This window comes from Ursus arctos, unplaced genomic scaffold (assembly GCF_023065955.2).
Source record: "Ursus arctos isolate Adak ecotype North America unplaced genomic scaffold, UrsArc2.0 scaffold_11, whole genome shotgun sequence".
NCBI lineage: Eukaryota > Metazoa > Chordata > Mammalia > Carnivora > Ursidae > Ursus > Ursus arctos.
The window spans coordinates 34618037-34762215 of record NW_026622775.1 but is presented as its reverse complement, the minus strand read 5'-3'; the positions used below and the strand labels follow the sequence as shown (position 1 = coordinate 34762215).

At 40.5% G+C, this 144179-nt stretch overlaps 2 protein-coding genes and 1 long non-coding RNA gene across 8 annotated transcripts; all 3 read right to left on the bottom strand.

The window, feature by feature from the left end:
- Window positions 1–5533: 5533 nt before the first annotated feature.
- Window positions 5534–25409, bottom strand: MMAA (metabolism of cobalamin associated A). Of its 3 annotated transcripts, XM_057310103.1 has the most exons (8): window positions 23680–24520; window positions 18560–18671; window positions 16477–17902; window positions 13968–14090; window positions 10589–10759; window positions 8110–8195; window positions 6938–7087; window positions 5534–5897 (listed from the first exon to the last, which is right to left on the bottom strand). In XM_057310103.1, the coding sequence occupies exons 3-8, from the start codon at window positions 16919–16921 to the stop codon at window positions 5610–5612; spliced, it is 1263 nt and encodes a 420-aa protein (XP_057166086.1). In that variant the 5' UTR covers window positions 16922–17902; window positions 18560–18671; window positions 23680–24520; the 3' UTR covers window positions 5534–5609. The 3 variants fall into 3 exon arrangements, with proteins under 3 accessions (XP_057166086.1, XP_026355210.2, XP_057166087.1); XM_026499425.4 differs by lacking the exons at window positions 18560–18671; window positions 23680–24520 and adding an exon at window positions 25381–25409 and having other exon boundaries at window positions 16477–16980; XM_057310104.1 differs by lacking the exon at window positions 23680–24520 and having other exon boundaries at window positions 16477–16980; window positions 18560–19163.
- Window positions 25410–51704: 26295 nt separating this feature from the next.
- LOC130543311 (uncharacterized) lies at window positions 51705–55698 on the bottom strand. Its single transcript, XR_008958561.1, has 3 exons — window positions 54622–55698; window positions 53471–53852; window positions 51705–52574 (listed from the first exon to the last, which is right to left on the bottom strand). It is a non-coding gene; the product is annotated as an uncharacterized LOC130543311 (long non-coding RNA).
- Window positions 55699–64811: 9113 nt separating this feature from the next.
- SMAD1 (SMAD family member 1) lies at window positions 64812–140297 on the bottom strand. 4 transcript variants are annotated; one of them, XM_026499423.4, is made up of 7 exons: window positions 140063–140297; window positions 109271–109852; window positions 81493–81750; window positions 78718–78834; window positions 75531–75752; window positions 69867–70123; window positions 64812–66178 (listed from the first exon to the last, which is right to left on the bottom strand). In XM_026499423.4, exons 2-7 carry the CDS (start codon window positions 109668–109670, stop codon window positions 66035–66037), a joined length of 1398 nt encoding a protein of 465 aa, XP_026355208.1. In that variant the 5' UTR covers window positions 109671–109852; window positions 140063–140297; the 3' UTR covers window positions 64812–66034. The 4 variants fall into 4 exon arrangements, with proteins under 4 accessions (XP_026355208.1, XP_044240282.1, XP_026355209.1 ...); XM_044384347.3 differs by lacking the exon at window positions 140063–140297 and adding an exon at window positions 119857–139586; XM_026499424.4 differs by lacking the exon at window positions 140063–140297 and adding an exon at window positions 138888–139586.
- Between the last annotated feature and the right edge of the window lie 3882 nt (window positions 140298–144179).

Below are 144179 nucleotides of genomic sequence, written 5' to 3'. Positions count from 1 at the left end.
TTAATGTACAAATCCACCCTACACTACAGAGGTATCCTAAATGAAGGTAATACCTGTCAGGAAACTATCTTACAGGAAGTATGAAATGAAGTTCGTAAAGTGCCTTAAGCAACTTGGAAAATAGTATTTTTATAACCGAATGTATATGTCACATTAGGAACAATAAATCCAGATAAATTTCTTAATATTCTTATTGCTCAATTTCTTTTTCTATAAAATGGGGGTAATAACACCTCTCTGGAGGGGTTGTTGACAGAATTAGCAATCATATATGTGTGAAGCTGGAAGATCACGACTCAACCTAAGCTTGATCTGCCAGGAAAGGAGAGACTGCCAACTACTCAGGAGTTTTTGCAGGAGTTGATAGACATTTTGAAAAGGGAACTTGTGAGGGGGAAACTGTCTGCAGAGAGTATGTGCCTAAGTCCCGGGGGAGGAGACAGGAGAGCTAAGTACAATGAGAAATGGTATGGCAATTCGTCCCGACCCCAGCCCCCAGGAGCAGCCTCTAGGAGGAGAGGCAAGGATCCTAGTCTCTGGAAACACAGGTCTATTTTGGAAACTTAAGAGTATCACAACTGGGGAACATCTAAGCAAGGCGGCCTTCTCCTACCGGCACAGCAGCAACTAAAATAGTGGAAGCCCAACAGAAGCCTGGGAGGAGCACGCTGCCCCCAAGGGCATGAGCTTGTTTGTAGATCAGTGAGGAACCCCTGGGACTTCCAAAAATACGTGAGAAGAGGACTTCTCAGGGGACTGAGATCCTGCATGATATGATGGAATCTCAAGTCAGCAAAATTTGAGTATAAAACCTAATATGATTTTATTCATAAGAGAAGGGAGTTAATCTTCGCAATAGTTGGGTTCTGTAAGTAACAAGATTTGGCATTTAAGTATGAGCCCGAGAAATGGCTTTATTGTCATCCTAAGCTATCTCTCTATGGACTCCTAACCACACCTCACGATTGGCTAGGCAAATGTTACAAAGCTTTGAGGATGAGGTCACTTGATTTCCTCTGTGTTAGTTGAAAACAACATTAATTGAGATTAAGCACTAAGCCTTGCTGTGAGTAAAATAGTTCACTGACTTCCATGTGCCCTCAACTCACTCCCGTCAAGAAGCTGAGGTGGCTAAGCAAAGTGAATTGCCCTGGGCGCCTGGGTGGCTCAGTCGGTTGGGCATCTGCCTTTGGCTCAGGTCAAGATCCCAGGGTCCTGGGATCCAGTCCCACATCAGGCTCCTTGCTCAGCGGGGAGCCTTCTGCTCCCTCTGCCTGCCACTCCCCCTGCTTGTGCTCTCTCCCCCTCTCTCTCTGGCAAATAAATCAATAAAATCTTTTTTTTTTTTAAGATTTTATTTATTTGACAGAGAGAGACAGCCAGTGAGAGAGGGAACACAAGCAGGGGGAGTGGGAGAGGAAGAAGCAGGCTCCAGCGGAGCAGGGAGCCTGATGCAAGGCTCAATCCCAGGACTGGGATCACGCCCTGAGCCGAAGGCAGACACTTAACGACTTAGCCACCCAGGTGCCCCAAATCAATAAAATCTTAGAAAAAAATTGTAAATTGCCCCAAGGTTACCCTTTATGCATCAAATTTTCAGGTAAATATTAATATACTTTGACTCATATTAGCATCATCTACATTTCATAATATAAATTTTTTTCTGAAAAAAAATTCAGTATTTTATAACTGCTTTTGTGCTACTCTAGTATTTTGTCATCCAACCTACCACTAATAACCAAAAAGGTGAACGTATATGAACCTCATGGAGAAGGAATGGTCACCAAGCATGCATGTCAAGTGGGTTAAAAGAAAGTCCATAAATTATAGTGGAAGGAAAGAAAAACAGGTTAAAGTCTCTTTTTGTTCTTTTTCAGGGAAAATTTTGCCTTGCTTAGCCTTTCCCTGGTTTTACCTGAGTAACGGGATGCTAACATTTAGCAAGTACCGGTCCCAGCCACCGTTCCAACACTCGACATGAGTTGTAGTGGTGCCCTAGATGTCCCCCTCAGAGGATGAGGGCTCGACTGCCCGAGGAGTTACCTGCAGTCTGGCTTAGGAAGCATTATGTTTATGAAGTCCCACATGGGATTCTCGGGCTTCAGGAGCAGCTGAGGGCCACCATCTGCAAAAATGTAGAAGTCATACACGCTGCTTCACTTCTCAAAGTCCTTGTACTTTACTAATCTTTAGCCATAGTGTCATGATTTCCACAATGGCAATCTACTGGGTGAGTGTAACGTTACAATTGTTTTCATTGATTTTTCTTTTTTTTCTCTTTTTTTAAAAAGATTTTATTTATTCATTTGAGAGACAGACAGACAGACAGCGAGAGAGGGAACACAAGCAGGGGGAGTGGGAGAAGAAGAAGCAGGCTCCCAGCAGAGAAGCCTGATGCGGGGCTCGATCCCAGAATGCCGGGATCACGCCCTGAGCTGAAGGCAGACGCTTAACGACTGCGCCACCCAGGCGCCCCAGATTTTTCCTCTTGCTCTTTTTTCTTTTCCATATTACCGGTTAAACTGCATAAAGACTGAGTATCACATGCAGTTGTTTGTTAGCTTTTGTCTTCAGTGTACACAGGAGCTACCAGAGCGACACGTGCTCAGGGCAGGAAGTAAACAGCCACATTAGGGAGTGATTATAAAGACAGAATTCCTTGCTAGGTTGTCTTGTGATAGGTAATGTTAACTGCAGCTCTAACTGTACAAGTAATTGTAGTCAATTTAATGAAGTTTGGTACTGTTTCAGCAAAATGTCTGTCAATTTTGGAGCTCTGTTTAGAACAGAGCACCTTTTTACCTACCTACAGAAATTAATGGTAATTATGCTTTTGACAAAGACAAAATCAACCAAGGAGGGTTTTTTTCAGAAAAGAATTATTCTTTTAAGATAGGGGGAAACTAACTCACTTAATCCTTAAAACAACCCTAAGACATTAAATATTTTACTATTTAAATATTTATTTAGCACTTACTACGTCCAGGTATGGTGTGTCTATTAACTAAAATAGTCCTTTCAACAACTCTGGGTAGATGCCATTGTCAACCCCATTTAATAACGAGGAAACTGGGACACAGGGAGATTAAGCAGTTTGGCCAAACTCAAATTAAACTGACGCTAGTCTGTTTCATAGAATGACGAGCTGCCACGAGTAGCCATGTATACTATTCCCAATACCCACCAATTACTGGGTGTTGGCATTTTCCATACAGCCTCTCGTTTAATTATTCCGACAGCCCTGTAAAGTAGCTATTCTTACCCGAATTTTAAATATAAGGAAACAGATGCATAAAAAAAGAGAAAAAATCCTGCCCCAAATCATGTGGCTAGTTAGAACAGCTGAAATCTGACTACATACACCCAAGTCAACACCTATGATTTTGTCCAGGTCAAGGGTGTAGCGTGGCGGAATCACAGGTGGCACGGAAGGATGGCGTTGTCAAGCTTAACCAAAGGGAGCGTGTTTTTCTTTTTAAGGCCACAAACATTTTAGTCTACTATACAGCTTCCAGTTTAGCAAATGACAGAAATAAAGGTAAATGATATCTTGGAAATTGGTCTCTACATTAGAGCCAGTGGTACAATAACAACGTAAAGAGGACAAGGGGGGGGGGTTTCTAATGCTTTTTACGACTATAACATTTAAAACTCAAACCGAGAAGAAATGTATAGCTAAGTGGAGGGCTAAGAAAAGCCACCCTTCTGCCACCTTCTTCATAATGCCGCGTGCACATGCTTCAACGCTACGTACGCGGCGCCATGAATGACAGGTTTGCCATTCCTTGTAGTAGTTTACTAAGGGAAATTATGAAATTCTTTCTCTGGAAGATTCCAAAAACAGTTTTTCATCCGGTTTAATGGTTGTCCTTTCTGAAAGTAGGTGAATTGACCGGATAATCTTTTGGTTTCTCCTAGTCCTCATATAAGATGTAGGTATGCCACTAACACAAATCCTTTAAAAAAAAAAAAGTTAGGGGGGCACCTGGGTGGCTCAGTCAGTTAAACGTGTGCCTTCAGCTCAGGTCATGATCCCAGGGTCCTGGGATCGAGCCTTGCATCGGGCTCCTTGCTCAGCAAGGAGCCTGTTTCTCCCTCTCCCTTTGCTGCTCTCAAGCTTGTGCTCGCTCTCTGTCAAATAAATAATTAAAATTAAAAATAAAGTTATGGAATGTTTGCTAAAATAATACTCAAGTAATTTACTTCCAGATAGGAGGGTAACAGGGAAAACTGACGTACTGTGTAAAATATTCTAAAGGATTCAGAATAGTATAGGTTTGAAATTTCTGGGAAGAAATTTTGTGCAATGAAGAAATTTTATGGTTAGAAATAATTTCATTCAAATGTACATACTTATAACTACCATCAAACAGTATAAATTATATTCAAAGAATTAACTACAGCAGGTACTTTAAAGACAATCATAAAATACCGCAAGAGCATGATGGTAGTAACAAGACCATGAGAGAACATTCAGCGTACATATAAGACTTGTACAGCTTCAGGTGTTTGGAAGTAACACTAATAATAGCCAGCAGCCTCTGGGTATTTTGTACGCACCATCACGGTAGCAAAATGATTCTCCTGAGTTATCTCATTTCTCCTCACCAACCCCACAAAGTTAACGCGTCAATTCCCTTTTAGCAGGGAAGAAAGTGAAACTTAGAGGTAGGTTATTTGTCCAAACTTAAACAGCTAACGAGGGACTTGACTGATCTATGTTTAAAGTTTAAACCCACACAGTTCAACCCCAGAGCCCAACCCTTGTGACATGCTTCCTCTGGAGAACAAAACTTGTTCCTCCTCTTCGGGAGTAAGGTAGATCTTTAAGATGCTAATATGAAGTCAAATGACCAAGGAGGAGGAGAGGCAAAAGGCGTTGATAATATTCAAACTGAAGAACCTTTGAATCATGGTGACCTCACTTGGGTCTTTTGAGGGTGTACTCCAACTCTTGGGGATTAATGGGCCACACTATTTGCAGCTGATTTCCCCCAGTTCCCTTTGGGCTCTCCTACCTATCACGGGGTGGGGGGGAGGGTCCACAAGTCTAGACAAGTAGACTAACTGTATTCACATCACTGCCCATGCCACTTGTTTTGTTACGTACATGGCCATTTCAGAAATTCCTAGCATTGTCTGCCACACTAAATATCAGTCGTGATTTTCAGCTCTTAGAAACCCATTGTGTATGATTCTGGCCTGCAGTAAGAATTCAGAAATGTGGCCCCTCTTGCTTACATTTTCTCTGGAAACTCAGAGCATACAGAATCACAGAAAACATTTCAAGGTACGTGAGCTTTTTCTGTTCTCTTCAGCTTTCTCTGCTTGTGACTGATGAGAAGGAACTATCCCGCCGGCTACCAGGCCAGGATGTAAGAACTGAAAGAAGTGGAAATCAGTAACATGTAACAGGTACCTTATAAATACCACCAAGGGCCTGACCTTTGCCAGTCATATCTAACATTCTTCGACTTTTCAAGCACGGTTCACAAACGAGGCCAAGGGCACCACAAAAGAATTACTGAAAATATAAGGATTCAAGTGATTTTTAATATTAAAATACTTTATGAAATTATATATAAAGTCATTGTATAGGATACATTTCCTTAGTCTCTGCTTTTAAAAGTTTTCAACAACACATCTGCTGCTAGTCCTGGCGACAGGGCCCCACTGAGAACCTTTTTTTCCAGAACAGGAATCTGTTCCTGGATGGTGGGATGGGTTCTGAAATGTTCTAACACGCCTTCCTGAATGAGATTCCACATCCAAACCTTCAGCTGCCTCTGCCGCTTGGCCGTCAGCTCCCCACTGGCGAGCATGAGGTCCCGGAACTCTTTCATTTTATCCCACATTTCAGTGATGCCCTCTCCGCTTCTGGCGGAGATACGAACTACCTATTGAAAAGGGAAGAACCAAAACCGTTTTACTTAAAATCATAGGAAACATCTTCATAAGGACTCTGACATTTGCCAACGAAGCCTTACAGTCTATGAAAACAGGGAAGTGAAAACGGAGACATTTTATCACTGTGTTGAAGTAAACTATACCCAGAAACAGACTAGAGTCAATCACTACGATTACTAACTACGTGCAGAAACAAGACACTGATAGCAGGTCAAAAGTTTTAGCCCAGAGGTTTATTTTGACTTAGGATTGCTCAGATGGTCTCCAGCGGCAGAGCGGATGAGCTGTGAGAGGGTCACGAGGATGAGAAGGGTAATGCTGGTTTCCCTGAGGCCTGAGTGCTAGGAAATGAAACTACGTTGAGAAAAGTCCCATTCCCTGTGTCAAACTTCCCTGATCCAGCAAGTGCCAAGAGCCGAACACCCAGGGTACCTGCATGGACCAGACGGCCCCACTCCCAGTGTAGACAATGTGACTGCAGGAGCCAGGGAGCGGGTGGTAACGGAGGTCATCGCTGCTCTCATTCGAGTGATTACAACTTACTCTTTAATATCAGACTGTCCTCTTGCACAGAAAGCTGCCCACATCAATATCAGCGTACCATTTATTACAGAACGTGGCTTTTTTTCTCCTTACTGAAAATAGCACCCAACAAGCATAATGGGAAAGGAAGTGATCACATCAAAAGTTTCTTCTCTCCTACTCAAACTCTAAAATAGAGAATCAAATCACTAATTGCGCCATAATCTTAAGAAAGGTTCCTTTCAGAATGGATTTGCTATCACTTCCAAATGGCTCTAGTCAAGCATTAAGCAATCGAATCTATCCTCTCGCATCTAGTTTTTGACATCTCGTGGTTGAAGGATTATATTTAAAATCATGACTACCCACTCTGCCTTTGTCATAATTTTTAAAATTGTGATCTCACATCCAAGCAAAGATTGATTATATGTCTAGCTTGGGACTCGCATCCTCTCTCCTAATGCGCGGCCACTCAGGGTGAGAAATGCAGAACAGAGCGCAAGCTGACCTTTGGTCTCCAGACTTGTGAGCGTTTGCGGAGTAACTTCAGTGCGCTCACATACTCTGCCTGCATCCTTCGAGCTGGCACGATCAAGTCTCCGTCAGATTTCGTTACAGCCACCAGGTCTGCCACCTCAATTATACCTCTTTTGATACCCTGATGTGAAAAAGACAGCGATGCATCAGAAATACTTCATTCAATTATAGCAAAAACCGGGACACCAGTCAATGCTAAGACCTGGAGAGTCAACACGCTTCATTGACGTTTCCTCTGCATCCTCCCAGCCCTGGGTACCAGGAACCGCAATTACTCAGCAGAAATTATTCACAAAGCACCAGCTGTTGGGATTATGGAAGTCATCTATAAGATCTCTTCCAAATTTAGAGACTAGCATGAGAAGACGCATTCACAGTTAGAGGAAGTACATCATCAAGGCACAGCGTGAATGAGTGGCGGGACGCAATTCCGGCTGTCTCAGGATGGATTCTGCGTCTCACGAGCTAATGCTGCCGGATGCAAAACCACTCACCATTAAGTACTGAAAGAGAAAAAACACCTATCGCGAACATCTGCATTTCCAGAAACAAAATCTTTGAAGTTTTCCTTAAGGTTTATAATTTTTTTTCCAATTTGCATTTGAGGAAAAATAACCTGATAGCTAAAAATGCCCCAATCTCGGTACTACAAACCACCACACCACAGTGGTCTCTCTTGGCCGGAGATGTCCATGAACTCCGTTCACTCCCATGTGGCAGGTGGAAAAATCTAAGTTGTATGATTAGCTCAAGGTCATAAATTCTACTACTATAAGTTGGGAAAAAACAGACAATGTGCCTTTGACTCAGGTATTTTAGCCAATATCAGTGCTATTTCTTTTTTTTTTTCCCAGATTTTATTTATTTATTTGAGAGAGAGAGTGCATACTAGTGGAGGGAGGAGCAGAGTGAGAGGGAGAAGCAGGCTCCCCACTGAGTAGGAGCCCAATGTGGGGCTCGATCCCAGGACCCTGAGATCATGACCTGAGCTGAAGGCAGATGCTTTCCTGACTGAGCCACCCGGGTGCCCCCGAATGCCATTTCTTTTACCTACATTAATAGCAACTTAATTTGCAGAAACACTGGAAATTTGTACTTTCAGAGATGTATACTTTGTGTATACACAAAAGTCAACATACTCACCTGCAATTCATCTCCTCCTGCTGGTGGCAGCAGTAAAACCAACATGTCGACCATATCCGCAACGGCAAACTCCGCCTGGCCCACACCTGAAATTGGAAAGCACGACTGTACACTAAAATACTCATAGTGATTAGACCTTCTCAACCACCTTGACCTCCATTTCCTCCACTCGCACCTACAATCACACGAGCAAACTGGTCCCACTGGAAACACCCCACCTCTGAAGAACCTATTAAATGCACTGCCGTGCCTACGAGCACACCTGTGACCCTCCCCGCCTCTCTCCCTCGCTTGTTCCCAGTAGCCTTCGTGTTGGCTAAATGGAGACGTCCATTCTCTCCTCCCCCTCGCAGCTCTTTCTTGGCTTCCCTTTCATCAGTGAGCAGCTTGAACAGTGTGGGGTTCTAACCCTAGGCCACGCCTGTCAAGACTTTCAGCTTTCCGGCCTTGTCAGCCTCCTACGAGCCCTGCAACCCCCCACCCAGGCAGCAGTCCGACGATCCGTGTTCCCTCTTCTGTAAGCACACTGGAGAAATGCCGCAGGAACAGGCACCACCGCAGGGTCATGGTGTCTCCCATCCGCTGCCCGCCCCGCACCGCCCGGTTAAAGCAATGTCCCCAAGCACGCTCAGTCAGCTGCTTCCCATTCCTCGCAGGGCTACTACAAACATTCACTGTGCCGTCATCTCCCTCAGGATGATGCCCATGGCGCCTACTCGGCAGGGAAATAAAGGCGAGGGCTCCCTCGGCGTCTCCCTCGCCCCTCCACAGGTGAGCAGGTCCAAACACCAGCCCTGCTCACGGCCTCCTCTCCAGCCGCAGCGTAAGAAGTACTGCTGAGGATTCGCCTCTCTCTCCCTCCCACTTCCTCCGGGCCCTCGCTCTGCCTCACGTTTGACCTCTCCTTAGTCTACTGGCTCCCGTCCTTCAGCACCTCATAGAATTGTGCTCATGTCTTTCTCATCTGAAAACTAGAAAAACCAAGGAAAAAATAAGACAAAAACTCACAACCTCCTCCAATTATCACCATATGTCTCACTTTCTCTTTATAGCTAAATGTCTAGGAAAAAAATCAATGTATGCTCATTTGTCTTCACTTCATTACTTCACATTAATTTCAATCCACTTAAATCTGACTTCCATATCACACGCTCCACTGAAACTCCTCTCAAGATTCTGTCCTTCGGTGGGGTGTCCATTCCATATTTACTCTTCCCCCTTTCCTTACCCCAGTGTTGTTAGGAGCACTGATGTACCAGGTGAAAGCCCACAGTCACCAGACCCAATTTCCGCCAGAGATGATTAATGAGGAAAGCAAAATTCACCAGATGGGGTTTCCAGGAAAATTCTTTAAAGAGGGCTAATCCAGCCAGGAGGTACACCTCTTCTGCTTACCCCACTCCCCTCCTTCCTTACCCTCCCTCTTCCCTCCTCCTCCTGCCTGGAATGTGGATGTGATGGTTAGAGCTTCAACAGCCGTCTTTTAACCAAGAGCAACCCTGGGGATGGAAACTAAGTACTAAGAATGGAGAGCGGACACAGAAGCCTGGGACACTGAGGGCACTGTGGAACCACCAGGCCTGCTCGGGACTGCCTGCCTCTGGGCTTCTGTTTACAAAAAAATAAACCACTTTCTGTTTGAGTCACAGTTATTTCGAGTCTCTGGGACAAGCAGTCAAATGCACCTTACAGCCAATGCACTTGGTTTTTACAGTCCTCTTCTCCCTTGATTCTCCTACTACCACACAGGCAACTCTTCCTCCATCCAACTCCATGGTGGCGTTTCTGGTCTCCAGCCCCATCTCTCTTCCCCCCATGCGTCCCCAAACTCTATGCGCTAAGTATCCTGAGCAAACCGCGGTTCTGTAAATGGGCCATATCCTCTCACTCTCTTTATTTAACTCCAATTCCTCCTTCAACACCGAGCTCAACTGTCACCTCCTCCTGGAAGTCTTCCCTGATCCCTCAAACCTCAGTCAGGTTGTGTCACAAACATTTATCACTCAGTAACAGTAGATTGTCTTGCCGCAAGCCTGTGAATTTCTTGGGGTTTCTGTTTCAGTATTTTCATTGTGTATAACTATGTACTAGGGATATAAAGATTAAATAAAATATGGCCCTGTATTAAAGAGGTACCCAACTACATGAATTTTCTTAGCGAGTATTACAGACATGTGAAATGTGCTTACACACAACAGGTGTTAAGTTAATGTGTTGTTTCCAATGCTTACAGTTCTCCTCTGGCATTTACAACATACCACTCCTGTATAACAGTTCTCCAGATACATGGCTTTTCTTTAAAGGTCAGGATTAGAGCCTGTATTTTCATATCTCCTATAGAACCCGAGATATCTTGTATTTAATTATACCTTTAGTAAACATATACTGAATGAACAAAATGATACTAGTTGTCACTCATCTTCATTTAGCATTCGTTACAATCGTACTTTATTGTTATGAAATAGAAAATCACACTCACCTACGGTTTCAACAAGAATGATGTCATATCCCCCTCCTTCACACAACAGAATAGCTTCATTTGTGGTCCTTGTCACACCTCCTAAAGTACCGCTGGTAGGAGATGGCCTGATGTATGCATTCATATCTCTTGATAACTCTATCATTCGGGTTTTGTCACCTAAGAGTGACCCTAAAATACAGAGTTACATTTTCTAATCATGGAACACCTATAAGGGCCAATTATCAATCAGCTAATTCCCAAGTGAAGTGCTTTACGACATTTCTGCCCAAATCTCAAAATTATTTCATATGATTGAGCTCTAGTGCGACACAGTGTGTATGATGCCAAATTGATCCTTTTAACATTTCAAACCCCTCAAAATGTATAATGGCTTTCCACTGACTAGAGGTTCAAATCCAGATTCTTCAGCCTAGCACTAAAGGCCCTCAGAATGTAGCCCTACCTTACCTGTCCAATTTCAGCTTCCACTAGTCCCCAAATGAATCTTCCATGCCAGCCAGGATGGTTTCTTTACCGTCATCTTAACATTGTTGTCTTTATGGTTTTCCGCTGGGGATGAGTTTGCCCCCAGAGGAAATCTGCCAATATCTAAAGAGATTTTTCCTTGTCACAACTGGGGGTAGGATGCTACTGGCATCTGGTGGGTAGAGGCCAAGGACACTGCTAAGCATCCTTCAATGTCAGGAAGCTGCCCAGAACAAAGAGTGTCATATGAGCCAAGGTTGAGAAACTCTGCTTTAAGAGAAGTTCCTGGGCGCCTGGGTGGCTCAGTCGTTAAGGATCTGCCTTTGCCCAGGTCATGATCCCAGCGTTCTGGAATTGAGCCGGCATCAGGCTCCCTGCTCAGCGGGAAGCCTGCTTCTCCCTCTCCCTCTGCCCCGGCTTGTGTTCCCTCTCTCACTGCCTCTCTCTCTGTCAAATAAATAAATAAAATCTTTTAAAAAAAAAAAAAAAAGAAGTTCCTTGCCCATGGAACCATGTCTTACATATTCTATAATGAGTGCTTATTCACAGTAGGCAATTAATAAATTTTTTAAAAAGATCTTATTTATTCATTTGAGAGAAAGAACATGAGCAGGGGGGAGGGGCAGAGGGAGAAGCAGACTCCCCTGTTGAGCAGGGAGCCCAACGCAGGGCTGGATCCCAGGACCCCAAGATCATGACCTGAGCAGAAGGTAGACACTTAACTGACTGAGCCACCCGAGCACCCTGTCATTTAATTTAATACCTACGGAATAGAACTAGTGATGTTCCAGGGCTTACTGCAGTAGTTTGGCAAATATCACTACTTGCAAATTCTAGAAGACTAAAAGCCCTGGAACTATTGAAATTACCTCAAACTTTAACTTTCCTTTAGCCATATAACAACATTTGAAGGTGTAGTACTATTCTAATCCGAATTTTAATTTTCCCTCTGCCTAAGAGCACACTTTTCCACATAAAGTTGATGCTAAACATTGAGAAGTTCCGTAAAGATATGATCTTTTCCCTCATGATTCCAGTTTAGAGTTCTTATAGGTTCTAATTCTAGAGCAGACACCTACCACGTATCCCAACTACCTTATTTACTGCACACAAAACTTTTTTCTAAAGTAATTTTCGGCATGACATCATCTCTGTGTAAGTCAACAATCTGCCAAAGCTGTACTTTAAATTATTATCCTATAGATCTTCACACACTGAACTAAACATTATGAAATCACTCTCCCATCTCACTGTCCTAGCCAGTGAGCCCCAAACTGTCCGCTGTAGATCCTTAGAGAGGTCTCCAAGCTACTGCAGGGGGTCTGTGAATCCGAAGCACAAGGACTGACTATAGGCCGAAAAAGTAATGCTTCTTAACTTTCGCATCATGCTGTTTTTCAAATGTATGGTACTGTAGCAATAATAAAGTAGAAATGGACACTTACAGTGTCCTGTTAATCCACACGTATTTTTTTCTTTCAAAGCATATATACATATATATAATTTTTTTTTTTACCTGAGGAAGGGGCCTTTGTTTTTAGTTTAAGAATTAAGAACCACATGGCTTTGCAACTTTAATCAGGCTATCTTGTCACTGTATCTGCCATTACTATCTCATTCTTTTGCTATTGCAAGTATTCTAGAATATTACGAAGGTAAGAGAAAAAAATTCTTCTCACCTGTATGAAAATGAGAGCCACTATAAAAAAATTCTTTGTTCAAGTCCTTACTTTTAACAAAGAAAGTTCTTAGAATGTAAATAATACATTGACCTGGCTTTAATCTTGAAGCTTGTGAGTATAATTTTATTTTATGGTTAATATTTTTATTATTGTGAATCAAAAACTGTGCCTGTTCTCAGCTAAAATTCTCAACGGGTGGTAATAGGAATTGTCCACCTCTCTATTGACCTAAAGCCCTTGAAATATGATTATATCATCTCTATTTTTTTTAGCATGAAACTCACAGTATGCAAACCAAACACTTCCACAAAGTGCCCTGTATTTTCCCCTCACAACACACATTACATTGTAATGGCCTGTGCTTACATGTCTGTTTCCCTCATTAGACATAAAGCTCCATAAGGCCAAGAGGACTGTGTCTCAGTCACCATTACAAGACGCAGTGCCTTCCTTGTACAATGCCTCGCCTATAGCAGACATTCAAATACTCGTTAAATGCATAACTGCAACGTGAGAGGGGTAAGGGAAGAAAAAACTTTACTGAGTATTTATATGGTATGCTTTATGTTCTCCTTAAATAACTCATTGGGGAAACGAAGTTTATTCATTTTCTCTCTCATGAGCTGCAAATTAAACTTGGAGTCACCGTGTGCCCTCAAACCAGTAAGTAGTTGCTGAGCCCGAGATGTGACACACCACACTAAGGGCTGTAGGGAGAACAGCCATATATTACATGGTCCCTCTAAGAGCCTTCTGTTTCACTGAACATGTACTATGAACAGGTGACAAGTTCTAAAGAGGAATAAGATTTTCTTTTAAGCTTAAGAGATTTACAACAATAAGAAGCAGCGAATGAAGAGATGGACCCATTTTCTGAACTGCGTAGGGGCTGACACAGCCAGGAAAAAAACAACAGGAGGGAAGAGGGCCTAGTGTCAGCTGTGACAGACAAAAAGCAGAAATCTGCTTTTGATTTTCTTCAGCTTCTGGCACCCATTTTCCTAGTTTTCTAAGTACCCATGCTCCTCCTGGGCTACCCACAAACTAAGGAGCCCAAGGCCCCAAGCTACCTCCCTCAATCTCCACCTTGCCCCCCAAACTCCCTTCTTCCAGGGACATCAAACTCAGTGAGAGGTTAGAAGTCACTGGACTGTGCAGATTCCCATTAAATTATAAGAGAGCCCTACGACCCCTGCTCTGCAATTAAAAAAAAAATCAGCAATACTCACCACCGCTGGTACAAGAAGAAGGGTCCACAGCTAGCACAGATAATTTGTGCCCTCTCTCAGTAAGCATTTTTCCAAAATACTCTATAAAGGTTGATTTTCCAGCACCAGGGGGCCCAGACAATCCTACAGTAGAGAGAGACCTTCTAATTTAATGAAAGAAATGAGATCAGCACTATGATGAGTTCTATTCAAATATTAGATTACCTTCTATTTCTCTTAATGTATTAAAACCATCATTAATATATTTTAATTTTTCCTAAAGTAAATGAAAAACGATTTATTTATCTAGTTCCTGAGTGTAGGGATATAGGAAAACAATTCTGAGTTCTGTATGTTCTCCGAATTCACTTCGTAAACTTACAAAATATGATCTGCCTTTTTACTATAATATAGATCTTTCTGGACAGACTTCATTGCCTATGTTGTTAATGTGCTGGATTTCCACATCTGCCCACCTCTCATCATGATCAGTAATCACTCCACCTACTCCAATGCTGGACACTTGGTCTTCCCATTGGAAAGACAACTCACTACTCTAGAAATTCCCAGTGACTGAGAAAATAATTTTCTATTTATGAAAGATAATTTTTCTCATTTTACCCGGAACTCAAAATATATAATTTAAATTGAATCCTGAAAAAATTAGTTTGTCTTAAGAAAGGCAGAAAATCCCCCTGCTTGGAGAGTTCACAGAGCATGGCAGGTAAGAGCACATGCTCTGGAGCCAGGTGGCTGGTTCTGGTTCTAGCTCTGCTTCTTACGAGCTGTGCAATCCCGGTGAAGTTACTTAACCATTCTGTACCCGAGTATACTCTGCAATAAAATGCCCATGATAGCACCGATCTCTTCAGGTTGTTGTAACAACTAGATGAGCTGATATTTGCAATATTTAGAACAGCACAAGGCATAAAGTATGTAAAACTTAAGCATTTAATTGTAATTACATCAAAAAATATGCATTGGTCATACGGAATGCTTGGCTCCTTACTGTAACTTTCGGGGCAGGTCTCTGTCTTAAACATCTATATGGGTGCTGAAAAAACATTTGTTACTTGTAGTTATGATGGCAATAAAACAGCTACAATAAAGACACAGGTTTATCTGGCTAAGTAAGACCAAGCTGAAAGAACCAGAATAGCAATGAAAATTTGTGAGTTATTAGTGAGTGTGAGTTGCTGGTTAACTCCGTATATTTCTGGGATGTTTTCTCTTCAAACATCCTTTGGGTGTAATAAGGAAACACTGTCATAACTGGAATTTCTCTCTGGGAGTCTGCCATCTTGTCTGTCTACAATACATAAAGATTATTAACAGTCAATGCAGTACTCTCAGAATGAGAGCTCCTTCAGTAAAGGCCAGAATAGGATGTGTGAACAATGCAGACCAGTACCAATATCGGTTGGTAAACTCTTTTTGAAATAATCTTTAAAGATTCATACCCTGTTACTATAACATTAGAAGGTTTTAATCCCATACCATCAATAAACTGAGATATAAGTCTAATACAATGCCAGTGAATTTACTCAATCCTCACAAAATTTCTGCATCATTTGTCCATCATTTCAAGTTCTTTTTAGTGGGAAAGTTGGTTAGAATCATCTACTTTGCTGTCATGAAAAGCTCTCACTCCACCCAAACATATCTAAATTGTTTAAAAATGCACAATTAAAAAAATATAACAAGCTTATTTTCAATTACAGAACCTAGTCAATTATTCAAGATACTGAATACTTTCGGGGCGCCTGGGTGGCTCAGTCGTTAAGCGTCTGCCTTTGGCTCAGGGCGTGATCCCGGCATTCTGGGATCGAGCCCCATATCAGGCTCCTCTGCTGGAAGCCTGCTTCTTCGTCTCCCACTCCCCCTGCTTGTGTTCCCTCTCTCTCTGGCAGTCTCTCTCTGTCAAATAAATAAATAAAATCTTAAAAAAAAAAAGAAATTGAACAATTCCTATTGTTCAATTTATTCAAGAAATAGATAGCAAATGAATATGGTTTCTGCTTTAAAACACATTTTGGTATTGAGATGGCTGTGCTTAGAGCCAAGCAACTCCCAGAAACTCTAACAAAAAGTACCTGAAAGAAGGGAGACTTGCCCCAGAAAGACTAATGAAATTCCTAAGAAGTAGAATTTTGAAATGTGATAAGGATAATTATCTTTGATATAAATACAAAAATAAGGCATTCACTTCAGACTATCAAGCAGAAGGGCTAGTTCTTCATATGCATATCCTTTTCTGGAAGCCACAGATTCTTGCCAAAATAGAAATCTTATATTATTCTCTTAAAATACAGAGCCTTAGTTCAAATGACCACAACACTTTTTCCCCCCAACATAACAAGACCAATATCTGCAAAAAAAAGGGGGGGGGGCATTTAAAATCCAGCCCAAAATTCTGAAAAGAAAAAAAGAATTCCCATTAGATTACAAACTATTTAGACTTATTTTAAAACAGAGAAAATTTAGAAAAATATTTACTGAATAGACTGAAAGGAAAAAAAAAAAGACTGACCCACTCGAAATGCTAGTGGTTTTCCTTTATTTATTTGTTCTTGTTCTCTGTGGTAGACTAATACTTTCTGAAGAAGCACCTGGGCTAACTCTTTTTTCCTCTTGTGGGTGGATTCTACAAGAGTTATGGCCTCTGCTAAGCAGGCCCTGTGCCCTTGGATTAAACCACTATAAATTTTATCCACAAATCTCTGTTCTTTATCAGAAAGTTCTTCTGAGTGTTCCTTTAAGGTTGTTTGTACACATAACTTTCTCTTTAAACCATTTGACAGCAGCATCCATTTTGTACAATGGAGTCCAAGAGAATTGAATGGTCGAGCACAAGGGATTCCCGATCCGAGATGAGTACTTGAGTGAAAGATGAAGTGGTAACGACGGAAAGGTGTTCTTAAAAGGCCTTTTAGGAAACGCTGGTGAGAATGTTGCAGTAGCATGGGAATATTCATTTTGTTTGTAACTGCAGAAAACACTGGATGTTTTTTGGCTCAATGTGATTTGTGACTCCCTAGAAGAAAGAAAAAAGTATTTTTGCCAGTTCAATATACAATTAAGATACTGAAGTTAGTAAAACTGCAAGCTTAGTGTTTTCCCTATATTCTAAAACACACATAATCAGGCTTCTTGGCAGGAAAACTGCGTGAAAGTTTCTTACCAAACCTAAGAAAGAAGATTCCCCCCCTTTGCCTACAGTTAATATTCAGAGTAGCCCAAATGATGGATTATTGCTCTACTGTAAAATAGAATGTACATTAAAAGTTTCTTCTAAACAAAAAATAAATACACACAAAAAAACCCCTGTTAGGGCAGAAATTTTATGTCATGCTTATTTTCTTCTGTCTACAGCTTATAATTTCCTCGGATCAAATAGACCCTATTTTGAGGCTCATTAAAAAGGTTAAAAAAAAATTTCCTCTGATGCCTTTTATTCTTTCTCTATCAAAAAAAAATGTGATTAGTAGTGTAGGCACTTGAGGCATAAGTTTAGATAAGTGTATGTATTCAATGGGCTCACCCGGGAACATAGATATATGCAAAGAATGGCCTAACATAAGCACACCATCACCACCACCAGCACCACCCCGGGCCTTCATGTGAAATGAACTGTGAGGTTTGTATGCTAACTGGATCAGTGTATTTCCAAGCAGGACCCAAACCGCCTAGTGCTTACTAAAAATGCATATTCCCAGCCCCACACATCAGCATCTCTGAGGGTAAGTAAGCACACTGAAGTCTGAACTACTACGGAATTAGACGAGGATGCTTCACTTAGATTTACTGATACTCTCCATTTCGAACTGTATTCAGCAATGAAAGCTGGCAAGGTACATGGAGAGTCAGGAAAGAACAGAGGTTCTGAGCCACGGCCACTTTGAGTCTCTGCCGCGTCAGCTATCGTGATATTGGCCACTCTGGGCCTCAGCATCCTCCTGGGTCAAGAGAACAGGTAAAGAGAACAGGATTGCTGTGAGAATGAATTCGGTTAATTCATGTCAACAGCCTCATGTAAAAAGCCTGGAACAGTGCCTAGCATAGAGTAAGAGCTCAATAATCTTTAGCTTTCATTATTATTATACCAATTTATAAAACATTAGTAAAAATTAGGTCATAGACCTAGGTGGCAAACTAAAATTTACGTACAAATGATACATACGGCCTACCAAATTTGGGTTTATGATTATTTGAAAATTTTGGTTTTCAACGACCTCATAGCAGCATGAAATAAATTATCTTATTGCTCCAAAGTACTTCTCTAAATTGTATTTCAAGGCCAACCAGCATGAAATTAATTTTACTAAATAACATTCTAATAGGAAAAAGAAGACATATTTTAAGTTTTTTATTTTTAGAACTATAACTGCTCATCATTTTTCTATTTTTGGGCGTTATGGACAGGGGGGGCATAATGACGTCTATTTTGACAAAATGAGTCTTATTCTGAAAGACAACTTACGGAAAACCACGTAAAAATGGTTCTAAAAAGACAATTTAAAACATCCACCACCACCCTTCCCACAAGCAGACAAAAAGACATTTAAAACAACACAGTTCAGAGGGGCTCTACTTTGGCAGCTCTCTTTAAGCACCTTCTCGACAACGCCACTGCCGCTACGACAGACTGGAAGCTCCCGGGAAGCACCGCGTTTCTACTCAACCACGCACTATTTTCTGAGCGTATCCTGCTCTTCAGGTGCCATGCTAGGTTTAAGAATAACAGTGATGACAGTGTTACTGTTGGTGATGACAATGACATTTTACTGTGTTCCAGTCATGCTACTATGACCTTCTGTATCCGTTTCCTAGGGCTGCTGTGACAAATTACCACTAACTGGGTGGCTTGAAACAACAAATTTATTCCCTCGCTGTTCTGGAGGCTGGAAGGCAGAAATGCCAGCGTCGGCAGGCCTGCTCTCCCTCTGAAAGCTCTGAGGGAAGACTCTTCCCTGTCCCTCCTCACTCCTGGGGGCTCCTGCGGCTCCATGGCTCCCGGCTGCCCAGCTTCAGTCTCTGCCTCTGGCTTCACATGCTCTCTTTTCCTGGTGTCTCTCCTCTGTGTGGCGATCTGTCACTGAACTGGATCCACTCAGATAATCCAAGATGATCTCATCTCCAGATCTTTAACTCAGGGGCGCCTGGGCGGCTCAGTCGGTTAAGCATCTGACTCTTGGTTTCAGCTCAGGTCATGATCTCAGGGTCGGGAGATGGAGCCCCAAGTCAGGCTCCACCCTGGACGTGAAGCCTGCTTAAGATTCTCCCTCCCCTTCCGACCCTGCCCCCCCCCCCCAAACCGCTCACACACTGTGTCTCTTAAAAAAGAAAAAAAAGAAGATCTGTAACTTAATGGCATCTGTCATCTGCAAAAACCCCTTTTTCCAAATACAAGTCACATTCACAAGTTCCAGGGATTAGGACATGGGTGTATCTTTTTGAAGGCCACCATTCAATCCACTACACCTTCTTAGGTGGACCGACTGTCTCATTATATTACCCTAAATGACATAATCCCAGCACTTCAAAAGCCCACGGAATAATAAACAGCATGTCCAAAAAAACCACAAAGTGCTGTGGGAACAGACAAAATTATAGAAACTAACTCTCCTTGGGGAGTAGAAGGTTCAAGTCATGGAGGGGTCAATGTCAGGGCTGGGTCTGAAAGGATTAAAAACAACAACAACGACTGGAGAAGGCAGGCCTTCCAGGCTGAGGATTTAAATGTACAGAGTCACAGCTGGAGCTTGGTCTCTTCCCTGCTGTATCAAAGGTTGAGCAATTCAGTGAGACAGAAACCTGGTGTATACATGGAACTAGTTACAACTAGTTATGAAGCTGGACCAGGATAAACCTGACGCTCCTTGTTGGCAGTGGAGAAATGACAGAGATCTTTACAGAGATTAAGGACATAATCAACTTGGGTTTTTAGGGAGATAATACCAGGAGCAGTGGTGAGAACTCAAGAGGAATCAGACCCTGCTAACGCAAAGGCCAGTTTAGGAAACCCTAGAAAAGACCCAAAAGAGATGATGAGGACCTGGACTTAGACAAGGCATTAAGGAAAGAGAAGTCAGATTCAAGACCCCGTTGTCCACATTAGAACCCTCAAAGCTCACGATGGAGGCTGGCACGTGGCAATTATTGAAAAAACAAACCAAAAAAGGCTGCTGAGCTGAACCTATTTCATTTCCCATCTGCTTGTCAATCAAGAGTTTATAAACCATTTTCAAATACTTCATCTCACTTTACTCTCCCAGATAATTCTATGATCACATTTATTATTATTAATTATTATTTATTCTCATTTAACAAGGGAAGGGAAGCAAGAGTTAGTTAGGTGACTAATGTCATACCAATGGGAGGGCCAGGACCCAAACCCAGGTCTTTTGACTCTCTATGGCATTTTTTCTTAGTAAATTACTTTAGGATCAAGGAGAAGTCCTTTGGCTAAAAGGTAAAGAGATATTAGTAACCGTGCCCCTCCCAAAGCAAGTAAAAAGCATTTTCAAAAAGTATGCAGAGGGGCGCCTGGCTGGCTCAGTAGGTTAGGCATCTGACTCTTGGTTTCCACTGAGGTCATGATCTCATGGGTCATGATATCAAGCTCAGTGGGGAGTCTGCTTGAGATGCTCTCTGTCCCTCCCCTCTCTCTAAAAGAAACAAATAAACCTTTTAAAATAAAAAAAAAATGTGTACAGTGATAGGGACGGCATTGGGAAGAGCCAAAAAACAGAGAAAGAGGAAATGCTGATGATACAGAACATTCTTACCAAACCTCGTCCTATCCAGGAGAGATGCTGTCTATATAGTCTAAGAAAAACTTCTAACTATCTAAAACATGCCCTTTAAGTTACAAATCTTACCATGACTACTTCTTGTTACCCAACAAAGCTATGATCAAAAAGGAGCAAAGTAATATGTTGAGAGAGAAAGAGAGAGAAACAGATTATAAAGCATTCATTCTACAAATATTTGACCATTTACCATATGTCATGCAATAGTCTAGCACTGGTGATACAACAATGATCAAAACAGAACAAAGTTCTTGCCCTCATAAAGCTAACATTCTAGTAAGGGAAGACAGACTATAGATGTATAAATAAGGAGGCCAGTGTGGCTAGACGTGAATAAGCAAGAGGGAAAGTGTAAGAGTGAAGGCCAAGAGGGGGTCAGATATACGGCCATAGATATGACTGGAAGAACTTTGACTTTGAATGAGAAGGGAAGCAGTAGGACAAAGGAGAACCTGACTTTACTTCTGTTCTAAAAGGATCTGATGGGGATGCAAGAACAGAAATGGGAAGACCAGCTAAGAGATTATTGCAATAGTGCACATGAGAACTGATGAGGACGTGGACCATGTAGGGATAGTGTTAAATCAGGTTCTGGATGAATTCTAAAGGACCTGCTAATAAATGAGATGTGGGATGGAAGAGAAGGGAGCAGTCAAGGATTCAGCACAGGTTTTACCCTGAATCACGGTAAAGATGGAGGTGCCCTTTAATGAGCTGGGGAAGACTCAGGAGGTCAAGTTTCAGGTAAGATCAGGCATGTTCCAGTTCTGATACATTAAGTTTGAGATGTGTACCAAATATCCAGGTGGGATCCTGAGTGGGCAGTTGCATTACAGTATAAGGGAGAGGTCAGAACTTACCTCTAAATTTGAGAATCATTAAGTATTTAGGTGTTACTTAAATCCATGAGACCAAATGAGATTAGCACAAGAGTGGCTGGAGATAAAGAGGCGTTATACCATTTTTCATAAAATTTTACACACACACACACAGAAATACATATGTTAACTGTGTCTATAGATAAATGGTATTCCAGCACTTATATCCTGTTTTATGGCTAATCATATTTTTCTGTTGTAGGCAGAATAATGCCCCCCGCCCAAGATGTCCATGTCTTAATGCAAGAAACCTGTGACTATGTTACGTTAAATGGCAAAGGGAAATTAAATTTGCAGACAGAATTAAGGCTGCTAATCAGCTGGCCTTAAGATAAAATAATTATCCTGGATTATCCAGGTGGACCCAATATAACACCAAAGTCCTTTAGAGAAAGAGAGAGGGGAAGAGCAAAATGATGTCATGTGAGGAGGACTCAGCCCACCCTTACTGAACCTCTAGGATGGAATAAAGGGCTACCCGTGCCTTAATTTAAGCCCAGCAAAACCCATGTCAAACTTCTGACCTACAGAACTGTAAGATGATAACTTTGTGTTGTTTTAAGGCATTAAGTTTGTGGTTATTTGTTATAGCAGCAAAAGAAAACTAATACAGTTGCTATGGTAAAAAAATCTTTTTTAAAGATAAAACAGAATATGTATACTCTTAGTAAGAAATGTGTAATAACTACTCATGATTTAATTTTTACCTTTGTATCTAATCTGTAACTTCCTTCTTTCTGCATTGAGACTTCTTCATAATGTAAGACTCAAACTTGATGAGTCCTTAATTTAAACAGTTACTATGACCATCAGCATTGCATTCAATATGTATTTATGTCAATTTCTAAATTAAACATAAAATTAGCATATATACTTTAAAACCTAGCAAAAAAGAATTCTGTACAAGGTGAAAAAAGTGGTAATTATGTTTTAGCTATGCTTCTATGCACATTCTGTCAGAATCATCACGGTAAGATATGAAGTTCCATAGTACTCTGAAATAATGTGATACAGATGGGCTAGTAACCATTTTGAGCATGATAGCTTTAAAGAAAAAGTCTATAATAAAAATTAGGTGTCTAGAACGCTTATCTTCTACTTTTTTGCCTGAAGAAGTCCTACTCAGTTCAAATATTACCTCTTCTAGGACACATATTCCCCCCCTTTCCCAGGCAGTCAACTGTTCCATCTGCAAAGCTCCACAGCCTTTTATTCACTTGTTTTCTCATGTATCTATTTACAGATCTTGCTCCACCAATTCTCACCCCTCAGCCCAGCCAATGATCTTCCCAGAGAAGAGACAATGTCTTAGTCTTAGCTTTCTCAGAATCCAGCACAGTGTCAGGCATATGGTAACCTGTTAAATTTTTTTAAGGTTCATGAGGGAATTCTTTATGTTGATCTAATATACTAGAAAGGAAAGTTTGAGTAACATCCTTAATCTGTGTGATCTGAGAATCTTTACTAAAAACCTTCTACCTTCTACGTTCCCTGTTTTGAATCAAGGCAACTTTGGCATCTAACTAATGTTCCTAAACAGAAAGATAAGTTTGTAAGGAATCAAAACTCAGTAACAAGAGCTTTACTAGATGAAAGTACGTCCACTTATAATGCAAGCAAAAAATATTCCCTAAATAAATGAGATGAATAAAAATTGTCCTTCTTTCTTTAATCATCTCACAAATTCCTCTTCAGCCTTCAAGAATCAACTCAAGTCTCTCCTCCAGAAACAGTACTCCACTCCCCCTTTCCATGCCCTTTCTATTGTCACTCCTCTCTTGTCATCATGTACAGGTCACATCCCTCTATTATAATGCTGGTCACATTGTTTTAAGTTGTTAGTCCTGCCTAGACTATGAGTTATCTTTGTACCCACAGCACAGTTTATTGCTCACAGAATAAATTAACATATACAACAGTTGTGTATGGGTCAATAACTCCATTATGGGGATTATTCAACTAATCAATGTTTGAAACACACGTTTTTCTAGATTTTACAGTAAATATATATTTATCTTAAGGACTTTCTTTTTAAAGTCTTACTTCAATATATGGATGTTTTCCTTCATTAAAAATTTGCTCAGCAGCAGCCAGTCAAGATAATTTTGTCTTGAAATTGATCCAATGAATATTCTCAATTTCAATAACTACTCTGGCAAGAAAAAGCACATAGGATTTCCAAAATCAATACATTAGGTCAGTGCCTGCAGCACAGCAGGTTCATACACGCAGTGCAGTGTTACACCATGTGTTTCCATTTCTCAATGCTAATCATTTTTGATTTGAAGATAAGTTGTCAGATGCCATTAATCTGTTTGCCATCTCCCACATGCCCCACAGAGGGGTTTACCTTATCCTTTTCCAATAATCTCAGGAAATTTTGGTACAGCAGAATGACTTTTTATACAAGCAACCTTTAAATAGGTCATTGTTATGTAAGAGTAACACCAATACATCTTGAACTCATGCAGGGGATATTGATAGTCTAAGGTTCTCTATCCACTTTACCTTTTATCACTTTTTCAGTTAAGACTCAGATTTCTCAATTTCCACTTTTAGGTTTCAATCTGTTTAGGAAATCTCTATTTTTCTAAATTTCATCACTGTTAAACACTTTCATTCATTCCCACTGCTACCACTGAGTTTCAAATCCAAACTGGTCTTAGGGAGCCCAGTGTATGATCTGCATATGAAGGACCCACATGCCCACATGGCAACAGTCAGCGAAGGCGCAGATGTTTCAAGCACTCACCAGCCCTTTCCATGCCAAATACAGGTTTTCTTGACAGCTTCAAATACCTTAAGTTGAGATTTACATTTCTTATGGTTATATAACTTTTCATGTTTGTTTTGGCTCTAATAGAATATAGCCCTTAAAATAACTGAGTTATTCCCTTTTTAAAATTCTTATTACTTTGAACACAAAACGTTAAGTGTTTACCGATAAAAGAGTATTTTGGACATTGCAGATGACCCCAAAATGATTAAGAATCTGCACAGGCCTTCGGGACACTTGGTTTTCTACTAACTTGGAAAAGCTTTAGTAATCTTTGTTTTCCAGAGTGTATGTATTAGGGCACAGCTCTTAAGAAAGGTAATAAAATAAGTAATTTTATGCCATTTTTGCTTAGGTGGTCTTTCATTTGCTAATGAGAAATATAAATGACTTGAATACAGGACGTCTGCTGGAAAGGACTTAGCCCACGCCTCTCGAGTATTTGACAAAGCCTAGATACTCTTTGTGACTTTTAGTTTGAACCCTACTTTTATATCCTGGATTTTATTCCATAAAAGAGGAGTTCTAATTTCACTCTTGGGAAGTACCTAGCTACAATGGACTATCGTGTCTTCCTCAGATCCATTCTCTGGTTAACCATTCGCCAGGTTTGGCAGCAGCAAGGGACCAGCAACTTTACCAAAACCTTACTGTGGCACAACAGTAAGTAAGCTCACAACCTGCCTAAAATGATGTAAATGTTAAAACACTGCTTACAGAGCATTTCCTTTTTAAGGAAAAAAACGACGAAACTTCCCTCTAAACCCATTTTGCCGACGCCTGCCTGTCAGCACATATCCCTCATTCCCAGTATCACCCAGTTCAATAATACTCTCCTTTCCTTCCCCCACCCCAAATCCTCCAGGGGGCGCCCCCGACGCCGGGGTGGGACCCTCTTCCCCGGCATCCCGAGGCGGGAGCCCATCCCCGGCTCCGGACGGCGCGCGCAACCTCCACCCCACACTCACCCGCCCGGTCGCCAGGGAAGTGGCGCCCCGCCCCGCCCCGCCCCTTCCGCCGGACAGGGTTCGCCCCGCCCCGCCCCGCGCTGGCCGCGGCGCGCAGGCGCAGGGCCCACTGCCGGGAGCGAGAAGCCCTCGGGAGACCGGGGACCTGTCGGAGGCGCGGGGCGGGGCTAGGGCCCCGGCGGACGTGGTCGCGGAATTCCGGCGCGTGTGGGGGACGCGTGTGCGTGAAGGCCTGCGGGCCTGCGTCGGGGAGGGAAGTCGGCGGGGTGCCGGAAAGCTGCCGGGAAGTGAAGCGGGAGAAGGTTGTTTACGGCTTTCGGGTAGCTCTTCTCCAGGTCCGTATTCGGTTGTACCCCGCCAGAGCTCGAGGGTAACATTCATAGCCTCCCGGCCTTGGCGTGGTGAGAAGTCCGGGAGACGGAGCCGGAGCGCGATCCGCAAGTGCACACCCCTTTCTTCTGATCCCAGAAGCTGCAAGTGTGGGGTAGAGGGCGAGACGTGGGACGTTTGACAAACTGGCAGCTGCAGGAGGCACCAAAACTCCGCAAAGCAATTTCCAGCCGATTGGAATAAATGCTCCGCCGAAGTAGAGCTCAGGTGTTTAAGCCTTGGCACAGGTTTTTTTCTCTTGAAAGTTACCATTCGTAGTAACATTTTAACTTGTGCCAAAAGTAAGGACCCGCGACTGCCCTCGTAAAGTCACTTAGGGGTTTGGGCTCCCGGTTGAAATGGAGATGAAAACGAACATGCTTAATATTTGCTACCTCACTGCGGGGCCGGAATGGTAACTAATTTTTTGAAAACCTGTTGGATTTATAGAATTAGTAGTAAAACGTGAGTTTTACCTGAGTTCTAGGATTTTTAGGGAAAACTGAAGTCCCCCGAATGTATGGTGTAGTGTAATAAAGACAGCAGCAATAGGCAATAAATAGCAAGGAGCAAATTATGGCAAATAGAAATGGTCATAACTGGGGGCTATATTATAGTTAATATCTGGAGCCAAGGCCGCAATCCGCGCACCCCCCATATGATATGCATACTTGCATGCATTTGTGAGGGGTTAGACCCTTCTCAGGTACTTGGTATGGGTTCATTCTTGATGGACACAGAACAATAAAAAAAAATGAACTCTTGGTTTTCATTACTGGCTTTATTCTTCAGACTAAAAGACCACCACTTCTACCCCAATTGTAATTTCTTAACTAAACATAAGTCTTTTTTTTTTCTTTTCTTTTTTTTAAAGATTTTATTTATTTATTTGACAGAGAGATAGCCAGCGAGAGAGGGAACACAAGCAGGGGGAGTGGGAGAGGAAGAAGCAGGCTCCCAGCGGAGGAGCCGGGATCACGCCCTGAGCCGAAGGCAGACACTTAACGACTGCGCTACCCAGGCGCCCCTAAACATGTCTTAAGTGAAGTAGAGGGCCTAGTGGAAAACATGGAAGCAGATCTGGTTTCAAATCTCAGCTCCTGAACACAGTAAATACAGTAAGGATAAAAACTTGGTAGCGGTTACTTCATTTCTTTAAGTTAGGGGTTAATCATCTCTACAATGGTTTTGTTTTTTATTTTTTTGGTGTTAAATTTTATGAAAGCTCTGTTTGCATTACCTAAGGAAATGAGGACGTTTGTTAATTTAAAAATGATTTTTAATCCATACCTGGTTTTTATTCTACAAACTGTTAAACACTTTAGTTCATTTAACTTTTTTTTTTTCAATCCAGGTGTTTCCTAAACTGTTCTATGGAACATTAGTCCTTTGCGGAACGTTAATAGATGCTTCATGGAAAAAATTTCCAGCATCGGTACTGGAAAAACACACACCTGTTGCTGTGAGGTTATTGCAAGTACATCTGTGTAGCATTCTTGCCAAAAACACTTAGTCTGAATCTGTGAGGAACACTCCGATAAATTCACAATGTGATTTATTTGTGCCTTTCAGTGTAAGGTCAAAGCACAGAAGAAGTACCAAAAAAAAGGACGGTCTGCAGTTAGGGCAACTGACGTGGATAGGATTGTGGATTTTTTTTTTTAAGTTTTAGAAGAATTTTGTGGACAATTGAGGAAATTTGAACATGGAAGTAAACTTAGATATATTGTTGACTTAAATTTCTCAGGTATGATAAATTGTGCTTATTACCAGAATGCTTTTGTTTTTAGTTGGTACGTGTTCAAGTCTTTAGGGGAGATCATAATTACTGTCTGGGAACTTCTTTCAAATTGTCCAGGCACAAAAAAAGTATGTATGTAAAGAGAAAACAGCACTGTGTTAATTATGGTTCTAGGTGAAGAGTATATGAATGTTCTTTCAACTCTTCTATAGATTTGAAATTTTTAAAAATTGAAAATTGGGGAAGAAATTGTAGCTAGCAGTTACTAGCTTTTCCTTTTTTTTTTTAACTAGCAATTGCTTTAAAAAAATAAAATACACTGGTATTGCTTATTTATGGGAAAATACAAAATTCATTCATATACTGGTTTTCTTATAATCTGACCTTGAGAAATGGTGTGCCATGGTGAAGGACTGTAGGAAATTGAGAAATGACCTCATTCTTAAAGGCATGATATTGAATCTACACTGAGGCCTGTTCACTAGAGCAGTGTTCAGGTTCATCATCCATTGATCCCTGCTCTATGCTGTGTATGTTGCATTTGAATTTAAAGAATATTAATGAATTCTTGTAATCTGTTAATAGTTTTAAAAATGTGCGTTTATTCCTACAAATATTTCTTTACTGCTGGATGCCCAGGCACTGTGTTGGGCTTTAGAGATAAAGCTGCCCTCAGTAATGTACAAATAAAGTCCCTGCTCACTCACAGTTTACATTTGGGAACAAGAAAGAACACGGAGTTACAACCACATACCTATCCAATGATAAGTGCTATGTAGAATAATAAACTAGGGGACACCAGGTAAGAGGGTAAAAACTGAGAAGGTAACATTTGAGCAGAGATCTGAAGGAAGTGAAGGAGTGGATTGTGGATATCTAAGTAAAGTACGGACTGAGAAGGGGACAGCATGCTTGGCATGTCTCAAGAATAGCAAGGAGATCAGAGTGAATGAATGATAATAAACGAGGGACAGTCGTAGGCAATGAGGTCAGAGGTAGGCCAGGCCAGATTATGTAATATGCTTCCAGACGTGTGTTAGCTCCTTTCTAGAGTTACCATCTGGGAAGCACTTGCTGTAGTGCTACTATATGTAGGACTTAGTAACTGCTAGCTGTTTTTGTATTCATTTTCTACTCCACAAACTTACTGGTTAAAAGAACGCAGATTTATTATCTTTTAATTCTCTAAGTCTGAAGTCCAACACAGGTCTCACTGGGGGTAAAATCAAGTTATCAGCCGACTGCATTCCTTTCTGGACAGAATGCTCTCTAGAGAAGGCTCTGTTGCTTTGCCTTTTCCTGCTTCTAGAGGCCACTTATATTCCTTAGCTTGTGGCCCCTTTCTATCTTCAAAGCCATTAACATTGGTCAAAGATCCTCCACTGTTAAGGACTCCTGTGATTAAACTGGGTACACCCAGATAATGCAGGATAATCTGTCCGTATCAAGATTCTTAACCTTAATCACGTCTGCAAAATCCCTTTATCCTTATAACATTCACAGATTCTGGCAATTAGGGTGTGAACATCTATGGGAGGGGCATTCTTACTAAAGTCCATCCTCCGACCCCCAAAGATTCATGTCTGATCACATGCAAAATTTACTCACCCCCCCTCAATCCCCAAATTCTCAACATACTACAGCATTTCATCGAAATTTCAAAGTTCCCTAACTTCATGTAAATTATGTATAGGTGAGGCTCTGAGTATAATCCATCCTGGGGCAAAATCCCTTTCCATTTATAGACCTGGGAAATGAGAAAACAAGATGTCTGCTCCCAAAAATGCAAGAGAAGAGGAGGCACAGGAGGGCAGCTGCAGCCATTCCCATTCAAAAAGGTAGCAACTGGAAGGAAAAAAGTAATCACCAGTCAGACAATTTCAAAATCCAATCAGGCAGTCTCCATTAAGTTTCAAGGCCAAGGAATAATCTGTGGTTCTCGGTTCTGCTGTCTGGGCTCACGGCTCCGCTCTGGGTACTGGGAATCACAGTATGGACGTGTTTGTAGGGCTATTATTCTGCCCATCACAAGCATCGTTATTAGATTAAGTATTATTTTTTACTAATCTTCATTCAGTAGTGGTTCCTTAGCTCCTAAGTTTCTCCATTAGCCCCAGTCAAGAGGTTAAATGCCTTTATACAAATACACAATCAGTACATGAGGAGCTCGCCATTGTAAGGAACTTGATTGTACATCATTTCATGGTAAATGCAGATATCCCACCTAATTTCTCTTAGGTGGAGAAGAATGCACTCCCAATTTTATATTTAGGTCATATTTTCTTTATCTGCAGTTATTTATTCTAAAATTATTGATTTCTAAAAAAAATAAAATACTGATTTCTTTCAGGCCTAAGGGTACCTATATTATGCCTCATTTTATGGGATAGGCAAAGTTTTACAACTTGTAAGGTCATCACTCTTGCCCTTTAAGGACCCTGGAAACTCATTTCTGCCTCCCAGCAGGTGGCAGCAAATCAATATTCGATGAGGTGCAATAAAATTATTATAATTTTCTTGTCCTGCTAAACGTTCTGGGTGCTGCAGACTATGGCTTTTCTTTGCTAGAAGAGCAAAAAGACTATTGTTACCAGATTGTAGAAATTAATATCAATTTATCAACTACTTGAGAGAATGTACTTAATTTATGTGCCTAAATTTTATTATGTAGTTATATTAATATTCATTGTCTCTCATAAAGCCCAAAGTCCATTCGTAAGCAGTTTTGTTGGAATAACAATAATGCTTATATGTTCTCTCCATAGATAAAAAATAACTCTCCATAGCCATTATTTGGCTAATATTCATCAACACAACACAGCCTTCAAAATTTATGGGATACAGATAAAGTATTCTTTTTTTTTTTTTAAAGATTTTATTTATTTATTCGACAGAGATAAGAGATAGCCAGCGAGAGAGGGAACACAAGCAGGGGGAGTGGGAGAGGAAGAAGCAGGTTCATAGCGGAAGAGCCTGATGTGGGGCTCGATCCCGGACTGCCGGGATCACGCCCTGAGCCGAAGGCAGATGCTTAACTGCTGTCCCACCCAGGCGCCCCTAGATAAAGTATTCTTAGAGGAAATATGTATGGCTGTTTTATTCCTTTTAAAAAAAAAAAGTTAATTAATGATCTAAGACCTTAGGTCAGCAAAATGATCCATGGGCCAAATTTGGGGCAGAGCCTGCTTTTGTACACCCTACAAATCTCTTAACAGAGCTAATTTAAAAATAGAGACAAATTGCCAGTATCTGGAATGAAAGATCACCAAAGATCCTAAAGACATTAAAACACTGGTTGTCAACTAGAGGTGTTTTGCTCCCAAGGAACATTTGACAATGTCTAGAGACAATGTCTAGAGAGCAGCCAGGGAGGCTGCTACCGCGTCTAGTGTTTAGAAGCCAGGGATGCAGCCTTGCACAGAGAGTTCCCCACGGCAATTTTCTGGCCCTAAATATCAATAGTACTGAGGCTGAAAAATTCTAATTAAAACCATAGAAGGAGAATATCACAAATTTAGGTTAATAAAATTTGATAACTTAGAAGAATAAATTCTTTGAAAAACAAAACTTAATCAAAACTGACTAAAGAAGAAGTAGAAAATCGTAGTAGTTGTACATCTATTACAGAACTTGAATTCATAATTAACACTTTGCAAAGAAAACTCCAGGCCCAAATGCTTTCACTGGTGAATTTCATCAACATTTAAAAGAATACATACTGTCAATCTTATATAAACTCTTTGAGAAAACAGAGGAGGAAAGAATACTATCCCACTAATTTTATAATAACAGCATAACCATGATAGAAATATCTGACAAAGACATTAGAAGAAAAAGCTCACAGACCAACAACCACTCATGAATATAAATGCAAAAATATTATATAAAATACCAGCAGACTGACCCTAGCAATAAAGGATAAAATACAATGGTCAATTGGGGTTTTTCCTAGAATGCTTGGTTTGCTAAACATTTAATAAGTTAAACATATGTAGCTTACCATATTAATAAAAGAAAAAATGTTATGATCATTTCAATAAACTTAGAAAAAGGCTTTGACACAATTTATTGCCAGTTTATGCAGAAAACATTCAAAAAACTAGAAATAAGAGAGAATTGACTTCATTTTATAAAGAGCATCTATGAAAGACCAATAGCTACTATCATGCTTGGTGGTGAAATATTCAACCCTAGGATTAGGAAAAAGTTGGAAATGTCTGCTCTCACCACTTCTATTCAACTTTGTCTCAGAGGTCTTAGATACTGCAATAGATAAAAATAAAATGATACAAGGTGTAAAGATTAGAAAGGAAGAATAAAACCGTCTATTCGCAGGGGTCTACATAGAAAGTTATTTTTAAAAACTATTAATTACTTGTCTTTAGATAATAACTGTTCATGTAGAAAACCTTTAAAATCTGCTAGAATGAATCATTGAAATGAGTGAGCTCAGGATAACAGATTCCGTATACAGAAATCAGTATTTCTATATGTTAGCAAGCAGCAATTAGAAAATGAATTTTTAAATATAACATTTAAAATAGCATTATAAATACCTAGAAATAAATTTAATGAAAGACATGCAGGAACTGTACTACTCTGAAACATTGCTGAAATGAAAGACCTAAGTAAATGAATATAGGTGTGGGTGGATCTCTCTCTCCCTCTTTCTCTCTCTGCTATCTGTGCACAGAACATAGACCAAGAAAGACCAAAAAAAAAAAAAAAAAAAAAAAAAAAAAAAAAAAGACCATATTCTGGACTATAAAACAGGCTCAATTAATTTGTAAGGATTGAAATCATGCAAAATATGTTTCCTGGCCACAATAAAATTAAAACAGACGTCAATAGTAAGTTTCTGGAAAATCCCCAAATCTCAGTAATCAAAGGCATAGATTTTCTAAACTGCTGGCCCCAGAAGTTCAGGTTGATGCTGAGGACATGTTTCTTCTCTCCACAGCCGGTTGAATCACATAGGAATTGACTGATTGATCAATCGATCACATTCTAACCAACCGTACTAAGTTGGCACTGCCCTGAGATTGGGGTATGCTGCGAGCAACTGTAGACGGCTGTTATATACTTGAATCTTGCACTGGGACAGAGTTACAGCATATTTAAAATTCATGAGATCATTCCCATTCCTTGCTTCCTTTCCCTCACAGCCTGAAAATACTGATGAAAAATCTGGGAACAAGACTGTGGGTGTAGTTGACAAAACAGCAAATCTGTTCCTGGACAGCTTTTGATGAATTTAATAAGTGGAAAGATAATGAACGTAGACTACATTTGCATAATGGCATAACAAAAATTCATTGAACGATGCTAACTCTCTGGGGAAACTACACTTTGGAAACTGAATGTAAGACTCTGGTCCTGGCAAGACTATCCATTCTATCTAAGGATGTGCATGGTTTTAAAAGGGTTGGGGGGGGTGGATACCGCACATGCTTTATTCTCACTGATCTTAAATATCTTTTCATGCTATTTTTCTGGAAATAATTAAAATTCACTTTCTAATAGAAAAATTTCCAGCATCCGGATTCATCCTAAATGTATCTCTTTCAAGGATTATAAAAGTATACATTTCTCTTTAATGGACCTTCAGAAGGATGTGGGACTATAAATCATGTTTAATATTAAAAGGTTTTTTCCACCCTTGGAAAGAATTTTAGTTTACCTCCCCCCATAGTTATTTATTTTGGCTGTCAATTATGGTTAATTTAACCAGATAATTTTCAAATTTCATTTTGTAAGAATAGTTCAGAAGACCTTTCTTACCAGAAGTTTCCTTTTTTCTAAAAAGGCCTTATTATTTAAATGTTCTTTCAATATCTACCTTTTGCAGTTTTCAACTTCATGCTGCTTCTGATCGTTCTAAAGATAATTATACTATTTTGGTATAATGTTATACCATTTTGGCATAATTTTCTAAAATCTCAGGAGAAGTTTTCTGATACTCTTTCTATTTTAGATTTGAACATAAAAAACCAAATGTGATGGTTTGTTAACAGTCGATCATAACTGATATTATTGAGCTATTTGACAGCCATTGTGCTATTATCATAATAGAAATTGTTGCTGTCAACATTCCTGTGAGATAGATACTACTGGGATCCCCATAGTTATGAGGAAACAGACTCAAGTTCATAACATAATGAATAGGAAAGCCAGGGTTTGAGCTCTTGTAACTGACTCCAGTGTCCACATAATTCATCATTGGTATTTACTAGCTCTCATTTTGCTGAGCATCACTAAAGTAATAGGACTACTGTTTCAGATCCCCCAACTTATTATGACTCTCCAGTTTCAGTGCTCTTTCTTTATAAAATGGGCTATAATGGTACCCTGTCTTCCTCTATGTGGCAGGTTTTCCGATGTGATACACAATTTCACCACATGATGGTGCCAATGAAGTGAGAAGCCTCGTGCTGCTAGAATTTGACATTAGGCTCAGACCTAAATATAAATGTCAACAAAAAAATAATTAAAGGTGTTAAAAAAATAAGATTGAAAAAAAAAAGTGGCCACAAGGAATTACAGTCTAGAATATCTTTTTAAAGCATAAGGAATGAAAAGATCACAACTATAAAAAGGGTAAGAGTAACTGACTCATAAAAGTTAAAAATAAAAAGATAAAAGATGAGCCTTTGTATTCATAAAGAAGTATGTGGGACAGATGTCAGAGGCTTCCCACAGGAAGGAAAACACCAAAGGAAATGAACTAAATGAGAGCAGGTGACTTGCAAAAAAAAAGAAGAAGAAGAAGAAAGATAGAAAAAAAGAGACCAGCTGTACAGTGATGTAGCTCCAGGGTCAAATGGGTAAGCGTTCCAGTAAGATTCCACTGTAAGTGCAAATGCGGTAGTAAAAGCCAGGGAGTACGGATTTTAGAGAACTTTTTCATAGACATCACTATTTTTTTTTCTAACCAAGATAAGTATTACTATTTTTTCCCCTGCAACATCAAAGATATAACTTACTGTGGAAGGAAGAAGCATTGTTTTCCAGAAATTTACTGAAGCAAATCTGTATGCATTCTGTTAATTGCGGCTTTCCAGCGACTCAAAATGTGATCCCTGGACAATCAGCATCACCTGACGTTGTTACAAATGCAAATTCTTTGGCTCCATCCTAGACTGAATCGGAAACTCTGGGCATGGGGCCCTTCAGGTGCTCCTGATGCAGCTGAAAGACCCAAGTCCAACAAAAGAAGAAAAGAAATCCATCGAAACATTATCAATATAGAGATACTGAAAATTATGACATTAAAGGGATATTAAGTAAATAATGAAATGTTAATCAGGGCATTTAAACAAGTCTGATGGGTAGTTTTTAATCATGGAAAATATATATCATTGTGGAAAATTCAGAATACAACATTGATCTCAATTATATAAAAACAGTTCTGGAAAAAATAGAAACAAGCAAGGCCAGTTAACAGTGGTTGCCTTGGAGTGATGGGATCATACGCACCTTTCTTTTGTTTCTTTTTATTGCAGGTGCTGTTTTCAAAATTTCTATGAGGAGCCATTTTCCAAAAACAATAAATCTTATCAGTATAATGATTTTTAAAAAAGTAAAGAAAGAGACTTTCTAAAGTCAAAATACTATTTATAGATTTTCTTGCCCATTTTTTTCTCTATATATGGTTAATTAGAAAAAAATTGACACAGTGACAGCCCAAAGCATAAATGAGAAACACAGTCATGACGTTGCTTACTAGAGAGACAAGGCCCAGAAAGACCATAGACTTGATGTCTTCAGTGTTGAAAGTGGTACAGGAAGTAAAAATTTGAGAGGGGGAGAAAATAATCTTTTTACATACACTAACCACATGCTTTACTCTTTCAAGTATCATTAGTTAGTGAAAATATTAAGCATTCTAAAGTAATGTAAAGGAAAATGTCTTCAAATTTAAAAGAGAAGAGGCTTAAAACATGTTACCCCTAAGAAACCTTCTTATTTTGTCCCTATATCATTTGAATTAATGGCCTGCCAAACCAAGTAGGGGAAAAAAATCCCTCATGTGACTACAATTTTAAAGATTAATATCTATGTTTATGAATATCTTGAATATTAGACCCCACATATGGTTCTTTTATTGACAAGTGCCTGTAAAATACATGTTAAAATTGATAAACATATTAGGCCACAAAAACTCAGTAAATTTTTTTAAAATCTGAAACTAAAGAGGTCACACTCTCTAAAAATAATAAAATGCAATCAGAATCTATAATAAATAAACAAACAAGAGGGGGGAAAAGGAACTGTTTGAAAACAGAGGAGGGAAATGATTCCAAGTAAGTCTTAGGGTAAAAAGGAAATCAAAATTACAACCCTTCAGAAAAAGCGCATGTGAAATAATAGAACTAATGGGATGCATCCAAAGTCGAAGTCAGAAACACATTTATTATTTAAATATTTGCATTACTTAAAGAAGAAAACTTAAAAGTAAATGAAGTATTCAACTCAGTAAGTTAGGAAGATTTTTTTTTTTTTAGTTAGAATTTTTTTTTTTAAAAATCGTAAGAAAGCAAATAAAGATAAAAACAGAAATTAAAGAACTGTGAAATAAAAACTATTAGAACTATAAGTGGACCAAGAGTTGTGTCATTAGAGAAAAAGTACTACAGAAATTTCTAATTTCTGGGAATTTCTAATTAAAACACACACACACACACACACACACACACACACACACTAATCCATTAAGAATGAGGAAGGGGATAGAAACACAGGTTGAATATAGTTTTTTAAATTATAAAATAAGACTTACCTTTCCAAACATATGGCAGGCTACATTATTCAGGCCAACCCTCCCAGCTGGAGGGAAGAACAACTTAAAATAACGAAAAGCACAAAAAACGAGTTCTTAAAAGCAACACAGATCTGATGAGACAGTAAGGAATTTCCAGGCCGAAATCTAAATAGAGAAGGACCCCCAGAGATGTTAGCAGAGCACTTCAGTTGCTTTGCCCTAAGAGCATTTGCTAAACTAGGCAAACTTTCACTTTAGGGGCCTTGCAGAGCATGGACAATAGAAATCAAAGCCCAGGGTTTACCCACGGTGAAGATCTAAAAGGAAACCCTTCCTGAATAAAGCCAAGATACTCAAGGGATATTCCCTCAGTCGTCAAAGATGAGGGATGAACCAAAAGTTAACCTGCCCCACTTCTGCAAGGAAGGTTGTCTTAGCTCTAAGCAGAGCAGGGATGGGAAATAAAAACCGTCCCTGAGAAGTTTTAACCAGATGAATACATACCATATTTACATCATCAAGGGGGTTCTGAAGCCCATAAGCCATGAATTTAAGCTGTTTCTGAACTGAGAGTGTTTCTACGTACCAGACAGAGACAAAGATATCTTCACTTTCGGCCTGTAGGAATCCTTAAAAATAATTTTCCAAGGGAAAACAAAAAGCGGCTCACAGTCAAAAGTAACAGAGTGCCACAGGGAAATCACCAAGAACAAAACCCAGCAGAAACAACAAACTGCAGAAACAAAAAATGTAAGTTGAATTTAGCTAATTTTTCAGGGATAGATAATACAATTACTATGCTTACTATGTTTTAAAAAATGAAAAACAAGCTTAAAATATCTTCAGAGAATAGAAAACTATAAAATATAAGCTAGCACATTTGTGAGAGAGCTAAACAGAATTTGTAGAAATAAAACATGATTAAAACACTCAACTGGAGATTGAACAACATATAAGAAATAGTTGAAAAAATAATTAGTGCATTTGAAGACAGGTAAGAAGAAATTATTCTGAATGCAGAGATACAAAGAGGTGGTAAGTATGAACAAGAGTTTATGTACCATGGGGCTTAGAGTAATAAAGTCTGCCACCCATCTAATAAGAGTTCCAATTAAAGAGGAGAGAAAAAGAGATGTGGTATAGATAATGGCTGAGAATTTTCCAGAAGTATCCAAAACGCTCAAAATAAATCTCCACCTGGAAACACAGTGTCACGGCGGAAAGCAAAAACTTAAGATTTTTTAAAAGAAGCCAGAAGAAAAAGAAAGACATTCTATTCAAAAGATCTTCAGTTAGGTTGATAGCAAATGATGAAAGCCAGTAGATAGTGAAACAGCTTTAATATGTTGAAAGAAAATCACTACTAATCTAAAATCCTACATCCAGTAAATATTTTTAAACAAAAAATAGAGAGTTTACCACTGCTGCAAAATCCCAAAAAAGAAATTGCAAAAGACATAATTTGGACTGAAGGAAAGTGATCTGAAAGGAAAAGTCTGGTAGGCAAAGGGAATAAAGGGCAGAGGAAGGGTCAAATGGTACGAGTACATACGAACAAGTATTGTATGTTTCAAACAAAAATAATATTTAGTGGAATAAAAAACAGCTTAGACTTAAGATTTATTACAATAATGAAATGTTATTTGGGCACAAGAAGTAAATGGACTTAAAAGTGTTGTAGATCCTTGTAGATAAATATATTGATTAACTTCAGGTTTCAATAAGTTAAGTATTCATATTGCAATTTCTATGTAAAAAGCAATGGGGGAAACTGAAGTGATAAAAATGACCCAGTCGACCCAAAAGAAGACCCAAATGTAGAGAAAAAGAAACAGAAGAAATAAATGCAAAGCACAAAATAAAACGGTAGTTTATAATGATTTACACAGATAAGCTGCTATCTATTAGCAATTACATTTAATGTAAATGGATTAAATATTCAAGTTAAAAGATAAATTGTGAGACTGGATTTTTAAAAATCAAACCATATGCTTTTTATAAGGGGCACATCTAAAACATAAGGATATAAAAGTGTTGAAAGTAGGAAAATTGGCAAAATTCAAATAAGATGTGTGGTTAGTTTATAGTACTATATATTTCCTGGTTTTGATAATAGTACTATGATTATGTAAAATGTTATAATTAGGGAAATCTTAGTGAATGGTATATGGGAACTCTCTGTACCATTTTTGCAACTCTTTTCTTTTTTTTGAGAGTGGGGAAAACAGGGGAAAGGGGCAAAGGGAGAGGGAGAGAGAGAGAATCTTAGGCAGGCTCCACGCCCAGTGAGGAGCTTGACTCAGGGCTCAATCTCATGAACCTGAGATCACGACCTGAGCTGAAATCAAGAGTTGGAAGCTTAACCGACTGAGCCACCCAGGAGCCACATATTTGCAATATTTCTAACAGTTTAAAATGATTTCAATATGAACTTGTATATATGCCAAGTCTTACGATGCAGTAATGGCACTCCCAGATATATACCACAAAGAAATGTTTGCAGTCATGTCCCTGGAGAAATGTATTAGAGTGCTTAGGGGCACCTTAGTGACATAGTCAGTTAAGTGTCCAGCTCTTGGTTTTGGCTCAGGTCATGATCTCAGGCTCACAAGATTGAGCCTCCGCATTGGTCTCTGCACTCCACATAGAGTCTGCTTGAGATTCTCTCTCCCTCTCCCTTGGCTTCTCTCGCTTGTGCTCTTGCTCTAAGAGAAATAAATACATCTCAAAAAAAAAAAAAAAAGAATGTTCACAGAAGCATTATGCCCTCAAATAGAAAGAAACAAAAGTCCATTAACAGTAGAATAAATAGTGATATTTTCAAGTAAATAAACTGCTACAGGGATGAATGCCAATGAGTCACAACAACAAAATATTCAGGGAAAGAATCTAGACATAAAATCTTTATGCTACATGATTCCATTTAAAGTTCAAAAATGAGCAAATTATGTTTATGGATACAAACTTGGGTGGGGAAACTAAAGGAAAAAAACCGAAAAGTGATTATTTTAGAAGTCACTATTATGGTTACCTTCAGGAGTTGGAGGGGATTGCGTGTGGGGAGAGGAATTAGGGAGCTGAGAGAAGGCATGGAAGCTCGGTGCCCCTTCCCCATATACTCTGCTCCATGCATCTCCTCATCTGGCTGGTTTGTATCCTTTATCCTATCTTCTGATACACTGGCAAACTGAGTGTTTCCCTGAGTTCTGTGAGCCACTCTAGCAAATTAAAAGGACCTGGGGGGAGGTTGCCAGAACCTCCAATCTGTAGCCGGTGGGTCACAAGCACATTACCAGCCTGAGACTTACTTGCCACTGGAATCTGGAGGGGGGCATGCGTGGGACACGGTCCTGTAGAACTAAACCCTTAAGCTGTGGAATCTGATGCTGTCTCCAGGTAGATAGCGTCAGAACTGAGTGTTTTCTGTGGGGTTCCCCCTAACCCATGTTGGAATTGTGTCTGGGGAAGCCAAAAAGAACTGGTATCATGAGAGGCAGGACACAGCGGAAGAGAAGCTCTGAAAGTGTAGAGAGGAGATGAACTGATTTAGGAACCCAGGACAGGAGAACATCTAATGCATTTACCCAGTTTTGTCGTTGTTGTCATCTGACCCAGAGAAGTCTTTTCTAAAGAACTCCCAATAGCAGATAAACAGCTTTTCCAAAGAAGTTTTAAGCAAAGAAAACTTAGGGTTACCAGATTTAGCAAATAAAAATACAGGGTCTAATGCAATATTCCAAATGCTAAAAATGTTTTTATTGTTTATCTGAAATATAAACTTAACTAAGCATCCTCTATTTTATCTGGCAACATACACCTAAAAATAAATGCATTTTGGACTTCTAGAAGTTCAATGGTTACATTACGACAGTCTAGGACAGTGGTTCTTAACTTTGATAATAGATTATAATCAACTGGGGAGCCAGGATCTCAGGCGTGGGAACCAGGCATCGATATTTTTACAGTCAACCCTCCCCACCCTCTATCCCTCTCCCAACCAGGTTATCCTAAGGTGCAAGGTGTAGAAAAACTGGATCAATGTTTTCAAATGTTTAAATATTCTCCAGTTTACACAAAATTCTATAAAATAAAACATCAAATTTCCAAAATAGTTACCATAATCTAATTTAATGTCTTTGAATACATTGTCTTAACTTGACAGTAGGACATGCAATGTATCTGACATGACCACGTCACTTTACAGGCAGCCTGGTTTTTACTACATTTCCCTGGAAACATTCAAGCTTCCTTTCCTCTCATTCGGGAGAAAAATTGCTAAAGGTGATGATGTAAAAGCAAGCAAGGGCTCTTCCCTGAACCGAGATAAAAAGCAATTCAATGTATTTTTTAAATTGTATTTGGTGATGGACTTTTATTTCAAAGTAGAAGGAAATAAATTTTTAAAAAACAGATTATATTAAAGTATGAGAATTGCCTTGAAGCATAATTCAATATTTATCAAATTGTTTGTGTATTTCTGCTGAAGTTGGAAAGAGTAGCTTTGGTCTCAGAAGACTAATATTAAACTGTCTATGATAAATATCCTTAGTCCCCTTTACACGAAATTCAAATGTACTTATTTTGTTTCTTTTCAATTTCACAAAAAAGGGAGACAAGACCAAACTGCTGAATTTAAAAAAAAAAAATCTCATACAGTATTTCAGCTTGTTAGAATAAATAAGAAATGTCTGTTTATTTCATTTAAAGAACTCCATTGGCTGTGTTAGCCTGTCTTCCTACTGACAGTGAAGGCAACTATACTTATAAAAGGAAAGGTTCGAAAGTTGTGGGTCCAATTTCTCCCACATTTTCTAGTCTATTCTGACAGTTTTGAGGAGTATCGGCCAATTTCTTTGAAAATGATTTCTTCTGAGCCTTGAAATAACCATTTCTTACCTCACATTTTAAATCATTATTTCCTCCCTGGGGATCATTGATGGAGTGCCTCCAAAATATCTCCTGACGTTTGATTAATGCAAATTGCTGATTGGAAAAAGAAGTTACCCTCAAGTCAGGAGTCTCATGGGGAAAGCCTGCTGGTCACCCCAACATGGTTACTGGGGTGCACCACCCGTGGTTGACTGCTCTGCTCTATCCAGGGCCAAACTTCAGCCTGGCAGACTCACACTTGATTTATGATCTCTCAGGTAAAGACTCATTTTACGCACGCTCATGGACACTAATGTGTGTGACCAGAACACTAATTTATTGATCGGTTATAAAAATATAACATGTACTTGTCAATAATTCTCTCTACAGGCCAATTTCCACTTGAGGCCAAATTTTAATCAGAAGAGAAGTAAGATGATTTTAGGAGTTAGTGTCTTTAATCTATAATACCTGATACACCAGCTCCATTTTAGGGTTTTATCTCCTACGTTGCTGATGACTAGTTTTGACTGATATATACTTTTCTTTCCTTTTTACGTATATCTAAACATTCAGTCAGATGACAGTGGAGTGCTGTTGGGCAAGTACTTTTCTTTATCCCCAAGGTGAGCTTGTGTTATTGACGAAATGATGCTTCATAAGCTTTTTTAATGGCTTACTCCAGCGTTTAGTCATATTTTTCTCTTTTCATATTCTGAGAAGCATCTCGACACTGAACAGAAGCTGCATGAGAACAGAACTCTTGTGTGTCTCATTCACAAGTATCTTCCAGAGTCTAGAACAGGGCCCATAACGTAAACACTAATAATGGTAACAGAACAAAGGAACAAATACTGTCTTTAGTTATTTCTACATTACACAAATGTTATTAGAAAAAAGAACATGTCCTAAGTACCCATAGATTATTCGTCTTTGAGGATCTCAAAGGGAATAGCTCACACAGCACTTGCCTTTGACCCATCAATTTAAATTAGACCTTTCCATCCCCACCCACGACTTTCTTTTTCTCTCTCATCTTCTTTTCGCTTCAGCACTTACCACAGTTGATAGCTTGCAATTTATTTGTGCTTGCTTATTTAAGATATGAATCATAAGTTCCGGAAGGTAAAGACTGTCTATTTTATATATATAGTCTATGTCTATCACCTACCTTTATGCTACAGGCTTCATGATATTTAATAAAAATCACTTGATCTGGGCACCTGGCTGGCTCAGTTGGTTAAGCATCTGCCTTCAGCTCAGGTCATGATCTCAGGGTCCTGGGATTGAGTCCGGCATTGGGCTCCTTGCTCAGCGGGGAGTCTACTTCTCCCTCTGCACTCCACTCCCCCCACCCTGACTCCGGCTCTCTCTCTCAAAAATAAACAACATCTTTAAAAAAAAAAAAAACGCTTGGTCTATCTTGAAGTCGTAGGAGGAACAACAGATGACTTGGGGATTTGGGATATCAGGCTAGTTGGATGATGAGCTATTTTGGCAGGTAGCCATCCCAACACCCCAAAATCATACCCCACAGGGAAGCGCTGCTCACAGTCAAACCATGGATCACTGGTGTTCCCCCGGCTATCTGTAGAAGGAAAGAGCAAGGAAGCAATTTCCTGTTCATTTTGTAAGTTTGAAAGTTAAGATTAATTTATTCTGGAAATCTAGTTGCATACTTAATAATCGTTATGTTCCTAAAAGTTTTTCATCCCAGCCACTATTCCGTTCATGGTGCCCTTTCCCTTGACTATTGCATTTTATACATTGAAGTGCTATTTACATCTGTTAATTTTACATGTTTTATTGCATGTTATGATGGCCAATTCACAGAAATAAATCAAGTACTTAAAGGTAGTTAAGTGTTAAGAGTTGTGCTGCAATGATAACGTCAACATAACAGAGCCCTGTAATGGTGAACAAGAGTCCAATGCCAGTATCGAACGTGAAACTGTGTGTGCTAGAACAAGGGGATCTTGATGCATATGTGAAAATTGGATTTTATCAGACCAGCAATCAATTTGCCTCTAGTTTCTATTGCATTGTCTGTTACAAAACTTTGTTAAGGAATGGCAAGAAGCCACAGAAGCTTTTGCATTGCTTTCAAAGTACTGTGACCTTTCTGATAAACCAATTGAGTTTTTCCTGAACAAGCACAAAATAATGCTTTCTAATATGAAATTGATAAATTTTGTCATTTAAAGGTGAAGAGACCCAACCTAAAGAAACATTATCCGAAATTGTACACCGAAAACCGAAACCAACAAAACAAAAACAAAGACAAAAAACAAATAAGGATGCCACACTGTTGCTAAAAAGTTTATAAATCCAGCTGTAAGGCTAATGGTAATTACCATGCCTGGGAAGAAACTTAAATTAGCTACTGGGAATTTCATAATCAAAGAGGGCCATTGTACATCATGTAATATTCATGGCATATAGCACAGAAGGGCAACGTCTATCATGAGTGCCTGCTAGCAGACATTTGGCTTACATTTGGAAAGAATCACAGATGTGCAGAGTATCAATCAACACTTGGCGGAAATGTGCAGAAATGCAGAGAAGGGAGGTGCTCAGGGACTCACTGGTGAGTTTAGCTGGCGGAGATATCCCATGTAGTTGGAAATTACTTCGTGAGCCGTGATACAGGCTGGAAAGACACCCACGGCACCAGCCGTGTTTTCAACAAGGAAGTGTTTGCCTGTTGGATAAATTGTCTCTTTACCCATTGCTTCATCTCAGAACATAGTTGGTGAACATAGTTAATGTGTTCAAACTGTGGTCACTGATGTTTACCTTTGAAGCCTGCTTTGTGAAGAAACTGGCAGTCAGTACAAGGCTTCTTTTCCACACAGAAGTAAACTGTTTATCAAGGTGAAAGTGTTTAGACAAGCTTTTGAAATCGGAGATGAGATAAAAGCATTTCTTCATGACACTAGTAATGGCAACTTTTTTTAAAAAGTAGTTTTTTCAAGTGGCACATTTCAGTGATATATTCGATTTTCTAATAGCCTCAGGCTATCACGTCGGAGTGTAAATTTTCTCATTTTAAATGTTGTCTCTATCAGGATTCCTTAAGAAGACCAAACTATGGTATAAATCTTTTAATCAACAAGTTTGATTTTAACACTTGATTTTTTCGTTCATGGGGGAAATCCAAGACAGTATGGGACATCCTTATATTTCATATTCTCCAAAAATAAAATAAAAGAAATCCAAATGCTTTCCCCAAACTAGAAAAACACTTCGTAGAGCCAAATGAAATCACAGTGGAGTAGGATTCCATTTACCATCATCTCTGAGGTTGAAACAAAACATTCCAAGTATTGGGTATGGATCTGCTTTTTAAATTTTTCACATTGCATTTTGTGGGACCTGTGGTCTGGGAAGCACACTTTGGGAAAGGCTAGCCCTACAGAATTGTGGTATTGTGATTTATAATAAGAAACACATATGTGGTCTTCATCCCCATTTCCAGCACCGAGCTCCTAACACCCCTGGAATTTCCTAAGTGATAAGAGCAATGTGTCGATATGCATAACGAACCTCTCTCAACCTCACCTGAGTTGATGTTAATGAGGAGACTTTTGGAACGTACCTAAGGCTGGGGGCTGGCTGCCAGGGATATCAACCAGTTGATAAGAGGGTTGAAACTTTCCGTTCCATCCCACTGACCTCGGAGATCGGAGAGGAGCTTGGAGGTTCAATCGTCAGTGGCCCATGATTTAAATCAATCATAATGAAACCACCATAAAACCCCCAAAAGATGGGGTTCAGAGTTTCTGGGTTGCTGAACATGTGCAGGTGCTGGGAGCAAGGCCTGCTCACAGAGCGTGGAAGCTCTGCCCTGTCCCCCACACCTTGCCCTATGCCTCTTTCCCTCTGGTCCTGAGTTATGTCCTTTTGTAATAAACCTGTGACCCAGTAAGTAGAATGGTTCTCTGAGCGCTGTGAGCCGCTCTAGCAAATTAACCGAGCCCAAGGAGGGGGTCGTGGGAACCTCCAATCTATAGCTGGTGGGTCGGAAGCCCAGGTGACAGCCTGGACTTGCGTTTGGCATCTGATGTGTGTGTGTGTGGTGGGGGCGGGGGGATGTCATAGGACTGAACCCTGACCCCATGGGATCTGAGGGGATCTCCCTGTAGATAGTGTCAGCATTGAATTGAATTGAACTGAATTCTAGAACCCTCAGCTGCTGCTGGAGAATTGCTTGGTGGTAGGGAAAAAACCCACACATTGGAATTGGTGTCAGAATTAAAGGAATCATTTATATTGCCATTTCTTTGCTTTTCACCCCTGTTTTCTGTGATCATTGCAGGTTATCAGGGGCTCAGTTGCTGTCAAATGATCTTAACACTTTTTCTTATATGGTATGTTTAAATGACATGAATTTTTTCTTATTAGAAAAGCAATGCGATCTTATGCAAGAAAAATTGGAAAACACAGATCAGCAAAAAGAGTAAAACACCCATGCTCCTACCATCTGGGGGTAATCACTGTTACCAATTTCTAGGTATCTATTCAGCCCTCTTCTTATTATAAATATGCACATTTATATACAAGAAGACCATCCAGAACACTTTTGAAACCTGATGTTTGAATTACCAGTCTACCACAAACTTCCTCCTGTGCCAGTATTTGTCTGCAGTATTTCTAAATGGCTAAAAAATTCCGTATTTGTAAATACGTAAGTATAATATTAAAATGCAGGTCTGAACCATTGGCGCAGACTTCGAAGGTTCAGGAAATACATAAATGCCTCCATTCATCTTATCTCTTCTGGGTTGCATTTTAGAGCCATTTTTAAGGAAGGATTTGGTCAGCGTTTCCTAATCCCTCCACAGCTGCATTTTGACTATTTAGAGACACAGCTGATCAAGGTTATGTGTGCCTCTAACATATTTGCCTATAACCTAGTTCTTAGATGAATCCTGAAAGTGACTATAATGTCAAGAGACACCTGTTAGCAATTCACGTACATTTATTTGTGCGCTGGTTGTCATCTCATTGCACACTCTGGACGACCGATGGTGGATAGCAACAGAAACGCGAAGTTCAAGAGAGAAAATGGGAAAAATGCAAACCGTCTTCCAGGAAAGGAATTTGGCTTTTGAATTGAAATCTGTAGAGAAATCACCATCTTTTCCCAAGATGATGCTCCCTAAGTATTTCCATGTGCCACCCAAAACCTTATGTGTAATTATGTTCCTATTTCAAAGGGCCTCGGAGATCAAAAGGGATGGAGGGCTGCATGCTGCTGGCGGAACCACTGTTTTCAGGAAGGAAAGGATGGGTTGGTGAAAGCCATAGTCTTTTTCAAGGACTCCAGGGAGGGCCCTCCCTCGCCCTTGTCATTGTGTCTCCTCCTTTCTCACCGCCTCAATACCACCCATAGGAGTCATGGTACAACAAGGTACTCGCTGCGAGTTTGACTACACTACACCTGAGTTCTCCCTCTGACCGTGAGCAGAGGGACCACTCCTCTGGTGAAATAAACTCTCTTAAATGTGAGCACCCGGTGGGTCACTGACTTGAAGCTCCTGAAGCCTGGAGGGCTTACTCCAAAGGAGGAATGAAGAGTAGGGACACAGTCAGGCATACTTGGAAATTAATTTCAAAGATGGACATGTGTATCTTTATTTTAAAAATATATGGGCAGTTGATTCACTTAGGGATCATTGTTTCTAAACCATAAACATTTCCGATGAAGTATAAGAAAAAGCACAAACTAATAGAGGATTAAAGATCACACACTTCAAGAAGCAGAACTAGCCTAATTCTAACATCTATTTTGGTTTATTGATCACAGAGCAGTATTCTCTTTCAATTTGCCAAATCACTCAGGCCATTTCTAAGGATGTTTCTATGGGCTTAGGAAATAGATCTTGTGTTTCTGCCATGGAGGGCTTTTGTTGCCAATAAATAAACTCCATACACATGCACGCGTGCTCACAGACACAAGCTTCCATCTAGTTTCGCGAGCAGTCAACACTACTGTATGTTAATAGTTTGGGAACTTTTAAAATTTAAAATGAAGCCAGGACCAAAAGTCCCAAAGGAATACTTAATTAATGCTCAAAAAATAATTTTGATGGAAACCCCGTTCAAGTCAACACATCTCCGAGAAAGAAAATACGTATTCGCTGACGTAGCTATATTTCTACTTTCACTCAACATGGCTCATCTTACTCGCTGTGCTTAGTCGTTCTCTTGTCTCTCTCCACACGCTCACGCAATTAGATAATAAGCACTCAAAAGATATTTCTTGAACAAATGATCCTTAGAATTGCAAAGTATATGTACATGACCCGAGCAGAATTATTTCTTAAGTCAAGACATTTAAGGGAGACAAAACTCTTAATGAAATGTACATATTTTGAGAGACTTTTAGATCAGAAGACGACCCAACAGATCATTTCACCCAACTCCTTCATTTTACAGAAAAAGGGACTCCTGCCCCCGGGAAGTGAAGTTGAATTGTCTAAGGCCAGGGAGCCATCCGTTGGCAAAGCTGAAACTCAAAGACTCCAGGATGCCCAGGTCTCCTGACACGTGGGCTGAACACTTTTCACTCCTACTCTACCATTTCTCACGTGGTGTGTGTTTGAGGAAATCCATATATGCAATAATACTATACATACATGTTGAAAAAATATACACTGGCATGTACTGAAAGTTAAGCCACTCCTAAGTCAGTTCCTTACAGAAACCTTTGCCCATCCCTCCGACTTGGTCAGCAAGCCCCCATTCACTCTCACAGACTAACGTCCCAATCGTTCAAAGCACTAACCCCGGGCATCATTTTACATTTCCTTGTGTGATCACAAGACTGTCAATTCTGTGAGGACAGGAAACCCATCTATTTTTTGCTCACTATTATATCCCGAGCATCTAGCACAGCATCCGGCACTAAACAGATGCTTTTTTTTTTTTTTAAGATTTATTTATTTATTTGAGAGAGAGAGAGAATTGTGAGCAGGGGGAGGGGCAGAGGGAAAGAAGAGAGAGACTCCCCAGCAGACTCCCTGCTGAGCGTGGAGCCTGACTCGGGGGCTCCCTCTCACGACCCTGAGATCATGACTGAGCTGAAATCAAAGTTGGAAACTTAACCGACTGAGCCACCCAGGCGCCCCTAAGCAGATGCTTAATCAACTATTTATTGAGTGAAAGGTGATCACTGGTGCTAATGACTGGAAAAAAAATGCTGAGTTAATGTATATATATATATACACACACACACAATTATCTATCTATCTATATGTATATAGGTTTATTATAGGAATTGGCTCATGTATTGTGGAGGTTGAGAAGAGAGATGCAAGACGGAGAACCAGGAAAGCCATGGGTTTAATTTGGTCTAAATCCCAAAGTCTGAGAACTAGGAGCACTGATGTCAGGCAGGAGGAGACGGAGGTCCTAGCTCAAGCAAAACGAACAAATCCCCCCTTCCTCTGCTTTTTTGTTGTATTTCGGTCCTCAGTATATTGGATGGTGTCCACACACATTGGTGAGGATGACCTTCTTTACTCAGTCTATGGTTTCGAATGCTGATCTCTTCTGGAAACATCTGCACAAACACACCCTGAAATAACATTTTACCAGCTCTCTGCGCATCCTCTAGCATAAAACAAACCATCATAAAACAAACCATCACAAGGATGCATGTCGACACTGGAGCAAGCCCATCTGCCTCAAGATGGGCCTCCACGGATTTTCCTTTGCCCACATTCTGGTCCACTTTTTTGCTGTGTCAGAATTCCACAGGAGACCTTATTCAAGATGGCAGACCAAAGTGCACACATGGAACTCCATTCTCCCTTTAGTATAGTATTATACTAAAGTAACTTACAGTTAAAAAAAAAAAACCAAAAAACAACTCTCAGCCATAAAGAAATAAATGGCAAGGGATCCATCGGGCAGGTAAGAGAGCTCAACACATTTCTGGAATTTGTGAAGAGGATGATAAGTGTTGACCATGAGGCAGACAGGAAGCAGCAGCTGACTAGAATATAAGAGGTGAGAGCTAGAACTGTGGGAAGGGGACTGACAATGACAGACATCACAGCACAAGAAGGAGGAGTGAGGGAGAGAACAGAAAGACTAATATTTAGAAGCATTCTCTCATCTCCCTCTCTAGCTTTTGCTTGCAGAACTGCTCCAGCCTGGCAATTTCTCCAAGACAAAGAAATTGGAGGATTCTTCCTTCAGCAAACTGTCTGGGAAGAACTGGGCAGCCACCATGGGTTTTGGACTCCAGAATAAGACCCTGCTCCTTTTGGCATTTAGGACGCCCCTAATATAATGGCTCTGAAGAAACAAGCCCCTTGCTGACAATCAGAGGGTCTTAGGCTTCTGATCGGCCTTACGATTGCCTGTTTCTTCAGGATGAATGGAGAATAGCAGTTCAACAGACATTTGAGAAAAGCAAGAACCATGATGTAGAAAGTCCATGATTAAACATGAACAACAACAACAACCCAGAAACATCTGTACCAGAGGAAGGGAAAAAAAAGATATTTCAAAAATTTTCGGAAAAAAGGAAATTTTGAAAATAAAAGATAGTTCAGATTCACTTTGAGATACTCTATCTGAAAGAAGATACATGTCTATAAAATATAAAGTATATCCATAAAATAAGAATTGGATCCTACAGAAGAGAAACAATCAAGGAACAATAATAGGTCTTGGAAACGAAATATGATATCTGAAATAAAGCATTCAGTTGAAGGGCTGGATGACAAAGATGAGTAGATTGCTCAGAAATCTGTGTTGGTTTCATATTATTGCTATAACAAATTCCCACAAACTCAGTGGCTTAAAACAACACAAATTTATTACCTTACAGGTCTGGAGGTTGGGAGTTTAAAATGGATCTTCTTGGGCTACACTCAAAGGGTGGGCAGTCTATGTTCCTTCAGAAGGTTCTAGAGGAGGATTGGTTCCTTGGGTTTTTCAGCTTCCAGAGGCTGTTCACATTCCTTAACTTGTGGCTCCTTGTGGCTCCTGTGATCTCTCCACTTTGAAAGCCAGCAGCACAGTGTCTTCCATCCATCCGACCCCTCTCTCTCACCTCTGCTTCCCAGCCCCAGCTCCTTCTTTGATTCTAACTCTCCAGCCTCCCTCCTTCCTTTAAAGAATCTTTGTGATTTCACTGGGCCCATCTGGCTAATCTCTCCATCTGAAGATCTTCAACTCATATCTACAATGTTCCTTTTGCGATGCAAGGTAACATGCTCACAGATTCTAGACATTAGGCTGTCCCTAGCAAAACTGATGACATTTAATAACACCTAGAACTATGATTGTGACTTTCAACATGACGAAGAAAGAAGAGATCCCACAAGTTTTCAGCATAAAAACAAATCCTCTAAAAAAGATTGATAAGCAGTCTAGCATTATTTTCTCACCAACAATCCTAGATAGTAAGGAAAAACTCTATCAGTGCCTTCAAAATTCTTTGGGGGAATATTTTCAACTTGCAATTCTATAACCCAAACTATCCATCAAGGGGGAGAGTGAAATGTAAGACATTTTCTCCAAGTTTGCCTTCATTTTTTTTTTTTTAAAGGAAATAACTTATAGCTGAACTCCAACAAAATGAAGAAGTAAGCCAACCAAGAGGATGATATGGAATCCAGGAACCCTAAGTTCAACCTGGGACAGCAGTGAAGGGAAGTTCTGAGAAAGTGGCCATCCAGGCCTGAGCTGACTTAACACAGACTGGAGGGTAAAGGAGACAGTTCCAGGAGGGAGGGCTTCAGAAAAAAAAGGGGGGGGGGCATTTAGTAGACTGAATAATATGATGAAGACTTTGGTAAAACTTGAAGGTATGATAAAGGATCAGAAGCATTCAAGGAGAAAAGAACTAGTTAGAGATGATAGAAGATTGATAGATAATAGATTAGATGCAGGGATAGGTAGATGAGAGGCAGGTGGCTAGACAGAGAGATAAATAGGTTTGTTACTAGGGATTGGCTCGCATGATTGTGGGGGCTGGCCCTACAAGTCCGAAATCCACAGGCCAGGTTAACAGGAAGGGAAGATGACAGCAGGTTGAAACCACGCGTACAGGTTGAAAGCTGGTGTCCACAGGAGGCATGTCTTCTTCTCTGAGGGAAACTTCAGCCCACCACTTTAATCTCCCCTACTTAGAATCAACTGATTGTGGGCTTTAATTACATCTTCAAAACCCCTTCATGGCAGCACCTAGGTTGGAGTTTGAATAACAGGACTCTAGCCTAGCCACATCGTAGTACCAAAAACCTCATGACAGGCAGGTGAAAGAAAAGAAAAGAAAAAATCAGTAACTCTAAGAAACACACAAAAAAATCCCATCATTAGAAAATTATGGTCCAGGGGCAACTAGGTGGCTCAGTCGGTTAAGCATCTGCCTTCGGCTCAGGTTATGATCTCAGGGTTCTGGAATCGAGTGCCGCATAGGGCTCCCTGCCCTGCGGAAGTCTGTTTCTCTTACTCCCTCTGTCCCTCCCCCCACCCCCACCCGTGCCTGCGTGCGCTCTCTTTGTCTCTCTGTCTCAAATAAATAAAATCTTTAAAAAAAAGAAAGTTATGGTTCAAATAAAAAGCAAACTGCACTCAAAAGTTATTTTGATTACATGGTAGAACACACAAAAGGAGAACCCATTTGAAGTTGACTCCAGAAGCATTTCCCTCTGAGGGATGGTATTAGAGCCATAGAGCCGCTTGGCTCTAGATGGATACTATTTACATAAGTTATGATAATGTCAATGCTGTTTATTGGCTTGGAACATTTAGAATCAACCTGTGGGCAAACCACAGGTGACTTGACTCTGTTTAAGGAACACGGTGTAAATGCCATCAACCCTGGCATTGTGCAAATAGAGGTTCAGGTTACAAGGTTGGGAGGAGAAGCTGAGGGCAAAGTGAAGGAAACAAGAATCATGAAAGTGCTGTACTGGGCGGAGGCAGGAAGGGGATGTGGGAGCCAGAGAGGCTGGCGAAATCGTCTGTCACAGCGGGATCAATAAATGAGGTCTAGAGTCGGTAAATCAAGAAATGGAAGGAGAAGCTTATTATTTAGAACTGTGAAGATGGCAAGCAAAAGAAAAACAGTAACAGATGACAATGGTGGCCTCAGGGCAACAAAATTAAGAAAGGGGAGCGCAGAGTCTGGCGTGGTCACTTTGCAAGGATAAGTCCCTCTGTACTGCTCGCTAATGAATCACAGGCGTGCTACCTGAATGAAAAATGTGTTTACATTTTGTGTTTGTCAACAAAAATCTCAAACAAAACAAAAGCCTGTGTGAGAGAAGTCAAAGAAGAAACTTCGAGAACACTGTAGTGATCACCATATTGACAGTGGAAATCCAGCATTACCATCCAATCCCGTCTTCTTCCATCTCCATCCCCAGTGAAGCCCCCCGGGATTCGTGGGGGGGGGGGTCAACACTCCGCTTCAGGCACACGGCTGGCCTGGGGGTTGGGGGTTGGGGAAGAACGCCAGAGGACAATCAAGTATCACGTGGTAATAACATCTGACCCCTAGTCAATATCCCAGGGCATTTCTCCAACTGCCCCGCATCTCAGGCCATCTGCCTTTTGGTCACTCACATACACGGTCAGCTCTGATCAAACGGCCACTTGGCCACCATGGGAAGGAACCCGGAGAGAGGAGACCGCTCTGCCAGTGACCCCAGTTCTACTAGAGTGTCACTGCATGAGGCAGGTGAGGAAGGCTTTCGTTGGAACGGTGCCAGGTTTGACTTCCTCATCGCAATTTCCTGGCAGCTGTACTCCAAGGCTAGATGAAACCTTGACTCTTCCCAGAAGCCACTCTCAATAAACATTTGCTGAATAAATGCTTGCATACATGAATGAATGATTAGAAGCTGGAGGAAAAAAGCCTCCAAGATCGGCTTGGAGGCGAGCAGGGCGGCAAGTGGGCACTCCCTTATCTTTGCAGGTGCGGGAGCAGGGTGGGCAGGAGGAGAGGTCTGGGGGGCATGGGGGGAGGGCAGACCAGGAAAAGCCGGCGTGGCCCCTCAGTCTTCTCCTCTTTGTGCTGTCCGCTCTGAGCTCTTCTTTCTCTCCTGCCGTGTGCTGCTCAGCCCCGAGCTGGTCTTTCCCTCCTCTTCCCGGCCACCCCTCCGTTCTATGCTGCACCTGCAATGTGCATGCAGTTGTCCCTCCTAGGCACATAATTCTAACCCTTGGCTTCTCCACATTCACAGAATGTTCTTATCATTTTCCCTCCTGGCCTTTCTTCCTCCATACCATCTAGTCTTTTCTAGGAACTCCGAGAGAGCGAGGACAGGTCCCCACACAAAACCCCTCACCCCCCAGCTGATCATCTCATGATAGCGACATACCTCATTGAGCTGTTCTGCGGTGGGGGTTGGGAGCTTTTTCTCCCTCTCTCTCCCTCTCCCCGACGAGGGCACCTCCGGAGTGAGACTTTGTCAGCGATAGTTCCACGCTGCGGGTGGAATCGGCGCAGGCGGTTGTCCCACTTGGGAGAACCTCCTCTTCTTTGGTGTTACTTCGCAGCTGAGAAAACGGCTACACCGCGACAGACCGTTCTGGCCACGCCCCAGGCCACCGCACCAAGGCTGTACTTCCTTGAGGGGAGCGTTCCACGAGAAAAAAAGAACCTCATTTTTACCATTCCACACCAAAGGATGCTTCTCTTTCTAAAAGCATGAACATGGAGCCGGAACACGAATTTTCAAGGGAACTTCTAGTTGTCATTCCCTATAGAGAAAACGAAGGAACAAAACGCATGTTCCCTTAAAAAAAGTTAAGTCACTTGGCCCACGTATGAATAAAGCAAGTCATCACAATTCTAGAAACTAAGAGCCTATGAAACTGCAGTTTTAAGAGCTCCAACCCAGCTCAGTAATTTTATTACAGAATTTGCATTCTGACCTGCAGTACACATTTAAACGAAATTTAAAAGTATCTCCAGTGTGTGTGTGTGGGGGGGGCAAGGAAAGTATCAAATAGCACTTAGCCATACTACAGTTACGTAATGTGCTGGAAGAGATCAAGCGCCGTAAGCAGATGCCTTAGCCCCAGCTTTAAAGTGGTACCCTGTGATACAAATGGAATACTGCCATCGGTTTAAGAAGCCTTCCTAAGACAACTGCCAGAAGCATCAGGCTTCCCTGATGGGAAGGCAACACGGGCAAGCAGTGGAAGGACCCCTGGAGACTGGGTTCCAGACAGAGCTAGGACGCTGAGGTGCCTCGCGCCCATGGACAACTCCCCCGACGGCCCGGACGAAGCTTCCTTCAAGGAGGGAGGGAAGTCGATATTGGGCGAGATCTTAACCTTTTATTGGTCACAGATGGTTTTGAGAATTTAATGGAAGCTATGGGCCCATCCTCCTGCGGGGAAAATATACCTCAATACGTGCACAAAACATTTTACCTGCAGTTTTAGGTCTCATCACTGCCCCGCCCCCTCCGCCTCTCCCTTCCCCCCACCCCACGCACGTGGATATCCCAGGCCTTTAGGCTACCTGCTCTCCCTGGTTCTTCGAGCTCTCTCCTTCTGCGACTGTCTGCTGGCCGCCTCAGCTCAGTTGTGCGCCAGGCTGGGCCACGTCCTCCACTCCTGGAACCCCCCCAGCACAGCCTTCCGGTTACAAATGCCCTTGATGAAATCTCGTTGAATTGAACCTTCGTAAATATTCACCTGCCTTCACGCATCTCCTGTGTTTTTACTGAACACTATTCTGAAGAAGAAGAACATAAGCCCAAGGAAAGGAAGCTCGGATCTCACATTCAGACTCAGGGTGAGACTTCCCTATGGAAAAAAGCAAATCGTGTTCAGGGGTGAAAGGATAAAAATCATTTTTAGAATAGCAGTTTCTGGGATGTCAGTTTACTCCAGTAAAAGATCATAAACCTCTAGTAAATTCATTTTTCTCATTCAGACAAGCATTCACTGAGTGCCTATTGTATTCTGAACCTCGGGTAACACCCCAGAGCCTAAGATAAGTGAGATACAGTCCTGCGTTCAAACAGCCGCTGGTGCAGAGGAGGACTAGGAGGAGAAAGCAACACTAGGAGCGGTCAGCGCTTCCGGTGGGAGTACGTACAGGGCGTTATGGTAGCGTAATGGAGGGGGTCCGACTCTGCACGAGACAGCTGCAGGGAGGCCCCAGAATACTTCTTGATAATGAATTAGAATTTTCTGGGCAGCAGAAGGACCTCTCAGAGGCTGTGTAAAGGCGAATAGTCATCTTGGGTGAGGAGAACAAATTTTCCAGAGTGACTGGAGCTCAGGGCTTATATGGGGACATACTAAGAGGCGGAAGCAGCCAGACTATACTCTGCAAGATGGTGGCATGTCATCGATCTCATTATTTTACATGTCATCTGTAGTGATAAGGACTAACTGAAGGTTTTTCATCAGAGTAGAGTGATAACTCTTTGTATGCTCTCTTGATAAAAGTTTTATTCGCCTAAGCCCTATGCTTATATGCCAGTTTTTGATAAATAGTTTTCTTTGCTTAATTGGTAATCAAGGTTTGCTGGGAGACATTTGACCTCATATTCATCCATTTTGATTTTGTTTTTAACCCCAGGTTGAATAAGAAATCATTTATATGAGCTTTTATACCCTGCATATGTGACCACAAATATATTTTAACGAAGAAATGCCACACCTAATTGGGAAAAAAGAGCTTGCAAATCTATTGTGAATGCACGTTCAGTTAGCTCTAATTTGTAGTCTCCGAAATGGTGAGTATGGGTGCCATTGATGCCACCATATTGGTTCAAATGTCTTAACATTTTATTCCATAATGCAAGCATTTACAGTTTTGTATGTTATAGAACTATGAAGGCTATTTGTATGTTACCACCAAGATGCTTTACCTTGCCTCACATTATTCATTCTTTAATTCCACACACATTAACTGGGCCCCTACTATATTCTCAGGCAATGTTCTGTGTTCTGTTTTATAAGACAGAGAAGATCCATGAGCAGGTGGTGACCACTGGTGATGTGATGGAGAGTGCCTTGGGCCTCTACTGCCAGAGAAGTCAGCAAGGACCGAAGGAAGTAATACTCAAGGAGGAGCCATCGTGCAAACAGCAGGGAAAGGAGCCCTGGAGGAAGGGGGAGTCAGTGGCTGGTGCTGAGGTGCTCAGGGGGGGAATGAACGTGGTATGTTTGAGAATTTGGATTGGGCTGGGATGAAGCCAGGTAGGAAAAGTACTTCAGAACCAGAGCATACAGGACACTGAATCTCAAACCAGAGACCCACTGTCTCTTTAAAAAGAATTGTAGTGCTCCTCCTACTGCTCGAAATAAAATTCCCACATATGTTAATTTCACCTTCACTGTTTTAAAATTTAACCACATATTAAGAAGACAAAAGCTATCTAACTCCCCTAGGAAACATAAAAAAGGTATCAAACCATAAATTCCTGCCCCTAATTTGTAGGTGGCCAATAAATTGATGGACCTCATCTGCAGTTTTTCCCGTGAGAAGAGTAAGACGTCTCCTACATGGCCCGTGTTGATTATTGTTTATTTTGTTAGAAGATTGTTATGACAACCATAGTCTATGCATTGGGAAATAATTTATGCTTCATATAGAAGTTCCCCCATCTCATTTCTCAACAGATGAATATAATTAGTCCAAAATTTTTGCTCCTCAGCCCAGACTGGTATCATCAATCAGCCATTACTTCTTGTTAAAGGAGTAATTTTTTAAAAAGCGATTTATAGTAAAGTACTCTGTATTTCAACATGTAAATGCTTGGGCACGGCTCTGCTAGAAGACATACGCAAGCGCATAAGGGCCCAGGTGGGCAGAACCAATGTGCATGTGAAGGGATGTTGCAATAGTGACTCAAACACAGCCAGTGGCTTCTTCAGCAGTGAGGTGATTTTCTGAAATGGGGAACAGTTCTGGAGAAAATTTAGAACAGAACACAGCATCTTTTCTACTTTGCATTTAACATATAGTATCGAGTTTGGATCCAGGCTCAGATACTGATCAACAGGCAGAAGGAAGGCCCATCCTGCAATGTAGGGTATCTAGCATCCCTCACCCTGCGCACTAAATGCCAGTTGCAGCACCCCCCTCAAACACTAAGACAATCCCAATGCTCCCATCAAACTCTAATCACTCCCTAGCAATGAGAGCTAGGAGGGAGTTTGGATTTAATTCTACGCACCTATGGGAACTCAATGAAAGGTTTTGTGCTAGGAAGTAACATAAAATGATTTGCATTTTTAAAGTATTTCCCTGGATGCCATGTGGTGAATCAATTGTAGCAAGAGAGGACTGATGCTAAGGAGACCAGCTGGAAAGTGATAGTTGTAGTAGAGGCAAGAGATGATAGCGCCTTAGGCTAGGACAGAAGGAGCAGAGGTGGAAAGAAATGGACAGATTAAAGATGTGTTTCGAGGGTAAAGGCAAGGGATCTACTGATGGAACAGATGTGGGATGAGAAAAGATTTTTGGCTTTAGCAACTGGATGAATAATGGCGGTCTTTACCAAGAAGGGGAAGAGCACGGGGGAGTGGCATGGGATCATGAGTTCAGTTTTGGCCATGTTAAATTTGAGATGACACCATGTGGAGATGTCAAGCAGGCAGTTAGATGTCTGAGCTCCCAGGGGATGCCCTGGCTGGAGACACATCTGTGAGTCAATGGTATACAGAAGGCAACCCAAGCCAAGGGATTGGAGAGTAGAGGAGATCACCTTGGGAGAATGGGTGTATGAAGGAGAGAAGGACAGCCAGGACAGAGCTTTGGGGCCCACCAACACCATTAAATGAGGCCTCTACTCTATTAATTATTCCATTAAGAGAAACACTGTAGTTTTTACATTAATTTTAATGGGAATATTTAATGATTAATGACACCAGTTTTAGCTTATGAACAAAAATTTTGGAACTAATTATACTCATTTATCAAAGCATGAAGATGTACTTCTTCATGAATTTCAAATTATTTCCCAATGCATAGAGTATGATTATCCTAACAATCTTTCAATACAAAAGTAGTAATTAATGTTTGGATCAAGGGCAGTCTACATAAGGGAGAACTTGTGCTTGTGTTCTCATGAAAAACTATAGATGAAGTCTATTAATCAATATTTATTGGTCCCCTACAGCATAGGCACTGAGATTTTTCAGCTTAAAAATTACTTTTATATTTTCTAAGGGAATTTGATAGATTCTATTTTCTAAATTTAAAAAATCTTTCTTTTTCACAGCTTTCTTACCATACGACTTTATTTTTTTAAGATTTATTTATTTATTTTGGAGAGAGAGAGAGAGAGAGAAGCAGACTCCCCACTGACCGCGCAGGGAGCCTGATGTGGGTCTTGATCTCACGACTCTGAAATCATGACCTGAGCTGAAGGCAGATGCTTAACAGACTGAGCCACCCAGGTGCCCCCCATACCATACAACTTAATGTTTCTGAATTTGAAGGCAGTTACAGTGAACTTTCAGATAGACATATGTAGGTTAAAAAAATAAATCATCCTGGAAGCCTAACCAAACATAACAAAGACATGTCTTGTTTTCTGGGCACAAACTCAGGTAACAGGACAAGCCGACTTTACATTACCGTCGCTCCTCTTCACGACATTCCTGATGGGTATGCCTCCCATTTCACGGAGAGAAATTTAGGCCCAAAGAATTGGAGAACTTCGCAGAGATCACCAGACGTCACCAGGGGGCAGGGTGTGGATGCAGACCTCTGACTCGGACCTTTTCTCTCTCCCTGACTTCCTCCCGCTCCCAGTCTCCCAGAAGACAGAAGCTCCAGTCTGGAACGTATATAGGGACCCTCCGCCCGTTTTACAGGTAGATCAGTGTCACAACCCATTGGGATTGGTGTCTCAATGATTCAAATTTTAAGGATTTTACTGTCACAGGGGGATTAGCTTTAGAGACATTTCTTAGTGGTGTTACAGTTAATGCCTTACGCTTAAGTAGAATTACGTATCCTATAAAGGTTAAATTGGTTTATCTTGTCTTCTTCCTCTCAAAAGGCCCTATGCTAATTCCAATTTCTAAATATATGTAGGCGAGTGAGGGGGTGGAGTAGAAAAATTGGTAGGGACATGAGTTAATGGATTTTTTTAGATGCAAGCGGGTTAGGACTGAGGACTGGTAACTGGTAGACTCTGCTGTGGATTTAGGCAGACACCCAGGGCAGAGTGGCTGCCTGTTCACCGAGTTAGGAATCACGCACTTCCAGAAGTAGACTAGAAGCCTTCCCTGTCCTGACCAGAAGAGACACGATTTCACTACCAAAATAAATCCTTGCCTACAAAGGGATAAACAAGAATTTGGAATGTTGGAACAACACAGAAAACGAATGGCTAAGGTTGTGGGAGAGGCAGCCACTGGATGTGAATTTCCAGCAGGGTTGTCTTTGAGCAGACGGAGCCGACTCTGGGTAAGAACCGAAGAGTAACTTGACTCCTTTGGGGTTAGGGACACTCTAGGACGGGTGGGGGCGGGTACGGTTCTGTGATCAGGTTTGGCAAATACTGCCAGGACGGAATGGGGAAAAAATAAATTATTTTAATATTGGCAAACACAAGGGTAAGAGGTGGCCTAACGAGCAGCTAGTCTGTAAATTAGGGGTGGTGTCGGGAGTCATGTAAATCAGTATTTATAAGTACTCTGAAAACACAGTTATTCAGTAAATAGAATAAAACTGGCACTAATATCACATCAAGATTCTTCATTCAAGAATCCATAGGTGGGATTCTTGTCAGAAGCAGCAGGGGAAAGTGGACAAGATTTATGTTTTATGACCATCAGCTGTGCTATACACTGGGCTATACACTTTTTTTCCCTTTACTCTAATGCTTATTATTGTTGTGGGGATTTAAAAAATTCTTGCTGGGTTTCAAATCATCTACCATATCTGAAAGATACTGAGAACACTCAAGAGTTCGTTAGACTTGTATTTACGAAGCCCTCTAGGTCATCATCACCACTGCGCTCAAGCCACTATTAAGTGCTCACTGTGTGCCTGGCTCTGCGCCAAGTATTTAGTGCACATCACACCATCACATGACCTATGAGAGCGTGACTATTCATTTTCCACTTACGGATAATGAGACAGAAGCTCGTACATTAATTCACTTGCCTGAGATGACACAGCTGGAAAGTGACGGAGTCAGCATTAAAAAATAAGTCTATAATGACTCATGTGCCCAGACTGTTTATCCCACCTGCAACATCACTGTAAGTCCACGGGATGGAAACATGCTGGATGTGAAGCTATTCTCTAGTCTCCATCTGACCCAAGACCAAGGGAAGAAAGAAACATTTCTCTCATGTTCTCACAAGGTATCTAGTCCTAAAGAATACAGCAGCTCAATTTAATTTTTTTTTCTTTTTTTTCTCTTAAGAGAGAGTCGGTGGGAGGGGCAGAGGCAGAGGAAGACTCTCCAGCAGACCCCACTGAGCACAGAGCCCGACTCTGGACTCCACCTCGGGACCCGGAGATCATGACCTGAGCTGAAATCAAGAGTCAGACGCCCACCTCATCGACAGAGCCACCCAGGCGCTCCTTCTTTTCTTTTAACCTTTTTCACACTTACTCTGTGTTTAGGGACAAAGAAGGCTGTGTTACTTTGATTTACTTGTTTTTGGATGGGGGGTTGGTTTACAAATTATCAGCTTTTCACAAAGTCTTCCTTAAAGAAGTCGTTTCCAAGCTTTTAAATGTAACAGGGCCCTGCCTTTGAAATAGCATATTGCATCTCGACGAGAATGTACGATGGTTTCTTAGTTGCTAGCACTGAGCTTCCAAATCTGCTGTGGAGAGGTTTTCAGTTCCAGTGCTCGGAAACTGCAGGCCTGACAATTGCCTACAGCACCATCCTTGGGGACCACTGCCTTAAAAACCACTTAAGAATTATAAGAATCATAAAATGACATAGTCAACAGACTTAAAAAAAAAATTGGCTTCTCAGTAAACTGCCTACAATCCTAATTCTCCCAGAAAAAGAAGACATGTATTTGTAACGAAAAAATCTCTGAACATTGAGGCCAGCAGCTCATCTTCTGTGTTGGGTGAAACCTCAGAGTTATGAGATCTAAATCTGGGACAGTACTTTGCAAGGCATTTTGCACCATCCCCTCTGAGAAGTCCTCCCTGACTCTTCTGGTCCAGTTTATGTTCCCTTCTGTGTCCTTTGCTGACACAGCACAGTGTTATTGTCTGTTCGCTCGTCTCGCTTTCTCTTCAGAGTGCAGGCTCCTCAGGCGGGGCTGAGGATTTATTCACTTTTATCAGTCAGCACAATGGCTGGCACAGGGTTCGTGCCAGTAACTGCTTAACAAACGGGGCCAATCATCATCTCTGCGCTAATAGGACTAACCTTTAGCCCTGAATTTCCTATAGCATGCTGAGTATCTCTATGCCAGCTTGTCACAACCACCTGGTTCAAGGATAAACTAATTTAATTACTAACGGTTAGTGCAGGTGACTTTGAGTTTCTTTTTGTCTTAGACTTTTAAAATCTTTAGTGAACAACTATTGTTTTGGTTAAAAGAAAATTATCTACAGAAATGCTTTTTTTTTTTTTTTTTTTTTTTTTTTAAAGATTTCATTTATTTGAGAGAGAGAGCAGGCCCAAGCAGTGGGAGCAGCAGGCAGAGGGAGCCCTGGACCCTGGGATCATGACCTGAGCTGAAGGCAGATGCTTCACCGACTGAGCCAGCCAGGTGCCGCAGAAATGATTTTTACAAAAGTCAAGTATGTTCATACTGTATTGCTTAAACCACATACTCTTGCAGGCTGACAAAAACTCAAACTCCATGGAGCCAAAGAGGGGATTATCCATAAAGATTCTGGTGTCCCAGGCAAGCCAAAAGCAGGAATGTGGGAATGCTTGGTAAGTCCTTTACCCTGCAACCTGGATGCCCTTACTTTTTCATCTCTAGCCCATATAGCTACAGCCGTTATAGGGCCAATCCCAAGGTTTACTGTAGCTTCAGCCAGAACTGTAGCTTCCAGTCCCAGAATTCCGAAAGAAAGAGGTCCCTACCTAGACCATCGAACAGTGGCCAGAGGGACTGTCTGATAAATCCCACAGAAACCCTGTGGGCTGGAGTCATGTCTTGGGAAACTGGTGGGCAGATGCTGGAGTGTCCCAAGCCACAGGTATCTGTCACACACACTTTTACTTAGATTGTTCTCTCGCCCAGAAGCTTCTCCAATTATCAAAATGCTTCCCATCCTTCAAAGCTCAACCCTAAATACCACTTCCTCCGTAAAGCCTTTATTGATCTCTACTCACCCAAGTCTGAACTGTATCTTCTTTCCTTTGTGCTCCTCTGTGCTTTTCATTCTGCTTATTTTATAGTAAGTTTATAGATCTGCAAACTAACAAGAGAAAGGGATATAACTCTACCAGAATCTTTATGGATAATCCCCTCTTTGGCTTCATGGAGTTTGAGCTTTTGTCAGCCTGCAAGAATATGTGGTTTCACCAGGGATGTACTGTATGGTGACTAACATAATATAATAAAAAAACATAAAAAAAAAAGAATATGTGGTTTCAGCAATACAGTATGAACATGACTTTTTTTTTAAGGAATTAACTCTACATTTTTTTTTTAAGATTTTATTTATTTGACAGAGAGACAGCCAGCGAGAGAGGGAACACAAGCAGGGGGAGTGGGAGAGGAAGAAGCAGGCTCCCAGCGGAGGAGCTCGATCGAGAACGCCAGGATCACGCCCTGAGCCGAAGGCAGACGCTTAATGACTGAGCCACCCAGGCGACCCAAACTCTACATTTTTAAGTCAGACCTGAATGCTAACTAGCTAAGTGACTTTAGACAAGTCACTTACTTCTGAGTTAGTTTCCTCATTTGTAAGAAAAATGATGTTGAGGAGAGTATCATCTCTTACGTTCTTAGGAGGAGGATACAGACAATGTGTGGAAACGCCCTGCAAGGTGCCCGGTGTGGAAGGGACTCACAGATTGCTAGCGTGCTCCCTTTGGGTTTCTCTCACTAGATTATAAACTCCTTGAGGTCAGTCAGGATTTCCCACTGTGCTTATTATTTTAAAGGTAAGGAGTCTTCATCCAATGTTTGTTGCACTCCCCTCTGATTAGCTTCCAGACAGTTAATTGGTCATATTAATCTCTTTAGAGAAGTTCTAAGTGCTTTGCATGTATTTGTCTAATTTCCATGGTAACTCCATGAGACAGGCTTTGTGACCTCGATTTTACAGATGATGAAGCAGGTGCAGCAAAGTTAGGAAACTTGCTGGAGTTCAAAAACCATTAAAAGATGGAGGGAGGTGGTAGGGCCAGGGCCTCCACTTCTAATCACCCCCGTTAATGGTTTCTTAGTGGCAGAAATATGTCTAGTATAAAACAGTTCACATTGCTTTCTTCTTGTTTGAACTAGTTTGGAGTAATCCAAACAAATAGTTGCTCTGATGTTTTCATTCCTTTAATTAGAAACTCCCAGGTGACTCATTAGCCTCCTATGGCTCACGACAATGACCCTCACCAAGATTTTACCAAAAATACAAATAATTGCACTCAAGTGTGAAGGGCTGGTTTATATACCATGCTGCAGATTCCTGGGGCCTCCAATTCCAGTAGGTTTCAATCTCCTGGATTATTTTGGAGTTTGATCTGGTCAGCCTTCCACGCGGTCTCCAGTGTGCTACCCCCAGTTAACGATTTGCATAATGTACCAGCAGGCAGCTGTGGCAACTTGGGGAAAGCGGAAAATAGCTGTCCGCTAGGAATAGGGTGAGAAATCCGGATCCGTGCTCTTTATTGCCAGATAATTTTCAGTGATACTTCCTTGTTGAAGCTCAATAGCTTTATTAATCTTCTCTTATGATATCACACAAATCACCATCATCAATCCAGGTCACCCGTGTGAGGAATGACCTAGCGGGGAAATGAGAAAACAGAGTACAGGGGAGGGTTTAAGAAAATAGTGATGCCTGTACTTGCCTGGCAACTACGGTTTTCAAGGTATTTTCACACTTTTCTCTTCCAACAGAGCTTCACCTCGACTTTGTGATGAGACAACAACATCATCTCCTTTTTACAGGTAAGGAATCAGAGGTTCAGGAAAGTTAAGTGACCCAGCAGACATGCATAAACATGTGTTATAATATAGGTATTCTCTCTAGGGCTTTCTCCACTTGCACCATGGTGTTTTTGGAGACGGCAAGATACAGTAGAAGTTTCTGCGTGGTCACCCTTTGGGGAAAAGGAGAAAGGGTGGCATTATTTTGGCCGGGAAGACTCTTAAGTCTCCTCAGGTCTGGCAGGAAGCAGATGGGCAAGGGGGCCGTCTTGTGGCGGTTTTAGTTCTCACTCCTTTCCCATATTACACCTGTGTTCTTGGGTGAGGTTTAGGTATTGGGCCCTTTGGCTGGCTGAGTGCTGTCCGTCAATAACTGCTGGTGCGGCAAATCCTCACATCAAGTTCATACACTTAGGTCTAAAATGCCAAATTCTGCTGGTTGTTTCTTAATTTCCAAAGCTCCATGTGTCCTTTCTTTTGTGACTTAAGGGGACTCTGCTCTCTTCACGATTCAGTTTCCCTGTCTCTGTGTTAGTAATTTAGTTTGTTACATTTGGCAAGGAATATTTGAGAAAAATCTCTCAAAAGAGTAGTGAATCTTATTATTTCTAAAATCTAGTGTGTGAATTCAGGAAGGAAACAACAAAGTTTTAATCAAAGTAAGCAATAATGACAGGTTTATTTAAAATTTCCAGTAGAGAAAACCCACTAGTTTTGGAATAAAAGTACTCAATGTACGAGAGCGTAAGTGAATATAAAAGATTAGCAGAAGAAAAATAAAACCAAACATAGTACAAAAAAATTTAAAAAGTTTGAAATGGATTTAAACAGGGATGTTCTTTAAATCCTCCAAATATTTAACAGTTACTAGGTTTGGCAAACAATTCACTTGAAAATTAAAGCCTATTTCGGTAAACTCCACAGAGACTGCTTACTACATCAAGCACTCCGTACAGCTGGTACTGAAACATACAGGCAGTCGGTTTCAGAGTGGCAGGAACTACTCATTTGCTCTCACAGTTACATGGATTAACCAGCTGCATAACTGCTTTTTGGAGAGGAAGGGATAGAAGATACGGAGGAAAAAAAAAAAAAGAAGTAGGATAAAATCTCTAAAAAATTGAAACACAGCAAAATTCAGACATCAGTTTGTTTCTTGAAAGCAACAAATTGACTCTTTACAGTATATTCTACATTTGCAGTTGTCATTTCCCTCTCCCCCAACCCCCTCAAATACTCCTAAATCCACTAGTCTAATCAATTCTTAACTTCCAAATATTCTGTACATATATATTTAGCAAAGAGCATATGCCTAACATTATTCTGACAGCAGTATGGTCAGCATACAATTTTAGAAAGATTACTATGTATATCATCAGGATTAAACTTTACTTAAAAAACAAACAAAAACCGTTACTAAACAAATAGTTTTAAAATATTATGGAAACCCATGAAAAGAAGACTCAACATGGGTTCTAAACCTGATAAAAACACACTTCAGAGAGACTATTAATGCTTAACTTTTGCCAAACGATGACCTTAAAGTGCCAAACACAAAAATCTCTTAGGACCATTTCTCCAATAGATAATTTGTCCCTGGCTTGGCCATCTCTCCTTTAACTATACATGAAGTCCTGCTAAAAGTATGCATTTTAGTTGATTTTGCCATAGAACGTCACAATGTAAACTAAACAGGTTCTTGATATCAACAGTATGTTACCAAGGTTTTTTTATTTCTGAATCCAACAGTTGGTCACAGAGGTCAAGTATTATCAAGGCTCCTTTGTCAGTTCTCGATCATGTCTGACTCATCCATCCTTCAAGTACATGCAAGGCTCAATAGTTTTCAAGAGGCAGAAGCCTAAGGCCGTTTAAGACACAGATGAAATAGGATTGTGAGGTGAACCCATCTGAGTAAGAACTTTATCCAGCCACTGGAGGGGGCCATGCAGGTGGATCTCAATCCAGCAGGGGGTGCTAGTAACATCCTGGCGGTGGTATTCTGCTCCCCAACCCTAGAAGACACACGGCAGGTCATTTAACTTGCTGAACTCTGAGGTTAAACTTTTAAGTAAGAAGAGTTCTCATAACCAGACATGCTGATTAAAGACATGGATGCTTGTGCGCGTGCGTACACACACACACACACACACACACACACACACACACACACAATCTGGCAGGCAGTTTCGGGGGTGGGTGCGTTCAAGGCTCCCTAAAGTCCCTCTGCACATTCCTGCTTCAGAAGTTCTGGTCTTGGGGAATGAAGTTTCAAAATACATTATAAGGCTGTTTTAACGAAGGCACTTTTTAATTTTCATTTTCATTGCCCACTATATTACTGATAGTATTGTAACAGGTATTAAATTCTCATTTTATCACCAAGAAAAGAAGGAAAATGTTATGTTAGACAAACTGACATTCTGCTTCTTGCCCACTCAGTCACTGATGGTCCTCCTATCAACACAAGAGCTCTTGATCTTTCAATCTCGAAGCAAACTGGCAGAAGCACATACATATCCAAAAAGCGATTACTGACACCTAATCATTGCTTTGAATCAAGAGATTCCGTTACACATTCGTACAAGAAGGTAGTCTGCCGGACATCTTCAGTAGTACTGAACTGGGACACTAACGTTGCTAAAGAGAAAGGTAATCGTGCAATTGCAAAGATCAAAAAACTCACTGGTGTGGTGGGCAATGGAATATAAAGATGTGATGATAAACTCTTGCTTCGTGAGGAACGTCGGAGAAGGCTAGGTTCTATTTATATCTGACACCTACCTACTCCAGGAATTTCAAGAACTACATATCAATTTCAGAACTTTCAGGAAAAAGTTGTGATACACGAACTGCATAAGTATACCCATCCATGCATTTGTCCATCAGTACACTGCTAACTTTAATTTAAAGGTTTGTGTGCATGTTTTCTTCTTTAGATAGTAGGTTCTTTGAAGGCAGGGACCAGATCTTACTTATCTTTGATCTCAAACACCCAGAAGAGTGATTGGCACAAAGCGGAAACCCTAAAGATATTTGTTCAGCTGAAATGACTTGGATTTTCCAGATATATGGGGCGTTTACTGTGCAAATAATTTATAAAATGTGTGCTTCGAAGTCCAAAATGATCGTCTTCAAAAATAGCACAAGATTGGCTATTATTGTTAGTAAAATGTTCTATATCATTCCTCTAAGATGCTAAGTGTGACAGGGCAAGATACGCAATCCTTATGATAATAAAGAACAATACTCTACAAACACTACACATTTTTTTTTGTTGCAAACGTATGATAAGCAGCTGCCCTTTATCATGTCAGCAGGAGTTTTAAAACAAAATTTGTTTACCCTTAACTCTAAATCCAGCTTCCCAGCTATGTTCATTATATCTTATATTACCCTCCATTCCAGTACATATCACATTATTTTATAATCAAACATATACTAGGCCATTAGCATTGTGAACCTAGAGACATTAGGTGCTTTTTCATCTTTGCATTAATTCTCTGGAATAGTGCTGAAAATATTTGCGGAATGAATGAACTCTAATACATTTTTAATGCATATCCTTGTATCATAAACACTTTTGATTAGCGTAAAGTTTGTTTTTACTTGTGTAAAAGTAAATAATTAAAAATGTATAAAAGTAAAACCATTAAAATTGGGTAATCGATATGAAATGAGCTTGAGGAGAAAGCCAGATGGAGCAGTAGAATCATAAATTCTTCTCGAGTGGTCCTTCACCAATAGTAGACTCTCCAGGGATGTCGGTAACGATTACCACAGTTCCCAGCTCCATCCACCCATTTTAAAGATGACGATCGTAAGGACAGCAAAGGATCCCTATGCCTTAATCGCACAGTAAAAACAGCAGTTAAAACTAGAACCTGGGATCAAGAAGTTGTGGTCCATATATACAATGGAATATTACTCAGCAATCAGAAAGAACGAGTTCTCAACATTTGCTACAACATGGACGGCACTGGAGGAGACAATGCTATGTGAAATAAGTCAAGCAGAGAAAGACAACTATCATATGATTTCTCTCATCTATGGAACATAAGAACTAGAATGATCAGCAGGGGAAGAAAGGGATAAAGAAAGGGGGGGTAATCAGAAGGGGGAATGAAACATGAGAGACTATGGACTATGAGAAACAAACTGAGGGCTACAGAGGGGAGGGGGGTGGGGGAATGGGATAGACCGGTGATGGGTAGTAAGGAGGGCACATATTGCATGGTGCACTGGGTGTTATACACAACTAATGAATCATCGAGCCTTACATCGAAAACTGGGGATGTATTGTATGGTGACAAACATAATATAATAAAAAATCATTATTAAAAAGAAAAAAAAATCTTTAATCCATAAAAAAAAAAAAAAAAACCCTAGAACCTGGGTCTCTTGACTCTTAACAGGTATTCTTTCCTCCATCCCAGAAAAACAACAAACAAAAAGCACTGCTGGCAAGTTACTGTCCTCATTTTAAAACTCATTTTAGCCAAAATGCAAAGTCAAAAATTAAACAGTGAATGTCAGCTGTGGATGAGAAAGATCTTTATAGTCTCATAGGTTCATAGCATATTGGTCAACCTCTTTAAAAGGTTAAAAAAACCTCCTTTAATACTAAAAAGGCACCAGACTCAGCCACAAAGAACTGGTGAATAATGTTTTGAGAAAACATTAAGAGAACACAGTCAAAATCTGCTAATATGATTCAAAGAAATAAGAAAAAAATGATACTCAGGAAAAGGTATCTTTGATCTAAACGATGATTAACGAAGTCAGGTTCCAAAATTACCCTCTGTAACACACACATTACAAAACAGGTTCCACAACAAGTTAGGTGAGCTTCTGAAGAGAGGACATAAAAGGGGATTGCCTCACCCAAATATATAATTAGTTCTGTTTCTCAAGGTAACAGAGGATGAAAATTTATCTTTGAGAATTCAGAGACGAGTCAGTCACTAGAATAAGTTACAACTCATGAAATCTAATCAGGTATTTAATTTTTTTACATTTCAATGACATCTTAAAACTTTTTATTTCAAGAGACAGGAGAGAAGTCAGAAAAGAGATCAATTACCACGAGCAATGTCTTTAGCTTTCTCCATCCTCAACCGTACCAATAATCTTAGAACTAAGGCATCTACTGATCTGTGGGCTAGGGTCTTCTTAATCTTTGAATTATAAGACAACGATGAGGTTTTGCTGAAACCATTAAAAAAAAAACCCTGACCAATCAAAAATAAACCCCCGTGTGATGAATGTTTATTTACAAAAAGATCATTTGTTTATTGTTGAAACAAAAGCAACAAGTGTTACCATCAAAAAGGTACTAAAAACACAGAATGAAAAGGAAGGGGGGGTGTGTGCTGAATTGATCTCTTAAGAAAACCATGCATTTAAATTATATATGTTAAATATATAACAAAACATTTTCTTCTGGTACTACAGTAGTTAAAATAGTGCTTATTCGAACAGGAAAAAGTTATTCAAGCCTCCTACACTGTTGACATTTAATACAAACACGCCTTTAATTCTAATTATTATCTCCTACTAACTGACATCCTAACTAAAGGTTAAAAATGCCTAGGTAATAAGTTGGCTTCTATGCACACGTATCAAGAAGATAGAGATTTATACATTGAGAGGAAGCGCAGGAAGGGTGCCAAACCCCAACCAGAGGAATCGGAGCTCACTCACCTTTACAAAGCTCATGCGGATAGTGCACATTTTAGTGAGCTCATAGACGGTCTCGAAGCCGTGGTTCACAGACTGTGCCAATAACTGAGCGAATTCTTGGTTATTAAAAATTTTCAGACTACACCCACTAGGGATCTTGCAAACAGTAGTGGGGTGAAATCCATGATGGTAGTTGCAGTTCCGACTTTGCACGAAGATGCTGCTGTCGCTGAGGCATTCGGCATACACTTCCCCACCAACATAGTAGAGATGCACTCCTGTAGGACGACAACGCACGCAATGACTTCAGTACCATTTTTCATAGCTGAACAGCATCTGTGTATCTTCAATATACAAATTTGCATGGATTTAAACTGGCTGATTAGATACTCTCCAAATCTTGCACACATGATAAAATCTTAGTTAACCGTATTAGTTCATACGACGTTCTTTTGTTAACATGTATGTCTAAGAGGTTTCTAGGAAATAATATAACAAAGAAAGGAGGTCAGGATAAGTAAAAGAACTAGAAAACCAGAGGTGGAGGAAGTAGTGCTGAGAGCTATAAGAGGTATGGTCCAGGGGAAAATAATTATAAAAATAATCTCATACTGTGTGCAATCTGATCTCCCCGAACTACCATCTGCTCCGAACTTCTTCCTGTGACATCGTAGAATGCCAGGAGTGTAGGAAATTGATCCTACCCAGCCTTTAAAAAAAGGAAAGTGTGTGTGTGCGGGGGGGAGCTTTCTGACAAAGCCCTACACTATTAAGGGAGATTACTTTATTATAGGCCATGCAGCAAAGAGGAGTCCCGTCCCATGCGGATTTAAACCATCTACCTTGCAGGTAACTCCGGCATGCCTCAGCCGATGCTAAAACTATTGTCTCCAATCCAATCCGAAAAATTATGTGTTGTGTTTATATGTACACACAATGGCTAAGACTTCTGTAACAATTAAAGAGCTGCTGGAACAGAAGCTCATTTTCCTTCCTGATGTAGAGAAAACAATTTTAGAGTGTGTGTGTGTTTACTTTTTTTCTTGATTATAAAAACAAGGAATTTTCATTTTTGAACATTTAGGAAGCAAAACAAAATATAAAGAAGCAGAAAATATCACGTTTAGTGACACAGAGGCAATAACTGTTAATAGTTGGACGCGCTGGACTGCAGGTTTTGAGTATTATTAAACTTTCTCTGCAAACATGATTATATGGACACGACAATTCACTTGAGCGATTCTCCCATTACTGGACCATAGTGTTGATACTAATTTTCTGTTATAACAACGCCAGGATAAATGTCTCTGGATAAGTTTTGATAATATCCTTAGGAGAGATTCCTGGAAGTTAAATCACTGGATCGAAGGCCCTTGATTCACTCTGCCAAACGACTTTCCAGAATGCTTGTATCAATTTACACCCTACCGGCAGTGTATGAGTGCCTTTCTCGTTTCGCCTGCGCCAGGACTGACTGAGCTTAAGACAACAACAAATAAATTAAAATACATTATAGCTGAAAAACAATATTGTTTTAATTTGCATGTGAGACTGGATATGCTCTCATATGTTTATTAGCCGTCTGTGTTTCTCTTATGAACTTACTGTTCCTATTTCTTACCTATTTATTCCACTGGGGTTCTACTATTTTTATTGTTTTTTTTATGAGCTACGTGTAAGATATAATTTATTTCCTACTTGTTTCCCCATTAGTCCTTTGTATTTTTTTTAATCTACAGAAGTTTGAAAGCTTTGAGTAGTCAAATCTCTAGTGATCTTTTCTATTGCTTAGAAAATATCTACCTCTCTGATCAAATGTATTTTCTTCTAGTTTCTTAATAGCTTGCCATCACAAAAAAATTCAATTCATTAATCTATTTGCATATATGAAATGAGGTCAGGGTTTCTCCCAACAGCCTCACCTAAAAGCTAATAAAGTTGTTACTACAGGACCACTAGAAGACTACTGATTTGTTATGCTTCACTTAACATACATTTATTTTGAAATGCAATATAGTCTGAGTTTAACTTATTCTACCATTTTGTCTACACCCTGATTTAGTTGTAGTTTCATAATATTTAATTAACCTAACATCAAGAATTTTTTCTTTACTTGTCCATTAAAAAATTTAGCTATTTTCACTTGTTTATCCTGCCAGGTAATATCAGAACACATTTTCCAACTTTCAAAAAAAAAAATAACACATTGTGATTCTGGAATGGATTGTTTTAAACCATAAACTGAAATTAGGAAGAACAGACATCCTTAAAATAGCCTCAGAATATTAAGCCTTCTCTTTAAGGAACACCGACTGCTTATTTATGTATCTCAATTTTCTTTCTCTCAGAATTTGGTTTTCTTTACATAATTCTCATATATTGCTGATTCAGATTATTTCCAAAAAATTACATTATCTGTTGCTATTGGAAATGTGAGTCCCCTCCACTATATTTTCTTTTTTTTCTTTTTTTTTTTTTTTAAAGATTTTATTTATTTATTTGGCAGAGAGAGAGACAGCCAGCGAGAGAGAAACACAAGCAGGGGGAGTGGGAGAGGAAGAAGCAGGCTTCCAGCAGAGGAGCCTGATGTGGGGCTCGATCCCACAACGCCGGGATCACGCCCTGAGCCGAAGGCAGACGCTTAACGACTGAGCCACCCAGGCGCCCCCCCTCCACTATATTTTCTAACTGATTATTGCCAGATTAAAGAAAACTGGCATATAATTTCTAAAAATAAATTCTTTGAAAATTTCTAGATAAACAACCAAAACTTTTGAATAAACACAATGACCATAAATATTACCATGGTCAATATTACTTACGTCAGTAATACTAACATGGAAAGGCACTCATACACAGACTTATGGTACAAGTAGAAATTAATAAAAGCTTTCTGGAGAGTAGTTTGGCATAATATGTCAAGAGCTTTTGACCTACTAATTTCACTTCAAGAATCTATCCCAAGAATATTATCAATTAGTTAATCCCAGCATCTGCAATAACGATAATTTTGGCTTATTTCCATTATCGGTAACTCCACATTTGAATACACTAGTCAAGGCATCTGAAACAATTTTAAATAACAGCATTCCCAGAATCCTTATTTTCTTCCTTTTTTTTTTTTTAAGTAGGCTCCACGCTTGGCATGGAGCCCAATATGAGGCTTGAACTCACGACCCTAAGATCAGATCGAGACCCTCTGAGATCAGACGCTTAACCAACTGAGTCACCCTGGCGCCCCTCTTCCTAATTTTTAATAGAAATGTTCCAGAGTGCAATGGCTTTTTAGTACTTTGGGGTAGTGGTCAACTTTAGAACTTAATGAAAAATATATCCCTCCAACCCAAATGTACACAAAATTGTGTTTATGCACAATTTTCAGGGTTTACAGATCATATATATCTATATGTTATGAACCTAGGTTCTACCATTTTATCATCAAATGTGTAGTTTAGGGTTTGTTTTTTTTCCCCTTAATCATATTAATTCCTGTCATAGGAGTTGTTTTTTTTTTTTTAAGGATCACATGTTGAACTTTTATCTCAAATGCCTTTTAAACATTTATTAAATAACCACTTAATTTGGTCTACTGTTCTAAATTTTATAGGTCATTTTGAAAAAAGGTTTACTATGGAAATAATTTCAAACTTTTGGAACAGCCAAGTAAAACAGAATAAAGAACACTTATATAAACCACTATCCTGATTCATCTATTGTGATAATTTATTCCATATGTCTGGTCATTTGCACCTCCTTCCCCTCTATGCTTTCATACACACCCTCACATGCATTCATATATACGCATCCACACATATATACATGTATCTCTGTATATTCTGACACAGGATTTTAGATGGCTTGATACCTTTATATATATACAGGTATGCGTGTATTTCCTAAGACTAGGGATATTCTCTTATGTAGCCACAGTGCAGTTAGCAATGCCTGTGCATGTAACATTGATATAATACTCTTATCTAATCTACCACTCATGTTCTAACTCTGCTTGCTGACCCCAGTAAGGTCCTCTGTGGTATTTTTTCCCCTTTTCTGGGACAGACCATGTTCAGGGTCAGCTTATTACACAGCTGTCATAGCTCTTTAATCTCTTTCAATGTGGAACATTTTCACACCTTTGTCTTCTGACATTGATATTTTGGAAGAATACAGTTCCTCCTCACCCTTTTTAATAGAATTTTGAGTGTGTGCGAACTTTCCCCGCTGACGAGATTCTCGACTGGAATTCTGCATAGTGATGCTACTTCCTTCCCGGGGCACCACGTCTGGTGGGGTAGGAGATCCATCTGTCTCTCACTGGTGGTGACAATTCTGATCTCCCAGTCAAGATGCTGTCCAATGTCTCCACTGTAGAATACGGATTTTTATTCTCCCTTATAACTCATAGGCCGTCTGTGAGGAAACACTGTGAGACCATGCAAATATCCTGATTCTCGAAAAAAATTCTGTTTAGCATCCACTGAGGATTCCTGACTGATGGCCGCAAAATGATGACTTTCCAACTCTAGCACTCACTCTACATTTCCCAACGAGCCTTCTCCATTCATTCCTTTATCTATTTATTATCGGCGTGGACTTACAAATGACTGTGGTTTTTCAGTGGTTTAAAATCCACAGCTGTCCTTAATTATCTTGGTGCTCAAACCGTCCCAGATTTGGCCAGGGAAGCCCCTCCAAGTTGGCTCTGTGACGTGCCCCCATGATTTTCCTATGCGTTTCTTCACTGTCTGGTGTAACAAAATGTTCCAGGCTCATCGTTGTCTACGTGGTGTCACCCCTTTCCCTGAGACGCCCCGATCCGCTCAGTGGGGAGGGGTGTTAGAAACGGGGAGCCACGCACCAGATGTGCTTACCGCTCCCGGGCGTCTTGGCCCGTTGGCCCTTTCAGCAGACAGATCAGAAGCTATGTGCACGTTTGAGCACACCCACCTATGCCCGCGCACACACAGCCACAAGCACATCACCACGTTCACACATACGTACACGTCTTATTAAATCATCATTTCACCCTGGTGCCTCCATAGGGTTTCTCTTTTGCCCTCCTCCACACCTGTATGTTTCTTATTCCACAGTGAAAAGCCAGGCTCAGCAGCATCCACACACTCGACCATGTGCTTCATCTTCTGTCTCAAAGTTTCATGACTGTTTCATTTACACTGCTACACGATAATCAAGTCTGCTAACAAGGTTCAGGGTTCGTTTGCAAGTGCTCTACCCGAGCGGGCCCAGACTGAAGAGAGCGAGCCAAACGCGATATTCCTAAGTTATTCTGGATTGGTTCGTTCTTTCTTTTTCCCTGCGAGTTATGGTACTCACGTGAAACACATTAGGTTTACTTGTCTTAACCTGCGTTCAGTTTTAGGTTGTAAGCCACCTTCTAACAGCTGCTTTAATTCTGCAGCAACCCGTGACATAGAATAGTGCTCCCCAAATCACCACTTCAGCTCATTAACATCAACTCCGTGGAGGCGGCACACCACAAGAGCTGCTGGCTGCAAAGCGAGTAACGTCCCAATAATAGAAACTGAGAAAATATTGACGAACTGGAGCCAGTGTTGACTACCTGGTGTTTGCCACACGCGTCTGCTCCAGGAACGACTCAGCCAGGTCTAGGGGGACGGGGACACAGCGGACAAACATCTGAGAGGGCTTCAAGCGCAAACTCACCTTTTCCAATGTGCCGCCTCGTGTTTTCAATAGTGGAATTCCGGTTAACGTTGGAGAGCAGCCCAAGGCAGAAACGGTTCTTATTGTTGGAAGGATCGGTGAAACCATCCACCAACACGCTCGTGGAGGAGGCATGGAACGCTTCGCCCACACGATTATTGAGCTCATAGTAGACAATAGAGCACCAGTGTTTTGGTTCCTCATAAGCAACCGCCTGAACATCTGTTAAGAAAGAAAAGCCTACAGTCAACCTGCCTTAGTGCCTCAGGCTCTCAAAACCTGAAACTGCTGTGACGTTGGCTCAGGAGCATGGAATGAAGATATGGAAAAGCAAGTGCCATTATACTGCACGCAGTTTCTCGCCGACATCTAAAACAGGCCCTCCTTACTAAGTGTGACATTCCCCTTTAATTGGAAAATAATTTTCTCCAATTACGATCAGCAAAACGCTGGTGAAGCAAGCATACCAAGAGCATTTGCTGAACACTCACAGTACGCTTGCTCTGTCATAGGCCAGAATGGAAGGCACCCCCGCCACAGACGCTGGCTCCCCATCTAAAGAAATACAAGTGGCAAGTGAAAAACAAATGGGAAGAGCACAATAGAGGACAGGAAATGTGCCAAAGGTGCTGGCAGAAAAAGGGTGACTTTCAACAAAGCCTTTGTAGGCCTAGGCTTTTTCAAAGCAATGAAAATCAGTTTCTAATTATTGATAAGAAGTTCCCTTGCTTCACATTCAGCTGCCAATAACTACTATCACAGCCACAGCTCGGCTCCGGTCCTCAAACGCAGGAAGAAATCTTGCCAGCTGGCCATTTTTACAGAATGAATCATATCTCTCTCATCCAGATTTCATGCTAACTTCCTTATATTTGCTTTAAGTCATGCAGAGCAGGTGTGTTTTGTCTCTCCATTCCCAGAATGGGCCAACAATGGAAATTACCCAACTTTACTGACAGGATGCAGCTTGTTAAGTCAAATCTCTTAAGACTAACAAATCTCCAAACAGAACATGCTTCTAAACATTTGCAACTAAAAGGTTCTAAAGATAAGTTCCTTCTGTAGTAAAACCTCTTACACCGCTGCTTTAGAGATTCCAGGAATACAAACCATGTATGCCCAGTATGCCAATACGTAATGATCTGAGGTTTATGAGGTCCTGAATGTACAGTCGTAAAAAGAGCAAGAATATCCACATTAGAGGCATAAGCGGTAACTGCTTAGGAAGCAGTACTTCTGTCTTAACATCAACCTCCACAGATATCACAATGCACTTAACGTTAGAATTCGGTAAAGAAAACAAAGAAAACGATCATTTAAAAAACCCACGCATACGTTAGCTGTTCCATACGCTATCGTCTCTGCTGAGCAACTATCCCAGGTCCATTTGCTGTATTTCAAAGAGCACAATTTTACTGATTTACCTAGTGCCAAATCTTTATTAAAAGAAGGCTGCGACATCATTAGAGAAGGCTTTAATAAGCTATCAGGATTGTTCAAGATACTATTCATTTAGGTCGGAGGATGACACATTTTTCTCTGTAAAAGACCAGAAAGATTTTGTGGGCCCTATGGTCTCCACTGTAACTATTCAACTGCGCCCTCGTAGTGCCGAAGCTGCCACAGATAATATGTAATGGGCGTAGCTGTGCTCCCATAAAAATTTATTTACAACAGGCAGCAGGCTGAATTGGTCTGTGGTTGCAGTGTGCTGACTCCTGCTTTAGGAAAACCACCAAAGGTAAAACAATAACAGAGCGGCCAACATTCCTTCCTCATGAAGATATTAACTGTAAACTTATTCTAATGGGGAAATTGCAAAAAGCTATTTAAAGGAAAAAATTTATAGCAATTTTTAAAGGCCTATTTCCTGAAATCAGACATTTTAGGCTTAACCACAATAGCTACAAGGTCCTTGCCGGACAGTGGTGCTGTGCCCATCCTCTCCTGCTGTCCTGTTCCCGAAATACAAACTCCAAAGATATGTGAGACAGGAGTTGTTCCCCCCCCCCCACCAACATTTTTATTTTTTGGTTGATAATTATGTTTGGGAGGTTGTTCAAGAGATTATGAGGAACCATAAAATACAGAGCCAATAAAACAGATGTAAAAATATTTTATGGATTAAAAAGGTGTACATTCCAATTTATTACACTGCATATCTAAGAAAGGTTCTTTGAGTTTACCGTCAAAATTTAGGAACTTAAAAAATGAAAGCACCTCTGACAAAGTCTGAGGTATCTCCCATTTTAATCAAAAGTAGTAAGAATGAAATGAGACACACTGAGTGATGACACTACACTGTAACTTCACTTTGCATGAAATGTATACATATTGAAATGGTCCATGCCACGTGGCACCAGGGAAGCACTTTCTTCCATGAGAGGTTGTTTGGGAACAGTTTTCTTCAACACCGTGGTCATGACCTCCCAAGGTGCTCAGGGATTCTCCCAGCACTCACTGACCCGAGTTCCCTGCTCGGGAGGGCCCACTCCACTGGCCAGTGCACAGTGATGGCATTCTCCCCTCAGTCACTGCCGGCGGTACGACAGGGCTGGAAATGCACCCACCCTCTACCACAAAGGGAAAGAAATGCTCCATCCTGCTTAGAGGTTCTGCACATGTTCTTCCAGGTGAGAACAGGAAAAACCTGTGCCTCGGCCCCTTTCTGTAACAAGGTTAGAAAAAATATAGCAAGAAAGAAACAAATGTTATTAGTTTGTTCCAGCTGCAGCTGTATATGGATGAGGGCTGGAAAATCATGATATTTATGAATAGCTATCCTAACAACAAAAGAACCTTTGGAAAGCCCTGTTATATGAACTTCTAATTCTGGAGATCTCTAGTGACAACTCCACTTCGGTAATGTTATGCTCATTGTTTCTTACCACCCCTTTGTCCTTCACTTAAAAATATTCTTTTATCACCGATTCAAAATTATTAAGTATTGGGCTCTCAACAGACAACTGCACAATTATACCTAGGCCTTCCTTGGTTAAGTCACTGTGTTTGTTCTTCATATGAAAAGACTTACTTGTAATCCAAAAAATTCTACCTAGCTTCTCTTATTGGGCTCTTTCTCCAATAGCTATCTTTTTATAGACTAATAAACATTTGTGAGAGAAAGTAGCATTTGGACAGATAAACTTTAGACACTAAAAAGGGAATAAACAGCAAAGCATTTTACCTCCTCTGTTGATTTCTGAGGGCAGGGAAGGTGCCATCATATTTGTGTCCATTGGCTGAGAGCCATCCTGGGTCATGGGGTCCTCGGGAGGCAGGTAAGCAGGTGGGGGCGTATCAGCTACAAAGTTTAAAGAAAACAATTTCTTTCTCCTTAAATAAACACACACACTTAAAACATATTCTGTGAAATTCTTGAGATCGAATTGCCCATTTCAACCTCCCCGTCAGAAAATGGCTGCTACAGACACTGGACTGGGTGTACACCTTCTGAAAGGGACTACCACGCATCATCTGGTACAACTGCAGTGAGGGTCCAGGGGAACTCGCTGCCAGTTCCAGCAGCTGTCTGCCTAGCCAGGCTCAGTCTCTCTGAAAACGATTAGAGGAGCACATAAACACCCTTTCATACAATCCACTCTGCGAAGACCTCTGCATTTCAGAGTTTCACTGGTGGATGGAAGGCCTTTGAATGCTCCATAGGATTTAAGAAAAAGAGCTTCTTGGGGCGCCTGGGTGGCTCAGTCGTTGAGCGTCTGCCTTCGGCTCGGGGCGTGATCCCGGGGTCCTGGGATCAAGCCCCACATCAGTCTCCTCCGCTGGGAGCCTGCTTCTTCCTCCCCCACTCCCCCTGCTTGTGTTCCCTCTTTCGCTGCCTGTCTCTATCTCTGTCAAATGAATAAATAAAATCTTAAAAAAAAAAAAAAAGAAAAAGAGCTTCTTCCATTAAACCCATAGGCTCGCGGGAATTTACCAACTGACTTTCATTACAGCCAATTTACTAACTTCAACTGTTCATTTCTCCTGACTTCAAGTGCTCTGTTAGGACTACCTTCTCTCTACCTATTTAAATAATCACTAGTTTTAAAACCCCTAGTTGCAGAATAATCATCAGTTATCACAGCTATCTTCTATTTCAGAATTTACATATGTTCTTCTAGAAAGCTCCGAGCCAGATGGCAATAAGAGGCAAACAGCATGACTTGTGAAACAAAGAACATGAACATGGGTCCTGTGTTTTCCTAAATAAAATAAGGGGTTATGGGATGCCCACAAATAATCCTTTGTGATCAAAAAGCAAGTTCCTCACTGGCTATCAGGACCCCATCTAAGCACACCTGACACAGCAGGGAACAAAGCTCTGCCTTAGGGAACCATGAATAGCCTGGATGAGTAGCCGAGGTCACTCAGGGCAACTGTGGAATACAAATGGCCAATAATGCCGCTCCTTCGCGGCTTTTTAGAGATTTCCAAGATGGACTCTCCAGCTGAATCACAACCCAGAACTCCCACCGCCTCGCTGCCAACAAGCAAGGCCTCACAGCACACAGACGGGACCAGGGGGACCTTATCTGGATGCCTTTGTCACCCCTTCTCCAGCTTCTTTTAATTCAGCTTCTTCCCTGCAGCTGTAACACTGACTCTGCTTTCCTTCCAGCCAGGAATGAAGACAAAGAGCATCCTCTGAGACCCAATCCAATCAATTTCTGCAAACGAGCTGGTGAGAATTTCCTCAGCAACCTACGGCATCAGCACCACTGGGCGAGACCAGCAGATAGCGATGGGGGGGCACTCTACTATCCCCACAAGTGCCTCCTCCCACGCCTGGCGGCTTTCTCTTTTCCACATTTCCTTTACTTGGCCTGTAGCCTTAATCCTGCACAGCCGGGGACAAAGTGTAAACTCAAGCAATAATCTGCCAGCTTTTCACTCCTGGGCCCACCCTGGCTTTGCCACTGCTCAAAAGCTTCTGAAACTCTCTCTTCACCACTTACCTGTTCATCAAACCCAATGGGTCTGGGAGAGAGTGGGGTGAATAGGAAATCATCAGATGATTCTTAGTTTGATTTGTAAACTCATCTATACCCCTGCTGCCCTGCCTCATCCTCGACAGTTGTGGATTGAGAGACAAAACAATGTAATTTTATAAAAGGCTCAAAACCAAAAGAAGTAATAAATATAGAAATAAAAGACAACATCATCAAGTGGGGACCACTTTTCAATTTTTGAGGACATACCAGCACTGTTGCCAAAACCACATTTACTTTAAAACATTTCAAGTGGCCTAATAAAAGGCCTCCCCGCCCATTTGTCCCTTCTAGAAGTGTTAATCAATGTTAAGTACATCTTGGTGTAGAGCATCCTTCTTGAAGTCCACTGGCAAGAAATCTGGCACTAATCATTTTTTGTGAGATGCTTGCTTACCAACCTGTAATCTGAAAAATACAATGTTCTAATTGATCATTTATTTTGATAAACATTACACCATCAGTTAAATCTAAAAAAGGAGGATAATTGTTTTTGTCTTTGCTAAGTTAAACAAGCAGATGGTCTCCAGTACTTCTGCTGCATTTCCTTTGTTGCTAAAGTATATGTTTCTTGGGATTACATCACCACTTAAATGAATTTAATTAAGTAGGGGGTTGTGATCCCTCAGGAAATATCTTTTCTGAGGTTGCACTTACAACAGGGTTTTTTCCTTCCCATGTACAGCAAATGTGTACAACACATTATTTTTCTCTTTCTCTCTTTTATCAAGAGCAGAGACTGTAACAATTAGGCCACTCCCAGAAGGATGCAGCTGTTTCAAAACCCTTCAAAATCAAAAATAAAACTTATTCAAGCTTCTGTGCCTGACAAATAAAACAGGACATCTGAGAGCAGAGCGCCACGGAGCAGAGCTGAAGAGCTCCCTGTGTGCAGGTGCACCCGGCTTCCCCCCGACTCCTGCAGCTGCACTGTCTACCTGACCCGAACGTCCCGGAACGTTCCAACCCACCTGGCATCTGGAAAGGGCTTCCTGGGTCTGAGCTGGTGGGAGAGTGCGGGTAGGTGCCACTGCTGCTTCCAGGAGAGTTGGGGTAGCTGCTACTGGGGGAGTGAGGGAACGGATGGCTGTTGGGTTGCTGGAAAGAATCCGGAAAAGTGGCGTTGAGTGGCATGTGAGGCTCATTTTGGCCTAAGTTACGGAACTGAGCTAAGAGGCTGTGCTGAGGATTATATTCGCTGTGTCTTGGAACCAGCACTGGAGGAAGAACTGGAAAAAGGGAAAGAGAAGCGAGAGACAAACATGAAAATGATGAAAATCTGTAATAACATCACAATAAACCCTGCCCTGCTGCCGACTCAAAAGCATCATTCAAACACAAAGCCATTTTTCACTGAGGAATCAATGTCCTAACAAACAGTCTCTTTAGGTCGGGGGTGACTGATGCCTGAAACCCGCAGCCCCAACTGCCCAAGGAAGGTCTGCAACACACCTCTTAAGTTAAAAATGTTAAGGTTCCCCTATTCTTCATGTTTTCATTCACTAAAAACCGAAACACAATTAAGAACGTATACCACCATCGAGAATTCCACGTTCACAGCTCTGGTTGATAAGATGTTACGTTGAAAGAGTTAATACTTACCGAATGGTATGAGTTATTCCCCACAAATGTTTTAAACTGACACATTAACTCACTTTAAAACAAAAGGAGGCACAGTAAATAACGCTGAGAGGATAAATACAGTGAGCAGCATAAAATCCAAATGCCAATGAAGGTAGTTCATTAAACAAAATAGGATGTTTTGTGGGACAGACTTTACGTTGTGTCCACGTAGTCATACTTCACAAAAAATCTTTTCTCTGAGGATATTAAATGCATTTAACCCACTTCTCAGTAGTCCTCAGCACTACCTGACAGGCAAAGGAAGAAACAGGTTATACAATCCACATTTTGCTAATTGGATACTCAAGGTATAAAGGCCAAAAACATACACACCATTAGAGAAGGAAAGAAAACAGCTCAAGCCATCCCTAAAAGCTCTGTTTGTCAAGAACCTAAGGAGTTAATAATTAGCAGGGTGGGCAATCTCCAGAATCCTCTAGAGGCAAAGCCACCATAAATAAGATGCTAATGGAAGTGAAGGGCTGGATAACAAGCCCTAGCTGGGTTAGACCCTCAACTCCCCACCACAGTCTCCAGATAGCTCCTCCCCAGGGATGAAGGCCCTCGGAACCCCTACTACTCTCCCGGCCTGGGCTAGAAAATCACCCATTTGGAAACCTGCATGGAGGAGAGAGGAGATTTAAAATCTGCTACTGCTGTTGGGAGTTACATCTCGCAATACCTTCTCCCAGAGAAACAATATTTAGTGACATTAGGAATGAAGTAGATTTTCAAGGGCTTTCCAGGGAATCTATCTATATCTTATACCATTTCCGCAGGAAAATGTGCCCTGAACACTTAAGATTATCACTTATACATGAGCTGAAGTTTGTCTTTAAGTAAAAACAGGTTTTTGAGGGTCTTAAATGGTCTCATAAGCTATATCTTAAATTGCTAATCTGTAGAAATAAATTCGCCACTAACTGATCCCTTAAAAACAAATCTTTTTAGTATAAAAAAATGTATTTCCTTTACTGCACAGTGATGGAATCTACACAAATTAAGTCATCAAAAGCATAATTCCTCCTTCTACCTTTCAGTAGTCACCCGAAACATAAACTATTTTGAAAAAAAAAAATTCCCAATTGTCATAAAGGCTCCCCCAATGTCAACAGAAATCTATACTCCAAAATAAATAAAGTCTCCGAAATAGCACAATACCTTTGAATTACCTATGCAATCAAACATTCTTTTTCTTTTAGCCGCTGCAGCTTGAGGTACTGCTCTCCAACTTGCCTTTCACGGTAATCCAGCGATAGTCTCAATTCTGATTAGCGTCTTTAAAAGGGGGTAAATACTGGCCTCTAAACCCTGCCCCCCAAATGCAGACAACACCTGGAATCCATCCTCTATCCGGACCCTTCAAAGGACCCCCCCCCCCCCACCGCTACACACACACATTCTATTTGCTGGAGCCCCTGTTTCAGCGACTCCTATTGCCTATAATTTTAGACCTGGGAATTTGCTTCTTCTCATTGCTCACACACAACAGTGGCAGCAGGAGGCAACTTACACCTCAAGTTCATGTTTGGCACGTGTGTTCCTGCAGTTAACTCTGTTGTGTGCTGTGGTGGTCTGGCTCCAGGGCACAGCGCCGTCCTTAGTGCACAGCGCAGATGACATCTCCAGTTTTTGCAGATGACCTGGGAAGTGCGCCACCAACTACAGCAAAGCACCACCCTACAGATAAACTTGAGAAAAATCACTTTTTTATTTATTAACTTTTTATTTTATTAACTTTTTTATTTTTTTATTAATTAACCTCTGATTAATAAGATGAATTTTGCCACTGCTGACGTAGGTACAAGTATCTTTAATTTTTTTAAGTAGGTTCCATGCCCAACGTGGGGCTTGAACTCATGACCCTGAGATCAAGAGTCCCACACTACAGGCTGAGCCAGCCAGGCGCCCTGGTACAAGTATCTTTTAATAAACTTAAAAAAAAATGTATTGAGGTATTACACATCTATAGTAAAATGCACAAGTGTTCATATAAATGGAATAATATATACTCTTGGGTCTGGTTTCTTCGGTTCAACACTATGTCTACAGGATTCATCCGATGTTGTGTGTGGCATCTTATTACACATCCATTACAATTTGTTTACTTGGTCCTGCCATCTAACCTCCTCAGAAGATAATCAATTTCTTTTTATCCCCTGGTTTATCCTTCCTGTATTCATGAAAACGTTAAACTGATGTGTTTAACTTCCGTGCTTCCTTATTTTGTCTTTACTACTAAACAGGAAAGTGGCCTACTCTCTATATTTTTTTGCACTTTTGCTTTATTCACCTATATCCTACAATTAACTTACTAGTTTAGAGAGATCTTCCTCATTTGTTTTTACAGGTAATACAGCACCATAGGTTCTTCAACCAATCTCCCATGTCTGGGAGGTTTACGATATTCTACCATTACACGTAACACTGTAATGAATAACCCTAGCACGTATACTGTCGTATTGTTAAAGGAGTACCTTCCGGGTCAATCCTCAGAAGTGGCCATACTGGGTGAAAATGAACATGTAACTTTGTTATCCTCAAGTACCCCTTCACGGGGGTTGTGCCATTTCGCATTGCTACCGGCCATGTATGAGAGTGACTTTTCCCCCACAGCCCCGAGGACAGACTATTTTGTCAAGATTTTTTTAAAAAGATTTTTTTTTTTGAGATTTTATTTATTTTAGAGAGAAAGCAAGAAAGAGAGTGAGGGGTGGGCAGGGGTAGAGAGAGACAATCTCCAGCAGACTCGTGCTGAGCGTGGAGTCGATGAGGGCCTTTGCCCATGACCCTGAGATTCTGAGCTGAGCCGAAGCCAAGAGTTGGACGCTTAACCGACTGAGCCACCGAGGTGCCCCAAGATTTTGATTTTTTGGACAACCTGATGGGTGAGAAATGGTATTTTGGTGCAATTTAATTTACGTTTCTCTTATGGTGAAAGTCGATCATCTGCATTTCAGGGGCATTTTAATATATTCTTTTGCAAATGGTCTGCTTTTGCCTTTTGCCATTTTTTGGTCTTTTAATTTTTCATTAAAAAATATAAATACATATTAGAGATCTTAGCCTGTGCTATTTTATATGTTACAAGTATTTTATCACAATCTGTCATTTGTCTTTTGACTTTACTTATGTGAAAAAGCTCTTTTTTTTTGGTAATCAAATTTATCAACATTCTCCTTTATTGCATATGGATCTTGAGACACAGAAAGGCTTCTCCTACGCCCAGATTCTAAGGAGGAACTCACCCATGCATTCTTCCAGTGCATATGAAGTTTCCTACTTTACTTAGATCTCTGATCCATCTGTAGCTCAGTTTTATTTATACCATGAGGAACAGATCTAATTTTATCTTTTCCCAAATGGTTGGCCAGTTGCCCCAACACCATTTATTAAAAAGCCCATCTTTGCCTAAGTGATTGGACATACCACCTTTTTCATAAAGTTCCATATATGTTAGGGTCTATGTTTAGACATTCCATTCCATTCTATTCTAGTCGGTGCTCCACCACCACTGTGTTAATTATAGAGGCTTTATAATATGTTTTAATAGCTGATAGGGCTAGTCTCCCCCTTACAGTTCTTCTCTTTCAAAGTTCGCTTGTATGCTTATTCCTCCATATCAACTTTAGTTATCACCTTGTCTACCTGCAGAAAAATGAGATTTTGGTACTAGTAAGAGGTCAAAATATATTTATAAATTAACTTAGTAAGAATATCTTGATGATGCTCAGATGTCCTCTTCAAAACCTAGGAAGGTTTCTTCAAGTCTACTTTTGCACCTTTTAGGAATGTTCTATAGTTCCTATCTGTGTGTGTCTGCTCAGGCTGCCATAACAAAATATCGCAAACTGGGGGGCTCACACAACGGACATTTATTTACTCAACTTCCGGTAGCTGGAAGCCTGAGCTCAAGGTGTTGGCAGGATGCTTTCTCCCGAGGCCTCTCTTCTTGGCTTGCAGATGGCTATTTTCTTCCTTTGTGTCCTCAGACTGGATTAGGGCCCACCCCAATGACCTCACTTTAACTTTTTAAAATTTAAATTCAATTAGCCAACATATGCTACATCATTAGTTTCAGATGTAGAGATCACTTTAACTTTTTAAAGGCCCTATTTCCAAACACAGTCATATTCTGAGAAACTTATGATTAGGGCTTCCACATATAAATGGGGGGGGGGGACAATTCAATCTAGAACATTGCATTAGGTTTTATACATTTATTACGTTTACTCATATTTTATCTTTTCTGTTGCTTCTTTAAATGGAATTTTCCATTATATCTTCTAACTCGTAATTATTTTTTCTTTCTTTTATATACTGCTACCTGGCTGAATTCTTTTGTTGTCTGAGTTAGTTTTATCATTGATTCCTTATAGAATTCTCCAGGTAAATGATATGTCACTAACAGAGCTTTCCTTCTTTTCTTTCCAATTGCTTTCTCTTGTCTAGTTGCATTGGCTAATAGTGCCAAAGTAAGGTTAAGAAAGTACTGGAGCCAGTGGACTCACTTGACTTATTCTTGACTTTGGTGGGAATGCCTCTATTATTTCCCCTTAAGATGTTGACTCTAGGGAAGTAACCATCCATTCCTATAGTTCAGTGTTGTTATCAGGAACAGGTGTTAATTTTTTTTTAAAGGTTTGAGAGAGAGCACATGTGAGTGGGGGGAGGGGCAGAAGGAGAGGGAGAGAGGATCTCCAGCAGACTCCCCACTGAGCGGAGAGCCTGACTCAAGGCTTGATATCATGACCCTGAGATCAGGACCTGAGCCGAAACCAAGAGTCAAACACTTAACCGACTGAGCCACCCAGGCACCCCCAGGTGTTTTTTGTCAGAGAATTTTTCTGCATTTCTGAAGATAGTTATTATGATTTTTCTTCTTAGACCTAATTAATAAGATTAATTATTCTTGCATTCCTGGCATAAAACCTGTTTGGGTCATGTGAAGTGTTAAGAGTCTAATAACTCATATTTACGAATTTTAGACCCATATTCATACGTGATACTGATCCAGGTTTCTGTGTGTGTGTGTGTGTGTGTGTGTGTGATCTCTATCAGGTTTTGATATCATTGTTGTACTTGCTTCATAAATATTTCTGCTTATATTGCTAACTAGTCTCTAAATGTTAGGTAGACTTTCCCTGTTAAACTATCTGGGCTTGGTGCTTTCTTGTGGAGTAGTTTCTTAATAATTTTTATTCATTCCACAGAAATAAATTTAAACTTTCTATGATTACTGAGGCTAATTCTGGTTAATTATACTTTTCCTGGAAAATTATCCATTCTATGAAGGTTTTCAAATTTACTTGCATAAAGGTATGCAAATTAATCTTATAATGAAGTTTTTTATATTCTCTGTATCAATAGCTGTTTCCCTCTTTTATCCTTTTATGTTTGTGCTTTCTCCCCACCCGATCTTTTTTTCCTTAATTACCTGATCCTTGGTCTTTTTTTGAAACCAGAATTTGTTGATTTTTTTAAATTCTCTTATTATTTTTTGCTTTCATCTTTATTCTCTCTTCCCTCATACTTTCTTTGATTTACGTTGTTCTTTTTCTAGCTTTTTTGACTGGAAGTTTAAAAATAACCTATTTTTACCTTACATTTTTACTGATAAAGGTGTTCAAGGCTAAGAATTTTCCTCTGATCACAGGTTTAAATGTATCCCATTGATTCTGATATGTAGGTGTGTTTGTGATCATTATTTTCCAAACAACATGTAATTTTTGTTTATATTTGCCCATTCACCTATGGGTCATTTAATAGAATAATTTTTAAATTCCCAGGTGTAAGAAGCTTATTTGCTTTAAACTTCTAGGTTTATGGTGTTCTGATAAGAATGCTGATTGCACTATTCCTAATTTATGGAACTTGCTATTTTCTTTGCAACCTACAATAAAGTTTTGTGAGTGTTCCTTGTACGCTGAAAAGAATGTATATTTTCTATTATCAATGTGCAGTGTTAATAGGTATCTGTAAGAGCTACTTTATTAATAATGTTGCTTAGGTCTCCTGTATCAGGGGTTGGCAACCTTTTTTCTGCAAAGGATCAGAGAGTAAATATTTTAGGTTTTGTGGTCTGTATGGCCCCTGTCATAACTATTCAACTTCCCTGTTGTAGCAAGAAAGGCATAGATTATATATATGAAAAATTGGATGTGGCTGAGTTAGGAAACCACTTACATGAACAGGGAACAGAACAGATTTGGCCTGTGGGCATAATCTGCAAACCTCTTTTGATATCATTATTTATGTTTTTTTCCACATGACCAGTCTTCTACTTACATTGGTATGTTACCGTTCCTATTAGTGTGCTTTATTTTTTTCTTTTTTTAAAGATTTTATTTATTTGAGAGACAGCAAGAAAGAGAGCGAGAGAAGCATGAGCAGGGGAAGGGGCAGAGGGAGAAGCAGACTTGCTGCTGAGCAGGGAGCCCGATGCGGGGCTTGATCCCAGGGCCCGGACATCACGACCTGAGATGAAGGCAGATGCTTAACCAACTGAGCCACCCAGGTGCTCTGTTGTTGTTTGTTTTTGCTGCCGTATCCTACAGTTTCTGCTTTATACAGGAGTTTGCTGTGATATTTGGTACATTATATGTACATTATAATGTGTCTTTTGTGTCAATACTTTTTGGTCTGAATTCTATTTTGTCTGATATCTGATTCATAGCCCCTACTTCTTGTTTGTATTTGCCAGATACAACTTTGCTAATTCCTTTATTTTTAACCTTTTTAGTCACTTTTCTTTTTCTTTTTTGAAGGGATGGGTCTCTTGACTACAGCATTGAATTTTGCTTTATTAACTAACTTGAAAATCTCTTTAATTGTTAAGCCCATTTAATTTACTGATATGAACAATGGGCTTGGTCTCAACTCTTGTCATGTTATTCTATAGTACAGTTATTGTCACATATTTATTTCTCTATGTGATGTGATTCCTTGTCTTCTATATTTTTAAAGGAAGTTCTTAAGATAGCTTTGTATTTCTGTTGCATGATTATTTTTGTATTTGTACTTTTAGTGTCTTCAATCTTTATCTATTCCTTACTTAACTGTATATTCCACTTGCTAAGTTTTAAGTAGTATCTTTTGACTCTCATCTATTATCTATACAACCAATGATCTTAATCTGCTTTCCTCTTTTTCTGTTCTTCTATTCCATTTTTAAATTTGCACTCTTTCTACTTTGTCAGAACATCTGTGGTTTACATATTATTTTTCCACCCATATCACCATTCTTATTTTTGCCTTCTCTCTACAACTTCATCACCAAATTTTCCCTTGTTATCTCTTAGTTGAATAAAGTTACCCCATCAGATTTCTCAGGAAGAGCTCAGTGTAACAGTATTCACGCTTACGTATTTAAAACTTTCTGTAGTCCTGATACTGAAAGAGAGCTTGGCTTGTCTTTGATTTCCTTAAGCTTCCTGAAATGCTTTTTCACTGTTGCCAATTTCGTAGGATGCCTTTGAGAAGTCTGATTTCAGCATGTTCTTGCCTTTACAAGCTATGTGCTCTTCTTGCCTGGAGGTCCTAAGGACTTTTCTTTGTCTCGAAGGTCTACTATAGTTTTACTAAGGTTTGTCTCAAAGTTTATCATTCTAGGTGAATTTTCCCAAGTAGCTGGTGAGTCCTTTCAATATGTAGATTTAGGTTTTCTCTAACTTCTGTTCCATGGTCTCTAAGAACGCAAGAGCTCCAATTATACATATTTAGATCTTCTTTGTTGTCCATTCCAACTGCATTCTCTCAGACCCTTTTTACCTCTTTCCAAATCTCCCATTCATTAGTTGTTTTCCTGCCTTCTTCAGTGAATCTTCTTACATTTTAATAAGAATCTATCCTCCCATTGGCACATTGTAATTTACTATTTATGAAGTGGTTTTGTCCTAAAATTTATTTTCTAAGTTTTATCACTCTCACTGATTTTCTTCCAATTTTTGTCCATTTCTGTAGTTTCTGAATTTGTGATTTTTCTCCCAAACGCTTGTTTGAGGATATTTATTTTGAAGTGTTGTCTTACGCTAACACATTCAAGTCGAAGACTCAAAGAAAATACTTGCAAATCACATAGATGATAAAGGATTGTATACTGAATAAAGAACCTCAAAACTCATTAACAGAAAACAAAAAAACAATTAAAAATTAGGCAAAAGATGTGAGTAGACTCTACACCAAATAAGATGGACCTTAAAATCACTGTGCTTAGTGAAATAGGTCAGACACAAATGGACAAAAATTTTGATTCTATTTATATGAAGGACTTAGAATAGGCAAATTCATAGATACAAAAAGTAGAATAGAAGTTAGTTACCAGGGGCTGGAAGAAAGAAGAAAAAAGTAGTTATTGTTTAATGAGTACAGAATTTTTGTTGGGATGATGAGAAAGTTTTGGGTATGGATAGTGATAATAGTTATCCAACACTGTGAATTTATTTAATGCCACGGAATTGTACATTTACAAATGGTCAAAGTAATAAGTACTATGTTATATATATTTTGCCACAATAAATTTTCTTAAATTATTAAGATCAACCATATCAAGTGATGGCAGTAGGGATTCTCATATATTGCTGGCTATAATGTAAAGTGGTACAACCACTTTGGATAACATTTTGGCAGTTTCATACAAAATTAAGCATATCTACCATATGTCCCAGCCATTTTCCTTCCCAGAATTCCTTCTAGGTATTTACCCATGCAAAATGAAAACATATGCATACAGGTGTGTGTGTTTTATCTGTGATAGCCAAAAACTGGAAACAAATGTCCACTGAGAAGCAAATGAATAAATTATGGTATATCAATACAGTAGACTACTACTCAGCAATAAATAGGTATGAAATACTGATTCATACAACAACATGGATGAATCTCAAAATATGCTGAGAGAAGGCAGACAGAAAAACAGTGTAGGGGTGCCTGGCTGGCTCAGTGAGTTAAGCGTCTGCCTTTGGCTCAGGTTATCACCCTGGGGTCCTGGGATTGAGCCCCATGTCAGGGTCCCTGCTCAGTGCCTGTTTCTTCCTCTTCCTCTGTCCTTCCCCCAACTCCGGTCATGCTCGTGCTCTAATAAATAAAATCTTTACAAAAGAGTGTGTACTGTGTAATTCCATGCATAGAAAACCTAGAAAATGCAAACCAATGTATGGTGACAGAATGCAGAGCAGTAGTTGACTGGAGATGGTAATAACGGCCGGAGGAAGAGACTGCAAAGGTGCGAGAGTAAATTTTGGAGGTGATGTGTATGTTCCTTATCTTCACTGTGGTAATACTTTCACAGGAATATGTCAAAACTAATCACATTGTACATTTTAAACATGTACAGTTCATTCTATGTCAATTATTCCTTAATAAAACTGTTCAAAAAGTAAATATGAAGAGGCAATTTAAAACTGGCTTCTATGAATTTTTAAACATGGCTAAAATGTTTTATTATCGATTCCCTTTTCTAATCCCATCTTCAAAGTTTTGGAACCATTACTCTGAGCTCTTCAATAGTATATTAATACCCAACTAAAACAGCTTTATCCTACTATCTCTACTTCTGGCACTATATAATGTGTATCCCCTAATGCAGAATACCCATCCAGGAAAGGAATTCCAGTTGGTTATCACAGACATACCAGCTCTTATAGTGAAAACCAACTGAAGATATCAAAAGCAACTGAAGATATCAAAAGTAAAGAGCTGCAAGGAAGTTCCATGTTAAAGCAGCCATAACATTTAAGACATATAATGTCTCTCTCGTATGAGCTGTTAAAAGTTAATAAGCAGAACTGCAAGGTAAAAAGTAAATGGATATCCTATGCATTTTTTTTCCCCCACGCAGGCTCCACACCCAGCACAGAGCCCAATATAGGCCTTGAACTCAACAACCCTGAGATCAGGACCTGAGCTTAGATCAAGAGTCAGATGCTTAACTGACAGCCACCCAGGTACCCCCCTCCCCACTTGAAAGAGGACTTTTCTTAAAAAAAAAAAAAAAAAAAAAAGGACTTTCTGTCAAATTTATCTGAAGTTCCATTTAACCCTTTAACAAATGGCTGTCACCAGTGTTTTAGACCTTCTCACATTACCCGCAGAATCTTTCTGAGACGTTTTTGCAGTGTTTTTCAATATTTTTTTTTTTTACCACAGTGAACACCAGTGACAGAAAGTGAACTCATCTGGGAGCCCAGCAGTTCCACTGGAATTGCAAAATTACACTGAAATTTTTCTTTACCTTGCCAAATTCATACACATTTTATGTCCTGCTCCTTATTACTTACCAAACACAAAGGTGACTTTTTAAGTAACTTACAATCAAGTCAAACTGATACTCCAAGAAGATGTGCCACGTTACCTATGGCTCTGAGTACCCGGAATGGCACACTGTGCTGGGGCCGGTGGTAGTACCCTAGAGTCTGAATGTATGGATTTCCTATTGACTCAGTGTCACAATTCTTAACAGGTTATTCATTTCTCAGAAAGCTACAGCAAAAAAGTGACCAGTAACAGCAAGAAGGGAGACAAATAATATACAGAACAAACTTCAGAACTAAACAGCATTTGTGTAGAAGCAAGGAGACACTCATCAAATCGATTTTAGGGGATCACCATATCCACAAAATTTACTTTAACACACCACTGTCATCACAGATGTTTGCTCTAAGCCTGGCCCCATGCTGAGCACGTTATATCACTCTGGAAAGAAGAGTGCTTACAGGGTGATTTACCTAAGGTCACACAAGAAGTGTCAAGAATCAGGAAGGCATGGAGCACTCTCAGTCATGACGTTCTCCTGCCTCAGTGACTCTAAGTCTCCAAGAAAGTTACATTATGTCCTATACAGCATAAGGGATGGCTAAGTAGAATGAATTCCAGAAGTGTTTCTGGAAAATTAAACTTAAGGTCAGCCAATGTAAAGGAAAAAACTCTAGTCCAATTTAACAAGTTCAGTTATGAGATACTTCTATCTCCTTGATGATATATAATCCATGTTTATCAAATCTAATTTGTGTAGTTTGAAGACTTAAAAGTAGGATGTCCGTATGTTCTGGCTTGCCTGGGACAGTCCCAATTTGTATGTGGCATCCAGTGGAATTAATAGGTGACCCATGTCACTTTCAGAAGTGTCCTGGTGGGGACAAAAAATTACATGGGCATCCAAACTATAAACAGTATTTAAATTCAGGAGTGGAAAGATCTGGGTCTGGGATATGGAACAGCTGCTAGCCCTAGAGAGAAGCGTTAGCGTGGAAGAGACACGCGGAGGCTAGTGAGGCAGGGCCGCACCTACACGCACAAGCTGCTCGGAGGTGATGGGCCCAGGCCCCTCTGGTCTGTGTGGGCCCTAAAGGACAATGCTGCCACTCCCTCCCAGACGTCTCTTCACCTTACCACCCCCCAGACCTTGCTCCCTTCATTCAATAATATTTCAGGTAAGGCAAGATTAAGAGAGCTGTTTTCTCCTGGGAGAAAAGGAAAGAATAAACACCCAGATGAACTACCCATGTTTAAATGTAGCTTCTACGTACAAGTCTTATTTCCTAGGTGAGAGGTGGATGAACTAGCTGAGAGAAACAGGATTTGCAAACTCTAGGCCTGACTCAGGTCAGGAATAGGAAGGCAGAGAGAATGAGAAATGTCTTCCTTTTAATATTTCTTTCCATGTTTCAGGCTATTTCTATTTTATGGAAAACAGATACGGAAGCACGGACTCTTCTGGGGAACCGAAGTTTTCTTTGGTGCACCGAAAAGGTTACTCCTACTTGGCAATTTCGAACAATGACTCAAGTTTGTGGCTTCTCTTTCCAGGGCTGCTCCTGGTTAATTTGAATTGCAAGAATCTCTTTGGAAAGAGAAGCCCGATGGTAAAACACCTTTCTTTACATACACAAATTTTGTTTTGATTTCAATCATTTAAAAATCAGACTGCGTTGTGTCATTCCTATATTCTAAGAGTCCCAACCCTGGTAAGAACCCTGACTGACTTCACACCACCTCTTGAAGTGTGTTTGGGGGGTGGAGGTGGGGGAGGACTCCTAGGCAATTTCACAATGCCTCCTTCCACCCACTTGAAAATCTCTAATTGCTGTATGTCTTTAAAAGGAGGATGCTGTCTTCCCTTCTCTTCCTAAGTAAGGGGGGAGAAAAGTCAGACTGCTGCCTCTTCCCAGAGACAGACCTCTGCTTTTCAAAGTTTTTAGAAGTCTCTTTTAGTTAAAAAATAAAATAAAATAAAATCCCTTTCTCAGTCAACAGGGAAACCAAACTAAGAAAGTTTCAGGAAGTGAGTTTCAGGAGACATTTGTGATTCCACTACTGGACTCTGCTTTTCTGCGTTGCCAAGGCACAAGGAAAAGGCATGAAAAAGAAACAGCTAAAATTGGAAAGAGGAGCTGAGCTCTGGAAAGCATTCATGCACACCCTCTAGGTTTGTGAGCTTTTTCAAGATTTTGAAGCCCTCTCTGAAATTCTATCACCAAGTCAGTGGTAGCCTAGTAATGAGACTAGGGCTGACAAATTCCTACCTAAATTGTGACCCACCAGACGCTGGTGAACAAGTTTTTTTTTTGTTTTTTGTTTTTTTAAACACACGAGAGTTCTGATAACAAAATGGCCAGACCCTTGCCTACATCTGTTCACACACATACGATGGCTAACAAGCTAGATGGTACCCAGTGGTACATAAACCTTCTGAGTTCTGAAGACTTGGAAAAGGCATTTAGGTAACAGTCAGGACATCTGAGCTCAGCCCCGGCTAGGATAATAACTACTTTTCTGACTTTGAGCAAATCACTTAACTTTTCAGAGTCTCAATTTCCTCACTCAAAAAAGCAAAGCACTTGAATTCTAAGGGACTTCTTGCCCTAAATTCCGCACACCTTTTTACTGATGATAGTGCTGTTTTATATCTGGGGCTTCCCATGTATAAAATTCAGCGCCAGACCCCATCTCAGGTGGGTACTCAGGAAACTAGGAAGGTGGCCCAGCGCTAATCAAAGAATGGCCCGAGCGCCAGTCCGGTGGCTGCTGTTCCCCCATGAAAACAAGGGACGGTGACGCTGCCAGAGCAGCTGTGCCCGGTACACTATCCGTACTAGACAGATGTCCCTAGATAGTGTGTGCTCAGTGACCTTCTGAACAGAAACACTTCGAGGAGAGAGGGGTGGAGAGGGGATGACCATTGAAAAGTTCACAGTATATGCACTTATGAAACGCAATTCCTCACCTCAGGATGTGTCAGGGAAACTACACACTGAAGAAAAGATTCTCAGAACCTTTAATCAAGGTTAAATTTTAATAAAACATATAGCCCCAAATCCCTGAGTGCTGGCATGTTATCTCTGTTTGCTTAGTGGTGGTGAGGCAACAATAAGGAGGGTTTGAAATAATCTTATTGGTCACTGCACTACACACACGCGCGCCCATGAAATACCAACTGCGGGCAAGGCCTTGTGCATGGCACGGCCAACGCAGAAGTCAATGGGACAGCCATGTCCCTGCCTACGTGGAGTTCGTAACAGATCACTGAATCTTCACAACTGACGAGGAAGCGCGCTCCGCCCAGGTCAGTAACACCTCCAAGGTCAGTACAGCTGCTGCGCTGAGGGCCAGGCTTTGAGTCAAGGCCTGCTCCTCACCACCACACTGCACTGCTCAGTCCTGTAAAACTGGAAGGACATTCTGGAAGTCGTTGTTAAAATTCTCTCCCTCTGTTTAGTTTTTTGGGAGAACATCTTTACAAAAGTTAAGACAGTTTTGCCTTAAAGGGAGTAACTTCGTAGTATCTATTTTCTAGGAATGTATCAATTACTCTTCAGTACATTAACAGAAAACAAAGATGTGAACACAGTTTGAATATAAGCAGAGGAATGAACTGTATTCAATAACAGTAACTTCAAGCTTAAAAAGAAAAAAAAAAACCAAACATTAAATTTATTTAAAAGTAGCCTCCATCGGGGCGCCTGGGTGGCACAGCAGTTAAGCGTCTGCCTTCGGCTCAGGGCGTGATCCCGGCGTTCTGGGATCGAGCCCCACATCGGGTTCCTCCGCTATGAGCCTGCTTCTTCCTCTCCCACTCCCCCTGCTTGTGTTCCCTCTCTCGCTGGCTGTCTCTATCTCTGTTGAATAAATAAATAAAAAATAAAATCTTTAAAAAAAATAAAAGTAGCCTCCATCGAACTCAACTTTGAGAACTCAACTTCCTAGATAATTCCAGGCCAGGGATTCTTTTTGTATACCACAGCTGATTTCCTTGAAAGACATCTGTGAGATTATGTGCCCACAGTACATCTTCTGTGACTCCATGACCTAGTCCAGATTCCTGTTCCAACGTGTTTTTGGGGTAAGTGTCCTCCTGCCCTCTCTCTGCCCAGCCATCCTGGGCTTCTTGCAGTTTCCATCTGCTAGTTTCATAGTTCTGCACCTTTGTTCATTGGACCCTATTTCCCAGTCTCAGTTCTAAATGTCATCTCCTTTATGGTGCCTTTTTTGGTTTTTCTACTCACACCCCCCCCCCCCCCCAGTAAAAATGAATTCTTTTCTTTGTGGCCCACTGTTGCCTAAAGAGACCTCCATCACAGCATCCGTAACATTTTGTTGCTAATTTGACTTTACCTCACCTGGACACTAAGCCCCTAGAAGGTAGATGGGAGGGGTTTTTTTTCCCCTTATCATTCAGTGTACAGCATATAATAGATTATTTTTTTTCAATTAATATATGTTTGTGAATTATATTACTATTCCTGGACTGTTTATTATAACCCAACTAATACAGAGCGATCTTTCTCGAAGTCCTCAGACTACCTGCATCTGGATTAGCAAGATACTTGTTTAAAAAGGCAGATTCTTGTGCTCAACCCAGATACGTTAAGTCAGACTGCCCAGGAGTCTGGGTGCAGGATGACGAGGGGTGACTGTAGGCACTGGCAATACAGGACCAGCTTTCTCACCCTATGTCTCTCAGTAGCTGTGAAACCTGGAACTTCGATTTTCTCACCTTATGTCAAATTTCTACACATCATTCCTCTTATTCCTAAAACTCTATATAGTACCAGTTCCAATTCTCAGGTACACGGATGAAAATGAGAATGATATAGAAAAGACCAGCAGGGCCTTACACGAAGCTGACAAGAAAATTTATCCAGTGGTCCACATTTTTGGTCAGGTGCCATGGTATCATGCGCTGGCTTTGGATCAAGACTGCCAAGACTGCCAGCTGTCTGAACTGGGCAGTGTAAGTTCTCCCTGTTTCTGTAGGGATAAGAACACAACCCCCAACAGCCCTGTCGAGCTCCAGGGCTGCACCACAGGGCGGGCTCTCAAACGCTGCCACCCTCCCTGACTCCTCTCTTCCGACTCTTAGCCCAGGTTCCTTTCCTTTGCCGAATGTTTATTTGCTTAACTACCACAGAAGGAAGGTGCTATGTTATTAGAGCTTCAGAGTTTGTTAAAGGAAGAAGAACTTCAGAGTGTAAGTTAAAAATACCACGAGGAAAAAAATCCTTCATAAGGTGTATTTGAAGTAGAACAACAATTAGAGGCCGGTTTTAGATTCAAGCTTCTGAAACTGGAATTCCTGCTCAATTCTTTACTAGCCGATTATCAGAACCTCACTTCCTTACAAATAAAATGGGAATAATAGTACTTCTCCCAGATTTTCTTTTCATTTAACATTTATATAGTGCTTCTATATGACAAGTGCTGTACAAATAACTCCTGTCATTGTCCTAACTCTGACCGAGGCACTGTCATTCATTACACTTTATAAAAATGGATACTGAGGTATGGAGATTAACTTGCCTGTAAGAATATAAGTAGTAATCAGTGGAGACAGGATTCCAACCTAGGCATCTGGCTCCAGAATCCAGGCTCTTAACCACTGTGTTGTGGTGTCATGATGTGCTGCTCAGGCAAGTTCCTGGGCCACGAAAGCGCTCAGTGAGGGGCAGGTACCATCATCACGCAGGCGCTGCTGGCTGGGCTGGTGTGCCTAATCATTTATTAGACACCATTGATATGTAAATGACCATCCCCAGGGGTCACACCAGGCAGTGTGGCTTAATTTGTAATTGCAGCTGAACATAATTAGTTCTCATTCAGAGTTCAAATTTGATTCCATTAAGTATATTCCATGAAACAGATACTTGTTACCGAATGATGAAGATTATGGACCAATGGGAAAGAAAAATAAAGCGTCCATAAACACCGTGGACTCACTTTACTGTTAGGGACCCTGCTTTCGGGCAGCTGGTATACAGTTCGGATCACATGCTCTGCTACTAAAAGCAGGAGATGCTATTCTCCTTCATAAAGAGAGAAAACTGCCTAAAGGGGGGGAAAGCGACGTCCTTCGGCAAGCAGGACAGTGTGGTGGTTAACAGCATGGATTTTGGAGTTAAGATTTCAATTTGAATCCCAGCTGGCCCATTGTAAGTTGTGTGACAACTTAAAGTGCATGTCCGTGGCCCAATTGGTACCTCTACCTCTTACACGCGTGGTCAGTATTAAATGAGAATACGGGGGATGTGACAAGCACAGTGCCTGGCACACAGCAAGCATAAAAAGTAGCTATTTTAATTTTTACTGTTAACTATTATTATTATTGTACCTACTATCATTAGTTTTCCAAAAATTTGTTTAGTGAAAGTTTACTTACGGTATGAATTTCATTTTTAGTCTGCAGATGTACACAGAAGTTATGTTCCTTACTTCAGCCATCTTACATTTCAGGAATGCCTACACAGCCTTTTCACATGCATTACTTAATTCAATCCTTGCCACAACCCTGGAAAGCAGACAGAATCACACCCTACCTCACAGGTTAGCAAACACAAATTCAAAGAGGACAAGTAACTGGCCCAAGGTTGAAGATATCAAGTGCCCAAATTTTAGTCCAGGCCTTTGGATCCGAGATTCCTCCTTACTATATTTTAACCTTACAACTAAAGAGACATAAGTATCTGGTTTAAATTGTGTTATTTGTCTTGAATACCCTAAAGAATTCCACTCTACATTTACCAGTCAGCAATTGGCATTCCACTGTGAATGAGAGCTCCTCCCCTTTCCCTCCATTTATTTATCATCAGGATTCCTGTTTTCATCCCTAAACGATTTATAATTATTTTCTGTCCATAATTATTTTGTTGATCAAATTGTCTCTGATTACGCCACAGGCAGCCCCCTTCAGGCTGACCTCTGTGTCCTTGTGACATGCTCCCATCAATTTTCTTTTTTCTACATGGCTCATTTTAAAATTAGCGCTTCCTTTTCCTATTTAAAAGTTGTAGGTTATATTGTTTCTAAAGCATTTACCCAAAATTGTTTCCTACCTTGACCATCATACTTAAATATCTGTCTGGCACACCACCATAAGCTAGATAAACTTTTTCGACACCCCAGGAAAGATACTGTCACAGAAAAAATACTGCTAAACCTGCTACAGAGCTAGCGAGACATAACTGTAAGGGAAATGATAGGGAAACACGAAGGAAAGAACATCCAAGACAAGTCCATTCTGTTGTCTTACATATGCTTACTTTTACTTTACAAAAGCTGCCCCAAAACCACTTATAGGAATCATGGGCTCCCCTTTTGCCTTACTGTGATTGAAGATCCCAGGCAGGCAAGCAGGTGGTCAGGGGAAGGTGATGTGTGACTCTGTAAGTCAGACCACTACTTGGGTAAGAAATGCTTCCTTCGTGCAAAAGGGTTAAGAACTAAGAACAGCAGCGTACCTTGGGGAGCGGTGTTAGAACTGAGGTAGTGGGGGCGCCTGGGTGGCTCAGTCGTTAAGCATCTGCCTTTGGCTCAGGTCATGATCCCTGGGTCCTGGGATCCAGCCCAGGGTTGGGCTCCCTGCTTAGCGGGAAGCCTGCTTCTCCCTCTCCCACTCTCCCTGCTTGTGTTCCCTCTCTCGCTGTGTCTCTCTCTGTCATATAAATAAAAATCTTAAAAAAAAGAAGAAAGAAAAATAGAACTGAGGTAGTGATGTAGAACGTAAACCTCATCTTCCATTGTAAGGGCTGCTGAGATTCCAGAGCATAAAACTGATGTTACAAAGAACTGGAGGAAAATCTGCCAAACAGTCCTTGGTTGCCCTAAATCTTTTTATTTAAACATGGCCCATGTTTCTAGGCTCTAGATCTTTTTTCAGGGAAGTCACAGTTACTTCCAGTCATATAACCCACGTCACTTACAGCAGATTTATGAAGAGCAGACCACAAGACAGTATTACAAGCTTCGGTGCTAAGGGCACAGGAATGGAGAAATCCTCTTGAGGGCACTGATAGTGAGGAAAGTGGAAAGGGTGAGTGACAAGTTAAGTGTTTATCTGCCCACCTCCCACACATGGGGAAGAATCACTGTTGACACAGTGGAAGCCCAGGCCAGACTAAACTCAGGGGGAAACAGAAGTCTGCGGCCTTTCAAACCGGTCCTAACACCAATATCTAAAAATGACACTAATCCCCAGCCAAGCTGGCAAATTAACAAAATTGTTGTTGTTGTTGTTTTAGCTCTCTTATTCTTCAGGCCCTCTGAGATTTTTAATGGAGAGCTCATGGCACCCTACAGCTGCCCAAAGTACCCCAGCTCTGCTCTTTCAAATAAACATCCTTTCTTTCCTTCCCTATCTCTTCCCCAAAGAAATATTTTTCCAACCATCAGGACAGAGGTCTGATCATTTGGCTAATTCAAGATTATTAGGCATGATGCTGAGTTTTTCAGAACATTTGCATTTTGAAGTAGAAAAAGACAAAGGAATGGGACATACATTTTGGGGAAAGAAATCTCCAGTCTTCTTTGAGCCTTTTTGTAACTAGTACTAAGGAGGCTGGAAGTTAACATTGAGACACTCAGCCTAAGAGCATTACACAAGCCAACCTTCCCTTCTGCTTCTCTCACTCTCGCAAGTATCCAGTAAGAGTACAGGGCACTCCAGCATGGGACAAATCCCCTGTCACTCCCCTACCCCAACCACATAAAACATTCCCAAACCTATAAAAAAAAAAAAAAAAAATCACTGTTTGAGGATGCTCCACATGTGGGGACAATAAACCAAAAAGCACAACTCACAAGTCTCATTTTTTCACCCAAAGCTAGTCTTGGAAGCCAAGTTTTTCCTTTTAATTTAAATTATCATTTTCACACAACTGCAATCATTATATACACTACTTCTTTCACTTATTATGACGAACTTTTTTATGGTTTTTGAAACTGTTTTTCTTCATCAGCCAAGGCTGTTTGTGTTTTGTTTTTAACAACTGCTAGCTGGCGAGTGTTCCTTCGGCCCTAGTAAACTAGCAATGGTGTGCTGGAGGGAAGAGGGTCAAATTTTGAATGAATCAGAAAGATCTGAAAATACCTTCTCTTGTGCACCTAATGTTGCAGAGGTAGAAAACAAATGAAATGGAAGATAATGGTCAGGAAAGCAAAATGAGAAAGGTACTTTGTATAATCTGTATATTCTTAACATTTTAAATTGGAGTCTATCTACCAATGGAAAATTCCCATCCAGAAACAAATCACATAATTGTCCAGATATCTGCCTCAATTTATGTACTTTTACAACTTTTGTAGAAGTAACATATAGTAATTGTTACAACTTTTCATACATTCATCAGTGAATAAATAGCACAAAAACCAATGCTCCAAATGCACTAAAAACAGTTGCTCAGGAAAAAAATCAGAATAAACTTCACATTCTGCCTTTAAGAACATGGAATCTGCTAAAAGATTTGGGTATAAAATCCTACCCACAATTATATTCATCTGTTTCTAATAATATGGTAGATGACAATGATGAAATTATCAAACACAAGCCAAAGGCCAATGATAATAGCTTGGAGAAAAATTCACCATCTAAAACTCCATGTGTGTTGAGCTTGAATAGAAGATGGATTAGTGATCAAGTAGAATGGAGCCCGGAGCAGATTCTGGAAGAGCAATTACAGAGGGAGGGACATTCTTGCCCCAGGGTTTCCCAACTGCAGTCGACATCCCCAAAGGGCCTCATGGTCTTTCCCCAATCACCCAGCCTCCATAGGTACAAATGCTTTGAAACGTACTTCTTACGGCTTTCAAAGCATTCTTCCTTCACCTAAATATTGTACACATCTCTCTCCCATACCAGAAGGATTAGAGACCCACCCAGACTATAACAGGAATATACAGTAACCATATATAGCTGTGTATCTATCATAGTAACTCTCCTGGAATGCATCATGTGCTGATTTTCCTCTTAGTCTTGACCTTCCATTTTAATTTGTTTTCCCTGGTCTACTTTATTTGAAATACTTTCTACTTTCCGTGTCTCCTTATAAATGGGTTTAAATACTGTGTACAATGAAATATACAGATATATCTGTACCACCACACAGACTGGAACACAACGGAACACAATGACCAGACGTGAGCTTTTTCGCGGCCACTCTCAGGCTTTTAAGAGTTAACTGCATCCCCTGTCCAGACTTTTATTATTCAATTTAGCAACCTGTGCTATAATCATATACCAGTCTTTCTTGGGCAGACACAGTTCCTGAGGAGTGGTATATATGCCATAAATGTTTAAATGAAGAGAAATCTAGATGTAGGTAATTATAAGGTGTGATGGTGAATTTTATGTGTCAACTTGCCCCCGCTACAGAATTCCCAGAGAGCTGGTAAAAACATTTTTTTCACTGGCTGTGTCTGTAAGGGTGTCCCCAGAGGAGATTAGCACTTCGATCAGTAGACAGAGTAAAGATGACTGCTCTCACTAATGCAAAGTGGACATCATCCCGTCTGTTCAGTGCCTGAAGAACAAAGACGCAGGGGAGGGGCAAATGTGCCTTTTTTTTTTTTTTAAGCTTGAGCTGGGACACCCATCTTCTGCCCTCAGAGATCAGTGTTCCCGGTTCTCAGGGTTTGGACTAGGACTGGGACTTACACCACCAGCTTCCTGGTTCTCTAGCTTTTAGACAGCAGATCATGGGATTTCTTGACCTCTATACTTGAGTTAGTCAATTCCTATAATAAATCTCGTCTTATATATATCTCTACATATATCCAATTGGTTCTGTTTCTCTGGAGAACCCTAATACACAAGTCATAATATGCTTTATTTTAATTTTTATAGTTAATATTGTTGGCTAATCAATCCCAATCTTCAGAACACTTACAATGATTATATCTTGATATCTGGCTTACAACTTCAGTTATCAGACTCTTATGAATCACCACTCAGATAAACTTGAAGGAAAAGTCAATACTTCTCCACTCCCATCCTCCAAATGAATATACTAACACAAGCCTAAAAAACAAAAACAACTACTTTACTTGGAAATAAGTTTTTGTCATCATTGGCTCATAGGAAAACACATTCGCAATATGAAGAAACATTTTTTAAAAAAGACTTTCACTTTGGTTTTTTAAAATATTGATTTTATTAACTCTCAATCCCTAGGTATATGTCTTTTTAATAACCTGTGTGGAAAATAACAAGCGCGCATGGAGCACCTCTACTGCATTCACCGAAGTACGATGGTTTTCTTGAGGAAAACCACCACCATGACTGAGTCATGAGCTGAACTAAGGGCTTTTGCACAGATCACTATTTTTTAAATTAAGGTAACTGTAGATTCATTCACATACAGCTGTAAGAAATAATACAGAGAAATCCTGTCGACCCTTTACCTAGTTTCCTCCAATGGTAACATCCTGCAAAACTATAGGACAACATCACAACCAGAGTATCAACATTGATACAGTCAAGACACAGAAAATTTCCATCAACCCAAGGATCACTCATGTTTTCACCCTTTTATAGTGACACCCATTCTCCTCTTGTCCATCCCCTCCTCAGCTTCTCGAAAGCACTATATTTGTTCTCCATTTCTAGAATTTTAAGACTTTCTAAGGTAACATTTTCCAAGCCACGAATTACATGGTGACTGAGGCAGCCAAAGAGTCAAAACTATCGTTCAGCCAACAGGTGAAGAGGATTTTAGGTGCATTTTAATTTTAACAGCTGGGAGCCATTATGCTGAAAATAAAAGCACCGGAAGCTAGCTCCAGGGTGTTACTTTAAAGATTAAAATTGAAATCTCAGAATTTCAAGCTCAGTTTTAATACAGCCTTTCAAGATGATTAAGTTTAAAGTACAGAAGATAGTTTTCAAGAGCCATGTGAAAAACATAAAAAATAAATAAGAAATGACAGGAAGTCTCCATAAAGGCACGTTCCTATCAATAGCTAGCAACTGAATGGTCTCCTTCACACCACAGTTAGAGGACTTACGTTACCACTGTCAGCATTTACTTTGGTAAAGAAAAAGAAAACCTATATTTAACTCAACCACTAATAAGCAGCCTTGATTCTAAAGGCTACTAAAAGCCCAAATAAATAGTCACCTGTTACATCATCAACAGGGTCATAGTCAGAAGCTGCACGAAACTTTCTTTCCTGTAACTGTCCACGCATTTGTAGAAAAAAAAATCCTGAACATTTTTTACTTTCCCAAAGATACGTTTTTCAGTAATGGTCAAGGTAGTACCTTTCACCAAAAGGAAGGTTGTTCCCCTTTTACCCTCTTTACCATTGTTAATTATGATGAATACAAGCTGCTGCAAAGTGCTTCTGTAACTTCCAGTCCCCTCCTCCACTACAATTTTTAGACCCTTTTATTTATAACAAAATAAACGACACAGGTTAAAGAAAAACCACAATTCCTTAAACCCATAAAAGTATTTTTGGTCAAACGAACAGTATCAGATAGCCAAAAGAACAATTATAAAACCTGCATTGGGTCAAATCACACAGCATTCCTCTCTCCTCGACTCCCCCATCACCTTAAAGACACCTTACGATATTTTATGAGTGCTGATCTTTTTTTTTTTTTTTTATTCGACAGAGATAGAGACGGCCAGCAAGAGAGGGAAACAAGCAGGGGGAGTGGGAGAGGAAGAAGCAGGCTCATAGCGGAGGAGCCTGATGTGGGGCTCGATCCCATAACGCTGGGATCACACCCTGAGCCGAAGGCAGACGCTTAACCGCTGTGCCACCCAGGCGCCCCCAGAATGCTGATCTTAATGAATATCAGAGAGAAGGAAAATTCTTGAAAGAGCAGATCAATTTTATATCTGTAACAAAACATGCGAAGTTCAAAATGATGAGTGACTGCAAAGACAAACCCACAAGCATCTCTTTTCGATAAGAGACAACTTTATCTAGTCAATTGGGACTTGATGACTTGCCTGGATACCTTGAACAGTGTTCTCAAACTGTAGCCTGTGTCAGAATCACCGGAAAAGCTTGTCAAACACTGATTGCTGGCTCCATCCCCAGAGTTCAATTCAACAGGTCTGTGGAAGGGTCTAAAATTTTACATTTCTTAAAAGATCCCAGGTGATGCCAATGCTGCTGGTCTGGGGAGCACACACTTTGAAAGTCACTACTCTAAACCCAGAGACACCCAATTTTTGTAGAATTTTTCTCTAGAGGTCATAACAGGGATCTCTGCAGAAAACACCAAGTTTGGGAGACCTATCTTATGCTTAAACTGCTAAATTGCTCTTTGAGATAATTCATCTGAGGTAAGTAGTTACATAGTTCAAAGTAATTCAGTGTTGAGCTGTGTATCTGCAACTTAGAATTCCAGACCCCCTTTTCCCTAGTTCACAGAAACAATAAGCAGACGTACCCCAAAATGCCTACTGAACTCTGGGAGAGTAAGGGACTTAGGCTCCCTTATACTTCTGGTGGGGCTTCTCCCCAAAGGTGTAGGGGCTGCAAAGTGGTCTCTGGAAAAAGTCCATTTGTTCTTATTCCCATATCAGCCACTTTACAATATGAAAAATATAAGTAAAATCCTGATATGTTCAAATTCAACAGATCTTGGCCTCACCCTCAAAGTTTTCTAAAACTGTTCTATGTTTGCCTCACAAGATTCTTGGCTATGTGTGTGTATGATGGGGGGGGGGGGTGATGAAATGACATTTGTGGAGTCTCAAATGTCTTATTTTAGCTGGTTTTCCACCAACCCTCTATCAAACCCTTTAAATCTAAGTTATTAAGAGTAACAAAATCATCTCAGTATTAACTTTTAACTTAAAAAAAAACCCAACTTTCTATCGTGTGTCAGAGATGTCAGTAGTAATGTTGGGTGTTATTTCATTGTTAGCAATGAAAGAAATAAACAAGGGAAGATGATTTTCAAAGGGTACAGGCAAGCTGAAAACTCATCTCCGAAAAAAATGGACGAATGACCATACAGAGAAATTAAAACCAGTATTTTCATTTAACAGCATCTCTTTTCGATAAGAGACAACTTTATCTAGTCAATTGGGACTTGATGACTTGCCTGGATACCTTGAACAGTGTTCTCAAACTGTAGCCTGTGTTACAATTAATCAAACTGTGCTAGTTATTAAAATAAAAATGCTAATAATATATATGGTCCCTGCCTTCATGGAGTTTTATTTACTATCTTGCAAGGAAGACTAACAGAAAGATAACTGAAAATGTGAAGAACATTATGAAGTAATTCGGATTGCTATGGGAAACAGAGACTAGCCTACCTGGGTGTGGGAAAGGAGGTATCAAGAGAGGCTCCTCGGCAAAGTTAACCTCCACCAAGCTTAGAGCTGAAGAATAAATGAATGAGCTAGGCAAAGAGGGAGGAGAAACGAGTAACAGATGGAGGAAAAGAACATGGAGTGTTCCCATATGACTCAAACACACAAAACATGGAAAAGTGGGAAAAGAAGCTGGAAGGGTAGGCAGGACCAGAATGTGCAGAGCCCTGTGTGAAAGCAACGGGAAGCAGGATGATAACATGATTATAACGTGCATCTTAAAAGGACTCTCTCTATAGTGCAGATATTGGCCTGAAGGGGTGATGGGTCAGGAGGCACAAGATGCAAAATTGCAAGGATGGAAATGGCAGGAGGGTGGATGGAGGAAATATAGTGAATTTTAGCTGTCTGACACAGAGGTCACTTAATTTACAGGGACTTCAGTTTCATCACTAATGAAGTAGGATTATAATCTTTCCTGTGTATCTCTTAAAGTTACTGTGGTGATCGAAAAATCACAAATCTAAAAAAACCTGTTTGTACCTATTACTTACACACTACTTTTTTCTTCTCCCAAACTCTTAACTCCCTCTCGACTTCTGGCTAAAGGACCATGTAACTCTGCATTGAGTTTTTGCTTTTTAATTTACATCACAGCACATATAATAGGCAGAAAAGAATGTCTCCATTAGGATAAAGAGAATTCAGCAAAGTGGTTGGAAAAAAGCAAGTGCCATACGAGCCAAGATCGACTCTAACGAAATGTAACTTTTACAATAAAAACCAACCAGTTATCTAGACATAAATCTAAGAAAAGGCCTACAAGAACTTTGTGGAGGAAACTTAGAGAAAAAGACCTAAATAAATTTAGAAAAAACATAATTAAGTCAATCCTTCCCAGAAGAAACCAATGAAATTCCAAAAAAAATTTCCAGAGGGTTTTTCACAGAATTTGACAAGGTAATCCTAAAGAATATAATACAGAAGTCACAAAAACATAATGTTGAGTGACTATAACAAGTTGTAGAAGGATGTTCAGTATAATTAATGATACTTCTAAACATACAATATTACCTATCGTCATGGATTCACACAAGCCAGTACGTACGTATACACATCATAACAACAGCATATGAACATGCATGCGAACGACATCAAATTCTAACCAAAAAATTGAGAACAGTTACTGAAGGGAAAAAAACAGACCAGAGAGGCATAAACTAGAGTTTCAGTTTTATTTGTAATCTTTTATGTCTTAAATTGAGTGCATACAAAGATGTTTATGTTATTCCCTAGACCTTAAACTTTTTGTAGGTCTTAAATATTCCATTAAAAAAACAAACGAACAGAATGCCTTTTATTTGAGAACCACATCCGTACATGATCTAGCAAAGTAGTTCCTACACCAGTTCAATAGCTACTCGACACCACCTGAAGCATTTGTTAAAACACGGACTACCAGGCTGTTCCAGAATCAGAATTTCTGGGAGGGGAGCCATGTGATTCTAATGCACAGCCCCATCTGGGAACCCTTGGTAACATAAGCTATTAATAACTCATCCATCAACAAAATGGGTTCTGATCTGACAATGCGATATTTAAGTGCTTAAGATTGCCTAATTACTTTCCAACTGATGCAATGGTCTAGAATGTGGATTCTAATTTGAGGGCAGAACCATACAAATTTTAGTGTATAACCTTTACTATACCCCCCACAAAAACGTTGTACATGTAAAAACTAAGAATATCCTATAAGGTAAGAGCATCTAAAGATTCCACAGCAGAACATAATTCCTTCATACCCTCCACAGGGAACAAAATTCCACCAGAGGTAAAAAGATCTCCCCTTAAAAATAAAGTGGTACAAGTCACTAGCAATTGCACTAAAGATATATTTCCCTCAAGTATGTAGATGGCAACCCCATGTTTCTCTCCTTTCTGAATTTTCTTCCCTTGTAATAAAATCACAGCTAAGTTTACCTAGAGAAATGCACAGAACCAATAAGAAACATAAAAAAAATAAATTTAGAAAGAAAACTATTTATTTATTTATTTATTTATAATTAGAGGTATTAGTACTGCTATGACAATTTTGCCCTGCTCCTAAGAAATAAAATTAACTAGAGAGGACTAAGTTGTTAGAATGTACAAAACCTTCAAGGGATGACATATTTTCCCCTAATACTTGAAAATAACAACTAATAATATGGAAAGGGATGATTTTCATATTTTAAACAACACAAATCTGCTAAGCACATCAATATAAAAGGACTCACTCACATGTGGAACATAAGGAATAGCGTGGAGGACCACAGGGGAAGGGAGGGAAAGCTGAAGGGGGCGAAATCAGAGAGGGAGACAAACCATGAGAGACTGTGGACTCCAGGAAACAACCTGAGGGTTACAGAAGGGAGGGCGGTGGCGAGATGAGGTAACCGGGTGATGGGTATTAAGGAGGGCACGTGTTGTGATGAGCACTGGGTGTTACATGCAACTAATGAATTGTTGAACACTACATCAAAAACTAATGATGTCCTATACGTTGCCTAATTGAACATTAAAAAAAAAAGGACACACTTACCAGGGCTTTCTACTCGCTTATAGTGGTAGGGATTGATGCACACCTCCTTCTGCTTGGAACCAAAAGGAAACTCACAGCATTCCAGTGGTTTTAGTTCATGGTGGCTCTGAAGATCCGGCCAGCGCCACACACGGCAGTAAATGACATGAGGCAGTCCCTTCCGGTGGGAAACTTGCAGCCTGCCATCCAGAGAGCGGGGAATGGTGACACAGTTACTTGGCTGCCCCGGGCAGCTCAAGGCCTTTTCCAGTTCCTCCATGGCACCTTTCTTTTTCTTCAGTTTTTTCACCAAAGCATCAACAGCTTTCTCTGCCCATTTTTCTTCTTCATCACCCTGTTTCCACCCAAGGAGTCTCTTCACAGCTGGACTTGTGAAGGAAAATAAACTTGTCACATTCATAATGACTGCACTAGTTATAGACTCCTTGTGTATGGTGAAATAAAGAAGTCTCCAAATGCAAAAGGACAACAGAGGAGATTTCACTTTATTTACATAGGATTCTCTTTAGCTTCTTGGTTCTGAGGTCCTGAAAAGTAGAAATTACCATTCCTAGTGTTTTAAAAGTAATCCAAAGTCAGCACCTAGAAAAGAAAAAAGAAAAAAAGTTTAAAATAATTGCTACCACAAAACTACCATTCATTAAACAACTGCTATGCAGTTGTTTATTAATTTTCTGTATTATGATATTCTATGGACTGAATTATGTCCCCCCTAAAATTCATGTTGAAGCCATAACCGCCCATGTGACTGTATTTGGAGATGAGGTTATGAGAGTGGAGCCATGATGTGACTGGGGGTGCTATAAGAGGAAGGGCCCCCCACCATGCACACATACTGAGGAAGGGCTAGGTGAGGACACAGAGAGAAAGCAGCCAACAAGCCTGGGACTGAGCTCTCACCAGAAACCAAACTGGCTGGAACCTTGATCCTGGACTTCTAGCCTCCAGAACCGTGAGAAGAAATTTCTGTTGTTTAAGCTGCCCAGTCTGAGGTATTTTGTTGTGGTAGCCCACACTGACTAACACTCAGTATTCAGTTTACTTAGTCTTTTCTGTGAGGTAATACAATCGTTCCCCTTGTACAGAAGAACAAACTGAGGCACAGTTTAAAAAGTAGTATGTTACTGTCCTGAGACCGAAGCACTAGACACCTCAGTGCACAGAAGTCCAAGTTCTCAACAGACATTGTAATGTTTTATACTCAGATTCATTTATAGGCTCTAAAAATGTATTTCAAAACACACCTCAATCAACAAAAACTGAAAGCAACAGGAAAAAAAATATGGTAGTCTTAACATCTGTTTTTGGTTTATTCCTCAAGTATCTCTTGAAAGAAAAAGTAGTTATAGTTCTACTATGTAAACATTACAACATTTTAGGGTATTTATTCAGGAAACAAGCCTGTGCGTATGGGATATAGGGCAAGTAAGGTAGGAAATTTGAGTTTTTTTTGATATGAAAGGAAAGAAGCAAATGAACACATACTGTACCAAATTCTTTAGTCCAGTTGTCTCATTTAAACCTTCCAGTTACTCCTCAGCAGACAAAAACAGAAAAGATGAGAGACCTTCAAGAGGATAACTGCACAAACTCCAGCTAAGATACAGGAGAGCATACATCACACCGACCTCTTCCTAAAAATCACACCAAAAACTAATGAAGTATAAACAAACAAAAAAGCCCCACTGTAATTTTAAAGACACCAAAGAGCAACCAAGGGCCTCAGGACTAGAAAGGCCAAGATGCTGAGAACAGAAAAGCCATGAAGTGAGCTGAACATTCCTTCCTGCTCTTCTTCTCAAGGCACTCACCAATGGCTGTGCTATAAGTAGCAAGAAGACTGGTAGCCAAGCTGAAGGAGGCTCAAGAACAAAGCAGAGATTCCAGTGGCCTCACAGGGTGGAGGAGAGAAAACAAACTGTAGTGGAGGGCCTGCGGAGGCGGCGGCCCTGGTGAGTACACTTTCAGTTGAAACCCTGAGGGGGTATGCTCTAGTGTAAGTGCAAAATTGAAATGGGCCAGTTTTTATTCTGAAACACAGCCTGAAATCTTTTTTTAAAGCATCTTAATACTAGACTGGATCAAGGTGATGGAAGAAGAGGAGAAAAAACTGCTGCAGAGGCAATATTTGTAGATACTGGCCAAGGATTTTCCAAAACTAACAACAAACATCTAGACACAGATCCATGAAGCTCTACAAATCCCAAGAAGGATAAATACAAAGAAATCCACAAGGTTTGATGTATCCTATCACACTAAAATTGCTGAAAACCTATGACACATTACTCTCAAGTAAGTATAATAAGGCAGACAGCTGACATTCCAACAGAAACAATGGAAATAAGAAGACAATCTTTAGTGTGCCAAATGTAAACAAATAACTGGTAACTCAGAATTCTATACTTAGTGGAAAAACCATGCAAAAGGGATTGCAAAATAAATGTGTTTTCCAACATATGGAATCTGACAGAACTGACTTCCAGTAGGAATTTGTGAGGCAGAAGGAAAAAGATCCCAGAAAGAAACAAGGAATGGCAGGAAAGAATGAAGAGCTCAAGAAAGATAAATAAAGGTAAATCTAAATGAATACTGACTTTACAAAACAATAACAGGAATGTCTTGTGGTTATTTAAAAAAAAAATTAAAATGAGTGACAAAAAAAAAAACAGAAAGGGGCAAAAGAAATTAGTGTTCTAAGGTCCCTGTATTACCCAGGCTGTGATAAAGCATTGAATTATTATTGATAAAGTCTTGTCAAAATAAAAAACTACTGAAAAAGGGGCACCTGGGTGGCTCAGTCGGTTAAGTGACTCTTGATTTTGGCTCAGGTTGTGATCTCAAGGTAATGAGATCGAGCCCTGTGTCAGGCTCTGTGCTCCGCAGGGCGTCTGCTTCTCCCCATCTTCTTCTCCCTCTGCCCCTCCCCCCACTCACATGTGTGCACTCCAAAAAAATAAATCTTTCAAAAAATAATAAAAAGGTAACAGAGAAGTTAAAAAATATGGAATTATTTTTTAAAATATGATTAATCGAAAGAATATAAGAAGAGAGAAAAAAAGAGCAAATAGATGGGACAAACAGAAAACAATAACATTTAGATCTAATCCCAAAAATACCATTAATTATTTAAATATAAACAGATTAAATATGCAAGTAAAAGACAGGTAGGAATGGATGGGGAGCACCACTTAACCGTACTGTACTTACAAGAGACACACATTAAATACAAAGGACAGAGAAAGGTGGAAAGAAAAAGGATGGAAAAAGATATACTATGCATACTCTAACCAAAAAAGCTGCCATAACTATCTGATCAAACAAAACAGACTTCAAAATAAGAAGCATCACCAGGGATTAAAGAAGGGACATTTCATAATGTTAAGAGTTGATCCACCAGGAATATGGCATAATTCCAAATTTTTACATAACAACAGTGTCAAAATATATAAAGCAGAAACTGACAGGTAAAATGACAGACAAACCCACCCACAATCTTAGTCGGAGATTAAAATAGTAACTGATAGGGGCGCCTGGGTGGCACAGCGGTTAAGCGTCTGCCTTCGGCTCAGGGCGTGATCCTGGCGTTCTGGGATCAAGCCCCACATCAGGCTCCTCCACTGTGAGCCTGCTTCTTCCTCTCCCACTCCCCCTACTTGTGCTCCCTCTCTCGCTGGCTGTCTCTATCTCTGTCAAATAAATAAATAAAATCTCTAAAAAATAAATAAATAAAAATAAAAAATAAAAAAATAAAATAGTAACTGGATATAACAAGTCAACAAGAATCAATAGATATAGAAAATTAACAAGTATTTTAAAAACTTAATTCATGTACACAGATCACTTCATCCAATGACTGTATAATACTTTCAAGTATATACAGAACACCTACCCAAACTGACCATATAAAGACCCATAAAGCAGATCTCTACACATATCAAAACCATACAAATATGTTCTTTAATCATATCATAAGAAATCAATAACAAAAATATTAGTCTTGAAAATAATTGCACTTAACTCATGGGTCAAAGAAGAAACTACAGTGAAAACTTAAAAACATTTTTAACGGGGTGCCTGGGTGGCACAGCGGTTGGGTGTCTGCCTTCGGCTCAGGGCGTGATCCCGGCGTTATGGGATCGAGCCCCACATCAGGCTCCTCCACTGGAAGCCTGCTTCTTCCTCTCCCACTCCCCCTGCTTGTGTTCCCTCTCTCGCTGGCTGTCTCTATCTCTGTCGAATAAATAAATAAAATCTTTAAAAAAAAAAAAAACATTTTTAACTTAATGATTATAAAAATACGACACATCAAAATTTGCAGGATGTGGCTCAAGCCACACTTAGAGGGAACGTTATAGTCTTAAATGCATATATTAGAAAAGAAAAAGAGATGAAAACCAATGTTCTCTGTATCTACCACACACATACACATACACATACACACACACACACACACACACACACACACACAGTAAATTAAACCCAAAGAAAGTAGAAAGAAATGCGAGCAGAAACGGGGGGGGCGGGGAACACACATAACAGAGAACCTACAAAATCAAAGCTGCTTCTCTGAAAATACTAATAAAATTGGCTAAACCTCTAGCATAACTGGTCAATAAAGGAGAAGGCACAGATTACCAACAATGGGAATGAAAGGGGAAAACCATCACTGACCCTCAGAAGTTAGAAAGGTAAGGATTACGAGTAGCTGTCCTGGCAAACCGCGCATCTCCGCAGCGACTCTGTGGTGGTGCGCGTCTGTGTTTCCCACCACAGGAAAGTGAGGAATTCCATCTTCCTGCTCTTCCTGTTCTTAGAGCCCAGCACTGTACCTGGCACACAGCAGATCCTCAATAAATATTTAATGAATAATTTAGCTCCCTGAAGAAATCAGAAGGCCAAATGTGGAACTTCAACTTTATGCTATAAAATATGAATAAATATTACTAAATATACATATTATTCAATGGGCTGTGAGGAATCCGTTGTTTCCAGTCTTTCCTTTTGGGTAAAGAGTTTTACCCAAATTTACCAGTCCTTTTGAAGCCGGCATCATTTTCATTAAACAGAAAAGGAAAGAGAAAACAAAGCTGGGCCACTATCAAAAGTCACACTTGGTCTGAGTGTACCCACTGAAGTAATCATTTACTTTTAGATCAGCTTCGCAGAAGAACAAAAAGGACGACTTCTTTCTAGTCCTCCAGTAACAAATTACAGAGAAATTACATTTCTTCTTATTCTATATGGCCTTTTCTTCTACTCCAATAACTGCTTTTTTATATTTTAGCCAATGATCTTCAAATAGAAGGGAGAGAGTTTCTATCAAAATCACCTGGGCCTATCTCAAACTCTGTCAGTGATGGGTTACACAGGCAAGTATGTGGTGGGGGCGCAGGGGGTGAGATTAAGAACCACCGTTTCTGACCCTCGTTTCTACTATTCAAATTGACATTCATTCAACAAAGCTGTACTGAGTGCCTGCTAAGTGTTTGACACTGTGCTATTCACAGGGGACAAGGGCAAAAAGGGCTCCATCCTGAAGGGGCTCACAAGCTAAGGGAAGAGCCAGGGAGTAAACAACTAACTCAGTGGGGCAAGCTGGTGTCCCTGCAGGCTAACGCTACAGGATGGGGCTGAGAAGTGTGAGGCCATCTCCAGGGCCTCCACCGGAAGGAATGTGTGAGTGTATGAAGGTTGACCATGAGCACAGGACTAGAAGGGGAGGCCCATGTGTTGTGCATTTGCCCACCATGAACTAACTATAACACTGTATGACAAAAGCTCTAAAGCAAGTATAAACAATACTACATAAAAGAACAGAAAAAGAGAACAATGAATTCCAGGGATTTCAGCAAGTTTTCCCAAAAAGGAAATATTGGGTCTTACGGGGTGAGTTGAATTTTATGAAACAATGGAGCTAACATTTTGAAATATCACTACATGACAGACACTGTTCCAAGCACCTTCTATTTCCTAATGAGTTTAACCTTTGCAATAAACTCTGAGTAAACACTATCATTTCCCCCATTCTACAGGTAAGGAAAGTAAAATATGGAAAAGTTCAATCATCTGTCCAAAGTTTACATACACAGCCATATGCCAGAGTCAGGGCTGAAACCCATGTTGTCTGGCTCTAGAGCCTCAATGTTTTAACCACTTGTTTCAATTGCTAGTTCTCACAGACACAAAACAGAAATGCTGGGTTCAAGGTGGCTGGCGATGACACAAGGCTGCGAAGAAGGGCAGGGGCAAGACTATGAAGGGACAATGATGCATCTTATCCTGCAGACAAGTGGAAGGTGTTGTATCAGAGCACTGCTGTGATTAGCTTTATGATTCAGAAAGACAGTTAGGGTGATATCCTCAATACAGGAAGCCATCTCCAAAAAGAGAACAAAAAACTCTAAACACTGTAGGAGCCAGCCGGAGGATGCATGTCCTGATGCCACTCACAAACATTAGTGGCAAGATCACAAACCTTTACGTATAAATGTGCGTAGATGAAACAAAATGTGGGCTGATGACTAATTTCTGCCTAAAAAATGCTTTAAAAAGTTAAGCATTTTTTTTATATACAAGTCAAACAAGCCACCTACCTCCCCATCAGGAACACAAATGAGTCCATGATGCGATGGCCTTGGCAAGACAACTCATTTTTTTCTGCCCCTTTTTGTACTTCCTGCTTTAGTTTATGTCAAAAGCTAAGTGGCCTTATCAGTTTAAAGTGCAAAATAAAAACATGAGTCAGCAAACAGAGATTTCCTTCCCTCTTCTCCAAATACAAACATTTCACACTGACACACACACACACACACACACACACACACACACAGCATTCATCTAGTAAAGAACCCCTCAGAAGCCTTAAAAATACTATCTTTTGTTCCAACAACTTCACTTTTAGAAACTTACTCTAAGGAAAGATTCTGAACTAGAAAGGTAAAACGTTTTTGCACAAAGATTTTCATCAAAGCATTATCTATTTTAGGGGGAAAAGAGTAATATCCAATAACTGGAAAACAGGTAAGCTATGGTGCAATCCACCCAATAGAGTATTATGTAGCCCTTAAAAAATTATGTTCATAAAAGCTATGTAATAACTTGGAAAAAACCTTAAGCACAACATAAAATGGTATATACAGCATGAACAACTACGAAAATATACCAAAATACTAACAGTGGCTGCGTTTGGAAGGTTAGTAATCTCTCTCTCTCTCTCTCTCCTCCTTTTCTAAACTTTTCAAACATTTAATGAAAAACTTTAACTTCTGAATTTTAAAAACGCCCCTATATGCAAATATTTGCAAATTACAAAAAACAAAAATCAGTTTCATGAGGTAAAGCTACATACAACCTCTACTTCTAAAATCTAAAGACTTATAGCATGATCTGATTTTGGAAGTAAGGAAAATACAGTTTAAAGCAGGGTTCTAAATTCGGAACTTTTCCCTATGGAGTCTTCCCAATGGGAAGGATTTCTATTAGCATTGCCAGAGGCCAAGCGAGAAAAATACTCTTATAATACTCCTTTTGACTGGGCTATTTAATTTTGCAACCTATGTGCTATTCCTTAATGTTAAAAGGAAATAAGCAAAAAATTTTAAAATACCTTTAACTGCTGTGTGAACTTGCTTTATATTTAAAGGAAACCTAATTAGCCAATTGCACAACAATGGACATTTTCTTCATCCTGGCCTGCTCTAGTAAAGAAACATGTAATTATCCAACTGTGTGAATAAAAACAAAATACACTATCTGGTGTTCAATACCTTTCAGATACCAGATTCCCACGGAGAGTTTTAAAAGAATTACTCTAATTTGTATCTGAAAATACATTTTAAAAAAGGGCAGAGAGAGGGTAAGCTGCCAAGTGGTACAAACCAAGTACCTTTATAAATGGATGAGGGAGAGAGCAGACAGATCAGGACCAAATTAAATGCCCTCTATAGCTTCAGACCAGTATGGTTTATAATTCTTGGACTGGCATGGAATTCAATGAAGTAGACAAAATAAATGACTCCATTAAATATTGAGGGAATAATTAAATTATTCAATAAAATAAATATAAAACACAGGCTCCAAAAAAGTGACTGGGAAAAAAAAAATCAAAGATTCCTGGTACCTTAAAAAAGTAACTGACAGAAGATAAATGGTCCACTGTCAATGAAGCAAGCAACTCACTTTTTTTTCCACGTCTTGTTCTATGGTTCATTACTCTGTCTTAACTCTAATGGTAAAACAGCATGGCATAAAGATCAAAGAATCAAGGAACTAAAAGCAGAGGGTATTGATTAACTTCACTTTGGAACTGTTTAACAGTTGGAGAAGTTATTTAGGAAAAAAAGACAACTTTACAAAAATTAATCTTCCTATAAAAATGTTTGAACCATTTTTTAGGAAACAAGTATTTTCAGGTAATGAAATAAACTGTGCATATTTCCTGACTTAGACCACTAGCTTTCTTCTTAAACAGATGATCTTGTGAATAAGCAGGAAAAGTAAGACTCGAGCTCCCAAAGGAGAGCTACACTGGGGCTACAGAGAAATCGTAAGCCAACTATGTGATTTTTTGTAGTGCAATAGTTTTTATATCTAAAATGTTTCAACATATACCAACATATGCCATGGAGATGTAAAATGCCACAGAGATGTGTTGTATAAAGTAACTGGTGGCAATATTAGTACTATGGAAAGGTATGTCATCTATCCTAACATCCAATTTTAAATAGGATTCAAGATCTGATAAGAACTCTTGCCTCCTCTGAGATGCCCGGCTAAATTAAAACATCAAAAAGGGCCAAAAAGTGAACATGCCAGTGGATCTGTAATGTAACTTTTCGTTACTCCATTTTTTATTTTATTTTTTTAGCCTACTTGATTTCATCTGGGTACCCACATCAACTGTATACTTTTGCCACCGGCAGAACTGCCAAAACAGATCATGATGCTCAAGAAGAATAAAACAGATAACCTAAAAATCCCTGACACTCACTGAAACCATAGACTCACAGAAGAAGAGTAGACACTACAGATTCGGGTTAAAAAGGCTTAAAAAGATGAAGGCTGCGAAGAAAAATATTCCAGAGATTCAATGCCAGTAAATATTTTAAAACATAAAGAGCAATCCATCATTAAGCCAAGAATTACAATGAGCTTTGTTGGTTAAGAGTAAGATGGAGAATTTACAAAATGGCGGGAGAAGAGGGGAGTTGGGGGGGATCATAACCATATTCATTAGACTGAAGTAAAATTAGGCTATGGAGTCAAAAGAATAGGGATCTTCTAAACTTTTGATAAAACTAAATTACTTATTACTTAAAAGCGGGACAGCGGACGATCCACATACTGGCTTAGGAACGCTGAAGCAGCAGCAGCACATACACTCACATTTCCGGTGGAAAAGCAATCCTACGAACAGTACCTGTGAAAAACGGTAATGAACACAGGTGGAGATAGTACTCTGGAACAAGTAAGCCATAAGTGGTTATCAACTCTGAACAGTTCCTAACAAAAGCATGAAAGACTATCACACGCTTCCTTAAGGAAAATGATACGTCTTTATGCACCCTTAAGGCAGACAGGAAAAAAAATGTTTAAATTTGCTATACAAGTGTAATGCCAGTACAATGAATACCAGAACAGAGATGGGTTTTCTCTAGCTATTTCGGTCTCGGACAAATTCCCCAAAGTTATAATGCTCTGTGATTTGGTTTCAACAAATAATCTGTTCAAATGTTTCATTTCCCCAGTTACTCCAATTAGGAACTAACTTCATTTTGAGATATCTGAATGGTAGGCAAAAACAGGTGAAGAGCTTCTACATTTCTTTTTCCTGTTTTAAAATAGCAGTTAGTCCTTGACTTTCAATTTCCAACAGGTCAAATGTAGCTAAATAAAACTCACCACTAACCAAAACAAGGAGGGAAAAATCCTAGAAGAAGAAAATGAGGATGAATAAAATCTTTCTCCAATTTTTACAGATTTGAAAGCACTTTTTAAACCACCTACTTCACTGCCAGGAATTTTGGCTAAAAGGAACTCTACTTCAACTGAGTCCTCAGAAAATGAAAACGTATTTAAACAAACGCCTACACAAGAAAGTGATACGAAGATCCACTGGAGATCCCAGAAGAATTCTGCTGGTCTTAGATCAAAGCAGAAGCAAAGTCCCGCCATTACAAACACCCAGAAGTCAAATTTCACGTTACTCAGCCTCTTATTATTAAGCCTTGTTATTGTTGCTTCCAAACATTTCCCAACTTTCTAAACGTGTAATTAATGACACAATATAGTTTGCCATTTTTTCACAGATTAATTTTCCAGATCTGGGGTGTTGGGGGAGGAGTGAAGATGGGAGGGAGGATAAGCTCCTGAAACCCTATTTTTAGTAGTAATGCAATTATGCAGGTACTACCACCTTAAAAACACGTGTGCTAACAGCCAGTTTCCCAGTCTCTCAGGTGTGACTTAAGAGACATGCTAGCAAGGGCTGCAATGTGGTCTCTCAACAGTGTTAACTGAGTGGGAAACTTTGGAATCAAAAAGGAAAGTAGTAACACATAGACCTTGAATAGCAACTTCCCACTTACCACTTGTAAGTTCACTGCAGGCTGTGATTTCGGCCAGATAATTTCAAAAGTAGCATCCCTTTGATGAAAATGAAGCAAGGAATTTATGGATGTCACAATTACTCGAGACTCTAAAGAGGACAGGACTCTAGTTTACATATTTAGGTGTGCCAAGTATACTATTCAATACATCTCCACTGCGTTAGAAAATTCTTGAAGACAAGAATGCTTTCTGGTTCTGTTCTGCATACACAAGTCCTTCCACCCTGACAAACCTAGGCTGCTTATAGGACAACTGGTCAATCTTCCTTAGTCACAGAGACTCCCCAGAGGATAGCAAGTGTCGGCTCTGTTTTATTAGATGATTACTTGTTAAGTAGACTGAAGGCACTTGGAAGTTTTCTTACTATCCTCAACTTCAACAAACAAGTTTGGCTTATTTGTACATCTCCTTGCCGCTTCTTTAATCCCACTGAATCCCTGTTCTCAAATTCATGCTTGTAATGGAAGACTGCTCTTCAGTTCGTGGTAGCCTTTCTAGATATCCAGGTCCTAACTACCTCACCCTGATAAATTTCATCTGCATTCACCCCCAACTCAAAAACTAGAGAGTCATTTGGCCTGCAAGTGCTCACTCCTTAAACACACGAGATTGAAGACCAGAGGCATTTTAAACTTTAATTTTGTTGAGTACAAGAAGAAAAACTCTACCATAGTCTCTTGGAAAAAAGAAAAATACTCTCTTTGAGTCACTGTTAAATAGAATAGCAATTTCACAGATTGCAAAGAATGTTAAATGTGGTAAATTCCCACGAGTGGTCAGTTATGAATGATTCATCACTAACAAATGAACAAAATTATTCTAATTGCATTATTACCTTATGTAAGCATTATACTGGTTGTTTTTACAAACATTATCTTATTGATTCTTACAGCAATCCTTCAAGCTATATATCATTACCTCAATTTTACTGATATACCTGAGAATAGGAGGTCAAGTAACTTTCTCAAGACCATATTCTAGTAAGTGGCAGATCTACATTTTAAACAGATAACTACACACAACAGGTGCTAGAGTCCATTAATCAGGCTTTTTTTTTTTTTTAAGTAACTCAAATGCCAAATTCACAAATGAAAATGGAGTAGGCTAGAGAGGAAAAAAAACTGCCTTATATTTAAAAAAAATCCTGCTGTATTTCATTTTTTGGAACATATTTCTCCTTCTCCACTGATCTCGCAGGTGCTGTTTATGACAACAAACACACATCTGTAGGGGTGATCTGACATACACAAGGCAGGACAGCCTGAACCCTCTCCCTATATTTAGATCCTTCTGCTCAGCTCTTAATTGAATAATTTAATCAGGACCCTGTAGAAGGGAAACACATCCATATTCATCACAGGCATCAAAGGAAACATCTTTACAAGTTATATCCTTTTACAAACCAACATATGGTCTCACGCCATTCTCCCAATTGTTGAACTCCTCCTCTGGGAAGAGCATGGAATTTTATTTCTTTTTATCACTTGAAAAAATCACTTCCCTCCTAATTCAGTAACACTGGGTGGAGGCCACTTCCTGCACAGGTGAGAGAAATAAAACTTGTCGATCTGTCACTGTCGGGAATTTTAAAGTTAACTATTTATTCTATGTACTTTGAAAACAGAAACAACAGGCAGACTCAGTCCAAAATAAGAAATCAGGGCACATGTCCCACACTTTCAAATAAAACCCCTACAATTTTTCTGTCATTGTAAAATGTTTTTAAATGAGAAAACAAGAGCCCTTCGCTTGGAGTGAAAGCTTCCACTTAGAAGATGTACTCTGAACAAAACACCTCTCTGAGCTTCAGTGTGCTTTTCCACCAAGTTTTGATTCCACCACCTATCCTGCTGGGTTGTTATGAGGCTCAAATATGAACATGCAAAACTGATCTGAAAATTACAACATGCCAAAAAATGTAATATATTTTATTAACAGTTTCACAAATAAGGAACGTAATTTGAATACTTTGTACATACAAAAAAAAAAGAAGTTTCTGTCCTAGTTTTGTCCGTCCCGTGAAGTTCTAACTTTATAAGAAAGAGCGAGAGAGAGAGGGAGGGGGGAAGGAGGGAAAAGCACTGGGGACACAGCACTGAACAAAAGAGACAAAAAGCATATTTTCAAAAGTCTGTGCCTTCATGAGACCTACATGCCAGTGGTCAGGGAAGGCCTTACGAAGAGGGTGATATTTGTAGAGAGGCCTAGAAAGGTAATGGGCTGAGCCACGTGGACAAGTGGGACAGGACACTGCAGCAGGGGGAACGAGGCAAGGGGCAGGCGTGAGAGTGGAGGTGGGCCAGTTAACGGGACCCGACCCACGGACTTCCCAGCCTGCACTCTGAACGGAGCTGGGGACCACAGGGGAGATGTGAACAGAGCTTGACAGGATGACCAGGGGTTGGCGCCCTGAAAGAATGAAGGAGGAAGTAGCAGGAGTGGTGGCGGTTGTGGTAGTGGCAGCAGAAAGAACAAGGGAGACCAATTCGGAAAGCTATGGCAATTGTGGTTTGAGAAGGTCAAAGGTTTGGATCAGTGTGGCAGAACAGTCAGATCCTGGATATATTCTGAAGGTATGGCCACGAACAAATACACTTTATTGCTGAAGTAAATAAAGAAAATAATTAACCATAAAGTTGGGGAAATCAGTTTAATTTTTAGACACACAAAATCCCATATGATGGAACTATGAGGCGGAGTCTCTGAGATGGGGTCAAAGGTCACCGGAGAAGAAGTCTAAGAATTACTACAGGAGCAGTAGGGAGGGAGTAACGACTGGAAGTTCAAATCTCTTGGGAATGAGGGTGAATGATGGGGACCCGGGCAGTAAAGCACTAACGAGGAAGGAAAGTGAGAGGTGTAATCTGACATGATATTCAAAGCTGGGCGTTTCTACGGAGGATGGAAGAATGGTGTGGTGGCAGTGAACAGGGCCCCCCTTGCAGGCACCATGTTAGGAAGGTTATGAGAAGGAACAGCCACGCCTTGAGACAGCTGCAAGGGAAGCAACATCCTCAGATGGACACACACAAACATATTCATGTTCTAAATAACCCAGATGTCTAACAATAATGGAATGATTAAATAAATTACGGTACATCCGACAATGATGTAACTGTTAAAAAAGGAAAAAAAAAAAAGACAGACTTTCATGTCTAAAAGGGAAAGAAAACCATACCATAAGTTAGAAAAAAGTTGCAGGACAATAGATACAGTAGGTCCATTTCAATTTCAGTAACACAAATAGAAACAAAAACTGTACAGGTATAATAACATAGGTGTATTTTTAAAGGCCTGGAAGGAAATGCACAAAACCAAGTAAGTGGTTCCCTTAGGAGTGAGCTGGAAGGAGGGGAGTGCAGAACATTTTTACTTATAACCAATTACTGTTTTCGATTTTAAAACCCCGGTAACAAAAATAAATAAAAACTGAAGAGGGTAACATTTATTCTACATTGCTCTATAAGACAGTATTATGACCAAGAGGTGGCAAGATTTATCTTTTTATAAAGGAAAAAATAATTGAAAGTATTTCTGCACAGAGTGGAATTTATCATTGCACTGGGATTTTTAAGAGAAATCTATTCCTGTACTCAGAGTTGGAATATATGACTTAATTCCGGGTGAATAGGATATGGGTGGGAATGTACTTTTTTATTAAGCAATTCAGCCACATGATCAAAAAATTCAATTTTACAAAATGCATATTATAACAAAAAACAATTTTTCTTCCCATTCTAGTCCCTTAGTCCCCTTTCCATTAACAATTCAAATATCTTTCAAACTTTTCAATGCATTCATTTCTTACCCCAAAAAAGTTTTGTATTATTCAAATATCTTCAAAAGCAATTTGGTCCTGTCACTTTTCCACTTTATAAATCTGTTACTTGGAAGAATGAAATAATTTCTAAAAATCCAAGTTTACACAAGCACTGAAACAAACATTGACATTAGCCAGGTTTCACTCTCCTCCACATGACAATCAATGACAGCCTGTCTTCGATCTGCCAAAAACTAAACTGGACTTACAAAGGTTTGCTTGGCCGCGTCGCAGAAAAAAACAACAAAACAGCAGCAGCCCTCTTCCAGAAAAGGACCAGCTTCCTCCAGCTAAGGGCTAAAAGGAACAAATGCAACATCTCCCAGTGGGTTGGGGGGAAAATGCTTTGGATATAAGCAAGCATAATGTACAGAATTAGATGAGAGCTGTACTGTAAGCCCACACTTTCTCTGCCTCAGTCACATGTTCAGTCTGGTCCTATCCATGAACTTTTCCACAGTGACTTACTTACCAGTCAGAATGGAAACACCTAGTGAAGCTCTCAGAAGGCTTCAGAACCCAAATTCTTCTCCCATTCAACTACTAGGAGAACTTTAGTCTTCACTAATTCACTACTTAATTGAAGAAATTCTTTAAGCGCTTAACACCAACATAAAAGTGCAGCAGAAAGAAAATGAGTATGGTACAGTTCCCACCACCACCAAGCTTACAGTTAGGAAGTGTGTCAGTGAGGGATGGCAGAACCATCTTATAAGGAGGACTGTGATAAGAGTCACACGTTTATCTAAGGAGGAACATACATACAGGGCGAATGGCCAACAATCTATGTTGTTTTCTTTGCCACGATTACATCTCGAATGCATCCTGGGCTTTGTTACCTACCATGCAATAAAAATACAAATTGAGTTCAACTGACTGTCAAGTAGTCACATCAGTAGGAACAATAAAATGGATAATCCCAAACAGCCTTAATAAAAATTAACCATTGTAGACATTTTTCCAAAGAAGACAAACAGATGGTTAACGGGCACATGAAAAGATGTTCAACATCACTAAGCATCAGGGAAATGCAAATCAAAACCACAGTGAGCTATCCAGTTAGAATGGCTTTTATCAAAAAATTGTCAAAAAGACAAGAAACAACAAGTGTTGGTGAGGATAGGGAGAAAAAGGAACCCTTGGTCTAGCCACTATAGAAAAGAGTATGAAGGTTCCTCAAAAAAATTAAAAATAAAAATACCATATCATCCAGCAATTACTGAGTATCTACCTGAAGAAAACGGAAACACTCATTCAAAAAGATACATGCACCCGTACATATATTGCAGCATTATTTATAATAGCCAAGATACGGAAGCGACCTGTGTCCAACTGTGGATGAATGGATAAATATCTGGGGTGCGCACGCACACGCACACACACACAAATACTACTCAGCCATAAGAAAAGAATGAAATCTTGCCATTTGTGACAACACGGACAGACCTTCAGGGTATTATCCCAAGCGAAATAAGCCAGATGGAGAAAGACAAATACTGCAAGATGTCACTTATGTGTACAATCTAAAAAACAAAACAAACAAAACAAAACCCAGACTCACAGACACAGAGAATAGACTGGTAGTTGCCAAAAGGGAGGAAGGTTGGGGGAATGGGGCAAAATAGGTGAAAGGCATTAAGAAGCACAAACTTCCACTTATAAGTGGAAATAAATAAGAAATAAATCATGAGGATGTAATATACAGCATGACAGATACAGTCAATAATATTGTATTCTTTGTAAGGTGACAGATGGTAACTAGACTTATTCAGGCGACCATTTCACAATGTATACAAATGTCAAATCACTATGCTGTACACCTGAAGCTAATATAATATTGTATTCAATTTTACCGCAATGAATTGAAAAAAATTACCTACTGTGTTTGGGATGCATTATGCTTTACCAAGGAAAGATTTTAATTCCTTATCAGTTTGTTTACACTAATATTATATACTAACATTGTTTATACTAATATATTCCCTGAGAGCACAGCAAATTCTAAAGAAATGCCTGTTCAAGATTCAAATACTGCTGTGGAAAATCTCTAAGTGGATGATGCAGTCAGTTAACTAGAATGGTTTTAGTATATTACAAAAACTTACAGAAGCAAACATATTTTATCATAGAAATCTCTCCACCTCTTAAAATTCTGACTGTAGGCAAGAAACGGCCTCAATAGAACATCTGAAACACACCAATTTCAGCCTCAACAAACTCTTGTCACCATCACTACCAACTTCAAAGGGAGGGAGTTGCCATGCACGTGGTTCACTGGATGACATCTTAGGAGCGCATCCATGGTCTCCATCATTTTCAACAGGGCTCAAGTGTTCAAAAAGAATCAAAAACCATCCTCATCTCACCACCACCACTCACAATGAAGCACCAGGCACTGTTCTGACACTTTATACCTATTAACTCTCGTACTCCTTACAAGAATCCTATAAGGACTACTTTAGAGATGATGAAACGGAGGTACAGAACGGTTAAGGAGCTTGCCAAGGCCACCAGTCCACCACCTTGCCCCTCCTAAATAACCTCCTCCTGGGTCTCATGTATAAAGCAGAAGGACGGGTAAGCAAGGATTTGCTTAGAGTTTTATTTTAATCCCTCCAATCTTTCCCTTCCCAACTTATTTTTATTTTCATTGTTCTTTCCTTCTTGATAACTTCCCACTTTCCTAGAACATGGGAAAAACCAAGAATTTTTATCAGGGCAGCAATGACAAAATTAAGTTCATTTTAATCTAAAGAGCCCAAAATAAGGATAAGAAGTCGTAAGCTACAACTCAACAAGACGTAAGAAAATTGCACCATGGCTTCACACCAAGGAGAGGCATATATGTGTCCAACTCTTAATATTCTTTTCTTATAAGTCTGTGGAACATCAAAATTAAACTCCTTTTAAGAATGCATCTTCTTTACATTCCCACTGATTATTCTTAGGGTTCTTCACTGAAAACATAAACTAAACAAATCGAAACAAAATTACTGGCTTATTTTTTTTCTTAAGGTAATACTTTTCCACTCAGACAAATGTAGAGATGGAGAAAATTTATGGGCAAAATAGTAAAATATTCATTTTAATGGCTAACACACAGCTGACAGTCACAATGCTATCTATACATAATGGCAAAAACTAGTACTCTGAACTCTGGAGGATGCAGGTGAGGGAATGAGCAGCAGAGGTGAAAATAAAGTAAACCGTGTACTGGTATTGTGGAAACATCGGCTGGGGGCACTACCACTTCAACTCTTATCCGCCTCCTCACCCCTCTCCTTCATGCTCTATGGCAGGGTTTCTCGGTCTTAGCATTATGGGATGTCAAGCAGCATCCCTGCCCTCTACCTACTGGATGCTGGTAGAATCACTCTTGCCCTACCTCCCCAACATGTGACAACTCCAAATTTCTCCAGACATTGGCAGATAAACCACTGCTCTACTCCTCTCCACTCTGCCTCTCCTTTTCTCCTTGTAATCTAAGTGTCTCAGGCCTCGACACCTCTGTTTAGCTCCACTTCTAGATACTAGGACATAAGGAATTGCTGACCTCTTCAAGAACTGACAAGAGAAAGAGGTCAAACATACACATCCTTTCTTCCTCTCTTTTTCTCCTCCAACAAAGAAAAAGCAGGAACGTCCTGCTCAGTTGGTGGAGCGTCCAACTCTTTTTTTTTTTTTTTAAAGAGTTTATTCATTCTACAGAGAGAGAGACAGCCAGCGAGAGAGGGAACACAAGCAGGGGGAGTAGGAGAGGAAGAAGCAGGCTCCCAGTGGAAGAGCCTGATGTGGGGCTCGATCCCAGATTGCCGGGATCACGCCCTGAGCCGAAGGCAGACGCTTAACGACTGAGCCACCCAGGTGCCCCTGGAACGTCCAACTCTTGATTTCAGCTTGGATTGTTATCTCAGGGTCCTGGGATAAAGCCACGCTCAGTGGGTCCTGTGCTCAGCCGGGTCCCGTGCTCAGCAGGGAGTCTACTTGAGATTCTCTCTCCCTCTGCCCTGCCCCTGCTTGTGTGCGCACTCTCTCTCTAATATAAATAAATAAATTTTTTTAAAAAGTCAAGAACAAAACAATCAATCGTCAGAATTAATTGGTATGGCTTGACCACCTACAATGGGTAGCATACAGGGCCAAGTACTGCTGGGTATAAAAGACATAGTTCATACCCACAATGAACTTCAATCAAAATGAAAAAATCCACTCATCGAGTACCTACTGTGTGTCAGGCCAAAAGTTCTTAATGCTGGTGGACATTAAACTTGCCTGTAATAATTTTATAAAAGCTCCCCACCATAACCCTTGAGTAGAATCCCCTAGCAGCAGGTCCACGGAGTTCTGCGGTGGTGGTTCAAGTGATTTCAATGGGCAGACCAGGGGAGATCAATCTTGCGATCATAAAGACACTGCCCATTACCCCCAAAGAACTCAGTCGAAAGGGGTAATAAGGTAACCATAATAAAGGCTATTAAAACAAAAGCTAGACTAGACAAGATGGTTTGTACTGTTCATCAAAGTTAAAGATTTTTAGCGCAAGTCTAACACTGATGACCACTGATTCCCACCCTATCAACTGTATAGGACATACCTTATGAAGTATAGATGCTCAAAGACTGAAGGCCAGGAAACAAAAGCTCTACCAACGGCATCAGCCTTCCTTCTCAATCCCTTGATTGTAAAGGCTATCCCAATTATAAGAGAAACACCTTCAAACTAAGAATACCTAACATTAGTAATGATGGCTTGTTATTTAACTTTTCTTACTGTGGTCTCCTCTTACTGATAAGATTGCTTCTTGGAGGCAGAAACTGACGTGTACATTACTCTATCCCTCCCTAAATATAGCAGACACACAGCAGGAGTGTGCAAGTCGCTTGCGGAATTGATTAATATGGGCTTAACAAAAGGCAGAACCCCACAGTGAGGGTGCACCTTCTTAAAGGAGCCCTTCATGAAATACAAATCAGCATCTCACAGCCTGCACAATTTGACAAGACAAAACTCTTCAGTGTTTAAATGCACACAAATGCTATAAATACAGTTTGTGTGCCAACCATTTGAATGTTAATCAAGTTAATTTTGTTCACAGTTAACAGGAAAACATTTAAAACCAATCAAACATTCCCTCAAGCTTGAACAAACTCAATGGAAATCCTGAGCTCACAAACACGAACACAAGGAAAATAAAGAGGGTGTTATTAATCATGCCAGACTGCAAAGCCAGCAATGGGCAAAAAGCAAAACAGGAAGCTGTAACAGATGAGATGGCAAGCCATATACAATCTGCCATCCTGGGCTCCAGGAGGGGCTAAACCTAACGCACCATGCGCTGCCTTATTATTCCCTCGTGAAAAGTTACAGTCTCCGATAAAATTAAGACCCATTTTTCCAGGTGGTCATCCTCCGTCTCCCACCCAGCTTTTAAAGAGTCTGAGACTGACCAAGGCATTTCAGTTCAGGGTTCCTACTCACAGTCACTCACTCAGGAGGGGATGGGTACTAACCCAAGTGGGAAGTCTATAAGTGAGATAAAAGTCTCCCCCCCCCCAACTTTGAGATATTCACAGATCACCTAAGGGGCACCTGGCTGGCTCAGTCAGTAGAGCAAGTGACACTTGACCTTGGGATCGTGAGTTCAAGCCCCACACTGGGTGTAGAGATTACTTTAAAAAAAAAATCTAAAAGAAAGGAGATGGTGAGGCAGAAAATGCTGACAAATAATTCTACTCTGTCTAGCAGCTCGGTTAAGAACTCCCTTAATACTGAGGTAAGACTGAGTGTGCTTCCGTCAGGTATGGACCTCACCCACGGGCAGCATATGAAAAGCCTTTTTTCACACCCATGATCACTGTTAGCCTTGAGAGAAAATACGGGAAATTAAATGCTGATGCCTAACTTTTTAAATTATTTTCTCTCTACTACACAAGAGGACTTTTCTTACTTTGATGCCTTATAAACTAACCCATTTCAACAATCAAAACCGTATTCCAAGACTACCACCGTGTCTTCTACGAATAAGAAAATGCCACTATAAACAGAGTCTAATGCTGCAACTCAGGTAGGAGAGTAAGAGGCCCATTTCCATAGACTCTGTGAAGCACTGGTGTCTCTCAGCTTCATCAATCACATCAGCTGATTGAGAAACTGCATATAACTAAGAACCCTAATGGGCTACGAATCCCCCCACATTCTTCCAAGACTCTGACCCCAAAATCATGTCAAGGAGAGGAGCAGGTATGATCAAGGAAATAAGATGGAGAAGGCCTGTCTCTTGTAACTCTGGCTTATATATACCATGTACCTCCCAGTAACCCCAGCTTTGCTTAGGCAGCTGGGAAATTCTGGCTTTAATGAAAAAAACCCAGTTTTCCCAGGCCGATACTTCCTGGTACATTAAGAACAACACAATAAAGTAAACAACGTCATCCCTACTCCAGTGAGGAATCTGACCAGGACACAGGAGAACATTTTTTATTAGAAGCTAGCATTTCATGTATTTTTTAATCGTTCACATCCTTTACCAATCTTGTTTTTTAGGGATGCTGTTTTCCTATCGATTTCAGAAGTTTCTTAAACAGAACAGTAACTTGCTGCAAATATGTTACCTAAAAGGTTGTTATTTGTAAGTTCATGTTTAGTTATTTGTAAGTGTGTATTTGGCCACACAAATGCTGTCAAATCTATACAATTTTCCTTTATGGTTTCTCCCTTCCACGTTTAAAAGGGCTCTACAGCTGGCTGTTAATGACCCTCTCCTATCTCTTGATGAAACGGCACAAATCAATCTCCCCCTCTCCTTCTGACATTACGACAAGAATCCATGCCAGAATCTTCCTACACTGAGTGTGCATTACTCCACTGGAAAAAAAAACAAAACAAAACATAACACTAACGAATGCTATAAAAAAAGCCACAGATAAATTTGAATACTTATCTTTAAAAGCTCTGGGCAATTTAAGTAACTTCTTTAAATCATTAAAGGGCATTCTTCTCTTAGTTCAATTACTATATTTTTCTCAAAAACCTTTATCTACAATAGTCAGGGAAATGCTCCATCTACAAATTCCCAAACTTGATATTTCACAATTTCATTACCAGGATTCCCATTGCTTAACTCTTCTCAATTCATTTACGTCCATTAGACTCCTTATAACCTGTGACCCCTTATCTAGATTGGATTCAATACCGCTCTCATTAACATTCTAGACTCTAAAATCACATTGATTTTTATAAACAGCTAACGTTTTCTGAATGCTTACTATGCACCAAATCCTATACTGAACATAAAATGCACCTTCCCTCTCCATTTTAACACCTCTGAAACCAAGAACTTTACAATCAATGGTAAGTCATACCTAATTAACGGGTTTTTTCCCTTGAGTAGTACATGAAATAGTGCAATGAAATAATTAGCAGCATCTTAATTAGATGAAATATGTAAGTATAACTCATTTCATCTTACTATCAATCCTGAGGCTAATACTATTATCTCTATTTTTCAAACAAAGAAAAGCTGGGTACGAAAGTGAATGGTAGCTTCCCCCAAAGTTACAAAAAAGTAAGTGGTGGGGCTTAGACTTCAACCCAGGCAATCTGATTCTAGAGCCTCGTCTCTTAAGTGACCTGCTTTGCCTAGGCCAGAATCATCTTCACCAACATTTCTCTCCAATCTTACTATCAGGCCATCAAGCTATCCCAGAAAGTAACAATTACCTAGTCCACAGCCACATCAAACTTGCCACCAGGCTTTGCCCTTGCTGTTTACACTTTGAATTTTCCATTGATCCCCTGGCACACTACCTGCAATGGTTCTTTCAAAACTTCTCCGTTATTGTTAAACTTCCGATACCGTTTGCCGAGTCGCCCACCTCACCATCCCAGGAAGGGCCTCGTCTCCCACACTCCCGCGAAAGTCAGCGCAAGCTGCCACAAGCTCTGCCACCTCCTTTTTTCTAACTTGGACCCCATTCTGCTGCTTTCTCGGACAATTCTCCCCCTTTACAATGGTTAATATTCTGTCACCTGCGCTCCAGATCACTAACTCCATCACCTTATATTGCTCTCTGTCCATTAACTTCTTTCCTTCAAACCTCGGAATCAAAGAGATCGCATCTATTTTGAAATACAAGCCACTCGAGGGCATCTGAGAATCTATTGCTCATTTCTTAATATGCTCTGTGTCTCTTCACACCTGCACTCACTCGATTAGCCTGCCCTTTTCTCCTTCACCATGAACCATACAACATTTTCCCACTCTGAACCTACTTCTGGAATCCCTCTTCCCCAGGCTTTCTGGTGTCACTGCTCCTCTGACCCCGAATCTTTCTTCCAATTTCTTCTGCCATCCACTTTAAATATGCCTCTTTCTTCTACTAATTCCCAATTGTGGACTTCAATGGAAGACTCAACCCGCCAGCTCTTTCCTTTCCATGGTCCTCTGGAAATACCTATCCACTCCTGGAAGTTCAACCATCATTTCTAGGAGATGACTCCTGAGAATCTATTTGTGAAGCTCTGAGCCCTTCCCTAAGCTTTGGTTACGTATCTCCAACTTGCCTGTAAGACGCTTCTACTTAGATACTCTACCTTAATTCGACACGTCAATTCATTCTTTACCCCTTCCACAACCAGTTCGTCCCTAGTCTTGAGAAAAGACTTTATTAACTTTCCAGCCACTTAGGTTGGAAACAAGAATACTCTCTGATACCTCTCTCCCATTACTCTATAGCCAAACAACCACCAACTGTTTTTTTGCTCATAAAACCCATCTCATATCACATAGATAACTCAAATAGCTTTCCTACTAGTCTCCTGGCATCCAGGCCCTACCTTCTCCAATCTACACTGCATGTTCACCCTCAGCGACTTCCCCATGCTTCCTTATTCTGGCACTGTCAAGTACGCAAATTCTCACCCCAGCTTAGCCTTTCTGTGTGTCTTCCGGCTTACCATACTGAGCCCATCAGGAACACCCACTGCGGTGAGGCAGGGCTGCTCACCAGCCTCTAGATCTGGGCTGTCCAACAGGACAGCCACAGGATAAACACAGTTATGTTTAAACACAACGTAATTAAGATTAAAAAGTGCAACTCCCTTCAGTTGCACTGGCCCCATTTTAAGTGCCACTAGGGCTAGTGGCTATTACATTGGACAGTGTAGACAGCAAACATCTCTATCACTGCAGAAAGTTCTGCTGGGACAGTGCTGCTGTGGAGATCTCAACACTCAGGCTTAACCTCCCTGGTCCTCCATACCACTACTCTGCCTACAATGTTTCTCCCTTCTATCTATGCAAATCCACATGTCCTTCCATACCACAGTGGTCCTCATGTGAGTTGTCTGTGCAACTTCCTCCTGTATTATCTTGTAATAACTCTTGCAATGTTGTTGTATTTAATTTCCCATTTTTGTGTATCTTCTAATTATTGAGCCACTCAGAACTAATAAATATTCAAGGGAATAAATGAGCATATAGTCACTATAATACTGCATCAAAATTATCAAATTAATGGTATATGTAATATCCCTCTTGCATTAAAAAGACATGTTTTCTTTCAATCTAAACAAACAAAAAATCATGTATTTAGCTAACTAAACGACTTAATTTAATGCCTAATTATAATACTTGAAAGACAATTAGTTCCCCTTTTTTTTTCTTGTGGTGTTTGAAACTGGAAGAAAAAAACCTTAAAGATCTGAAATACTTCCACTTTGCATAAGCACACCACAAAGAAACCACAAAAGATAGACAAGGAAGGGAAAATGAATGAACAGTTTGAGTAAATATACCCTAACTATCTGAGATTATAGGAAAAAATATCTATAGTACGGCTACCCTAAAATTAGGGAGAAACTACAAATAAAACATTTAAAAATTATGTATATAAATATATTTTTGAATCAATAGCTAGACCCGTCCATCTTCCTCTTTGCAAATATGACATGGTGACTATTTATTTATATTCAAGCTTAACAGCATATAGATGCATAATTAACTGCAGTGTATTATGTGTTCTTTCTTTAAATTCAAGATTATTATCTCAAGAAAATTAGTTACGAAACCAATCCACCACACCATAAATCTGGGTTCTTAACAAGGGAACAAGGCTCCTTATTTGAATACTAGAACTGAGCAGAGATTTGGTAGAAACGGCCCGGTAAGGATTCCCTTAAAACTTCAAAAGCTGGATGCTTTATTTTCAAGAGGGAGTCTTGATTTGAGTTCTGATTTGAGCTTATAACAAAAACTATAAAGATGTAAAACTGCTCAAATACTACAGTTCCCAGTACTTTCCTAAAATTCTGATGTGATCACTGGAGTTGAACTATTTATGAAAGTCTTGGCTTTTTCTGTCTGAAAAACAGCCTCTCTTACATAAATCAATGTGCTACAGAGCCTGGTCATTTCTGTAAATCAGCTAGCAATGGCTATCAAATGTTACTTTTTTACCCAATAGGACTTGTGTATCTCTAAAATTGACTCCATCGTAATAGTGCATACCAAAATGAAGATTTTAATTTAGATTTTAAGTAATTACATTCATGCTACTTAGATTTGCTTTTTTTTTTTTTTTTTAAGGAAGTTACTCCAGAGTAAGTGTTAAAAATTCTTCAGGTACTTTTGCTGCAAATCAGATGACAGATCACCACTATTTGCACTACCAGGTAATAGCAGAAAAGGAATATAAAGAGCCAAGAGATTTCAATTTGGAGGAAAAGGGTGATGCCCCTATTTGTTATCAAAGCATCCCCTGCTAATGTTGGTACAAAAAGTAAAACCAGAGCTTCCAAGTTGTTCGACACATTGAAGTGCTAGGAGAGCGGCAGGCCTGGAGAGGACATGCAAGCCCCGCAGCCCTTCCTCTGTCCCTTCCCTGTGTACTTATTCCTTCTGCTGTCCTTGAGCTCAATCCTTTATAATAAACTGCTAAGTCTGGGAGAGAAAGGGAGGAGAGAAAGAAAGAACAAACAGTAAAACCGCATACAGAAGTACCAATACAGAGAACATTTCATCAGCCTCATTTTATGACTTAATATCAAATTCCTCTACCCCTCTGTAGGTAAATGATCTTTCTTCTCCTCAGACCTTTCCAATTCTCTCCCTAATACTCCCTAGCTCCTTCTTTAAATACTCCAAACTTTAGCTTTTGGTTAAGAATGTGATTTGCTTTTGAGAGTCAAGAGAGAAAATTCATATAGCAGAACTGCCTAATTTAATTTGATCTTGGTACAAACTTGGATCTCCCATTTTCTAGCAGGTCCCATTGATTAAAAGAGACACAGGGCTTTTCTTTTCCATCTCTAAAATGAAAAAAATCAATTTTAATCTGTAAAAAACATCTCTCTGAGGTTGTCAGACTTGATTCCTATTCAGCTCAATGTTAGGTACAAAAAAGTCGATACCATGCCAAAAATTATTCTTTCCTCCCCTCCCCAAATTACACTGGACATGCTCAGACCAAAGCCTTAGGAACACAATGAGCGCAGCAGGAAACGATAAACAAATGAGAACTGAACAACAGTAAGAGTGATCCTGGTTCTGGCTTTCCCTCTTCCAGTCACTTAGGTGGGTGACTCTAGGCAAGTTGGCTATCTTCTCTGGGCCGCAGACTGCTCAGCTTGATATGAACCGATGGGATTAGAAAATCCTCAAAGCCGCTTTTAACACTAAGTATCTCTGTTCTCTACAAAGGAAATTACACATCTTAATGTTTATGAACGCACTTGGCAAGGTTGTCCCATGGATGTCCTTCACCTGAAATATCATGCAATTTGGGTACTTGTGTATACAAGCTCACCAGGGCATATAAACATTTTTGGATTGGAGGATCTTTGGATTGGAGGATGGGAATGAGCAGATATTGGATCCATGGTTTCATCAGATTCTTAAACAGGCTGACCAAAAAAAAGGGGGGGTGGGGGAGGTTAAGAAAAACTGCAAGACTACACACAAGGAGACATTAAATGTGGGAAAAAATTTCCAGGATTCGCCATGAAGTATTTTCATCTCCAAGTACAGTATCTAACAGCTAAGAGAAGATTAATTTTGAGGAGATAAAGTGAACTACTAGAACTTTTCTCTTCACTACCATCAGCCTGTGATATTACAAAAAAATACAAGGTTCGGAAAGTGGCAGGAATTATCCAGAAAAGCAGAGATGAAAATAATTCAGCATTGAAATACATTACTTTTTTGTCAGATTTATTCTTCCAATTATGTTCTGCTTAAATATGTATAATGTAAACATTATATTTCTTCTTAAGCACTCAAAAGAAGACAGCAGGAGAAGACAGCCCAGGAAAGTACAACAGAGGGCAAATCTATCTAAAAGCCTTAAAAATAGGGCGCCTGGGTAGTGCAGTCGTTAAAGCGTCTGCCTTCGGCTCAGGGCGTGATCCCGGCGTTCTGGGATCGAGTCCCACATCGGGCTCCTCTGCTATGAGCCTGCTTCTTCCTCTCCCACTCCCCCTGCTGTGTTCCCTCTCTCGCTGGCTGTCTCTCTGTCACATAAATAAATAAAATCTTTAAAAAAAAAATAAAATAAAATAAAATAAAAGCCTTAAAAATAAAAGTCAAGTCATGTCCATACTGAAATAGTAAAACCCAGCAGAACAATGATTACTTGAATATTCTAGACAGAAAACATACACATATAAATATAAATTAAAAAAATATATATATATATAGTTAAAAGTGAGGCTCTACAGTCAGACTGCCTGTTCTTATCCCAGCTAAGATTATAAATCATAATCACTCACTAGTTATGTAGCCTGAGGCAAGACACTGAATCACGCTGAACTCAAGTTTCTTTGCCTGTAAAATGTGATAACAACAGTACTTAGGTAAGTTTTGGGGCTTAAATAAGGTATGAGTATTAAAATTAAGCATACAGTAGAAACTCTGAACATATTAACTACATGCTAACTCAAATTAGGGTCTATGATAAATATGATCCAGAGAAAAATCAATCTCATTTTATCCAGTACTTGAATTATCACTTCCAAACTGTTTTTTATTTTCTCAAGAGCAACTAGTAGGTGGAAAAATTACATCCCTTTCTTTTCCTGACCCCACAAACTCATGAGAAGTAGTAAGCAGAGAAGCTGCTGAAAGAGGAGTAGAAAGGAAAAGCCGAAGTAAAGGTCCTAGAGCAGCACTGTCCAGTAGACCCTTCTGTAATAATGGAAATGTTCTATATACATTGTCCAATATGGTAGCCCCTAGCCACATGTGGCTAGTGCTACTGAGAAGATGAACTTCAATTTTACTTATATTTAAATATCCATATGTAGCTACAGCTACCTTATTGGATAGCACCTCCCCAGATAGCACCTCCCGACCCATAAACTGAATAAAGATTGCCAGAAATTTCAGCAAAAAATGAGTCTTCTTTTCCTAAATTGTGCATACATTCAATTCAGATATCTGCTTTCAGTGGAGACCTGGTAACCGTGACTAGTTAAAGAAATAACATGCCAGCTGATCCATCAATACAGTGCAACTCAGTGCTAATGAAAGGATCAGAGATAAGAAGTATGTGGACCTCTGATATTTTAGAATGTCCCTAAGGCCACGTTAAATTCAAGCTCACATGAAGCCTGATTCAATACACAGGATTGGAGCCGCAAAGGTCCTTATCAGAACCCCCAATGCAAATGTCTCTCCACTACCAAATGGAAAGCTACTTAGACAATGCAGATTGAACATCTTTTCGTTTATCTTCAATTTCTTCAGAAATTCAGAGTTCTGTAAGCCTTTCCCTCTTTCAGAAACACTAGCGACTAGCGTTCCTGGGCAGCTCAGCCTTTCCACTATAAACAAAATCCATGTACCACCCATATCTGAAGTATAACGCCAGACCCCTGCTTAGCTGCCCCTGTAATATGGTTTAATTATGATGACTGAACTAATAGGCTGACATCATAGACTTTTACAGGCTGACCCCATGTCATCCTGATGTATCATTTTGCACCAGTTCAGTGCTGTAAATCAATTTAAGATCTCAAGCAGGTTGAAAAGGCTGGTAATGATGCTTTCTCTGCTGTCTCTGGAGACTCTACATTATACACAACTTACATTATTTATAAAGCCTCAATGATGCCTCCATTAGCCTTGTAAGACTACACAAATGAGATCTTTTATACACACACAGCCTGGCCTTGATTATGTAGGCGACTACAGCTTAAATACAGTCGTCTAATTACACCCCAGTTTCTTCTTTTTCCTACCTAACCAAATCAGTTAATTTTATCTTTAACCCAGAATTATTATAAATCAGAATCACAAACTGAAATCAGTTTTTAATAAATGTATGTGGGAAAATGGGACTTACTTAATGCTTTAATGAACTCAGGAAAAAATTAACTTAAATTCCAAGAGATGTAAGAGGTTAACATTCTTAATTGCCTAAAAAACGGTCATTTCTCTTAAAATGCAAAGGTCATCAGCTCTTCAAGGGTATAAAACCAATGGATACTGCAAAAAGGAAAAATGTATTTGGTTACATACCTATGGTTGGAGGGGTCAAACTAAATCAAGGACAAATCCCTACCCTCAGAAGAAACCCCATCCTGCCTGGATCCTCCAGAGGCCCTGGCATCACCCAGCTCTAGAAAATCATCTCTCATGACCCTGGTTACAGTTTCCTAAGAACTGCAATTTCACACAAATGTACACCACCTGCAGAGAAATATCAAATAACTGCAAATGGGAAAGGGAGGGGAGAGGAGGACAAACACCTTAATCAGTTCAGCCTACATAGGCCTGGCACCTACATCAGAATAATAATGATGCAAAATATTTATACTCCTTGAAAATGCTGGGGCCCTGAACATGGGTCCTGCCTCGATTTTTTTTTTTTTTTGAAATAGTGGTTCCAATATGGCTCAGCTACCTCCCATAAAACGTAAAGTGGTAATTATAAACAAGATGAAAAGTCAACATGGGCAGAGAACAGTTTTCTCATTGTGTTACTGAAAGTAGGCATGCTATCCACCACAGGCAATTAGAGCAAGAAATGTTCTGAAATGAAGGCGTTCTGTGATTGAGGTGCCAAGAGTTTCAGCAACAGGATGCCAAACTGAAATCATGCAACTTCTGTGTCATTAGTCCGAAACTTCAGATACAATGGAAAGAAGGGAACAGGAGGGGAAAGGAAAAGGCCGGTTGCCCACGGCACTCACGAACACGATGCTTCCTCAAGGAGATGGTGCTGAGACGCGCCTCGATTTCCAGAAGGGAAGCGTCCTACTGGCTATCCTGCACAGTAGATTGAAAAATCGTATGCGCCCCAAAATAAACAAAAGCCGCAGCTACTGTAGCTGTTAAGATCCGGCCGGCGTTTGTTCCTCCTCGCTTCCTAAAGTACCTCAAGGAAACGTTCTCCCTACAAGCCTACATGTCTATTAAGCAACTAGAAAAACAAGCCCACGTCTGTCTCTCACACCCACTCCCCCCGCCGTCCTGCGGCAACCACCCCGAGAAACACTAACAAAGACAGCGGAGTAAAGGCACAGTTGTTCAACAGCGAACTCACAAATACACATGCAGTGAGGCAATCGAATCCGGTAAAGGGAAAGGAATGAGACAACACTTGGGAGACGCACGGGGTGTAGGCGGAAGAGGGGAAAAAAAAAATTACGCGCCGCCGCCAAGCCTTTGAATAAATTAGAGGGAATTTCGGTGCGAACTTTCCTTGACCTCGACCCCCAAGAGGCTCGTTGGGGCTGAGAAAGGACCCCGCCTGGGATGCGGAGGGGCGCAAGGCACCGGGTGCCCCCCTCATGCCAGACCCGCTCCGCGAGGCGCCGACCGCGGAGAGAGCAGCGCCCGCCGCAGCCCTCCGACTCCCGGAGGGGTCGGCCGGGCCGGCGCGGGACAATGGGCCCGCGGGCAGCGCGCACGGGCCTCGGCCCGGCTGCGGAAAGGGAAAGAGAAACGGGGAGCGGGCGGAGGGGGAGGGCGGCAGGGGAGGTCCCGCCGCTGCCAGGGCCGGGGGCGAGGCTCGGGACCGACGAGCGCGGCTTCCCCACCGCAGACCCAACAAAGACGCGAGGGGAGCCCCGGCCGAGCCCTGCCTGGGCGGCTGGGCGCCGGAGCAGGCGGAGGTGGCAGGTTCGCTTCTCGGACCGGCCGGGAGACGCCATCATGGGGGGGGGGGGTCCACCGGTCCGCCCCACGCGGGGAAGAGCCCCCTCCCCGCCGCGGCCCGCGTCTCCGGCCCCGCACAACCGCGGCAGCCCCGCGGGCCCGCGCTTGCCCCACGAGAGGCGGCGGCGGTGCTGGAAAGCACTGGGAGCCGAGGGAGGGCGGGGACGCGGCAAAGGAGAAAGTTGGGTTCGAGTCTGTTTCGTTTTACCGGGTTGGCGGCGCGCCCGTCCGCGCGGGCGCACGAGTGGCCGGGCGAGCGGGGTCCCGCGGCCCCGGTCCGGCCGGCGGGGCGCTGCGCTCGCAGGGTCCCTCCCCGCGCCTCGGCCCGGGCTGAGCCGCTCGGCCTCTCCTTCCTCCTCCCGCCCGCCCGCTCGCTCCCGGAGCCTGGATTGATCTGGTCGCGCTGGCGTCAGGGAGTCGGAGTCGCCCAGCCTCCACTCCTCGGCTGCCAATACCCAGCGCACTCGCCGCCCGCCCGCACGCTCGCTCGCTCACACGCGCACTCGCGCGCCGCCGCCGCCGCCGCCGCGCGACCAGGGATCCTCTCCAAATTCCCGGCCGGGTAGCGCGAGCGCGGGGCCGCGGGCCCGGCCACCTCCCCCTCACCTCCTGCACCACTCCCCGTTTATTCCGAGGAGAAAAAAACATCTTTCCTCCCCCTGCTTCCTTTACTCCCGGTGGAGCGGACTTGGTGCATTATCCTCAAATGAAGTTCGGTGTTCAGTAGTTATTTTCTGAACTGCTCATCCCCCGTCTACCGCGCCCTCCGAACCGTACCGTAAACGTGGAGTGCATTTTTTGACAATTATTTTCTGAGGCTCTCCTTTTCATGTCTAGTTTCCATTGGCCTTCACCAACTTTCCGATGTTCTGAGAGCCCCAGAAGTTGCAAGTACCCAGAACTGGATAGCCTGGTACTATTGCATGTGCTTGTACCAAACCCTGAATCAATATATGTGTTTCGTGCCAGTTCAGTATCTAATGATTCGAGTAGGTGACCTAATTGTTCCAAATAATGACAGATGCCACAATGGAACTCAATTTTGGATCCAATTTCTACAATCTTTTATATGACACCAACCCCCTAAAATAAAAACAAACTGGCTCTCATCTAACCTATCTGCATAGACATTGAACATATCTTTTTGTAAGATATGTTTGTAAGATATCTTTGTAAGAATTAATTTTTCCCTTGGCTAGCTCTCTGGAAGCTGGCATGAAATCTTGGATAATTACCATAATGTTAAGTTATGTTTAGAGAGGAATAATTACTCTAAGGAATAAATTTCTCATGAACCCAAAGAATCATTACCATCAATATAAAGAAAATATCAAAGACCGGAGTAAGTTAATAGTACTCTCCAATTGTTCAGGGACCTTTACATGTCCACATTCTATTTTAAATTCTTATTTCTTAATTTATTTCCACATTCCATGTTTAATTATTCAAAGGAAATGCAACAAATCCCATAAAACACATAAAATACAAATTATAAACTATAGATTGGAATATTTCAGCTAATTTCTTTGTTAAAGTATTTGAGCACTTACTGGTCAAACCTGGGGCCTCATCTTATTTTCCCTAAAAGCAGCATTTGACACACTCATCATTCTCTGCTCCTTGGAACAACAGCTGGAGTGAGCCTTGTGAAATGCCACTGAGATCAGGTCATTCCTCTGCTCAAAACCCTTCCCTGGTAAATAGAATGTGCTAGGCACACAATGGAACATTATTCAGTCATTAAAAAGAATGAAATACTGACGCATGCTGCATGAATGAACCTTGAGAACACTATGCCACATGAAAGAAGCTGGACACAAAGACCACGTATTGGATGCTTCCATTTATACGAATTTCCAGAATAGGCTTGTCTATAGAGGCAGAAAGTAGAATGGTGGTTGCCTATGTTTTGGGGGAGTAGGGAAGTTGGGGAGAAGTGACAGCTAAAGGTTACAGAGTTTCTTTGGGGGGTAAAAAAAAGGTGTTCTAAAATTAGTCTGTATGGTAGTTACACAACTCTGTGGATATACTGAAAGCCATTGAATTGTACGCTTTAAATGGGTAAATTATATGGTATGCAAATTTTATTTCAATAAAGCTGTTTAAAAAAGACATGACAACTAAACGCAGTGTGTGATCCTTGATTGGATCCAGGATTGTGGGGGAAGCTATAAAATGACGTGATAACACTTACTTTTTATGTTATAAAAATTATAAAATTATTACATTTTAACCTACACATGACCTTTCTTAGTGTACTCCTAGTAGCCGCAAATGATAATTATTAATACTACACATGCTTTGCAATTTGATTTTGCCCTTTGTGCAAGTTATTTCTTTAAATGGTCATAAAAACTTGGATCCTTTTTTTAAAAAGGACATTATTAGGACAATTGTCAAAGCTTGAATATGGCTGGTATATTGATATCATTGTATGAAAAAAATCTCCCCTTGGCTCCCCATTTCATTCAAAATAAGAGTCCTCACAATGTGTACAAAACCCTACCTGATCTGCCCTCCTGACTCTTCCCTTACCACTCTCACCTGGTCTCCTACTTCCTCACGTCAGCCAGGCCTCCTCACAAGTCTTGGAGCAACCTGGGCAGAGTCCCACCTCAGGGCCTCCACACTAGCTGTCTCCTCCCCTCCCTCACCGCCTCAGGTCTTCACCCGAATGTTCCCCTCTCAATGAGGCCCACCCTGGCCACTCTATCTAAAATTTTACCCACCCCTCCCAAACACATGTATTTTATAATTCCCGTTCCCTATCACTACCTAACTACCTACTTAGCCAAAAGAGCAGGACTTTTGGTCTGTTCTGTTCATTGCTATTCTCTCAGAGCCTAGAGCAGTATCTGGCACCCCGTAGGAGCTTATTGAACACCTGTTGAATGAATGAATGAATGAATGAATGAATGAATGAACGAATGAGTGGAGCACTGTTCTAATTACAGGGCATATAGTGGCAAACTACACAGATAAAAATCCCTGCTCTCATCAAAGACAAATAACGAATAAATACACAAATATGCTAGGTGGTGAGCCAAGTAGGAGGGATTGGGAACAGGGGAGGTTGCTATTTCTATAGGGGTAGGTAAAGAGGTCTTGGAGGAAGAAAGAGCGCATGCCACTGCTCTAGGACGAGGGTCTCCAAACTCCCAAGCAGACTGAAGAGCAAGTGCAAAGCCCCTGAACCTGAGTCTACTTCACGCATTCTTGGAATAGCCAGAAGGCCAGTGCACCGTCGCAGGGAGAAGCTAGATGCAGGAGGGAAGACAGCGTGTGGGCCCAGGCGTACCTGGGCTGGTGGCTGCAGAGGCGGGAACATAAGGAAGTTCTCTTCTACTACTTCTCTTATCTTAGTGAAATAGCCTCAGACCCCACTTCCTAGGAATGGTAAGGGTGGGAGAGACTATGCAGGTGGGAAAAGAGAGAAGCAGATACGAAAGAGTTATCTTCTGGGAGACTTTGAGACCAAATAAACTACACAGAGGTGGTAGGATTGCCAGGCAGTGCTATTAAGTGCCCATTTGAGGTTAGTGGTCATGAGTTTAAAGCAAGACCAGTCAGCAGGGCTGTGGATTTTTCTCCAGCCACGTTGGCCTAAGGGGACAGAACTGGGGTTTTGCAGGTGGGTGTGACGGAGGCAAAGAAAGAGGGTCAGAGAGCAGAGGGTGTGGGCAGGGGAGTGACTGTGGCGGGCTGTGGGAAGGAGGGAGGTGAGGACATAAAGAAGTAGAGGACAAAGCAAAGGTGATAGGATCTAATGGATTGAAGTTTCCAGTGGAGTCTGAGAATTGCCGAAGTTGGGACCCACACCCACATGCTGGGAACAGTCTGAGAATGGGATGCTTGAAATTATGGAGCTGGGGCAGTTTGGGGTAATGCCAAGATCTAGCAGCGTGACCAGAGAAAGTGAATGGCTAAGGCAGGGAGAAGGACAAACTCCTCAGAGAAAAGGAGGTATCAAGGAACTGTAGGCAAACTAATTATGCTATTGAGCTAGCTTGCTTAAAAAACAAAAACAACAAACAATCACTAATCATTTATAACAAGGTGAGCCCTTAAACTTGGCCGCAAATATGAAATATGCAAATATGAACCCAGAAATTTATTTTCAGGAATGGTTCTACTCAATAGAAAAATAAATGTAATGTAGGGTTTGTGTAGCAGCTCCTTAAGTGGATTTAAATTCATCAATTTCCCTGGAATGAGCCCACCAAGGATCACTGGTGTGGTATTCTACACATTAAACAGGAATGTTCCAGTGATAACTATAGTTGGGGAAAAAAGGCAAATTATGAGTTTTTGATGTTGAAATCCCT

Coding starts and splice junctions, on each gene's coding strand:
- MMAA (XM_026499425.4), bottom strand. CDS start 16,921: ATGAATATTCCCATGCTACTGCAACATTCTCACCAGCGTTTCCTAAAA. Junction 7,088..8,109: donor CAGGAGGAGATGAATTGCAG/GTGAGTATGTTG, acceptor TTTTCACATCAG/GGTATCAAAAGAGGTATAAT. Junction 5,898..6,937: donor CACAAGTCTGGAGACCAAAG/GTCAGCTTGCGC, acceptor CCTTTTCAATAG/GTAGTTCGTATCTCCGCCAG.
- SMAD1 (XM_026499423.4), bottom strand. CDS start 109,670: ATGAATGTGACAAGTTTATTTTCCTTCACAAGTCCAGCTGTGAAGAGA. Junction 81,751..109,270: donor TAAGCGAGTAGAAAGCCCTG/GTAAGTGTGTCC, acceptor CCCTTTTTCCAG/TTCTTCCTCCAGTGCTGGTT. Junction 75,753..78,717: donor CTCAGAAATCAACAGAGGAG/GTAAAATGCTTT, acceptor CTTTCTTAACAG/ATGTTCAGGCGGTTGCTTAT.